Source organism: Uloborus diversus, unplaced genomic scaffold, assembly GCF_026930045.1.
Source record: "Uloborus diversus isolate 005 unplaced genomic scaffold, Udiv.v.3.1 scaffold_153, whole genome shotgun sequence".
Lineage (NCBI taxonomy): Eukaryota > Metazoa > Arthropoda > Arachnida > Araneae > Uloboridae > Uloborus > Uloborus diversus.
The window spans coordinates 24,247-147,240 of NW_026558243.1; the positions used below are offsets into that span (position 1 = coordinate 24,247).

Consider the following 122,994-nt stretch of genomic DNA (forward strand, 5'->3'; position numbering starts at 1 on the left):
ATTTTTTAAAATTAAATTGTGGGTACGATTAATATCTTTATATGAATTTCCGATCAGATGTCAGCGTTAAGAAAATATTCTTAGGCTAGAAAATTAATCAGTCTTGAAGAATAACAGAAATAATTAAAGAATGAAATTTAATTCTCGAGTTTAAAGTGAAAATAATACAAATAAATAAATAGATAAAAAGCCTTGCAAAGGTACTGATTTCATACTGTCATGTCAATGTATCCTGACATTTTCCTGTCACATCAATACGTATGCAAGATTACAAAAGTAAGGTCATCTTGCTTACAGCTTGATTTCACACTGTCATGACAACAACTTGATATTATCCTGACATATAATACGTATCCAGGATTAGCTTGATATTATGCTGCATACACCTTGTCAGTCAATATTGTGGCAGCCTGTTGACAGCAGAAATAACCTCCCTGGGAGTAACATAACAATACTGAGGCAGCATTAATGCAAGATGATTTTTCTTTTTAAGGTCAAAAACTTCCTGAGAGAGAGAGAGAGAGGAGAGAGTCCCTTGAACTTTTCGTATTTCCGGAATGCCAACAAGAACTGCCTTTTTAAAACTAAGTTGTCGAAATATTTTCATACAGTCTCCACAATCTCCAATTTCGCAACATTTTCAAGGGAAAACACATAAATACCCAACATCATCGAAAATTGCTCAAAATGACATTTTTGGAGCTTAAATTCCGAAAAATTATTGGCTTGAATATTACAAAATATGGTTTATAATCGCGTTCTTAAGACAAATTTCATAAAATACGGAGCAAAGGCCCCCGAACAGCTTGCCTCTAATGATAATAATAAAAAAAAAAACAGTTTTTTTAAACTAGACTTACAAAAAAATTAAATGGAATAGCCCTTGAATATAAAATATTGCATTAGTTTTTAGGACCAAAGTTTTGAAAATTTTTCCTTGGAAGCGCTCCGGAACCTCCTTTCCGTAAAATCTTTAAAAGTTTGCCCAAAATTCCGTTTTTTAAACTTCAATTTCGAAAATTTGGAGGAGGAGGAATTGAATTCGAACTATTCAAAAAAAAAAAAAAAAAAAAAAAGCAATCGGGGGCCGTCCCTTTGCCTAACTACCCCTCCCTCTCCTCCATTCCCTACCCGATCCAATTTTTCCCTCCCGCGCCGCTAAAATAATTTTCTCGTTGTGTCACTTGCCCTCTAACAGCGATGTCTCCATCCTCTCAAGAATGAGAGTCCCCGCAAAAACGGAGAAAAAGATCCTCTATAAAACAGTGACTCCCCACGTGGACTTAAGTTAGTCTAATAGCGTACATAAATTTCGGTACGCCCTCCCTCAAGCCCTCAAGATTTATAAGTGCGTCCCCTCCCCCTATAAAAAAATATATATTTTAAATTTTAACTTTTTTTTTTTCAGAGCGTGTGCCCGCATACCTCTTGTACGCTTACGTCACTGGGCAAGCGTTCCCCCCACCCCATTTGAGTTCTAGATCCACCACTGAATTATCGTATACCTTCTTTAGTTACTCAAATTTTCCCGCATAGATATATTTAAAGCAGTAAACATATACTCACAGGCATATCTATTCTTTTCAAGCGAAGGTATGTACGAAATGGTTTTTGGTTTTTCAAGTAACTAAAATAAAATATTCGGATGTTTAGTTCTGGGGGGGGGGGGGCAAATTAGTATATTGATTACCCTATGTGTTGAAATTTGTTTAATGTGAAATTAAAACGTAAAGACAACGCAAATTTCCTTTTACAAAAAAGGAAGTATTGTATTCGCGAAAAAATTTGTACTCAAAAATCGGCCTTAAGGGTGCTCTTCACTGAGAGTCTGAAAGCTTCGGATCCCAATGCTAACCTACGGGGAAAGTTGAATGTTATTTTACAAAATTCCTTTGAAGTTTTCGGGTCAATTTTTTTTCTGAGTATTTTTCAAGCCTATGTCTGTGTATTTTAGTTTTTACTTTTTTGATACGTCCAATCTTCGATTTTTTAAAATTCGAGAAAAAATGAATTTCTTCGAAAACGAGGTACTGTTGGACCTTTCGCTCTGTAAAAAAGCTGCAAATCGTGCTATCGAAATTCTAAGAACGCCCCAACACGCAAAATATTTCCAGCTCTCTTTTGAGACTAAGTTTGAAATGATGCGACCATTTCTAAAAAAATATCGGGGTTCCAACCATCTGAAATATTTTCGAAAAAGCTCAATTTTCTCTACTAAGCCACGCCTCTCACCGGTCCGTCCTTTCTTGAGGGGAAAAACCGGGTGAGGTGTATAAGATTTACAACCATTAGCGCAAACGACCGTTTTCCATTTACTACTCCCCTCTTTTCCGGAGGCATTTTTCAATGAAGGAATGAATGAGTGCTTTTGAAAGTGAATCCACATGCTTGGAAACATCTTCACGATTTGATTTGTGTTCAGAAAGGATATAGTTTTTAAAGAGTGCTTCTGAGATAATTCTTGTGCTAAATGACCTCCAGAATCTAAATATGACCACTTTTTTCCATTCACACGTCCCGCTTTTTTGGAAATGTTGCCCGCAATTTTTTCAGTTTTTGACAGTTTCATAGCCATTATTTTTATTTGGAGGGGAAGGGATCGATAAGATAATACTTTTCTGAGGGGCTAGAGAGGTGCTAAGTTTGTACGCAAGAACATATGGAGGAAACTGGTTAACTCATGGGGGGTATTACCACTTATTATATTTTTAAAATCATCAAAACCCATCCCTTTTTCTAGGGGTTTGTTTTACAATTTTTTCCCTTATTTTTTGGCATGAAACCAGAGTATAGGACTCACACCTATAAACCCTATATCCGAAAAAAAAAATTTTTTTCACGTTGTAAATTTAAAAAAAAAAAAGGAAGTATCGCATTTTGCGTAAAGTTGCATCACAGACCTTCAGTGAAGAACCTTTCCGTGTTACTCAAATTAATTCACGGATATAATTAAGATTAAAATGATCTTAAGTATGCTTATAATATAGCATTAATGAATATTTCTATTTCTGGGGATGCACTACCCCCATTACTTTTCACTACATCAAGAAGGCATAAACAATGGAGCTGCAGGGGTGCCCATCCCTGAAAATTTTCGAAAAATTTTCGAAATTTTAATTTTAAAACCAGTTTTACACGATCTCTGGTGATGTTAGGGGAATAAAAGGTTTGGTGGTCCCTTCCCGGTAATTTTTCGATATTGAAACTTTAAAAGTGCAACTGTAAATAGTCTACCGTTGTGTTAAGGAGGACTTTCCTTTGTTTTCAAAATTGTAGTTCTAAAACCGCAGTTTTAGACTATCTGTGGTAAGGAAAGAAGAGATCATAGGGCTCGTCCCTGGAAAATTTTCAAAATTAAAGTCTTAAAAACGCTATCTATGGTTGGGGGACAAGCAGTTTTCTGAAACTGAAGTTCTAAAGTCGCAATTGTAGCCGACCTTTGTGACGTTAAGAAAAAGAGTTTTCGGAAGCTCTCCCGGAAATTTCTCGATATTGAAGCCCTAAAAACCAAATTTAAGACGACTTTTTAATAATGTTGACGAGAGTGGGGAGGAGGGAGAGGGACGCTTCTCTTAAATTTCCGAACTGTAGCTTTAGAAACGCAGTTTTGATATATCTTGATAATGTTAGCGGAAGGTGAATTTCGGTGGCATTCCCCCGGCAATTTTTTGAAATTGATACTCCAAAAACGCAATTCTAGGCTTGTCTTTGATCGTGTTAAGGAAAGAGGGGGGAATCAGGGGTTCTCTCCTATAAAGTTTTTAAAATTGCATTACTAGAAACGCTGTCTTAGATGACTCTTGATGATAAAGAGGGTGTCATTCTGGCGTTACAGTGGGGGCGCTCTCCTGGAAGTTTTCCAAAATTGAAGTCGCATAGCGAAAAAAGATGGATCACACACACCATGACAGATATTTTTCGGAAATCCTCAAAAATGAATTCAGCTCAACTATTCTGCACACATCGAAAATCAGAACTCAAGAATTTTAGCGAATCAAATATCCTTCTATACATATCAGCTATGGGAGAAAGTAAATATGATTTACGAAAAATAATTTAAACACCTTAAAACCAACATCACTGAAAGTTTTAATAAAAATCATCTAATGATAATTTGAAACGATCAGTTTAAAAATGGTAGAGAAGATGGGAGTAAAGTGAAATGAGAAAATTCTTTATAAGCTTAAGCTAGTTAATGAAGAAAATATATAAATTGTCAATTGGAGGGATAAAAATGTGTAATTCGCAAACTTCAAAACTAGTTCTTAACGATTGAATCAATGAAAGACTAGAGCATACTGGTCAGACTTATAACAATCAATAAAACATTTTTGACCTCCCTCCCTCGCATCAATGTCACACGTATTCATCATGCAGAATAGTGCTACTTCCAGAAAATTTATCAGATACTGAAAAGAAATCAAATCGTCTGATCCAACTTTGAAACGGACACCAACTTTATGCGGTCTGTGATGCTCCTTTCATTGAAAAAGAGAAACGGTCATTAAATTTTGGAAAGAGTACCAGGGCCGTCGCTAGTTCAAAAACTCGGGGGGGGGGGGGGGGTGCGCTTTTGGCGGCCCTTTAATTTTTTCAAACTCATGTTTAAATATGCAGAGAGAGAGAAAATTTGGCTTCTCGTTTAGCAGGGATAGTCATACTACTAGACTTTAGTACTAGTAATATAAATGATCGTAAGGATAATATTCAATCAGAATCAGGGTGTCGGAGGGTTACCTTCTTGCATTATTTCGCAATTTGACGACATAAAAACGCAGTTTTAAACTATATTTTAAATTTGGGGGGGGGGGGGGAGAAGAGTTCCAGCATAGCCTCTCCCGATAATTTTTCCAAATTTAAGTTCCCAACACAATCGTACGTTATATTTAATTATGTTCAGGAAGAGGGGTCCGGGAGCTCTCCCTCGGGAATTTTCAAGACTGTTATCTGAAAAACACAGTTTTAGACGATCTATGGCGATGTTAAGGGAGGAAGAGACTCGGGGTCATCGTTCTATAATTTTTCAAAATGCAAACTGTAAGCACGCATTCCCAATTGTGAATAATGTGTGATTGTGACGAAAGGGGGGGGGGGGGGGGGGTTTGACGGGGCTCGCGACCAGAAATGTTTCGTAATTGAAGCACTAAAAGCGAGATTTAAGACATTTTTCGATGATGTTGTCGAGCACTCTCGAAAAAACTTTCGATCCGTAGAAACCGCAATTTTAGACAATTTTTGGTAATGTTAATGAGTGGAGAGATTCACAGTCCTCCCCTGGCAAATTTTCAAAATTGAAATTCAATTAAAGCTATCATAAAAGATTTATTAATACTAGACGTTATGCTAAAAGATGGGTTCTGAGAACATTTTTCCGGGATTTTTTCAAATTTTAAAAACTCATTTCTAGGCCAGCTTTGGGGACGTAAAAAGAAGGGTTAGGAGTTCCGCACTCTTCCTTTCAGTTTGGCTATGTCCTTCTTAGATTCGTTGTCAATTTTAATTATTGATAAACATATTGTGGTAATATTTTCTTCCAATTTTCCTTTGCCAAACACGATTATTTGCTTGGATTTTCCATAACAAAACTTTCAATTTCTCCCCTAATATTTTTGCTTTCTTGCAATACAAGCGTTTGCAGCCTTAAAAAAAAAAAGAACTTTTAATATTTTGAACAGATGTGGTAATTTTTTGCGATACCTTAGGTCTCTATTCCACTTTATTTTATTTTAAATATGCCACCTGCATCTCTTGATCAAGCTGTGATTTACATACGATTTTTACATTCAAAAATTAAGAACTTTTGGTGTGAGTTATTCATTTCAATACTTTGAATCTCTCTTTGCATTTAACTGTTATTATTATTATTTTTCCTCTCTATTTCAAATTTATTTCTGCAACCCATACATTTTTCTCCACTTAGCAATGATTTTCAGGACAATATTTTTCATTAAAAATAATAATAATAATAATAATTACATGTGGGGAATTTTTCTGCGAGCCCTGTTCTATGGACTGTTCCAATGAAGCTGTCCTATTTATTTATGTTTTTTTTTAAACTGAAGAACCATGAAGCATAGTTTTGTATAACCAAGGCCGCCGAGTGACAAGACGTGCATACCCATTCTGCGACCTACACTGTAAAAAAAATTCGGAAACGTTTCTGAGTATATCGTGCAGCTGCGGTTCATGAAATTTTCAAAAACGTTTCTGAGTATTTCGGAATTCTCTTTCTGTAATGTCCGGAAACGTGTCTGAGTATTTCGGAATCCTCTTTCTGTAATGTCCAGAAACGTGTCTGAGTATTTCGGAATCCTCTTTCTATAATTTCCAGAAATGTTTCTGAGTATTTTGGAATCCTCTTTCTGTAATTTTCAGAAACGTTTCTGAGTATTTCGGAATCCTCTTTCCGTAATTTCCAGAAATGTTTCTGAGTATTCTGTGCAGCTGTGGTTCATGAAAGTTTCGAAAACGTTTCCGAGTATTTCGGAATTCTCCAAACAATTTTCAAAAACGTTTCTGAGAATTTCGGAATCCTTTTTCCGTGATTTTTTCTAAAAAATAATTCTTTTTTAATAGTATTGCATGCCATATCAGTTTCAATTCTTTGATATCTAAGAGCAATGAAACAAGCAATTTTAGAATCATTCGTGGATTTTTTTTTCTGAATTTCTAATGACAAATAGCATGGTTAACAGCATAACATATGCACAGTTATAAATTTTTGAAAATTTCTGAAATAATATAGTAGTTTCATTCATAATCACAAAATCGTCGGGGGAGGGAAGGGGAGCACTTTCTCAAAAGTGGGATTGTTTGTTAAACAATATTAAACTTCAGTTTTTCTCTCAATATTTTCAAGACAAAATTATCAACATATTGTATTTTTAATGCAGAACTTAAAAACATACCTTGTATCAAACTTGATAGCTTTTATTTTCGGATAAAATTTGACAGAACTTACCTACACTTTTCGTTCCGAAATTATTTCACGTCAAGTCAATTTCTTTGACGAACAAAGTGTACCGAAAAGTACCAACAGAGAAATTGATGAATTTAAATATGACACCAAAGTCCCCCTGCTGGAACCATTCGGGTTTATTCCTCTGTTCTTGCCCTTTTCCAGTTTATCACAAATATAGATACTTAATCAAAATAGGTTACTGATTTAGAGTGTGCGCAAAATGCATTATATATTTTATTTATTAAAACATTGAACTCTATTACATGATTATTCCATTTCATATATACGAGAGCTCCCCCCCCCCACACCATAAGAGTGATGGTGCACCCATAAAATGATATAAAGCGCCCCCCACCTTAAAAAAAGCAACCCCTTGAAAATGTCAATGGCACAGTCTGCGTGGTGAACGCCCCTCGTCTTCTCACCATATGTGCATTGCATATTAATAACATAGTATTTAAAAACTGATCACTTTTAAAACGATGACATGAAATAATATTACTTTTTATTTCAGCATGTAAATGCAGCTGTTCCATTTTTGCCACTGACTCATTTCTCCTGACTGTCCTACATTAAACTAGTATATCCACGAAGGAAATGTTATTTTCGGAACTAATGTCAAGGAATTTTTTTATTGTTAACCACATTTAACAAAATGAATAAGCAGATGAATTAATTTCATAACTATGTTCTTACTAATAGATAACATGGTCATTTTCTAATGGTATAAATATTTTTAAATGAATGAATAAATTATAATAAAAAAAGATAAATTATACCGGCACATTTTTTTGTGAAGCATATTACAATACTAGAAAATATTTGCATTACCATATTTCTAATGAATTAAACAATTGATTTTTTTTTTCTTTTTGAACCAAAATGTATGTACATCCAAGTATTTCGAAATAACTTTTCTGTGATTGCTTCTCAAATATAAATCTTACTTCTTTTGCGTAATTAATCAGTTTCAGTTGGTTACAACAAATAGTACACCGCGCACATAGGTATGTAGGATAACTTTAAATTAATTCGATAAACCCAAAAACAGTTACAATTGGAGCCTCATCAAATGCAAATCAACAAAAATATAAATGTATATAACAACATGTTTTAAAATATTCATTAATACTTACAAGTGAACATGAGCGGAAGAAAATCTAAGTACCTCCATTACAACTGAATAAGTAATCCAAAGGGTTTCGTTTCATTAAGTATAAACACGGATGTTGAAACTATTCACGCTTGAACACACAATATATATCTAATTATGGTCGCATTGGAAATTGTAAAGAAGCAAATGGTTATTAACTAACTTAATAGCTGCGTACATCGTCTAAAAAATCAAGGGCAGTCCAAAATGCAAAGGCGTAAAATTAGTTTCGACACATTTTACTACTCTCTAGACATGAAATAACAAGCAATCCAATGCTCTGCAGCAACCATAGATAAGAAAAAAAGAAGTTCTCGTTATTTCCGACTCATTGGCGCCTGTGTTGGAAGGATGAAATAGGTTTCGAAGCGTTGCGTCATCACTTCCGCTTCTAGATATCTTGAAATAACAAAAAGCTTTCTGAATATTGAGGAATTCGCTATTGGATGAAGGATTCCTACTATTTCGGAAACGTTTCCGATATATCTAGAAACGTTTCCGAAATTTGTTACAGTGTAGTGAAAAGTGTATTTTACTGAATACTTTTTTTTTGCGTTAATAAAAATGTTTAAAGCGTACATTTCCGCAACTCTTAATAAAAGAAAATCGTGGATGTTCCTAAATTGTATTTTAAAATTACATTTTCTATTCAAATTTTACAGAAAAAATACTTTTTGGCACTATTATTTCAATTGTTCATTTATAATTACTATTTTAATTTTTTAAAACAGCGAAGAGTTTTCCTTTCTTTTCGTTCGTTTTCATCGCTAAAATGAAATTGGCGGCCCCACCTCTGAAAAACTGGGGGGTGTAGCACCCCCGCCCCTTTTGGCGATGGCCCTGAAGAGTATGTGAAAAAAGTATTATTAATGCATCTATTTCTTGTTGAATAAGTTTAAATATTTTTTCTTTCCAAAATTCAAAAATTTCATGTTCTAAAGAAAAAAAAAAGTTTAAAAAAAAAAAATCCCCCCCCCCCCTGTGGGCACCCCTGATGGAGCTGGTGCATCCAAAGAAAGATAAATATGTATATTAATGCTACTTTATAAGCAAATTTAAGGATGCTTTTCACTGAGAGTCTGAAAGCCTACGGATCCAATGTTAATTTGCGGGGAAAGTTGGATAAAGGTTTTACAAATTCCTTTGAAGTTTTCATGTAAATTTTTTTCCGACTATTTTTCAAGCCTCTATCTGTGTCGTGTACTTTTTGCTTTTTTGAAATATCCATTCTTTGATTGTTTAAAATTCGAGAAAAAATGAATTTCGTTGAAAAAGGTGGTAGATACTGTTTGACATTTTGCTCCATAAAAAATCTGGCAAAATATTTCCAGCACTCTTTTGAGACTTTGTTCGAAATAATGTGACCATTTCTAAAAAAAAAAAAAAAACCCCGGGGTCTAAAACCATATTCCATATACTTACTAGATATTTGGAATCTATTTTTGTCTATATTATACTATGTTACTACAAATGTAAACGCATAAAATGCTTTCCACAGCTCAACAAACATTTTTGAAAATAATTTCTCGAGCCAAACTCGTAAAAAATTCTTTACAAGGTATGTACACATTGATCATGTAATTCATAATACAGTGAAATTCAGTAACAATGAACTTCAAAATCGGAACTGAAAACTTATTTGGTTGAAACGGGTATTTTGTTATACTGATATACGTTGTAACAGGATTTTACTGAATTTTTCTTTTGAAAACTTTCTAAGTAGAAAAATGATACATATCTGCATTTCTTTAAAGCATGAATGAGTATAAAAAAATTGTTTTAAAGCAGGGGTGGGTTCCCAGGGTCGTGACCCCAAATGGGGTCGTGTAGCGTTTCTTATTCGGTCGAAACATTATTCCTACCACAGTATAGTTGGGAGTGGATCGAATCTAACATAGCAGTTTTGTAATGTAGGATCTAACGTAGCTTTCACAATGTTGCCAGGTTAGGTCCACACCTAGCGATACTTTACTGACATGTAGGCTACGGGATCACAGGTCCTTTACTTGGTCAAAAAAGGGTCGCAACGTGCAAAAGATTGGGAACCACTGGTTTAAATTTACAGATAATTAGAGAACTGATGGGGGAAGGGGGAGAACACTGACCATTTTGTTTTTAACTGGATGAATACACAATGTTCTAGGAATCTTTCGGTAGTCGTGTTACACTGAAATTTTCATAAGCTCAGACAAATAATTTGTCTGACGTCTAAAACATTTCCCTGAAACCTAAGGTTTTTCAATTTTAGCCGGTCTTTATCAATATATATTTGTGTGTATGCACTGTGCAGTCGCGCCTGTTCATAGTGAAGTCTAAGGAACCGAATAACAATTTCGTTTATAGCCTCAATTTCGCTATAAAAAGGTAAACAACAAGAAGGGAACTGAACCATAAATACAATATATACGGCTTGATTATTAGTACGAAAAACCAAATTTCTAGTTGAATTTTAATTCAAAGTGTCAAAGGTCAAAGTTTTTTAATATCCCGGATAAAAAAAACAAATACATAGCCACAAGTTTTCAATCAAGCAATGCATTTTCTACACTTATAATTTACATCTTTTACTTGTGCTTTTAAGACGTTGTTTTTGACTTTTATCTATTTCCTGCACAAAGCTCATGCTTTTTAAAGTGCATATTTTATTTACAATTTACACATTTAAAAATTGAAGATATTTTGGAACACCCGATTTAAAATGGTGTTAAAGCTTCATTGAAACATTATCATTACTTAATATTATTCATAAATGGGGGGGGGGAATTAAAAAAAAAAATACCAAACAAAAAAGAAAGAAACATTTAGCATCCAGCCCATAGCTTTCATTTGAATTTTGACGTCTTGAATTTAAATTATGTTTTTCACAATCATGAATTGTGGTAGAACCCTACTCGTTGGGTTTCTTATTTCTACAAATGGTTCCTATCCGAATTATATTTGTAAAAGTCATGATTTGAATACAAGACGTCTACATTCGAATGAATTCCAGGGGCTGGATGCTGGACGTTGTTGACTGAATGCTGTTTTTGTCTGAAAAGTATTGTGTAAAATCGAGAGGGTCGGGAATAAGTAAAGTCGATGGCGGGGGACATGAACTTCACCGCCTAGGAGGAGGGACATGCTCGCGAAGACACATGGAACAGACGAGTTTGCATTAAAAGCATAGAAAAATAAAGTCGAAAGAACATCAACTACGGACAAGTGAAAACAATAACCAACTGTGGTCGCTCAAAAAAAGAATATTGGTCTTGGTCAAGCAATAATAAGGTATTCGAGGGCGAATGATTGGTATTAGTCTCACGCAACTTTGCGCACATCTCTCAACTTTTGTTGATTTTAAATGTTAACATTTATTAACATAGAAATTACACTATTTTAATGTACAAACGTGCAAATTAAAGTACACTTGTTTCGGGGTTACTAAGAACATCTTTATCAATAGAGATAGATACATGTGTTTCTGTCTTTTACATCATTCAAAAAGTTTTTGTTGGGCCTGACAGATTTCTCTTCCACGTTCTAGCGTTATTTGAGTTACCCTAATTTTGCTAACAGTTTAAAATTTTCCCGGGAAGTCGAGAAGAGATCAAAAAAAGAAAAATTAGAGCAATAAATGTTAGTACACTCAACAATTTATAAATTCTGCTTCATGAATACTTTTATACAAAAAGAGAAAAATCAAATTGAAATATTTTTTAAATTTAAAGGATAGTATACTAATGTGTGTGATTTGCCAAATGTCGGATTATATTTTCAATTCTGATATTTTTTTCTGAATATAAATTACGCATGTAAGACATTGTTCACGTTCTTACGAGCAAACAATTGACGTAAATAGGGAATATTCCACGTAATTGTTACGATTGTTTGATTGATTGCAATAATTTGCATCAATGAAAGCTTGATTGAGTGCAGCTATCAAGTTTAGGACTTCGTTTGCACGAAGCTGTCAACATTGTGTGGTAATAAAGATGTTTCATTTAATTTCGAAATGCGAGCATGAATGAATTTTCTGAAAATTGTGATTTTAGCCGTTGCTTTTCTCACCATAGTATCCGCAGAAAGGAAAGCATTTCTGATTATTGTTATTGTTACTATTTTGAATCGCAGAAAGCAATGCATAACTAATGTAACCAAAAATTGAAAACCATTAGAAAAAAAAAAGACCTGAGAAGAAAAAAAAATCAAAAAAAGTTTTAAAAAGTTATTCTATTCCTCCTAACATTTTGCATTTGAATAAGTCGAAGTACATTGTTCCAAGTGTACTACAAGTAAACTGCAGCTTGTATTTTTAATTTAAGTACATTATTGCAAGTAATTCCCTGTTGCTCGTGTAATTCCACCCACGAAATGTATTTTCAAATGTTCTCAAACATCATATAACTGCGTGCTTCGAAAATACACTTCAATAAAAGACTTACCAACTACTTATTATTATAGCCTGTTGCACTTTTCCTCTGTTGCGTAAAATATTATTTATTATTAATATTATTTTTATTATTATTATTATTATTATTGAAAAAGAATTTCAAATTTAAGAAGTATATTAATCATTTAGTCTTGTGTATGCTGCTCTAGTCACCACGCTGATTATCTATGTTTTTGCGGGATGATTTGTTTACTGATAGTAAACAAATGCAGCCCTGCGCATGATGAATCACCGGAAAAATATAAATAAATATCTAAAACATTAATTGATTAATTAACAAAAATGTCAGTTCAGCGTTGCACATCCTCCATCGAATTGCAGAAGTATTCCTCTTTCGACCATATATACATATATATATACTTATAATAGCGGGATCCTCCCCCCCCCCCCTCTTTGAAATGTAACCATATCCTAATATGAAATTGTTTTCTGATTACGACATTTCTGCCGTCCTCCCAATAATTAAAAATAAAATCAGCATCGTTCCACCTCTTGACTGTAAATATCCGATAACCGATATGTAATCATCCCTCCTCACCCCTCACCCTTTTTTTCCGGGACTACACCACAGTTTTACACTAAGCTTATACCTCTTATGTTTTTTTTATATATATATATAATCATATCCTAACGCAAAAAATTGCATTCTTTAATTAAACTTCAGACAAGAAACGAATTAGCTTTATGAACGAAATAAAATTCGGACGTGATAATTGAAAACATCGTTTAAAAAAAAAATAAGACAATCGTTTTTCCTGTTCAATTTATGATAAATTTTCATTTCATTCATCAATTTTTCATGAATATAAAATCTGGGAACGCATATCCAAAAAAAAAAAACTTTGTTTCAAAAATTACCGCAGACCCTTTGGTACTGACTATTATTTTCTGTTCTGTTCAACCTTCGCGTCGGTACTGTTCAAGTGGGGTTTTGGCCGCCAGCTAATTTCCTTGATTGCTCTTCACGACGGGGGTCATTTAGGGGTTCCTTTCCCTCCAGAACAATGACAGCTGTGACAGGTCACGTGTTCCTGCCTTACATCGATTACCGTCCACTCCATTGGCTGTTGAAGTGTCAATCATTTGATTCAGGTTCACTCCCGTCGTTCAAGGAAGAAAATCATTTACACCCTAACTTCAATGTTTTCCCTCACTGAAGAGCAGCCTTGCTCGCCCCTGAATAAATGTTGAGTTTATTTTTCAACCCGACCACACGTGGATATATGCCTAGGAATGTACAGACACCCGAAATATCCATTTTGACGATCCCCGAGTTAATTACGAGTTTTCTCGTGACGTCTGTATGTATGTCGCATAACTCAAGAACGGAATGTCCTAGAAAGTTGAAATTTAGTACTTAGACTCCTAGCGGCGTCTAGTTGTGCACCTCCCTTTTTGGTTGCATTCGGATGCTCCAAAGGGGGTCTTTTGCCCCTTTTTCATCATTGTTAATTTCGATGTAAACTCAAGTGGTGTTATAATTTGGCAGAAACTTGGCGATATATCGCCAGTGTTTTGGTCGCCAACTTAGCGACAAATTTTGCCATTTAATTTTTTTTTAAATCTGGTTTCAATTTGGCCACTGTTGGTGATATTTAGAAAGTAAAATATTGAATCACATTAAAACTGACAATAATGAGAAAATGACATTAAATTGGAGTAAAAGGAAGTCATGTGATGTGGAAGTCATCAGCTCGTTGATTGCGAAATTTATTGTAAAACTCAAAATTTCTGAAGAACGAATGGAATAACTTTTACACTTGCCTGTACTGCTGTAAAAAAATAGCTCTTTTTTCCAACCTCTTTAAGGCCCGTTTTTCCTACCTTCATTTGCCAACTTTCAAATGTAGATGGCGCAGAATTTCACTCGGTTTAAAGGGGGGGGGATAAAGGTCCCTCTCTAAGCAGCTTCACACAGAGGGGAGTACTTAGGCGTTGATAGCTGTCACGGGAACCGAACCCCTCTCCCTTCAGGCAAATGCAAAGACGAAGACCGGTTTGCTCTCTCAACATTTCTCAGGATGTAGTTGAGGAGCAAATTGTCAAAATTTAGCTTCTGAGAGATTTTTGTGATGCAACTATGGGAATTAGTTTTTCTGAAAGATTGACAGTCAAAATTTTCTTGGCGGCAAATTTTGCTTTAACCACACATTTCTTTAAATTCTTATTTTATTCTTAAAAGTAAAATATTAGCATTTTTTCATTTTTCACAGTTACAATTTTTTCTTGTCATCTAATAATGATTACTTTCACACATCTATGAAAATCAAATGTTTTTCAATCATGGTAATTGATCAGCATAAAATAGTAAGGGAAGACGAAAAGAGGGTGTCAATTTCAGAAAGTGTCGTTGCGTTTATCCAGAAGTCGCAACAAGATTGGAGTTTGACTAAGTTTTTAGTGCTATACTTAAGTTTATTCAGGGCTGGTTTCTTGAGTGATTGACGTTTATTTTTTTTACATTATTAATATTAAAAAAAACTTTTTCTGTTAATATTAAGTCTCGGAGACAAATAAAAATGAATGACGAGCGAAAAAGGCTGATTGCTTTTAAATAAAGGAAACATGCTAAATTAAAAACCAAAGAACAAAAAAGAGTCATTAAAAATTTTTTTCAACATGATATGTTTTTTTTTTTTTTTTTTTTTTTCAAATGGGCAGTTTTCTAAAGCGGAAACTTTTGCAAAGTAATCCAGTTACAATTTACTAATGAAATATCATTGAACCATTTGAGGAGTGGTAAGACCACAAGAGAGTGAACGTAATAACAGAGTAAATTATTCAAATCGTTGATTCGTAGATGAAAAAAATAAAAATACAGTCGAGCCTCCATATATCGAACTTCCACGTATCGAAATTTTCTATATATCGAAATCCCAGCAAATTTCAATGTTCATTGCATAGAAAAATTGTTTCTATATATCGAAAAAATCTCTATATATCGAAATTTTTTTCGATACATTCGTAGATTTTTTTTTCCACTTCAGACTGTTTGTCTCATGAAAAATGAAGGTTAGGGGAGAAAATTAAGTTTACTAAAAGTTGCTAAGAAACTCATAAGAAATCTGGGTTTGAGGGGTGTGTAGACAGGTCATTGTTCCGTTCTGGAGTTCTTAAATTCCCTCAAGTTTATTTCAAATCTGAGTTGTAACCAGTAACACTGTAAAATCAGTTTCAAGTTATCCTTTTTGTCTGTTAGTTATCATTCTTGGTCTTTTTAGCTTCAGTAAAAATCATTCAAGTTAGATTGATTTTTTACTTTTCTCTCGATCACATTGTGAAAACGAAAATCCCCTCATGTTGCGAATCAAGTTGAACTGCCTAAGAATGAAGATGTATGAAGGCACAAAAATGTAATTTCTGTTAATTTTTCAGTTATTAACTTTCGTTTAGTCCGATGCTCGTATAAATTAGAAATTGGGTTTCATGCACGAAAATTAGCTTTAATTTTAATGTTTTAGGAGATTTTTAGGATAAAATAAGATCGTTTCTATATATCGAATTTTTTTCCGACATTTTGCTACTTCGATATATGGAGGTCCGACTGTAGAATAAAGATCCTGCTATAAATAAAGATAACAACTGATAAAATAGTTAACACACAAGACATTAAAGTTCAGTTATCATCAAAGATTCAGAGATATAGATATTAAATAATTAAGCTAGGTTTGATTTCAAAACAGTTTTGATCAAAAGAGCACGTATACCTAACTTTTTTCCAAAAAGTAACAAAATTCATTCGGAATGTAATCGTGTTTTTTTTTCTTTTTTTTCTTCTAAATTCAAAATGTTTTTTTTTTAGCAAACAATGAAACAACAAAGAAGTTAGTTTTTTTTCTTCTGAAAATAAAGGTGCTGTCTTATGTGAAACATATTAACATACTTAGTATTCAAGAAAAATCTCAGTTGCTCTTTATTTCCCCATTTTTTATCATTATATTTTCCCTTATAGATCTAACGACGAGAGGTCATGCCAGCCTAATCTGAAACTAGGGATCCGTCCCTTGAGGGGACACGGCTCGGAATCGGAGTAGTATAAATTTGGCCAGTTTTAGGGCTTGAGTCGGGCCCGGCGACCAAATTGGTTTGAGGCACGCCTCAGCAGGGCCGGACTGGGTGGTCAACAGGGCGTGGGAAAGCTGAGTTGAAGGGCGTCGATTTAGCCTGCATAATATCAAAGAAATTAAAATTTAGTGCAGACTTTTTAAGGGGATAAAAAAGCATTGAGAAGTAAATAAAGCCCTTTTTATTTGTTACAGAAAATGTCCAAACGAAAAGTCATTTTTTTCGTGAGTACAAAAATAGTAGGAGAGACCTTCCCCCTCCCAAGAGTGTAGGCACATCCTCTTTTCTGATTACCCCCTAGAAAGATACCTTCCATAAAAAAAAAAAAAGATATAGAGAGGAAGAGGAAAAATTTGTGTTGGCCTCGTAATTACTTTAAACGTATCTCTCGCACAGGGAAAGATAATGGGTTTTCAGTTTTTTTCTTGCATAAGAGGTCACTACTAGGTCTAACGACCAAACGGCACGACCTTTGAGGATCACGGATTTGGACAAAATTCTAGCTATAGGTCCATTCCCACAAGATATGAGCGCAAATAAAGCTGTTTGACTGCATAGGCCGTAGTTTCTCGGCAACGAGGGTCCAAAGTTGCTAGTTTGGCCCCAGAAATGCAATGGCGTTTCCATTGGAATTTCAGACTTTGACACTGTGTTCGATCTCTCAACACCTTTTTTTATCCTTTGTTAGTAAATTAAGTATAAGGGAGGGCAGTATTTATTTATAGGCATTATCTATGTTATTTGAAAAGTGGAAACGATCTTGTATTTTGGTTCTTTTGTGTGCCATGTGCAACAAATCATAGTTTTTTTTCCCTTCTCCCATTTTTTGCTTATCAGTGTGGGATATCTTTGATAGCAGACAATAAATATATAGTTAAAATAAATATTTTTATTAGCAAACGATAAATATTTGTTACTAGCAGACGATTAATATAAAACGAAAATATTTAGTTTCATTTGCAAACGATAAATATCTTGTTACTATGCTATTTTGACATTCAAGTTATTGAAATTAAAAGTAGTAGCCAATTTGAATTTGAGAATCGCTTATATTAAAAATTAGTATTCAACTTAGTTAATTCGAAGATAAGCATGCAAACGGCTCATTCTTCAGAACAATAGCAGAAAAAGTGATAAAAGTGGTAATTTTAAAGGAAATTCCGTTGCATTTCTGGGTCCAAATTATCAACTTTGGACCCCCGTTGCTGCCGAACTAAGGCCTATGCAATCAAACCGCTATACCTGGGCTCATATCTAGTTGGAATTGACCTATATCTCGAATTTTGTCCAAATCCGTGACCCTCAAGGTCGTGCCGTTTGGTAGCAAGTATTGACAATATGAACCGAATTCTGAGTATAGTAGTATGAATTAATTCCATGATGTGGGGTGGGAAATATTGGGGTCCAAGCGGTCCCACCTCTGGAAATTTTCAAATTAGAAGTCTTAAAAATGCATTTCAGTTTCATATTTTTCAAAAACTTGCAATTCCACTTTGGGTGTGACCCCTCAGACAGGTCAAACCCGGAGCGGACATCCCCCCCCTCCTTCGGCCCCCTTAGCAACGTCACTAGCGTTTTACTTATTAATGACATCGCTTTTTCAAACTCAAACTTCCTTTCGCTCGTAATGAATTGTATTGTTTCAGTGAGGAAAAATTTATTAATAATAACCTTCACAAGTCAGCAGGATAGCGAGGGGGCGGGGATTTTCGAGCTTCATCTGAAGGAAAACACATATTAAAAAACTTCCCAAAATGGTATAAAGGCAGCATAAAATGTAATAATGTAATGATTTTATGCAGAAATTCAAATATAAATATTTTTAAGATAGTATTGTAGCTTACACAAGGACGACAACTCCTCACCGCCAGGGCAATGAAGAACTCCCTCATCAAGTGCTACGCAGCTCACCCCCTCCCCCGAGAACGTGACCCCCAAGATGAGATTTAAAAAATCTCTTAAGTTACCCCCCCCCCCCCAAAAAAAAAAAAAAAAATTCAATGCCGAAGGTTATGCTATGACTCCCCTTCCTTTGTGCACACCTCTGGCTAAAAAGGAAGTGAAGGAATTAAATCCAGTTACAAAAACTGGAGTATGTTTTGAACGCAAAGCTTGCCAACGAAAGGATCTTGAACTTTTGTTACGATTTTAATTGACAAAGCTTAGTTTAAAATCGGAAAACGTTTTATCTTTAAAACTGCTCGGTATCTTTATTGTTTAGTCCAGCAATTCCTCAAATGTGTCCCGAGGAGCCCTGCAGTCCTCATAGGACTACTTCGAAAATTCACTATTTTTTCTCAACTAATTTAACTTATTATTTATGAAACTTTTTTCCATTTTTTTTTTACAGAGCCTCTGCAGTATTCAATGCAGATACACGACTAGTATTTATTTTTGACCGTTAGTTACAAGTCATACTTTTATTTTGGGGTGGGCGCCTTGCGAAAATCTTAGTTCCAAAAAGGGCGCCTCAAAGTCTAGGAATCACCGTACAGTCCTGTCCTCGTTTTTTTTTTTTTTTTTTTTTTTTTTTTGTGAAGCTACAAAAAATGCGGCATCTGACTTGACCATAGATATGTGCTGTCAATTTCACCCTCACATCCCTTTTTTATTGGGGAAGCACCATGGGTCCGCTTTTGTCCTCAGAACTAAACCTTGAAGCAAAAGATAAGCCACAAACGATGCCCTGGGAGCCGTTTACGAAACGAGAGGGGACTAATTGCCTTTATTGGGGGTAATAAAAGAACGTTTATATAAATAAGAAGAACATTGCTTTTGCATGTGAAAATATTCACATGCAAAATTACTTCTTGGTTCCACATAATTTATTTCCATATTGCTAAAACATTGTTTTAGAAAATAAGAAAACAACAGAAGGGCGCCTTTCGAGAGGGCGCACCGGGAAAAGTCCCGATCAAGTCTATGGCCAGTCCGGGCCTGCGTCTCAGCTCTCGGTGGCCCTGAGTGCAACTGCGAATCTCTTGGAAAGATTTAAATAAAAAAAAAAAATCGAGATTATCAAGGCTTTAAAAAAAATACACTAGTAAATTTCACAATTGCACATCTATACACTGTAAAAACGGTTCAGAAACGTTCTAGGAAAATAATGGGCAGCTGATGTGCCCAATTTCTGCCAATTACATATCTTGCAAATCTAGGAACTTTTATCGCTAAAATTCAGTAACTGATGATTTTATATTTACTTTATATCCGATGAACCGTTTCTAAGAGAATGCATTTCGAGTATTATTTAATTATCAATTCCAGTTGAGTGAAACATTTTCCACTTTGTATGATATGTATATATTCAGCTTGTGACCTGTGATATTGACTGCATAAACTGCAGAGTCCCTCGTGTACAATCCCTTTGAGGCACTCATCAACAAAATGTAGCCGTTTATTTCGTGTATGAATGTCTATTTATTGTCACCGCAACATTTTTCATTATCAGTAGTCATCAAATTGCAGGTAAAAAAAATTGTCAAAATTAAGTTATGTTTCTGATTTTATATTTACTTTGTATTCGATGAACCGTTTCTTTATTGAAGAGAATGAATGATTACGAGTATTATTTTTAATTTTCAATTCCAGTTGAGTGAAACATTTCCCGCTTTGTATGATATGTACAATGCAAAAAATAATTGTTGTTTTTATAGTAGTATACTGTTTTTTCTTACAGTTTAATAGTGCTCTGCTAAATAACAGAAAAAAAAACTGTAGAACTCTTAGATTGCGCGCAAAACGATGCGCAAAAGGTGTTTGTTTTCATACGAATTGCATAAACTGAAGAATTCTTCGTATACAATCCTTTTGAGGCGCTCCTCAGCAAAGTGTATCTGTATTTATTTCGTGTACGAATGTTTATCTAGGTCACCGTAATATTTTTCATTATCATTAGTCATACAATTGAATGTAAAAAAGATGTAAATATTAAGTTAATTATGTTTCTGATTTTATATTTGTTCTGATTTTATTTTATATTTCCGCTTTGTATGATATATATATATATATATATATATATATATATATTCATCTTGTGAGTTGCGATGCATATTGACTGCATTAACTGCAGAGTCCCTCGTGTACAATCCCTTTGAGGCAATCATCAACAAAATGTAGCCGTTTATTTCGTGTATGAATGTTTATTTATAGTGATCGCAACATTTTTCATTATCATTACTTAACAAATTGCATGTAAAAAATTGTCAATAATAAGTAGTTATGTTTCTGATTTTATATTTATTTTATATCCAATGAATCGTTTTTATATTGAAGTGAATGAATTTCGAGCAGCATTTAATTATCAATTCCAGTTTAGTGAAACATTTTCCGCACTTCAAATTTTATGTGAAACAATTGTCAATATTAAGTAAGTCCATTTCATAATTATGATATTTTTCTACTTACTTTGTATCTGATGAACCGTCTTTTTATTGAAGTACTAGTGGTACCCGCACGGCTTTGCCCGTAATAGAAAAATTAAAAGGTTTTTTGGTTCGCCTGTATATTTACAAATAATGTATGGTGAATTTATCGCCAATTGGCTTGTACCCATGTTACAGTTCCACGTTATGATAATTTCGTATCTCGCCAATTGGCTTGTGCCCATGTAACGGTTCCACGTTATAATAATTTCGTAATTTACTCGTCGATCTTATGACAATTTTGTTCTTAAAATTGGAATAGAAAAAGAACAAAATCGAATTTTTGAAAAATCGCTTCGAGATGCACACCCCCATGCTACAAACTAACTTCGTGCCAAATTTCATGAAAATCGCCCGAACGGTTTAGGCGCTATGCGCGTCACATACATCCTACAGACATCCAGACATCCTCCGGACAGAGAGACTTTCAGCTTTATTATTAGTAAAAAAGAAGAAAAGAAAAGAAGAAAGATAAAGAAGTAAAGAAAAGAAAGGTAATTTTCAAAACAAATTCTTTCCCATTTTATTAAATTTCTGTGAAAAATGGGCTTAAAATTGGAACAGAAAAAGAACAAAATCGAATTTTCGAAAAATCGCTTCGAGGTGAACACCCCCATGCTACATACAAACTTTGTGCCAAATTTCCTGAAAATCGGCCGAACGGTCTAGGCGCTATGCGCGTCACAGACATCCAGACATCCTCCGGACAGAGAGACTTTCAGCTTTATTATTAGTAATAATAAGTAATAAAGATGAACCGTCTTATTATTTTGTTTTATTTTCTGGTTAAATGTAACATTTTCCCCTTTGTATGATATGTATATATTTATCTTGACAGGTGTGATGCATATTTACTGCATAAACTACACATTGCATCGTGTACAATCCCTTAGAGGTCGTTCTAAACAGAACTAACTTACGTAGTGCATGGTTCGAAGGAATCCCATTTCTAGTTTGAATGTGTGAGCTTTAAGATGAAAAGTCAGCCGATAAAAGTGTAAACTCATCCTTTCTGTGTGATAGCAAATCACGACTGAATCTGTTTTAAATTTTATCAAGTTGGAGAAGGGGCTACATCCCTCTAACCCCCACCCCTCCAACATTAATATGTCGCTAAACATAGCATATATATTTATATATTTCTCTCCGAGTACCGACTTAAATTCGAAAAGTATTGCAGTAATTAAAATCTCCGGAATTTCGGTCTAATCTTTTGTAAGTTAAACGGCGGCTGACCTCTTAAATGGCGGCGGGAGGGGCGTGGCGGGTACAACCACCTCATCCTGGGAACAAAGTAATCAATATTTGATTGATTTAATTTGAAGGTAATAACTTCAGATAAAAATACCTCGATCGCAGAAATAAATTACTTCCTCCAAGCCTTTCCGTACCATTGCAGATGACTGTTTACTGTTTTGTAAGTTTTGACTACATAGGAGAACCCCCCCCCCCCCCATCCTACCATATTTATAAACTATTATACATTACCTGGTGTATGTTCAGATCTGGTGTATGTGTGAGGAGATAGAAGGTTTTAGCCCTTTGCCCCACCCCTGAATCCCGTGTAGCAGGGGCGCTGACTTGCAAAAATTATTGGGAGGGGGGCTGTGCCAGTCATCACCGGGGGTTTAGGGGGTATGTAATCCCACGGAGGTGCCCCCCCCCCAAATAAAGGTCGATTTTTGTGCCTTGAAAATGCCAATTTACATATTTTCTGATGTGTATAATTTAAAAAAACAAACAGTATGTGACATGGCATTTTCAAAGTAAAACAATCCAAAAGTTGGTATACAAATTTTTCTGGTTCAACTAGATCATGTCACTTGTCTTCGTAAGAGACATTTTTTTGTTCTATTTTATGGGGAGTCATGCAGTGCCGTAGCTGGACATGGAAAAGGTAGGGCGCTTGACTTGCATTGAAGGGCACTCCCAGAGACGCCGACTTAAAAAATATCGGGGGGGGGGGGGGGGGACATGCCGCAGGAAATTTTCTAAATTTGAGATGAAAAATAGTGAGTTTTAAAGTTTTTTTAAAGCATTTTAAAGTCATATAATCAACATTAGAACCACGAAAACTCAACAAGCCCGACACATATTTTTTGGCTTTGAAAAAAGGAAAAAATAAACACAAATACACACAGTATTTTTGCAAAAAGATAATTTAATTTACGCATGCTTTTTAAGGCCAGTTGTTTTTTCATTAATGATATCGGCTAACATATTTAAAAGTAAACGCAGTCAATCAATGTCTAGATCATTTTTGAAAAACTTAGTTGATTTTTCAAAATGTTCTCCTCTCTTTCACCTCTGTTTAATAAAAGCAAGCACTCTTGTTCAACTGCAATGACCTGTGTGCGTCCAGTTGATGTAAATCGCCCAATAATGCAAAATTGCACCATTTTACAAACCTCAATATATATTGCCTTGTAGTACAGTCGAGTTCCGACTTACGCGAGGGATGCATTCCAAGACCCCTCGTAAGTCGCGTAAGTCGAAATTTCGCGTTGTGGAAAAGGGTATGAGTAAATTTTTTTATAAACGTACCTAATTATTTTAGACACTTGTAAACACCCCCTCAAACTGTTAAAAACCATTTCTTAACTAACTGTACATTACTGTTTCTTACATAAAGAACTGAATGTTTACTTGTATTTAAAACAAAAAAAAAATTGTTTTATTCAACATAAAATACTGCTACGATGTATAAAATCAATGATCAATGGGAAAGAAAGAAAAAATAAACCGGTATACGGTAGGCACAGTATATAGTAAGAAAAGCAAATGCATCTTGAGTTGTACTATACAGTCGATCCATTATTGACATTTGTACACAATACACGAGCAGTTTCCATTTTCTTATTTTTTTTCATTTTACTAAGACACTACTCGGTGAATTTTTACGGATTTCCTTTTCTTAACTTGTAATTGTATGTATGGAAGATTCACTCATACCTAATTCTCGTGCTACCTTCAACGCATTTTTTAGTTGAGCTTCAGCTTTTCAAGAAGCTCTAACTTTTCTTTAATTGTCAGAAACTTTCTCTTTTTATTTTCATAAACTTTAGATGAAACAGCGTTCTTAGGTGTCATTATATTTCATTAACTCTCGCATTTAAAATGAAAAGAAAAATTCCACTCTCAGCGATGCTGAATGGATGAAGATCCATTCATGGAAAAAACATTTTTTTAGTAACCAATAATAAAGCCGATACGAACACACCACGATTCCCTTCCCAGAATTTTCGTGTTGCGGGTGAGGAATTCGCGTTAGGTCTGAATACAGGAGAAAAAATCACGTTATAGCCATATCGCGTAAGTAGCGGGAGTCACTGTATTCCTTTGGGATTTTCAAAGTGTGCGGTGAGCTGCCTTCGTTGTTTTCATGTTTCTTTGGTATACGTCGATTCCGAGGAAGGGAAGGATCATCATTTTGTGAAGGTTTTCTTTTAAACACAATTCCCAAAAGTGTTCAAAACTATCACGCCTCCCATATAATATATCAAACTCTCAATTTTTTCCCAGATCAGCAACACTTAGGTGAGTGTGCCGCAGCGCTGCCCACCGGCAACAGACTTGACCCGTAAGTTCGCGCACTGGGACAAATGTTTACAGTGCTCGCAGAACTGTAACACTATCATTATTCACACCATTCGTTTTCAGCTAACCTGCTTACACAACCGTAATAATTATTTGTTTTAACTCATTACTGAATATATTTTACAAGGTAGACTATCTTCAAACAAGAAAAATAAAAGATAAATTTATGAGTTTTGAAAACATAATGTAACTAATAATTTTCTTGATTTATTGGGGGGGGGGGGGGGGCTCGGGCCCCCTCAGGTTCCAGGGAGTAGGCGCCACTGTCATGTAGATATAGTAAATGAATAAGAATACCATCCACGAAAATCTGCACTGGATTTGAAATGTAAGAACTAAAATTTACAGTTATGTGCTGAGTAGGTATTTATTACGGAAATACTGAACAAATGGGAGTCATAAATGTTAAATATTTAGAAGAAATTAAGTTAGTGATCAATTTGCATGAGGAAAAATCAAAAAGAAAAAGAAAAGGGGGACAAGATTAAATTTAACAGTATCAAATCCTTTTCCAAACCATTATTGAAAGGAGATTACTCATTTTCTTGAAAAATAGTCACAACCCAAAAACTTTCAAAACAGGAAAGCTTCTTCGATTTGGTCTGCACATTTTTTCACCTTTCGTTTTTCTCTTTTATGGCCCATATACGATGTTTGTGTTTGTGTAAATTATATACTATTTCTTATTGAGATATTAAGTCAAGAATGTTTAGGAAAACTATGATGAAAAGTTGAAATTTCAGAAATTATTCTGAGTGTCGATCGAACAACAGATATTTGATGGAGCCTGCTTTTTCCAGAGAAGAAATCCTCTTTATTAAGTGACTAAACCGAATCAGTCGTTAATAAACCGGTAACTTCAAACCAAACTATACAATTACAGCAAACGTGACAGATTTAGGTAAATTAAAAATTTTTGCTCACACATAGTCGAATACACTATGATTTTTCATTTATCTCATAAATAAAAATAAAAAGACATATATAAATGTTTTTCGTTTCAAAATAGCCAAAAAATCGCTTTTATTATTATTATTTTTTTTTTCATTTTATTAGAGAATGGCATTCACAACAACAAAATACAGACCGACAAAATCGAAAATTGCGAAATGCCTCAGTGAAAAGCTGAAATTAGCAAAAGGAACGCATTCAAACCCTTCTCGATGGGGATAGTCGATTCATTGGGCCCTCGGGAAACATCGTTATCAGACTTTGAAGAAAGGAGGAACTCGCAAGTGGCTCGCGTTGGGAAAAAGGGGAGAAAGCTAAAGTGATTTATGGTAGAGTTAGGAAAAGTGCCAGACACTGGTATTTTTCAGATTTCTTACTTCAGCGACATCTGCATGAGGAAGTTGGAACTAAATGTCCGTAGATTGAACAAGTTTTTAAAACATCCACACTTTAAAATATAAAAATTGATTAAAATGAACTTTAAAAATTATCATTAAGACCCTCAAAGTCTTATGAATCATCGATGACTGTTTTTTTTCCCAATAGTATTACAGGATTTGTAGTAGGAAGCTAAGTTGCTCAGTTTTTAGTGCGTGTATGGTTGCTATTCTGAAACCGTCGCCAAGCGAGATTTTCATTTAAAATTAATTTAAATTATAAAAACGCAAAATTTTTCTACAATATTATCTCAATCCATTCTAGACTGAAAATCACGTCGTATGCAACAAAGATCGGGAGGCTATTTGCTGTTGATTTTGATTACGGGAGTAGATTGATTTTCCCTTGGCGCCAATCTCTTGGGACAACAGCCTTAACAACGAACTCTTCTTCCTCCCCTGCAGAAAAAAGGGCTTCAGGCTTAATTACTAACTTTCAGCATTTTAACAGCGAGGGGAGAGGACTGAGGAGACAACAATTTGCACCATAAATGCAGTGCCATACGCATTGGTGATTTACTGCCTTTGCAGTTACTCAAGCATGTTTTTCGCCAATATTGCCTCGCCAAACTATACCTAAAAGTTGGCTTTTTTACCAAGAAGAAATTCCGAACAAGCATATGAAGCGTTTAACATAGTGTTAAAGGTTCCGGTGCGACTTCAACTTTCTTGAAATCAAGACACAGTTCTTGAGAACACACAGGAGATTTATTTACACTATGTACAGGAAAGATCATTAACAACTGCTAAATTAATCATCAGCAATTAAGCAAATATCAATCAACACCGTAAACTCAATGGTTACACACGTATTTACATCGAAATACGAAAAACAGCACAGTGAAATGCCTCGCAATAAACAGAGCTACTACACTCTCAGTACAAATTCTCAATCGAAACTGACTCGTTATCATGCGTAACGGCTTTTTATAACATCAAAAAGTTTCCCCAGTTTCCAAATGCTTCTAGTATCTTCTTTTCATTCACAAACCTTATCAATTAAAAATAGGGGACCGTATACTTCAGCCGAATGTATAGGGGCTGTATATTCATTACAGGAAACTATTTACAGGTTACGTTACTACAATAATTTTAGATGAAAGATAATTTAGTAAATGCCTAATTTAGCTAGATTACGACAAGTTAATCACAAAAATAATTACTATTTGCAGAATTTGTAACACTGCCCCCTTCCTAAGGACTGCACGTCCCGGGCAGTACAATCCCAAGAAATGGTGTCAAACTTCTATCACAAGTTTACAAATATACAGATTAATTAATAACTAACAGATACAGAAAACACAATAATAACAAGAAATATTGCTAAACATTAAAAGCAAAAATTATCTACAACTTTTATGTTATCAACCATGGTTGTTTACGTAATACTCATGAACTATGGCCATAGTATGGGGCTAACCAATCATAATGTACAACCCTGGGTTTTGCATTAGGTGATTTTTGGATCCTCACTACTACGTCATTCAGTCGGTTAAGGACTTTGTCGGATGGGATTCCATAACCAAACCTTGTTGCCTTCGTTGAATTCATGTCCAGTAGACCTTTTGTCGTATCGGGTCTTCATCTTCTTCGCCGCGATATTGATTCACTCTCGTGCGAAGTTATGAACGTCTTCCAACTGGGCCTGGAGATCCTGGATGTACTCCTCAGGCGATGCAGGCGCATCCGGAGGACGACCGAAGGCGAGATCACAAGGTAGCCGTAGCTCTTGTCCGAAGAGCATCTGAGATGGGGCATATCCGGTAGTCTCGTGGACAGCACTGCGGTAGGCCAGCAGGAACAAAGGTAGCTTCTTGTCCCAATCCTGTTCATTTCTGGATACCATAAGCAAGAGATTATTCAGGATTGTGCGGTTAAATCTCTCCACCATGCCGTCCGATTGTGGGTGTAGTGGTGTTGTCCTAGTTTTCTCAATTCCCGAAAATTTGACATAGGCCCTTAAACACAGCAGAGATGAAATTCCTCCCTTGATCGGAATGAATCTGCAAAGGTGTTCCATATCTCGAGATCCAATGTTGGACTAGAGTCTCTGCTACGGTGGTAGCTTCTTGATCTGGAATGGGATACGCTTCAGGCCATTTGGTGAAATAGTCGATGGAAACAAGAATGTATTTGTTCCCATCGGCAGTTCTTGGTGGTGGACCCAGGATGTCGATCCCGATTCGTTCAAAAGAAGCTCCAACTTTGTACATATGTAGCTTCCCTCTGCTTCTTTTCTTCGGTCCTTTACAGGCAGCAGAGGCATCACAAGGATGGCACCACTTCTCCACGTCATCCTTTGCCTTGCTCCAGAAGAAGCGCTCCCAAACTTTATTGAGGGTCTTCAATACACCAAAATGTCCTTCGGTCACACTACTATGTATTTCTTTCAGAACATCTGAAACCCTTGATTGGGGAAGTAGTAACTGCCACCCAGATGTTTTGCCGTCATCAGATTCCCATTTCCTGTACATTACGCCGTTCCATAAATGGAGTGAGTTCCATAAAGCCCAGTATCTTTTTGTTGCAGGACTGAAGATGGAAACATTCTGCCACCTTTGTCGCCGACTGTCACTTTCCATGAACTCCAAAATTGGTTTTATGCCTGGGTCTTCAAGTTGATCTTTTCGAACTTGGTCATCACTCCATGGATCAGGTTCTGATGATGTTGGAGTCACTGTCACTTGATAGGCGGTAGGGCTAGTCGTTCCATACTGTTTCTCGATTCGGGAACAATAGTGACAGTTCTCAGGACAGGGTCTCCTTGATAAAGCGTCAGCATCACCGTGAGATAACCCTTTTCCGTGCTTGATCTCCATGTCATATTCCTGGAGCCGCTGTATCCACCTGGCTATCTGGCTTCTGGATTCTTGAAGTTCAAAAGCCAAGTTAACGAGACATGATCTGTGCGAAGCAGAAACTTTCGGCCGTAGATGTAATGATGGAAGTGTTCTACAGCTTTCACTATGGCCAATAACTCCTTTCTGGTGACGCAGTAATTTCGCTCTGGCTTTGATAAGCATTTGTTCCAGTAAGCGATGACATGTATGTTGCCGTCTATCTCTTGGGATAAAACAGCTCCGATGCCCTCCTGGCTCGCATCAGTGTCGAGGATGAAGGATTTTATAGGCTGAGGATATGAGAGAGTAGGCGTTGATGTTAAAGCCTCCTTCAGTCGTAGAAATGCATCTTCGCATTGTTTGGACTATACAAACTTTTGCTTGCTGTCCGTCAGCTTATGCAAAGGTCGTGCAATGTTGGAAAAACCCTTCACAAACTTCCTGTAGTACGTGCAGAGCCCCAGGAAACTTCGCAGCTGATGGATGTTTTCGGGACGACTCCAACTCTTGACCGCAGATACCTTTTCTAGATCAGTTTGTACACCCTCAGAAGAGATGATATGACCAAGGTAGTTCACTTCCCGGCGGAACAAATTACATTTGGACGGGCTTAACTTCAGATTGGCTTCCTTAAGCTTTTGCAGCACTTTCCTAAGATTAACCAGATGTTCTTCGAAGCTGCGTACCACGATGATGATATTGTCTAAATAGACCAGACAGGTTTCGTAGGAGAGTCCTCTTAACACTGTCTCTATAAGACGCTCGAACGTAGCTGGTGCATTGCAGAGGCCAAAGGGCATCACTTTAACAGGGTTCATACCCTTTAGGCAGAAAAAAATTCAAGCACTTTTCAAGTACTTTTCAAGGTAAAAAATTTTGTTTTCAAAGCAATATCATAAATTTGTACTAAAAATATTGTGTGCAGATTTCATTTACTACAAACACATAGAAATAAGGCAATAATACAAAAAAGTATACGAAAACAAAATTGCTTTTTCTACAACGAGAGACGCTTTGATGAAAGATCCACTGCGTTGAAAGTTTTTCTGAAAATGTTTGAAAAGTTTGGTCATAAAGAGAAGCAGATACCAAGAGGTTTAATTATGAGGTTTTTCAAAGGCTGCAGCAGTCAGAGGTTTGTATATTTTCTAGAATCAGCAAATTAATACTTTAAAAAAAAAACCTTTCATAAGTGCTTTTAACTTTTTATGGGAAGAAACTAAAATACAGAATTCAATGGCATTGCCAGAGAGGAGTTTTTGAAGTCACTCCCCCCCCCCCCCTTCCTGGTTTCAACATTCATTTCCAATAGTTATACAGTGGTTTATTACAATATGAGGGCGGTTAGGACAAAAACACTACCCAGAAAGTTATTTCAGTTTGCACTATTAAGTTCTAAAAATATTAGGTTTGCAAATCATTTATAAGTATGCAAATCAATTATTTGTATGTATGTATCAGTTGTTCAGCCAATAAGGCATTTCAACTGTCCTCGAATAAATTTAAAAACTAGGAAGTAAGAAAAGTTTATGAAAGTCCACAGTCCAGTCTCTACACCTCAAAATATACAAAAGCAGCTTAAGCAGTGATAAATACTCTGAATGCAAACTTGAGCATATTCAGCTTTTATTGATTAACTTGCAATAGTCAATAAATGTGCAAGTTCAGATTTATAGAGCCATATTTTGAAATTGAAAAGATTCACAAGAAGTTGACATATATTATGACAAAAATAGTTTTATTTTGAGAACAAATGGGCTATAGTTGAAATTAGAATTTAAATTTAGAAAGGCAATAAATAATATTCAGGTGTGTTTGCAATTTGTGAGTTCATAAAAAATTACCTGAAATTTTCAAAGAGCAAAATGGGGCGAGGGAGGGGGGAATAATTTTTAAAACTAAGACCCCTATTACTTGAATAGACATATGTACAACAATAACTTTTGCTATGCATACAATTCATAAAATAATTAAGTCAAAATATTCTGCATAGAAATACCATTCCAGTGCCTATTGATAACCAGCAACAGGCACTGGGCCTAGTTAGGCTGGTCCTGGTCAATTTATTAGATCCAAATGAAGATCAATGACCCTCCTTAAGCTATTCACCCCTTTGCTGATTAAAGCCTCTTTCAGTAAGCTGCTCCAAGTACCCACAACCTTAATAAAGTAGTAATTTTGAACATTTGAGGAAAAGGGGAAAATTGGAGATGTAGGGAGGTAAAAGCATAAAAACGAACACCACTGGATTTCAAGTGAATAATCATAACACAACCACCCTTGTTGTACACCTTAATTATTTTAGTAGACATAAAAAAATGATGTACTTATAAATAAAATTCAACTTAATAAAATTATATAAATCAACTTTATATTTAAAATAAACTTTAAGTTAATTTGTTAGGTGCTCAACTACTGAAATTTAAATTTTTTTCAAAAAATCTGTTATGACCAAAAATTAGGTAAAGATAATTTAAATTCAAAATCGCAAAAATAAATAAGCAAATAATTAAACAAGACCAAGATAAATTCTTTAACTCTTTAGTTATTAAAATAAAAAATAAAATAAGCGAAACTGATGTAGCAGTGTCAAAATAACTACTAATTGCCAAAAATATAAAAATATTTACAAAATGCAAAAGGATTGAAATCTCAAACAAGGGAAGCAAATTAATTTTAATGTTGTCATGTTTCCCATAAAATAAACTTATATTTTACTAAAATTAAACATAAAATATGCTAATCTAAGGTAGCAAATATGAAAATAACATCTGATTAGTGAATATATTTAAATATTTGCAAGATGCAAAAAGATTAAAATTTCAAACACGAGAAGCAATTTTTCGCGAAGTCCGAGTTCGTTCGACGAGGCATGTTTCTCATGAAATAAATTTATTTGTTTTTTATTAAAATTAAACAAAAAATATACTAATCTAAGGTAGCATATGCGAAAATAACATTTGATTAGCCAAAATATTTAAATTTTTGCAAAATGCAAAAAGATTGAAATTTCAAACACAAGAGCAATTTTCCGCGAAACCGGAGTAAGTTCAATGTTGTCATGGTTTCCAAATTAATTTCTTTGTTAATTAATGAAATTAAACAAAAAATAAACTAATCTAAGGTACCATATGTCAAAATATCTTCTGGTTGTAAAAAACATCAAAATATTTACAAGATGCAAAAGGATTGAAATCCCAAACACGGAAGCAATTTTTTGCGATGTTGCATACTGAACACGTTCAGAAAATTGCATTGGTGAAATACTTTAAAACTTTTGAGCACAATTCGCTGATTTTTGAGAGAATTTAAGCACTAAGAAACTTTTTCAAGATTTTAAAACTTTTTCAAGGTTTTCAAGCACTTGAAAATGAACTTTCTTTTTTCAAGCACTTTTCAAGGCTTTTCAAGGGCGTACGAACTCTGTTTAAACTGCCATGAGCCTTGTCCGGTTGTAAACGCTGTCTTCTCTCTGTCATCGGGTGTATCTCAACCTGCCAGTAGCCGCTCTTCAAGTCCAGGGTCGAAAACCACTTGTGTCCGGAAAGTGTGTCCAAGGTGTCGTCTATCCGTGGAAGAGGGTAACAGTCTTTCTAGGTGATTTCATTCAGCCGTCGGTCACACAAAATCTGGTGGAGCCATCTTTCTTTCGGACCAAGACGATGGGAGAGGCCTAAGGACTGGATGAGGGTTCGATTACATCATTCTCTTTCATGTCTTTCAGGAGGGTCTCAACCTCTTCCTTCTTGGCGAACGGTAGTCGTCTTGGATGCTGTTTAATAGGGGGGTGTTCTCTAGTGTAAATCCTATGCTGCGTTAAATTCGTACAACCAACATCCTCTGATGTAGATGAAGACCAGATGCTTGAAGTCGTCCACCAATTGTTCTGCTGCAGTTCTTCGATCTTTCGATAATGGCGCACTGCCAATTAACTTCGATGTCAAGGACTCAGAAGACACAGTCTCGGGGAAATTGATTCTTCTAATGATGCAGTTTACTGGAGTACAAGTTGCTAACACTTCACCTTTCCGGATATTCCTTGGCCTTTAACTCATGTTGGCGACTCTCACAGGAATTACATCCTTAGAAAGGTCCACAAGCGTAGATGCTACCAGCACTCCTTTTGGGTTATTGTTTAAGTTGGGGTATTCAATGAGTCCAAGTCGAAAACTATTTCTTTCTTCAATGGAGCCAGGTATTAATGATTCTGACCTTGAGGGAATCGATAAATCTGTTTGGGCTATTTTTTGATGAGCGGATTTTACATCATTTTCAGCGTTGAAGATGGCTATGTCTTCTCTCATCGAGTGCAGGTTATTAGTCTTGAAGTCCAGGGTGAAAGTCCAATCCAAGAATGAAGGGGTCCGTGATATCAGCGACGAATGCCGTATGATGGTAGGTGGCATTCCCAAACACTATTTCCAAGTCCACTTTACCTTCAATCTTGATTTTGTCACCTGTCACAGTCTGGAGACTTACGCGTGGCAATGTCCACAACAGTTTCAATAAAAATTCACAAGCCACATCTGTCCTAATTATTGTCACATTGGCTCCAGTGTCGACAATCAGTCTGCAGGGATTACCATTTACATGTGCGTAAATGAAAAGTCCATTACTGCCGCTACTAGAAGAGGAAATCTGGTGGTGGTGATTTCCTTCCCTCGCGTAGCTTGGCGAGCCGGACAACTCCTTCGCAGGTGCCCTTCACTACCGCATTTTCAGCACTTCTGCTCGTTTCTTTTGGGCTGTTATGCTGTTCAGATGTCTTGCCAAGTCACCGAGTTGTCTCTCAAGTTCAGCGAGGTGGGACGACCTGGAATCAGACTCATCAGCTTCCTGAGTCCGGATTAGATGGTGATCCACACGGGTTGCTTCTTGGGCGGCCTCGTATCTCATCACATATACCAAAGCGGATTTCAGGTTACATTCGCCATCTGGAGGGCCTTCTGGATTTCAGGATTTCGAACTCCATCGATGAAGTAATTCAGTGCCAGGTTGTCTCGAACATCCGCAGGACAGTCGCAAAACGCAAGATGAGAGTCTCTCCACGTCCGCCACTAGCTCTTTCAGGTTTTCCACGGTTTTCTGGAAACGGGACTTCAACAGGAGTCGGCTGAAATCTTTCTGGCACTTCTCCCCGAAGCGAAGCTCCAACGCAGATGTGAGGGCGGCGAAATCCAGGCGCTGGCTGTCCGGAAGGGTTTGAAGAATGTCCGCTGCATCACCTCTCAGGGATGCTGCAAGATGACAGGCCTTGGTAACCGAGTCCCATCCATTTGTTTCGGAAACTATCAGAAACTGGGTCTTGTACACTTGCCACGAGGATTTGCCGTCAAATGCGGCGAGCTTAATTGAAGGTCGAGTAGCCGAATACACAACGTTAGCAGCACCGCTTCCAAGCCTCACCAATTTCCTTTCCAGGTCTTTAAAGATGTCTTCTTTAAGTTGATGAAATTTTCTATCTTCTTCTTCCAATTTATTTTCTACAGCATTGCATTGGCCTTCAACGGTACTCAATTTTTCTTCGATTTTATTTTCCACTGCGATGAATCGGCCTTCAACTGCCTCAAACTTTCTAGACCAAGAGCTGACCCCCCAAAACGCGATTTATCTCTTTCATGGCTTGTGGCCGGCTAAAATAATAAAAAAATGCAATAAACTTTATCTCTAATGCCCCCCCCCCCTCCCACTAATTTTGGGTCACACGGCTGCGTGGGTGGATGAAAGGTCAAAAAAAAAAAAAAAAAAAAAAAATATTGAAGTGATGAGTTAAATGGCTAAAAATTGTATACTAACATTAAATTAATAAGAAAAAACACGTAGCGAATTTCCCCCCCAGCTATGTTGGGGCGAACGTGGTGGCCCCCAGGGGTAAAGTATCGATTATTAAACTAAAAAAAAATGATCACTTTTGTGGGGGGGAATTTTACAGGGTATTAGTTTCATTATTTTGATTGCCAAAAAATATTCTCCCCCAGTAACTATGGGTCAATTTGTCAAAAAAATTTTTTTTGTTCCTCTTTATTTGGTCCAAGTCTAGTATTATTCGAACTTACGCATGACTGTTTAAGTTGCAAACCCCCCCCCCCCCCCCCAAAGTTTGAACGTTTATTCGTTAAAAAAAACTCGTAGCAATCCCCCCTCCCACACCTATGGAGGGGGTTGCTACGCGGTGTGCAGTTTTACAACATGGTGCCCCCCCCCCCAGGGGTGAATTATCGATTGATTAAATAAAAAATGATCACTTTCGTGGAGGAAATTTTACAGAGTATACATTTAATTGTTTTAATTGCAAAACAAAATCTCCCCTCCCCAGCAATTATGAGTCTACTAGCTGCATTGCCCGGTGTTGCACGGTCTACCTCAAAAATGTACGTGTATTCAGCGTTCAAAGCATTTTATACACTTATATAAATTTTCCCGTTTTCATTACATTTCTTATTGCTGCTCCACTCCTATTAGTCAAAGCGCAATGTTATATAGCCTATAGCCTTCTCAATAAATGGACTATTCAACACAAAATGAATTTTTCAGTTCGAACCCGTCGTCCCTGTAGACCAAGAGCTGAGCCCCGAAAACACGGTTTATCTGTTTTATGGTGGGTGGCCGGTTAAAATAATAAAAAAATGTAATTAAAAATTTTGACTCTAATCACCCCCCCTCCGCTCACTATTTTTGGGTCACACGCTGCATGGGTGGATGAAAGGTCAAAATAAAAGAAAAATAGTAATATGACAAGTGAAATGGCTAAAAATTATATAATAACATTAAATTAATAAAAAACCACGTAGCAAATCCCCCCTCCAGCTATGTTGGGGCGAACGTGGGACCCCCCCCCCCAGAAATGAATATCGGTTGTTAAAATTTAAAAAAAAATGATCACTTTCGTGGGGTTGGGGATGGGGAACTTTACAGGGTATTTGTTTCATTATTCTGCTTGCCAAAAAAATCTCTCCCCCAGTAACTATGGGTCAATTTGTCAAAAAAAAATTTTTTTTGTTTCTCTTTATTTGGTCTGAGTCGAGTACTATTCGAACTTTCCCATGACCTCTTAAATTGTAAAAAAATTGCAATTATTTTTTCGGTAAAAAAAAAGAACACGTAGAAAATCCCCCCTCCTCCAGCTATGTTAGAGCGAACTTGTTGCCCCCCAGGAGTGAATTATCGATTGATTAAATTAAAAAAAAGAGATTACTTTTGTAGAGAGGGGATATTTTCTCAGAGTTTACATTTGATTTTAGCAGGAAAAAAATTCCCTCCCCCCCACAAAAAAAAATGTTTTTATTTAAATTAGAAATTTGGAAATATTTTTCAAAATGAAAGGAAGCAATTCAGTGTCCGTACATCTGCTTCTACCATTGTGTGCTCAGCATGAAAAGAAGGAAGGGGAAAGTACACGCCTGTGATGATTTCTTCTTGCTGTTTCGAGGGCAGTTTCATCAATAATCAACTGTAGCCAACACAGTGAAGTCGTTACAGCTGTTGGTTTTTCTTTTCGGAGCACGCTGTACTGAAACTGAAAACGTAAAAAAAATCCTTTTTTCAAAATTTGTTTTGATGTTTTTATATTATGAGTGTTTTAAAGGGTAATTTTAAGTGTAGCCAGCCACCAGATAAAAGATTGAATGTTTTGACAGAAACTTTATTTGAAGGAATAAAAGTTTCAAAGATTCGAAAACACTGAAAACTGAAATTCCGTGATTTAGATTTATCCGAGTTCTTAACAGAAGCAGATTTATATCATCGAGATTGCAGGAACATTTTTATCAAACTAGATAGACACTATCACAACCAATATGTTGAAGGTAAATAAATCTATATGAATTACCAAATTATTATTTTAAAAATTCATTTAACACATCGGATTAACGCATCAAAATTTACAAGTAAAAAAATCGTTATTGCAATTTTAACATAAAATCACTTTTGTTTGTGAAATAAACTCATAATTACTGGGGTAGGGGGAGATTTTTTTTTTTTTTTGCAATTAAATGTATACTCTGTAAAATTTCCTCACGACAGTTATTTGTTCTTTTATTTAATCAATCGATAGTTCACCCTGGGAGGCACCGCGCATCGCGTAGCACCCCCACCCCCCACAAATAGATGGGAGGGGAATTTGCTACGAGTTTTTTTAACGCATAAGTATTCAAACTTTGTTTTTTGCAGTTTAAGCGGTCAGGCTAAAGTTCGAATAGTACTCGACTCGGACCAAATAAAGAGGAACAAAAAAAATTTTTTTTTTGGCAAATTGATCCATAGTTACTGGAGGGGGGAAGGGGGGGAGATTATTTTTTTTTTTTTTTTTTTGCAATTAAAACAATAAAATGTATGCTTTAAAATTCCCTCCACGAAAGTTATCATTTATTTTTAATTAAATCAATCGATAATTCACGGCTTGGAGGGGCACCGCGTAGCAACCCCCTCCATAGGTGGGGGGAATTGCTACGAGTTTTTTTTTTAATGAATAAACGTTCAAACTTTGGGGTTTTTTTGCAACCTAAACAGTCATGCGTAAGTTCGAATAATACTCGCCTTGGCCCAAATAAAGAGGAACAAAAAAAAAAAATTTTTTTTGACAAATTGACCCATAGTTACTGGGGGGGGGGATTTTTTTTGGCGATCAAAATAATGAAACTAATACTCTGTAAAATTCCCCCCCACGAAAGTGATCACTTTTTTTTTTAGTTTAATAATCAATACTTTACCCCTGGGGGGCACCACGTTCGCCCCAACATAGCTGGGGGAGAAATTCGCTACGTGTTTTTTCTTATTAATTTAATGTTATTATATAATTTTTAGCCATTTAACTCATCACTTCGATATTTTTCTTTTTTTTGACCTTTCATCCACCCACGCAGCCGTGTGACCCAAAATTAGTGGCCGGGATTAGAGCCAAAGTTTTTTAATTATATTTTTTTATTATTTTAACAGGCCACCCGCCATAAAAGAGATAAATCGTGTTTTGGGGGCTCAGCTCTCGGTCTATTCCTTCAATAGCATCAACTCGATGCTCTATCTCATTAAATTTATTTTCCATCACAGTCTTTACCGAAGTAAGATCGTTTTTAATTTCCTCTTGGTTAGAAGCTAGGTCATTTTTCAGCACCGTTAAATCACTTTTCAATTGTTCTTGATTAGCCGCCAATTCATTTTTCAATTGTACTTGATTTGCAGTCAATTCATTTTTTAATTGGTCTTGATTTGCCGTAAAACTTGCAGTCACTTCATTTTTTAACTGGTCTTGATTTGATGTAAAACTTGCAGTCAAATCACTTTTTAATTGGTCTTGATTAGCCGCCGTATCATTTTTAAATTGTTCTTGATTAGCCGCCAAACTTTCAGTCAAGTCACTTTTCACAGCATTAATTGCTTCCAGAAGTTGTTTTAATTGATAATCCATTGCGCAAGTAATCACCATAAAAATAAAGTCAAAATTTTAAGTCTTGTAAAAAAATGTCCAAAGTCACACTTACTCCAAGAAAGTCCTAAAGACGCCCCACGTTGGGCGCCAAAATGTTAAAGGTTCCGGTGCGACTTCAACTTTCTTGAAATGAAGACACAGTTCTTGAGAACACACAGGAGATTTATTTACACTATGTACAGGAAAGATCGTTAACTGCTAAATTAATCATCAGCAATTAAGCAAATATCAATCAACACCGTAAACTCAATGGTTACAGATGTATTTACATCGAAATACGAAAAACAACACAGCGGAATGCCTCGCAATAAACAGAGCTACTACACTCTCTGTACAAATTCTCAATCGAAACGGACTCTATCATGAGTAACGGCTTTTTATAACATCGAAAAGTTTCCACAATTTTCCAAATGCTTCTAGTATCTTTTCATTCACAAACCTTATCAATGAAAAATAGGGGACCGTATACTTCAGCTGAATGTATAGGGGCTGTATATTCATTAGAGGAAACTATTTACAGGTTATGTTACTACAATAATTTTAGATTAAAGATAATTTAGTAAACGCATAATTTAGCTATATTACGAAAAGTTAATCACAAAAATAATTACTATTTGCAGAATTCGTAACAATAGGTTTCTATTAGAGTGAACGATCTATATGAGTTCTAATATCGCTGGTACTAGCTCTGGTAGGTGCTGCTATACAGCATGATTTAGAAAAAAAAAAAATTGAAAGCCCACTTAGGACCTTCTCTTATCTTTACACGTGTTAAACTCAAAACTTGAAAATGTCCACTTGCATCCTTTTGCTTTAAACCGCCTCATATCTACCTTTTTGTTGAAAATAATATTACCTAAGTACTTTTTAATTTCTGTGTTATCTGCTCCAGTTCAATGACTGAATAGCAGTGCTGGTATTTTTTTTCACTTCTCAAAGGAGAAAGAAAAAACATGTTTGCAGCATTAGTTTCACCAAGATGTATTTTAAAAATATATATATATTTTTAATTTCAAACGTTTAGTTTCGTATCTTTTGTTTACAATATTTGCATTTTTTATTGGTTGGTTGTTCTGCATAAAGAACCATACAAGGCTCTTTTTAAAAATAGTTGTAATTAATTAACAAATGCTATACCAAATACTTGAGAAATACAATTTAGAAATATATCACGCAATTTTCAGAATTAATGAACTCTAAAATGTTCATGGTTTAAAATAATTAACAATTAAATTCTTAATTCTAATCATAATTGCAATCCCTTATTTTTCATTCCCTTAATTATAACCGTAATCTATTACATTCTACAGTAATTGACTCCAAACCTGGTGTGGAGTTAAAAAACAGTGAAGAACTCTTACTAGATAAATATTTCCAAAAGATCTAATGACATTAATTAGCAGCTTCAAAGAGATAATGAAATTTCTATAGGTTACCAAAATCTAGAGTCATTTACTGAAAAACCTGATTTTAAGCTATTAAAAAGAAAACTTCATCATTTTTCCAAATTATCCAGCTCCCGATTACTTAAATGGATGCAAAATTTGAAAATATATTTTGAAATTGAAGATGTATGATGGAATAATACTGCAAATACCAAAGATGCCAATAACTATTAGACATGATTAAGAAAGTAAACAAATTCAATAGTAGCAGATGTGAAAACATATATATATATATATATATATATATATATATATATATATATATATATATATATATATATATATATATATATATATATATATATATATATATGCTTTGGTGAAAGCCAGAACTAATGTCTAATAGTCCTGGCTTTTAAAGTGTGAAATGAGTTTTGGAAAAAATTGCCCTTCTATAAGCATTCAAAAAACATTGTTGTTTGAATTCATAGGTTAGAAAAGACACCATGCATGTAAATGTAACTCAGAAAAGGAATAAACATAAGCAATGCCACATATGATTTATTTTATTATATAATTGTTTTTAGTCAGTGAGAAGATTTGCTTATGAATTCTTCTTCTCTAGGTTACATTAGCAAACAGTGCTTTCTTTTTGCCCTATACCATAAGAGTAACACCCTTTTAATGTTTGTAGAGAGACTTTTTCAAAATGTGCTAGCCCATTTATGTTTCGTGAGCAAACACAATACCTTTTTTCATCAGAATTATTTGAATTAATTTGCACTATCCCTTGTTAGACCTGTCTCCATCTTTTTCAAATCACTTTGTAGTATGGGACCCCAAACTGAACTGTACCAAATCCAACTGTATTAACAATAAAATAGATATTACCAACAGATTATAATCAGAATAATGAATATTTATTAGTAAAGACTGCAACATATTTTTACAATACAAAGGAAAAACTGCAACCAGGACTTTTAACAAAGATTATAAAAACAATAAACTACAAATTACTCTCATTTTGCAAATGATTATGAAATACATTAACAATGGTTTTTTAAACTATATTTGATTTTATGCGCAATCAAATCTAATATAAAATTTACCAAGACCAACATTATCAATATTTTAAAAACACAACATACATCACAGCATTGCAATATCAAAGCTTACATCACATAAAAAATGTTTTACTTACACATTATTTAGTAACTATAAATTAATTTTAAAAAAGAAAGTAATGTTACTATAATACATTTAATAAAAAGCTTTAATTTAAACTCATTAATGCATAATATATTTCAATTTCTAAAAATGCTGAAATCAAATTTGTAACATGATTCAAATTAAATGCTAAAAGCAACACATCAAATATCACCCTGGCATTTTAAGAAAAAAACCGATTGAGTTATAGTTCATTTTACGGCAATAAATGTATTTATATATATAAAAAAAAGATGCTAAGAGCCAGTGCAAGAAGTTTTTACACGACATAATTGCTAATTTCATTATATTTGCACCTAAAAATTGCATATATGAGTAGGAACCACTTATTAATAATCAGTGGATTCTGTAATAGTGACTGTATAATATTTTCTGCCCAAAATAATGCAGGAAGAAACACAAGGCCGTTTCATTGAAAATTTAATTTGAACAAAACACTGCATTAAATACACAATGTAGAAGAAACTAATACATACAAATAAAAATGCAATAAGTTATCACTTTAAGAGGAAGAGATTTGCAAAAAAAAAAATAATAGAACTGTGCATGGTCCAAAATTATAAAAATCTGTACATAATTCACAGCTCAACCTGAGACTTCTGTTGTAAAGACATTTGCAGGACTAATATTTCAATTAAAAATAAACGTAAACCACAGCTAGAATTTTTCCTTTTTTGGGGTGTGGATTCATAAAAGTCATCATATATATATATTAGCATACAAGGATTCGCTACATGACTAAAAAAAGAGGGTTGTGTGTGTGTGGGGGGGGGGGGGGGGGGCTTAACTCCTATCCTTTCCTCTAACCCTGAGCAAGAATATTAAAATTTTGTTTAGTGATTTTTCAGTGGTTCAGAATAAGCCATCAAAACTTTAGGATGTTTACGTATAATTTTTATAATCAATACACAATAGTGCCAAAAATTATAACATTGATTAATGCAACTTAAAAAAAAAATCAAGCATTATCTATTATAACATAGGAGGTCTGAAAGGAAAAAAAATACAAGAGAAGAAACAACTGAACATAAATTTTTTGGTACTGATTTCAGAAATAATGATGAAAAATTTCCATCAGGTCATGTTTTCAGTGAAAATTCAATTTTATGAGGATTTTTATGTACATTTACCATTAAAAGAACTTTCGGTCTTGAATTTCTTCTCTTCTTGCCAATCATTCTTCTATAGTGAAACCTATAGAATACCCCTTTGTGACAGCTCTCCAACACTGTACAGTAATAAGTGGAAACTTCATCACAGAAGCAATTTTAACATTTGCTTGTCTCTGTATTTTTCAGGAAGCATGGATTTGAGTTAAAGATGTTGGAAAAATTTACAAGATTATTTTTGCAACACATGAGGTGAAACAAGTTTTTTTTAAATCACATGAAAAGCATCACAGACTACGTAAGACATAGATGTTTTGCATATTTTGACCTAAAACTTGTGACCAGGATAAATCGTGGTCTCTCAATGTCTGCGTGCAGTGTTTCAATGATCAAAGGGAAGCTCACAGGGAAGAAGACAGCTTTAATATTAAGAATTCATATGATAAGCAGGGAACCAAAAAAACACTCCAATTAATTGTTACTTTTGTTCATGCTATTTCCATGGCTAAACTGCAAAAACCAAAAAGTTTAAGGTTCTGATACCGAACATAATTTATCTCAGCCTTATTCTCAGGTTTAACCTAATGATCTTACCACCAAAAAAGTTTTGTTATTGCATCTGCATATAAAATTAATTAATAACTAAGTTTCTTGAAGCTACACCGAAAGATGGTGATCGTTTTGAATACTTGTGCAGGAAGTTTCCAGTTGTTCCCCAAGATAAGCTGAAAGAGAAAATATTTGCTGCTCAGAATTTCACAAGTCTTAAGAAGGATAAAGAATTTGAGACAAGCATGGCAACAAAGGAAAGGGGTTGCCTTCAAAGGGTCATTAGTAAAAATCTGGGTAATTTCAAGGATTCAGACTATGCAGGAATATAATGACTATGCTGTACAAATTCCAAGCGTTGGACTGCTCAATGACTATTATGAAATTATATTTTCCTTTATCTGTAAATGGAATTTTCACAAGAAAATTTAGGATCAATGATCAGTCTGTGAAGCAGTGGTTAAAAGATTTGACCAAGACATCAAAGACATGGAGTGCAAAGATGGTGCAGGAACATGCTCCTCCAACTACTGTTGTACACTGGCAAGATATAGATCTGAAACTGACCACAAAAGAAGTTTTAGTGAAAAAGGGTAGGTAAATGATAAATAGATTTTTTCTTCTGTTTTTTGCTGTTTAACCTATGTTTCAAACTATCATGCAGACTATTTTCTCCTCTTGCTCAATCGTCCGTTTTATGCATGTTACACTGTAATAAAAACGGATTAAAGTAGTATGTTGGTAATTTCCTTCTAAGAATTGCACCATAATTCAATATAAAAAGTTTCATCTCAAGGGAACTTTGTGTTCGTCTCTGGACCAGAGGCGGGTCGTGGTAGTGATCCATTTGAAACAATAAAAAATAATCAGCTGCTTAAGAATCAATGTGCATCACCAAGAATAGGATATTTTCAATATACTTAAATGAAAAAGCTCAGTGTTCGGATTATACATGCAAAATTGTTTGAGGCAATTCTTTTTGAAGCATGAATTTAGATAAAAATGGAAATCTATTTTACAAAAAATCCTGACTTGATGGCGAAAAATGGATGACTTTTTTGAAATCTGCACACCAAAAACTATAAAGATCAGTTGAAACCTCTTTTGTATCTTTCAAAAACTTTACTTTTGCAGACCTGCGTAATAAACAATTTAAGAAATATTTTGAGGAGAACTAGTGCACTTAAGTGAAACAACCTTTACATGTATATTAAAATAAATAAATTCAAGAAAAAAAAATGGCTTGCTTAAAATAAAATAGGGTTGATCACAGTTATTTTGCTTTTGAAAGATTGTAGCTTAAAAAGCATTTTGATATGTTTGCACTGGAATTCAAAATGTATTTAAAAAAAAAGTCACTTATTGCAAAATTATGATCTTAAAGAAAACATAATAGGCACAAATTCTTAAAGATTGGAAAAAAAAAAAAAGCAAGCACTTATTACTTTTTGATCATTTATATAGGTTAGTAAATTTTTGGTTTATAAGATTTCATAAAATGACAAAAAGTATATGCTCTAAAAAAATCAATTTGCTAACAAAAGCATAAAAATTATTGGATGAATAGAAATTCCAAATTTTTATGTCCACTATTTACAATGCAAGTGCAGAATCACAAGTTGCATGGGATGTTATGTTAGCAGATATTCGTTTAACCTTATGTTAATCGATCGCACCTGACAGGCGCATCCCTACAGTACTTCCTCCTCCTCTGGCGTCAATTGATGCTTCCGGTAGCAGAGCTTCATGTTATCTTCCAAAACCTCCAATCATTCTGAGTTCATTGCACTGCTGAGCTTCGATCGAACATGTCCATGTCAGTTGCAGCAGTTCCATTTACCTCTCAAGTGTTGCAACGAGCTGGCGTTAATTATTATGGATATAATATTTTTATGAATTATATAGTTTCCTTTTTTAATCTCATTTTCTGCAATTACTAGGATGCTTTTGGAAAGTCCCAACTCAATAGTAAATGCAAGAAATTTTATAAACACCTGGCAGGGAACAGCAGTATGAGGAAATTCTCCTCAGTACTTTGCCTTCAAATGGCAGAAATCTCGAAATCTTTCTGAGACACAGGAAATGCATATAAAGTAACACCCGAGCTGAGAAAAGAAAATAGAGCAAGCAATGCAAAACAAAAATAATTGAAAAAATACCAAGTATAATTGAACTACTTTTTAAAAAGTTAAAACTGAGTCATGTTAATACATTTTGTAAAGAATGTTCTGCTTTTAAAAAATTGTAGTTCAGAAAGTGTTGAATCCACACACACATGCAACCTCTTAAATATTACTGTTCTTTTACCCATATAAAATTAGCATAAAACATTCCTGTACAATGCTCTCAAAGTTCTAAAAATTTATCGTCATTTGGGAAGCCTTATTTTTAACATAAGATTAGTTGTAACACAATCTTAAAATAAATTTCACCAGCTACAAATCAGTGAATACTTGATATCTCCTAAGAACTATAAATAAATAACAAAATTAAATATTTAAGCTAGAAAAAATTTAGCTCAGTTTTCAAAAAGCCGGAAACACCTCACAAGTGCAATGTGAGCAACAGTCTCAAAAAGTGCGTAACCTAACAGAAGGTTAAGTATGACATACTTTACGTTCCCGCCATACTATTAAAAGGGGCATTCTTTGTACCATAAAAAATGTTATTACTACTCAAGTGTCATTTCTTTATCGCAATGAAATTTTATTAAAGTTATGAGCTGTCACAATTGCACAATGAATACCACAATTTTTTTTCAACAAGTACTTCATCAAAAAATGGAAAGCATCATTAAAGCTCAATGATATCAAAAAAAAAAAAAAGTGCTGCAAATGTTTTTCAAAATAAGTTCTCGAATTCTTTCTACAAAGTAACCTATTTTATAAAAATATATAATTCATTTATCAATGAATGATTAATGCACAAAAAGATAAAAGTACTTAAAATGTTTGAAACAGATGAAGGACTGTTTGGCAACTGGAAACTCATAATGGCATAGCAGGGAAAAGATGATACAAGCACATACTATTTATCTATGATTTTTTTCAGAGTTCAAAGGCACATTTTAGTAATCAAATGAGATGTACTTGCATTTTTCATGCTTGACATACTTGCATAGAGATTGAGTAATATGTGAACACATATTTCATGTTTATAATGCAAGGCATAACTAAGAAAAAATAATTTTGATGTAGCTGTAAAGCAATCAAAGCACACACTCCTTTGGAAGCAATAATATTAGCAATAAAAAAAGTCAAGTAAAAAAACAATCATATCCTAATTTTTTTTCACCTCTTTAATCTGGGACAATGGAGAATTAATATTGCAAATCAAACAATTAGTTAGATTTTAATTTTTGATAATATTTCAGCAGACCAATTATGCTGCAGACAGTAATATAAAATTAATAGCATCAGTGTAAATTACACAATAGAAATCAAGCGTACAAGGGTGATTGTGCTTAAGTTTAAGAAACAAGTGGAAAGTTGCCACAGTAAAATCTTAACATTGTTACACTGTAACTGATTTTCTTTCCATTTCCTAGAACTTAAAAAAAAAAAAAAATGTCCTAATACCACTATCTAATTACCTAATCTACATTTCTACAAAGAAATATAGATAAAACCATGTATATTTTCTTGAAGAAAAATGAAAATTCTAAAAATTCCAGTGTCCCCTGAAGCACAACCACCCCAATTCTTATGCTTAAAACTACCATTTTCACAGCTTACAGCAAAATATAGCATAAAATAACGGCATCTACTTACAAGTTTGTAGCTTAGTGAAATCTACAAGAAACCATTAGAAACAAAGTAATTTCACAAGAAAACATAACAGTGGCCATAAACTATTTTGTTTAGTAGTGGATTAGGAATTGATTCACCAAGAAGCTTGTACAAAAAATGATGTGAATCACTAGAGGATTTTTTTTTTTTTTTTTTTGGCAAAAGTTCTTTCTTTGCGATAGCACAAGTCTTGTTTAAGCACATCATAAGCCATTTTATCAAAATCCCTAAACAGTTTTAAAAATTTGAGTGCTGGGGAAATAACATTGCATATAAAATCATCACAGACTAACAGAATGATAAGCTGCATTTTTCCATCATTCATTCATAAGTACACATAACCTTAATGCACATTCACAATTATATGAATTCATTTTTACAGCACCATCAATTAAAACTATTGAAACATTTTAATGTAACACCTATAATTTCAAAACTATACAGAATATAAAAATAGTTACATTAAAAATCTTAGGCAAATATCTAAAAATATTACACTGAAATCTAAGAGCAGATATAAAGTAGTTGAGTATAACAGAAAAAGAGAACAGGAAAGGAAAAAACCTCATTTAACAATAAGGCAACTAATATTTTACAATTTCTTTCACTACTCATTATGAAATGTATTGTCCTTTCAACATATGGCCACTGGAATTATATTTCTGAAAAATTGATGGTTAAAAGACAAAAAGAACAGTTACACTAATATCATATTGTTACTTTTTCAGCATTAGAAACTGAAATAATAAAAAAAAAAAATCATTAAAAGCATTAGCATGAAGCACACTTCAAATATGAAAGAAAAAGCCAAAGTAACAAGGCTTTCGGTGAGACCACATTAATTTGTACTTTGACAATTGTAGACAATAAATACTAGATTTTATGTGCAATATGAAAAGCTTAAAATATGTGAATGTGCATTAAGTTAAAACTATCATTATGATATTTACAATAAAAAACACACAAAGATTAACATCTTTTTACCAAGTAAGTAACAGTATAAATCTATCAACCTACAACACACCCAATTTTGCAGTCAACTGCATATTTTTGATTACATCCAAGTACTTATTCACAAATGAGGTAATTAAAGTGCAACCTCATTAGGGTTGAGTACATTAGTATTGAGTGTGTTGACAGAATATGATGGTATTAAATGCTGCTTATCATGAATTTGGAGACATATAATTTTTGGATGGCGATCATGCTCTTCCAAAGACACAGTAAATTTCGATAATCCTGCATTTGGGCTGATGCGAAGAGCTTGCTTTTTACCACCAGGCACTGAACACTCCAAATCTTCAACAAAATGGCGAAACAATTCACGAAGCCAACCACCATGACTCACTACAAGAATATTGGCCACAAGGGTAGGACCACTATCTACATCATCACATGAACTACAGACAGATAATCGCCGTTCATGTTGAACATCGCCATCTTGCGAAGAATTAGAAAAGGCAGAAGAAACAATGAAATTCTGATCAACTAAAGGGGACAAAGACACATTAGGGCATTCAATATTAGGCAAGTCACTTGTGCTTGAAATTATTTGTGAACGAATGGTATCATCACTAAACATGATTGAAAATTGTCTATCATCATGATCATATTTTCTACGACAGCAGTAATTGCTTTGGGCCAAATTTTCTTCTTTCTTGACTTTTAGCATAACCTCCTTTTGCTGAGAAATATCGCTTCCATTTTCAATGAAGATATTTTCACTCTTATCAGAACTTTCATGCTCAGGATTTGTACTAAAACTTAAATCTTCCTTTTTTTGTGATTCTGTCACATAAATTTTGCTATTAATTTTGGTTTGGCACTCTACATTTTGAACCATTTCTACTTCACTGCCTTCCCATTTTCTTTTCTGACCCATTGATTTTCCATTTTCTACTGCCCCTTTCATATTAACTCCATTAACAGCAGATTCTTTTACTGCTTCATATTTACTTTTCTCTTTAACCATTTCACATAAATCATGGAAAAAAGAAACTGCTCTTTCATAAACCTAAAATATAAGAACATAAATAAAATAAAAAACATAATGAAGGCATATGCAGTGCTTCAATGACCTCAGTTTGCAGAAGATTTTGGAGCACATAAAATATTATTTTGTAATAGTCTTGGATTAGAAGACATTCACTTTATTTAGGTGTAATTCTATGCAATAATGAACCAATTGGCTGTGGCAATTGAGTCACAGATTTTAATGAAAAGTATTATTAAAGTAAATCATGGACGGCTCAGGTAAAGTATAAAATTAAAAAAAAAAAATGTTGCTCAGTTAATTTAAATAATATATATATATATATATATATATATATATATATATATATATATACACACACACACAACACACACACAGTAAGTGCAGCTTAATGTAATCACTTTGAGACAAATACAAAAATGATAACAGCAACCCAAAAGAATCCACAAGATAAAATGACGATTTTTTTTTTCAATTGAGAAACATTTATTTTACCACTGCAAAATAGAATTATAATGAGTCAACTAAACACAAATGTAAACTATAAATTACTAAATTAGCAGAATGGAAATATCAGAATAACTCCTGATGAAAAAAAAGGAAAAAAAATATTTTTTTTTCAATATTGTTTGAAATGTTTTTGTCCCAGCAAATTGTTTATCAAACCTTCATACTAGTGTTGTTTAAAAAAATCATCAGTAGTGCCTGTATTGCACCAAAAAAAAAGAAAAGAAAAATTAATTTGAATTTTGACATCTTGAATTCAAATTATGTTTTTCGCAATCACGAGTGTGTGTATGTAGGCGTGTGTGTTTGTGTGTGGTGTGTTTGTGTGTAGGGGGTAAGTGTATGTGTGTGTAAGCATGTGTGTGTCTGTGTGCTGGCATAAGTGTGTGGGTAGTTGTGTGTATGAATGTGTGTGTGGGGGGGGAGGTTGTGTATGTGTAGGTGTCTGTATGTATATGAGTGTGTATGTGTTTGTGTATGTGTGCGTATAGGTGTATGGTGTATGTGTGTGTATGCGCGTGTGTGTAGGACATGGATGCAACCTGGGGACGGCTTTCGCTATAGGAGCAGCATCGTGAGGACCCGGTCGATGGTGATGGTGTGGAGGGTGGCGGTGGGAAAATAAAATGATAGCACGCCAAAAACAGTCAAATAAAAGCAATAAGCAATCGTGATTGCTCAAAAAAAATTCTTAGACACGTAGCACACCTCTCATTTCTGTTACAGTTGGAGGATTTTTTATGTAATCAGCATCACTTTCATCTTCATCTTATGCAGCTTCATTGTTTTCTTTTACAATAGAATAAGATGCAACTTAGCATACTTCATCATCACATATAGTTGTAGCCACTTTGATGTTTTCATCTCTGGATATCCATTCAGCCAAGTTATGAGTGATGTATTGCCTGATTCTGGCTGTGCTGCTTCGTCAAATGAGCTAGTTGCACCTTTTTAAGTTTTTGGTTCCATATTATAGAGCAGAAAAAAACATGAAAAACCATAAATATTTTTCAATTATACAAGCTCTGTGAGAAAAGTTATTTATGTTTAAATTTGACTCAAAAAATTGAGCAAGAAAACATGAGGAATTAATATGGCCGCTGCTGTGATGACACTATGCAATATGGCAAGTTTGCTTATAGTAGAAGACCAATGCAGTTTGCATTTTATCTTTGTGGTTTTACTTCTCTCTATTGATCAAACTTTATTACATTTAAATTATCATAGCAGGGACTAAAAATAGTAGTTATAAATATCTACTTGTCACTTCTTGCAAAAATAATGCCCCTGGAAAGATTTATTTTAGTGTTCCAAAGCATACTACCAGGGGTTGGAGTGGTGATCTCAAAATTATCAGGACATAATTGATAAAATTTTAGGACATTTTTAGGACAACAAATACAGCACAACCTCGATATCTTGGGATGAGGGGGGGGGAGAGTTGAGATATCGCACTTTCGAGTTAGCAAGGTTAAAAAAAAATTACACTAGTAACTCTCACAATTACACACATGTACGCTATATGCATTTATATATGCACTATGGGACCACTTTGATTTACGATCAATAAAGTAGTCTTCAATATTTTACTAGATTTGAAATTTTATACATTGTCGAAAGTGCACAGGATGAGATTTTGAAATGAACAATAATTTCAACTTGGTTTTTTCACCTAAAAATTTAAAAATTCTAGTTTTATCTTCAACCAGTAGCTCTTAACATTCAAAACGTTTTCAGCAGCCCTTTTTGTAGGAGTTAAAAAAGCAGAATAATGAAAATGAGGAAAACATTTTCCATTTTCGCTTGAAAACCGACAGACGAAAAATCGAACCCCTTTCCTCAAAGTAGACAACATGTTTGACAAAAATGCATTAAGATTCTAAACTCTGGGGAAAACACAGCACCCCCCTCATACCAACACTCCCCTATTATCTTGCTCCAATCCCCTATTCACAAAATTTTGAAGAAAAGGGAAGAAAAACGTCAAGCAATTGTCCCTGCAACTGGTTTTACTAGAAAAATTGCCAAAGAAAAACAACAATTGAAACTTGCTTCTGTGCAAAATTTTTGAAATATCAAGGGTTTCGAAAAATAAATTTCGAGAAAACTATGGAAAACACACAGGGGTTTTTTTATAGAAAATGCAGGGGAAATTTCTTTTTCGAGACATCAAGGGTTTCGAGATAAGGAGGTTTGAGATATCAAGGTTTGACTGTATCAAATTTTTTTAAAACTTAAATGCAATTTATAAGCTTGATTTTCATAGCGGAAGATAAAACGTTTCAAATTCAATCTTGAAAAGAGCAATAGAATGCATTCAATCTTTTATTCTTTAGGACAGTGACCAGTATGAAGTAAAAATATACATTACATACCAGTAGGATAAATGTATGTCCAACTGCTTCTTTACTTGCCTTGTTGTTGTTGAAAAAATATGCTTAATAAGGAGGGAGTAAAAGTAGGGAACAAGTCCAAAATTTATTACGTACTTTACTTTCATCAGATAATTTGATACATTTTGATCAAATATGCCTGTAAATTACAGATAAATCATTTAAAGATGCAAATGAATAATTGTTTTATACCACAACTAAAGCTAAGAAAACCTCCGCTTACGAAATTTTATCTTGGAGTGAATTTGGAACAAAAGCTTTGAATTGCTTCATCATATCCAATTTGTTTTCAGTAGAAGACAAAGATCATGGAATTTAAAATATAGCTTGATTTTTCAAGCTACTTGTTAATGTCTTATGTCTATCGGATTCAGCATGAGACAATACCAGTGAAAATCCTTGATTATCAGTATTGGAAAGATAATGTACAAACAGAACAAAATGCTTTAAATTCATCCTTTTCTGCACAGCATCATGTGCTGATTTCGCATCTATTTCTGTCTGCTTTTTCCAACCACAAGGAAGAGAATTTTGTATTCTGTGGCATTTTAATAAAATAAATTACCAGTTACATTTTTAAAGCAAAAAGCTAGTGACTTAATTTAAAAATTATAAGTGTAAGAAATAATCTAACTTCACTGAACAGAAACACAAAGCAAACTGACTCTTCGTACTGGAAGAACAAACTAATGCTCAGACTACAACACAAGCACTATAGAAATAAATATTACTTCCCACCTGGAGACAACCCATTTAAATTTTGCTCTAAATACATTTTTTGAACCAAGTGTTTATGTTTGGGTTCTTATTTTGTATCTTTTTTGCAGAGGAGAACTTTGTAACTCTTGAAGCAAGAGTTACAAAGTATAGATAAAAGTTTTATATTGAGCATATGTTTTGGTTAACTGCATCCCTCCCCATCTCAAAAAAAGAAAGAAAAAAGCAGCAGCAGCATAGGTTTTTCTTTCTTTTTTAGAAAAAAATTCTCAGGATCTACGAAGTTTATTTTGTCCTAAAATACAGGCATTTTCATCATGAAAAGTTTCAATTTTAGGTTGAATTTCATTTTGCTACGCAAATAGGGAATAAAATATGAAAATTTTAGGATTTCTAGGACAACTCCTACCCTTGATACTACAAAACACAAAGCATTGATGAATGCAATAAGAAGGGATGAGAAAAAGAACAATAAACTATCAAACAAAGCTCTCATTGGTGTTGTGAGGATCACTTTTCAGCAAGTATACATGTTCATCCTGATTTTCATGTTAAATATGAAGAAATAGTTCTTGTTTTTGTTTTCTTTTGTGGTGTGAAAATAAGAGGAAAAATTTTTAGCAGTAAAAATATCAAATTTGGACTAATTTTTTATGTTATTTAATAGGACAGTTATTAATTTCTAGATTTATAGCAAAGGTAAAGCAATGGTGAATGCACTTAAACATTTAATTGACTTTTATCACTCAATTTAGCAAATTATACAGTTCACTTTTAAAAACCATAGACGTCAATTCATCTGTTTTTATACCTTGTACACTGGCAGCCAAAATTATAAGGATAAAAGAAAACTCATCAAATCTTGGCAGCATTTGGTCAAAGTTATACAAATTTAACAAATGGAAATTAATGGTAAAAGGAACGTTTTTTATTACTTCTATTGGAAATATATAAGAATTTTGTGTTCATAGAATAAAATTATAATTTAGACACCCCTGTTATATGGACAAAATTATAAGAACTATTACATTAATTTGTGTGTTCTATAAAGCAAAATTTGGCTTGTTTTTTGTACTGCACACACACTATATAACAATATTAATGTTTAGTAAGCAATTGGGGACATCACATTCTATTTTTTCAGTCATGTCGCTAGCTACTAAACTTAACGTTAAGTAGCAACAAATAGAGTTTTCTCAAAACTACCGGCAAATAAGAACCACAAAGACAAACAGGTAGGAAACCTGCTGTTTCTGTATGTGTGAAACACATAATAAGACCAGCTTCCTAAAAAAATTAAACATCAAAAGATATTAGAAGGGAATTCAAGTTACAATGCCTTTCTCGAACTTTCACCATGTTTTACAAAAAGAGAAAAAGTTTCATATGAAACTAATGTCATGACCTAATCTTTAAAAAGGTCAGAACAGACTAAGGGTTGAGTGTGCTAAAAATACATTGTTATAGGTAAAATGTGGGATAATGTGATCTTTTCTGATGAGAAAAGTTATTAGAATGGACTCGACTGTTTTTGCTACTTTTGGTATGATCTCTATAAAGGGAAAAAAAATTATCATAGCGTACATTTGGATGCAGCTCAGTAATGGTTTAAGGAACATTCACAAGTGGTATTTGACATGATAGACCAGGATCCCTCGCCCTTTTTCATTACTCATTACTAACAAGCTAATTTTCCGTTAGTAGCTTCTTTTTGTCGAGACGCCCAACATTAGCCAGTATAAAAATTTTGTAAGCGGTAGCTAACGGGGTAATAAGGACATAGTTATAAATATTCAATAACAGCCAAATCAACAAACTGTTTTTTTTAAATATAATTCTCATAATAATTATCTAAATTAGCCGGGGGAAAAATTGTCCAACAAAACGCACGATTTAATCAAAGATGTCCCACTTTTGCAACATGTACTATTTACGAAGTCATGAAATATAATTATTAACCAGCTGAATTTTTTTTTTGGTCAGTTAATATTTATACAATTTAAGACACACATTGTCCTACAAATTATGTGGTATGCTTTTCTGGTCCGACACTCCAAAGTTGTAGTACAAATCCCAAATATAAAAATAATTACTATCAAGTTGAATTTTTGTGAGTAGTTTCATTTCAATGAAATGCCCAACAGTTTCCTTTGCAAAAATGCTCAATTGTGGTAACTAAGAGGAGCAGGTAAATAATATGTTGATTTGATGATAATAAAAAATGTATTAGTAACTGGGGTTTTTTTTTTTTAATTCTCAAAATAATTATTGATATTAGCCGAAAAAATATTTGTCCTACAAAATTCAAGATTTTATCTACGAGGTCCCCCGTTTCTAACATGTATCAATAATGAGGTCATGAAATATAATTACTAACCAGCTGAATTTTATTTGATCAGTTTAATATTTATACGATTTAACACCCACATTGTCCTACAAATTGTGTGGTATGTTTTGCCGATCCTCCAATGTAATTTGAAATTCATACAACTGAAAATAGATTCATTCACTACATTTTACAATCAAAGTTCAGGTATATTGGTACACATGCGCACATAATTGTTAACTGTGTATCAGGTATTTTACGCTGGAGCCGACCATAACCGTGCTAAGTTATTTTATGTTGACCACGTGTTTATCGCGCTGAAATAATTTCAATTACTTTGTGAATTGCTACAAAATAATGGAGTGTTTTTTATGCAATATATTGTGCGACAACCCTTGCTTTCGAGAGAAATGCGAAAAAAATAAAGACATTTTCGCAAGATATTTTTGCTTTCTTGTCGAAATTTTCTATCAGCTCGAAAGAATCAATCACAAATATTGTAATGTTGTACTACCAGAAAATTGGAATGACGACACAATCGGGTATCATTCCTTTTGCTATAAAGAATTTAGAGTGAAATCAAAATATTTATATTATGAAAGGTAACTCGATTGACTATTTTTTAATTTTATTTTTAAAATATATGAAAAATAATTTATTAAGTAGAAATTTTCACACAATTATGTAAAAAAAAATGGAGTATTTCCATGATAAAATTATTGTTTTTTTTTTTAAACAATCACTTTAGTAAGTACATTATACTTTACATATTTTTCTAAAAAAATGGAGCATAATGCATATAGTACAGTAAAATTAGGCCAAAAAGAAAGGCCAAACCCAAATATCCAAAGAAAAATGTTGAAACCTGTTGCAAATTACTTCTTACCCTTCCCAGCAAAAAGGGGTAAAAAATCCCATCACTTTGCTTGTCGGGTTTTGGGGGAAAGGGGGGGGGGCGAAATAATCTTTTTCTTTTAAAATAAAAATAATTTCTATTACTTATAAAGTTGATTTATTTCAATAAATATATTTTCACTTTACGTTCTGTTTCACATAGGAAAACGAAAATAACAATTATTGTAGGACTAGTGATATATACCTGTTTTCTTGTAGGACATTGTTTTATTTGGGTACAAAACACACTAATTTATCACTTGATATTAGTGTCCTACGGTTACTAAAAAAAAAGGGTCCTGTGGTATTGACAACTTTGGAATGTGGGACCAGAAAAGCATACCACGCAATTTGTAGGACAATGTGTGTTAAATTATATAAATATTAACTGACCAAAAAAAATTCAGCTGTTAGTAATAATATTTCATGTCTTCGTAAATAGTACATATTGCAAAAATAGGACATCTTTGATCAAATCGTGCATTTGGACAATTTTTTTTTTCTGCTAATTTAGATAGTTATTATGAGAAACAATCAGTTAGTTATAAATATTTGATAACCGCCAAATCAACAAACTATGTCCTTATTACCCCTGTTAGCTACCACTTACAAAATTTTTGTACTGGCTAACATAGGGAGTCTCAACAAAATGAAGCTACTAACGGAAAATTAGCTTGTTAGTAATGAATAACGAAAAAGGGCAAGGGATCCCGGTCTATGAGTAATCACTTGAAAACGCTTGGCTGGAATTGTGGAGCTGCTGAATTTCGCAATTTTGTGGAGCAACTCCACAAAATGCGGAGTAGTTGGCAACCCTGGAACATTGATGAGAAATAGATTTTTTTAAAGTTAAAATTTAATGTCATACGGGCAAACCAAAATTTTGACCCTAAGACAGACAATTTTTCGTATCAGTTTCATAATAACAAAGTAAAAAATATGATATTAACTCTAAAACCCTTTTAGAGTTAATATCATATGTTTTTTAACAGTGTATGGAAAAAAATTAAATTCAATACTTTAAAGTTTGTTTTACATCAAAACAGAGTAGCATTCAGTTCAAGTTTAGTACCATGTAATATGGAATTCGTGTTATAACAGTCCAAATATTCGGTTTGTCTGCCGAATATGCAGCATATCGAATACTAATCGAATATTTGGTGCATCTCTATGCAGAACACTTCCTGTTGTTTCATTCCTACAAAAAGAGTGCATCGCTATTGCAAACCATAAAATGATACACAGAAAGTTAGTCTTGTCTTGGTTTGCCCTCGTATTTCTGTAGATTGAGGAACAAAAAAGGAGGAAAAATTGAAAGTTTATAAAAAAGCGATAACAATAAATGAAGGCTGATTACAATATCAGACTTTTTTAAACAAGTAGTAATATACAACTGTGTCAGACTTTGTGATTCTGATAGAATCATAACATTAACCATAATCACACTAAGCAGCGCCTACTGCATATATAAGTTAAAAAATAGATCACATTATATTCTCTAGAAAAATCTTGATAAGAATAGTTCAAAGAAAAATTTGATTGGAGCTTTTAATAATTTGAGGCATCGACAAATATCGAAAACTTGCCAATACACTTCAGATTTCAAATTATGTAACTTACTATAGATTATCCCAAAGTTCTAAAATCTTTGTATAATATGAAGTCAAAAAACAAAGCTGATTTTGAATTAACAAACAATTTTAGCTACTTAATTAAAAACACAAAGAATTTTAATGCTATAATTAATCTAAAAAATAAAGATTTCTTTGTGAAATGTGATTACAATAGGCAAATTAATTTAGGACAAAGAGTACAGACAAATGTACTAATCCTATCACTACAAACAATTTGTGCAAATAGAGACTGCTCCTTCTTTACCTGTAGGGTTGTTTATCTTACGTAGCCTAAATTGCCTATAAGAAAAATTCAAGCAATGTCAAATAAATAACCCAAGAGGCAGCAAAGCAATCTCTATTAGTGAATCATACTGCAAATTGAGGTACAATACTTTTGCATAGAGAAAAAAAAGCACAGATAATCCACAACAGCATATAATCTGCACAGCATTAATTTTACATTTCTAATGGATAACCTATAAATAATGTGCAAGAACTTATGGTAATTTCATTAGCTCTTTAATCTTGTCAAAGACGATGCCACATTCCCGGGTTCTATCTCTGGGAAAGCGATAGATGTAAGTTTTAAAAGAATCTAGTAGGAAAGTCATATCTAAGCTAGACTCCTACTGTGTACGTTTATAAACTTTGCTGATCAACTTTTAACTTTCAACTAGGCATCTATGTTAAAATTGTTACATTACTAATAATTTATGAATATAAAATAAAACAGGAATATTATGTTATTTACATTACATAAACGATATATTATTATGCTACATAAATATAGTATATTACTTTTGACTGTTTTCAATAATAAATGAGTAATATTAATATGATTAATACATATAATTTTTATATTACAAATCTTATACTTCAAAAAACAAATATCAAAGTATCATGATATTTTCAAAATAAAAATCGATATTTATTTTGATTTCAAAATATGTATCAAAATAAATATATAGTGACATATGTTGGCAAACCCTGATGCAAGTGCTATTGATCTTAAAGCTATTGCATACAGTAGTATTGTTTTTTACCTATTTTGAGGATTATCCGCAAATTCGCTTGGTTACCGTACCACCCCATTCTGTGGATAAATTTGGAGTTAACTGCAGGAGGATGTAACAAAAAAAAAAAAGTTTTGCTGCAGTTCGGTGCAGCCATAGAAGCATTGCATGAGACAAAAACCAAGTACATTAATATTTTAAGAAGTATATGAAATAAACCTGTTGTATAGTTTCTCCACCAGGAGGAGTATAGTGACCAGTGTTCAGCTTTGATTTTTCTGCAGCATCTTTCAAGTACTTAAAGCTTTTGCCTTCAACAATTCCAAATTTCTAAAATATAAAAAAGAAAAATAAATACATAAATAACACTAACAATAAGTAGCATGATAATGAGTAAGACCTGGTTATCAAAAATTTTATTGTATACTAGATTATTTGAAGCTAGTTTGAAACAAAAAACAGCACATAGAAAATAAATTCAGCTAAGATAACAAAGTACTGAAAATGAGAACTACCACAAATCTCACTACAGACTCTTAAAAAACTATTACATACATCACTCCCAAAATGCTCAACAATGAAGATCAACATTGTGACTTGACCTGGAACAAAATTCTTGGATACATTTACTGGGATCAAAGTGAATGTTCCTTAATTAGATCTGGCCTTTTTACAAAGGTGTCTTTAAAGGAGATACTATTTGTTTTAAAACAAATAATTGGGTGTAAAATCAGGGTTCATACTCTATTTGGATAAAAAAATTCCATGACTTTTCCAAGACTTTTTCATGACTTCATAAAAATTTTCATGACCTTATCACACGAAGAGAATAGTACCATTTAATGTCAACCTTGCCCATTTTCGGAAATGGGCTTTAGAATAACTTTTACGTGAATACCACTACCTCATTGGAGCACTTACTTGTGAATGAAAAAAATGAATGAATTCTTTGTTTAATTTTACGCATTGTCTCACTTGCTTAAGTATTATCGTAAGGTTTTGGAAACCATACAATTAATTCAGTAGGCATGCCATCAAATACCATATCATTTTAAGTGAAGGATCCGAGTTATCCCACTTCCACCTATCACAGAAATTGTGGTAGTCTCCCACCATCGGAATTGAAAATTGTCGTTGTCCAATCGAATTCTTCGAATTAGCCATCATACACCGATGGAAACAAAGTTCTCTGATTATTTTTCAATCATCTACAATACTGTGGTTTTGCACACTGGTTGCTTTGAGAATCTAAAAAATATAATACTGGAGGTTGCAGAAGATCGAAACATCATCAGAGAACTTGGTTTACGCCGGAGTAAGGCGACAAATTTGAAGAATTCTACTGGACAACAAAAGTATACAATTCCAGATTTAAATTTCCAAGCTGAGCGATTACCATGAACTCATCGATTAGCAGAAGTGGGAAAACTCGGCTCCACCTTTTGAAAAGGAAATTTCAGAAAAAACTTTGAAGGAAACGGTGCTTGATGGTGTACCTACAGAATTGTATGGTTTTCAAAACCTCACGTCATACTAAAGCAGTGAGACAATGGGTAAAACTAGACAAGAGAAGAGTCAGATACAGTTTATTGTGTAACCAAGAGGGATGAATTTATTTGAGCCAGATTAGAATCCAGAAATCTTACGCCACATGACTAAGGTCGAACATTGTCAAAAGTCAAGACAATAGTTCAACTTGCCTGTCAACCTCCTTATTGTAGTCAATGTAATTACAGTTTGAGGGCTCAAAAACCATTCAAATTTATTTAGCAACTTCTTTTGTTTGGCGATGTGCTTTACATGGGCTGTTGCAAGATACATTTATATTTTCAAATTTTTATATTTGAAAATAGTGGCAAACCAACTTTTTTGTACTAGATAAGAAATGCTTTTAATATTTATTCTTTAGGTATCTATGTGAGGATTATTGAAAATTAAAACAAATTTTTACAAATAATAACTTGTAACACTTTTCCTCAAAGTATGGCAACATCACGATGCGATTCAATTTTGGAGCTATATTGGTCAAATTCAAAGCAAGTATGGAACTTCAAACTATAGTTTACAATGAAAACTATCTTATGCGGTTCGTAATCTACACAAAAAACTTACTCTCAAGTGATATTACATCAAATTTTAATACTCTATGAAATTATCATTTTTTCCAGTTTTTATTCAATAATAGTCAACCTCAAGGAGCGTGCGGAATCTCAAGATATTTTTTGCTATCAAAATCCTTTTGCATGACCAAATATCTCTACAAAAGGCAACTATTACTTAGCATTTATCAGATTTTGATTTTTTTCTCTCCATCTTATTATACATGCACTAATGTATTGGGAATGGTGCTAACTGTTGACTTCGTTGACAATTTCCCTCATTTGCATATTGTTGCCTCAGAGCAATACTAAGACATCTAATCCTAGGAATAACTATAAGATATCTTACTGTTGCTCTGAGGTGACGATATGCTTCTGTTATGGTATATGGCGTTATTCTTGAAAATAACTCAGTTTTCTGCACAGCAACATTTCTCATGATGAAAACATCCAACCATTAATGCTTCCCTGCAAAAATGAGCGTGAACCACCAAACAGAGTTTACATTTTTGATTTAGCATACATGCATTGCTTTAAACTTATATTATTGGGAGATTTTTAAATTCTTTTTGTGCCACCTCAACATGTGGAGTTTTTTCATGCATAAAAACAGGTAAGTACAATCAGTGTTCACACTGAACTATCCGTAGCTAGGTATTCCATTAATGGAAAAATTAAAGAAGAAAAAGAAAAGGACAAAAGGTCAAAATGCTTACTTTTTACATGTAATAAGTTAAGAAGGGCGAAAAAAACAGCATTTATTACTGTATAGCACATTTTTCTTCTTACTCATATCTGTTTAATGTTTGATTTTTAAAGCTAAAACTGAAAGGAAAACTTTGTCTTTAAACCCTAGAGTGAAAATATGAAAAACCTAGAATACTCTTGAGTACAACCACCCTTTACTTCTATCAAGGAAGCCTTTTTTTCTGTAACCCCAACTTGAATGCAAGCTAGATTAATGCATATTAGAAATGTACAGTAATTTGAATATTTAAACATTAATGTTTAAGCATGCATTGGATACAAGCCTTTTTACCTTAATTTTAACCCATTAAAATCATTTTAAGATCCGTTAATTACTCATGCTGGTCATTCTTCAAAAAGTGTAAATTTTCTGTCACATGCCTTTTAGTGTAAAAACTTTAAGGAACAATTCATTTAACATTGCTTTTTAATTTCATCAAAAATATGTCGATTTAAACCTGCCAACAATTTAACAATTTTTTTTATTTTAAAACATGTGAATTTTCACTTCTCTGGCATGTAACACACCTGGTGTGACTGTTTATGTTACTTAATGTAACTTGTTTTATTCCTTTCACAAGTGTCTCAAATACTACTAATTGTTTAAGATTATACATATTGTGTTTTAGTTCGTTTTAGTAGGACAAGTAATCATGTCACACAATAAATTCTCACCTCAGTTAACTCAACAAAAAACGCCATTTCTCATTAACACGTGACAGTAATGACAACACATTTTATTTTCCATGATACAAGGGAGCCCCCTTATTTTTTTCAGTCATAAAGAAGTTGTGATGTTTCTATCGAAAAACAAGAAGATAGATTTTGTTTGAAAAACTAAGAGTGGATATTGCGATATCTCACTTCCGTGAATTTGAATTTCAGAGATGTAAATTAATGTAAAAAAAAGTGAACATGTTTTAAATATGTTTAACATGTGCAGATTGTAGCAACAAAGAAAAAAATATTTCCCTGAAAAATGTATCCATTAGGCCTATATTATTGGAAAGTTCCTCACCTCTGTGACAGACCTTATCAATGTCATTATATATGAGGTGAAAATAAATGATGCAGGGAAAATACATCAACATTAGGCATTTTTATCAAAATTATAAATTGCCAGTATATTCTCAAATTTACTAAATACTATTTTTAACACACATTTGAATTAAAGAATAACTAAAAAATAAGTCATACTTTAATTAAGAGAGCTTAATATTAGATTCCCACTAATCATTTAAATAGCTCATTGTTTGCACAATTAACAAAATTACTACTTTGATAGTAAATTAGCCTTTATTTTTAAACATTAAGAGTTTTTTCTTTTTTTTATTTCAGTAAACAAAGCATTTTTCTTTTCTTTTAAATTTATGAGTAAAATGATTGGAACTTAACTGGGCCATTGTTTATGTTTACTTCTAGTAGGTAACACTTTCATGTAAGAATGAAAAAAAAAAAAAAAACGTTTTGAAATATTTACGTTCAAAAGTTAATTTTCTAGAGAATGACCCATATCATATTTAAAATCTGAGAGTAAAAGTTAGACAACTGTAGTTATTTCAGGGTTTATACTAATTTTTAAAAGTGAAATTTAAGGACTTTCTAAGGACTCTTAAAAAAATTTTAAAGACGCATCAAAAATAGATAACTTTAGGTACACCACTTCAAAGTTTTCCAGTGGGCAAATCGCTTTATACATATTATATATACACATGCACAAATGCATAACATGTAGATTCCAAAGTGCAGGGAGAGGTGCAATTGACTGTGATGATCCATTATGAGTGAATTATATTTTAAAATGAGAGAAAAAAAAAACTGAAAATCATGCAGAAAATGGATGATATCAAAACAGTCCCTAGAGTCCATGACATTCCAAAATTCAACAAAAAATGGTTAATTTACCAGTTTCAAATACGATATTTTTACCCTATTAATTATGTTTGAAATAATTGGACATCAATACATTGCACATATTGTTCTAAAAGCATAGTTTTTTTTCTCAAATTTCAGTTTCAAAAAAGTTCAAAAAAATGGGGATAGCTGTAGAAAATTAGTAGTATATTAAAGCATTACTTTTTAGTTTTTTTTTAGCAAACATTATTGGAGCGAGGCAAATTGAAGGAAAAGAACTAAAATCTCTTTTTAAGATAAAACTATTAAATAACTTAAACTACGGTTTTGTTATAGCTTTTCGTTTGTTACTAACATACCATTTTGTACAAATTTGCTGTATTGCACCATTTTATGCCAGTTTCATTACTTCTATACAAATGTGATTTTAAAGAGAGGCAGCCATTTCTAACCCCTATAGAAATCATGAAATTCTAAAACATTTTACAGGCTGTAAAGCTTAAAACCTTTAGAGATTCATCATCAGAGACCATGCCAAGTTTCAATACAATCCAAGATTAGGAGTTGGATCATTTTTTAAATTTACTTTTCATTTTTTCTAAAATAAATTTAAGAAATAAAAATATTATTGAAATAATGAATAAAATAAGCAGATATAAAGTAACATAAGGTGAAAAAACCTTCCAACAACAAAAATGATTGAAATATTTTCAGATTGCCTAAAGATTGAAATCTTAAACAAGGCAGGAAATTTTTTGGCCAAACACATGTTTGACGTCTTTCACATGTTTACCAAGCATACCATTTTGATAGATATCACGGAGGATGAAGATTTTAGGGGGAAAAGAGAAAAATAAGAAAACTAGTTAATCACGTTAAAAACAACTTTTTGACATTAAAAACCAAACCCTGGCTGTGAGCAACTATTACCCTTATAGCACCATGACCAAAATAAGACGCTTTTGTGACCCTCGTGTGCGTCACAAGTGAAGTTGTCGACAGGTGGCTGCAACTTGGGAATATCAGTTTGTGGCGAACATACACAGTGTGACGACACTTGACAACAAAATTGCAACCCGGGTCACCCAACGCCCGTTCCGTGACCATGCACAGTAGTCACAGCAACTGTTGCGACCCGTCTGTGACCTACGTGTGAAGTTGCAGCAATGTTGTGACGCTTTTGTAACCCTCACATGCGTCACAAGCGATTTCGCAAACAGGTAACCTCAACTTGCGAATGTCAGTTTGCGGTGATGTACACAGTGTGACGTTGCAGTGACGACAATACTGCAACCCATGTAACTGAGTGCCGGTTTCCCGACTCACATTGAAGTCACAGCGACCGTTGCGACTCTGCTATGACCTTCATGTGAAGTTGCAGCAACATTTATTCATTTAATTTAAAAAAAAATTAAATTAAAAAGAGGGCTTTACATGCATTTGAAATCACTGATAGTTGAGCTTAACAGATTAAGTCCACACTTTAAACCATTACACTAGGGAACCCATCTTCCCACACCGGGGATCGAACCGTGCCGCCCGAGTATAAGCCAAGAATCCTAACCACTAGACCAGCTGGGAGTTGTAGGAAACAGAGGAACAAGATATGAGGTGCTGACTTTCACGAGGCAGTTACATTAATTAGTCGCATCTACGTCACGGTAACCACCCTTGTAAGTCACAATACAGCTTTACCGCGATGTCATAGAAAGGTCACAAGAAAATTGACCTTCCTGGCACAGAAGTCACGCAAGTTAGTCGCATCCACAATGATGTGGCTACTCCTGTACACAATACCTCAACGTCATTGAAAGGTTGCATGAAACTCACTGTGACTGCGTTTAAAGTCGTAAATCCATCACCATGCAAGTGACTGCACAACTGTTGGATTTTAAAGCTACCACAACAATTAGTGGTAATGAAATAGTCGTAGGTGAAAAAATATGAATTGTTTTAAATTGTTTTGCTGGAAGAAAAAGAAAATAATTTAAAAATAGATGTAAATAAATTCTTAAAAATTCTGTTGGGAAGAGAAACTATTTTAATAATTGTTGTGATAACAAAAAAAAAAAAAATAATAAGAGCCGTTTCTATGAGCAGATGTCCCTTATAACAGTAAGGGGACCACAGGTCAAAAACCTTGACTAGGCAAATCAAACCGTACAGAATAACAATGAAGAATGTTTTTCAGTGAATGGAAAAGTTTGCGATGCTTGACAAAAATAAATTTCAGAAAGTAATATAGGGGTGAAACGCGTTACCAATAAATGTGATACCAAAAAAAAGAAGAGAAAAGAAAAAGGTCCAGAGTGGGATTCGATTGTACTATCTCTGGAGCACAAGATCGCGCCTTAACTAACTAGGCTAGCGGCGGCTGGTCAAGAGACTGACATTTTAAACTCATAGGGCGCCTAGGAGACTCCATGGCAACTTTAAATCAATTTTTCTCATAATTTTCTGAGTATTGAGTCTTATTACTTTAACTAACGTAAGGTACTAGCGGTCCTCTTTTGTTGGCCTAGAGCCATTAATTTTTTTTGTTCTTGGAGAAATTCCTAAAGTTTTAGAAGGTTTATAAAAATTTCCAAAACTTACTTCCTTCTTTTTTCGAACTTAGAATGTCATCCCGTTATTTTACCGGCGCACAAATTGTTCCCCAGAGTCAATATTCCCTGCATGCGTTTGTTGACCCACCACGATGATGTGACGTCATTGTAAAGATGTTGAGTAGATTTTTGCTGTTTGCATATGGGAAACAATTTACTGGAACTTTAATGATACTATTTTAAGAAATGTTTCCTACTGATATTTTTGGGGGGATTTTTTTATTCAGTTGTTGGGGAATGTGAATTTTTATTTACACTTGTTAATATTTTAATGTTTTGACATATTTATTGTTCAATAAAATGTTTATTTAATTGTTAAATATGTGTCTGTATGTCCTTTCTTCCCGAGCAGATCATTCCACAAATTTTCAGTTGGGTTTTGCTTGCTTAAAACCTGCTTTTATTTCTTTGAACTTCGGGTTTTGATTGAGTTATCAGATTGAATTCCCAACATCTTTCACCACAAGAAAAATTGACGCAAATCTCCGACCCCACGGTCATGCCGTCTCCTTGTCAGCCGTGACATGTTGCACTATTAGGGTACTTACACTAGTGCTATTCCGTTAGTCTCTTGCCTCATGGCTGCCCGATGTCCGAGTTCAAAGGAATATATGCTCGTTTCGTCACCCCAGAGGCGGAAATGCAGCAGGTTTATCAGTTGCACTTTGTTGATGGGTTAAATTATGCAATATTAGGTTATTTGTTTGCTCGTGAGTTGCTTTCTAGTGAAAATCTAACAAATTTTGGCTATTGCTAAATACCCTACATTCCATATGAGAAGTAATTTATCAAAAGGGAACAAATCCACTGTTAAAAAAATTCATTTTATGACATTTTCTAAATCTTTCAAATGACCTTCATCAAATCACCTACTCTCAAAAAGTCCAAACGTGGAAAATCCTATGTTGTTTAAGGGTAAAGTGCAACTTTTTGATCAAAAGGTAACAAATCCATCCCCTGCATGTTTTATTTTGAACAAAGGAGGACGTATCTTGAAAGAATCTGTAGTACGGAGACTTTTAGATCCAAAGGAACACTTGTCAAAAATCCTAAAATTTTAATCCACTACTTTTAGGTGCATGTACTTCAATAAGAGAATATGAGAAGGTGAAATATTCGAGTTTTGGTGAAATTGGAATTTTCAACATTCATGTTTTGGTTCAAAATGCATATATCTAAAATTAAAATGGCGATATCTCCTTGTTTTTTTTACTCAAACATTTCTTACTCTGGGCCATGAGTAGTTGTGCTTTTGTGCTCAATTCTGTACCCAGAAAAGCTGATAAAACTATTTTGCGCTTACTCCACAATTCATTTTTCTCACATCCTGAACATTTTCGGAAAATGGATATGTTCCCTTTTGATAAATTAGTCCTCATACATTAGCAATTGCATATTAGGGTATTTAGTACATCTTAAGCTTTTCATATTTAAAAAGTATCACTTTAATACTAGAATTACAACGATCTTTGTATACCTAGAATTACGGCCGGGGTCATTTTGACCCTTTGAAAAGAAATCTGCTTAGTTACCTACATAATGTTATATATTTGCAAAAAAATTAGTTTAAAATAAACATATTTATACAGTGGAAAACTTTTAACACGAAGCTTAAGGAAGCAAAATATTTCATGCTAAAAGATTTGTATTAAATTGCACAGTATACTGTCCATGTATTTTTTTTTTCTTTTTCGTCAAAGTGGTCAGAACGACACCTGCCAAAACTTCTAGGTTTAGGTTCCTTTAGTAAAGGTTTTAAAACAAATACCATTTTCTTGAATACTTTATATTATTACACAGCACAATGATTTAGGAAAAGCCATGGAAGGATTACGCTACTAATAAAAATACGGAGGAATAGTTAGCAAAAAAAGTTTGCTTCGACCCCACCCATAATTCTAGTGTTAAAGTAATATTTTCTCTGACAAATTAATATCAGAGAAAAATGTATCGTTACGGGTATAGTTTACATGCTCTTTTGATAGCAGGGCAGTTCCATGTCAGATCAATCACCTTCTTGACCTCACCATTTCTGATTTCAATGATATTTGATGTGAGTGACATGCATGACAAGATAAGTAATCCTGCGAATTTTTAGAATTCTACTTTAAAATTTTATGAAATACAGGGCTGTTAAAAAACTGAAAAAGAGCGAAAAAGAAACGAAAAGTTGTGACATTCAAATGACTGCAACTTCTCTCCTTAGTAGAATAAAAATTAAAAAACCATTATAAAGCTAAAGAATAGAGCTTTCTATTGATATAAAACATGACTTGCTTGTGACAAATTTAAGCTTCAAGGTCATTCACCGTGACTCTTGACCTTGAATATCTCAAAACATGCCTCTTAAATTTCTTCATAAAAAAAAATTATAGCTGTAGCATTATTCTTTTGCCACACCAAAATTTAGACTGGGATCGCAATCGCAACATACTGAAAAAAAAAAAAATCAGGAATGTTAGTATGTTTTGCATTGTGCAATTCCAGATGTCAGGTCAGTCACCTTCTTGACCTTCTCATCCTTTTCGATTTTCATGAAATTTCGTGTTCAAGGACACATGACAAAATAAGTAATTCTGCCAATTTTCAGAATTCTACTTCAAAACTTTTACGAAATACAGGGCTGTTAAAAACGTTAAAAGCGCGAAATAAACGGAAAGTTGTGACATACAAATGACTAACATCTATCGAAATTTGTCGAATAAAAATTGAAAAATCACTGTAAAGTTAAAGAATAGAGCTTTCTATTGGTATAAAACGTGGCTTTCTCATGACAGGTTTAAGTTTCAAGTTCATTCACCATGACTTTTGACCTTGAATATCTCAAAACAAAAACCCTTAGAATTTCTCCAAAAAAAAATATAATATAGCTCAAAAACATTTCTTCTACTACACCAAAACTTAGGCTGGGATCGCAATGGCAAGGTACTGCAAAAAAATCCTAATTTACATATTTTTGTTACATGTTTTACATTAATTCTGTTCTAACAGTTTTATTTTTTTGGGTGCATTCTTCAAAAGTATGCATATTTTGACAAATCAACAGGTTTCTTCACTAAGATCTAGAATATGACAGAACTTTTATTTGATAACCATAATTTTTATCTGTAATTAGCAACAAATCTTGGAAATAAAAAACAGCAACTTTTAGCCTATGACAAAGCTTACCGTATAATGGCAGAGTTTTGTTCAACAACCAATGTTTGAAATTCTATCCCAAAATTAATAAAAATATTTGTTAAAGTACCAAGGGACCGGCTAAGAGCTTCAAGTCATCAACAGTTCGAGTTACAGGAAGATGTATGTAAATATTCCCGAGTTTTTTTTGCAGTGCGTTGACATTGAAATCCCAGCCTAATTTTTAGAAGACAAGTGTTAGAGCTATAATATGTATATTTTTAACACTAGAAAGACGGAGGGGCCTGTGTGGCCCCTCGAGTAGTTTGTTGTTTAATAACTCGGATAATATCTAACGGAACTTAATGGAATTTTCTGACTTTTCGTTATATGACACTATTTGAATGCTTGTTTAATCATTTAATCATTCGCCTCATAGTACTGTTAATATTGATCCTTATACCTAGAAATACGGGAGGGGCCACAGTGGTCCCTAAGCATTTTGACAATTAAAAAATTTATTTTTTTCCTTTCTCCTAATTGTTGTAGCATAAAAAAATGCCATTCACTCTAGTTTAACCTGTAACTTCCTCTTTATGCAGCCGATTGGATATCCAAATGCTATAAACAGTACCGACTGCTTACCATCCTAACGGTGGCCATTGCTCTTAGAAAGGAAAACTAATTCAACCTTTTGCCCAGTATAGAGAGAAAAACTAAAAATAATTAAATACTAAGTTTTTATTTAGTCATGAAAGAAGGTGTATCAGGCATGTGGACTCCCTCAGGAAGAATTTTTAAAAGAATTCACTCCAAAAATGGGTAGGGGCCACACTGGCCCCTTCAGTCTTTCTAGGTATACAGAAAATGTCAGTCGTTCTAGTGTTAAAGAAATACTAAGGTGGCGTGTTTTGAGACATTTAAGGCAGAAATTCACGGTGACCCTTGAAACATAAATCTGTCATGAGAAAGCCATGTTTTATACCAACAGAAAGCTCTATTTTTTAACTTTACAGTGGTTTTAAATTTTTATTCTACTGTAATTAGGATAGAAGTTACAGTCATTTGCATGTCACAACTTTCCGTTTATTTCACAATTTTAACGTTTTTAACAACTCTGTATTTCGTAAAATTTTTGAAGTAGAATTCTGAAAATTGACAGGATTACTTTTTTTTCATATATGTAATTTACGCGAAATTTCATTAAATTGAAAAGGATGAGGAGGTCAAGAAGGTGACGGACCTGACATATGGAATTGCCAAATGCGAAACATGTGAACATTCTTGATTTTTTTTCAGAACCGTGCCATTGCGATCCCAGTCTAAGTTTTGGTGTGGGGGAAGAATAGTGTTAGAGCTATAAAATATATTTTTTTGAAAAAATTCCAAGGAGGCATGTTTTGAGACATTCAAGGTCAAAAGTCACGGTGAATGACCTTGAAACTTAAACTTGTCATAAGAAAGTCATGTTTTATATCAATAGAAAGCTCTATTCTTTAGCTTTATAATGGTTTTTTAATTTTTATTCTACTATAATTAGGAGAGAAGTTACAGTCAATTGAATGTCAAAACTTCTCATTTTTTTTCGCACTTTCACTTTTTTAACAGCCCTGTATTTCGTAAAATTTTTTAAGTAGAATTTTAAAAATTGGCAGGATTACTTATCTCGTCATATGTGTCCTTTACACCAATTGTCATTAAAATCAGAGATGGTGAGGTCAAAAAATTATTTTTTTTTTGATTGGTTTGACATAGAATTACGCAGCATCATATGATATGCATTAGATATTACTTACCCTTTCTCTTAGTCTTCTATCATGCAACAGTGCTGCTTTGAATGATTTGTTCTGTCGTATGATACTTTCTGCAGTCTACAAAGCAAACAATGTTTTTAGGAAAATAAAACTGCTTTCAGTACATAGCAATGATACTATATATATGTAGATATATATTTAAATGCTCATTTTTCTGTTAAAAATAGGTATCAATTATAATAAAAATTTGCTTGACTATCTGGAACAGTGAATATAAGATGTCTAGAAATACAAATAAATTAATACAAAAGTGATCACCAGTGACAGGCTCTATGTTTGGCTGGGAAGGTTATCAACACTTTATCAAACCCCAAACAAAATCCAGAACCTTTTTAACCACCTCACGGCAAGTACGTATTTTTTTTTAAAAATGAAGGGGTCATTAAAAAGCAAATATATGTAGAAATTTGAATGAAATTTTTCATGAAGACAATACTTAATCTTTGCAGAACAAAATAAAAGATGCATGTCTTAATTGTTCTAAAAGTGTAAAATTACAAACAGAGAAGAAATTTTGCAGATAATCCAAGGTGGTGTGAACCCCAATTACTTAAAATTCTATTCTAATACTCCACTACATACTCGCAACTTTTTCTCTTCAGAGTGAATGCTAGAAATTGGTTGAAGATAGGAACTTTTCTGCATAGAAATAATAATATTCCTTCAAATGATTCAGTATCTCTGTTTTGGTTTATCACAGATTTTAACAGAAGGACTTTCAGTTTAGTAATGACCTTTGCTTACAGACTGCTTCAGTACACCTTTTTGTACCTTGTGCCGGCTCAAGATACATCACAGTATTTCGAAACAAAATGAGGTTTCATACCTAACGTAATCAAAATATTTAACTTTGAACTTAACAATACTTTGGTAAAGCAGCAGTTACAAAGTTAATATTGCAATAAATTTCAAATTCACTTTTGAAACTTTTTCAGAAGATTAGAAGTAATATGGAAAAAACAGAGTCTATATATTTTGAAGTTGAAGACTTAAGTGCTGTTCTGGTAAGTTGCATCTGACATTGACAATTTTTCGGGTAATAGGTAAGAGTAATTGGCGCTGAACTGAGTTGAGTTACTTTCTTAGTCATTTTGCAAAAGTATTCCAACTCGAATCTTGGGCAATTACCTTTTCCTATTACCTGAAAAAGAGATAAATACAGTCAATATTAGAAGTCCAAGAAGACAAGAAGTTACCAAAGAAGCACTATAAGTTCAATGTAGACTTTGTTGTCATGCAAAACAAATGTACTTTTACCTAACGACCCAAAAGCAAAAACAAACAAATCTTATCTCATTTTCACTATAGAATAAGACATTCCAAAATTTAGAATTTGAAATTTATTTACATTTTATCTTTCTTTGGTTCCAATGCATCAGATAGATTTGACAACTTTCTAACAATATTAAGAGGTAGGGGAGAGCGCCTTGGGACACAGTTAATTTTAAAGGATCTATTTTTAGTAGCCATGTTTTTTGTAATCTCTAAGAGTAACCTTCACCACTAAATGGTGCCATAGTAACAATCAGCATCAAAAGAGTTAAATTGATGATTTTGTGAGAGAAAGAAAATTTGATGACTCCAAAGTAAATATTTTCTTAGTTTTAATTTCATTTTCGGTCTCTGTATTTGTAAGTGTGTCAACTGAATTTTATTTTGTTGTTCAAGAGAAGTACTTTAAATATTTTGGTTATATAATGATTGTGCACTTAGATTGACCACCATTTTGGTTTTTCTTAAACCACCCTATGATTGTACCTCTGGACAGCCAAACCTATTTTACCATAGGATACGTCCCAAGGTACATCATATGCATGGTTCTTAATAATTAAGCTGGGAAACATGGGGAAAATGTTCTAATATGATGCAGTTTTTTTAACAAATTTAGTGTTAGATAATAATTCATTATTTATGATTCGTTATTCATAATTTAATCCATTACCATGAAAAAAATTTTTTTTTTGTTTTTTGGTGCAAAATTGGTTTAAGTATATGGTTGTTTCCTGAATCATGAAAAGTGTTCCATAGTACAACAGGGTGTGTTCTAAGGTACAATAGGATGTTGTACCTTAGGACAATTTAGAACTCTTACTTGAAATGGCTGGCAAATATTTTATCTTTAAACTGTCTAAATTTAAAAAAAATATATTGTAGAGACATGTTTGGATATTTTAATGTGACTTTTAGATTTTAAATTTAATTCAAATAATTGGTGTTAAACATTAAAATATGAAAAGCTTTCCAAGGTACAACACTCTCCTTTAGCTTAGAGCAGATAATGTTTGCATCACAGCACAACAGAATGGATTGGCAAAGAACCCAACTAATCAAAAATAGGATAGCTACCAAAAGTAATTATGTCAATTAAAAAGAGAGTGTACAAAATCTTTGTAAATGTGTCTATTTACGTCACTCTAACTTCTCCAAATGCCAGAGAATTGACGATTAAACAAGGGAACGATAGATTTGTAACTTTTCAGACATCATGTTTAGAAGTGTTTTGTTTCCCTATGACTTAAATGAGCGGAGATATTCATTGAAACTTCAATTCTCAGCAACATTTCATGAGCTTTAAAAGTATGACCGTCTGCTGTTGGAATTGTGCCAAAGTTGGTAGAAAACGAAGCTGCAGAATACTTGACCTTGGTGGAATAGCTTCTGGTTCAAATGGTAATTTTTATTAATGCACTGCTGATTCAGGGATGCCAAAGTCATGGCAGAGACTGCACCATTGAAACTTTTAGTTTTGTAAGTATTTCTTTTGCTTTTTTTTACGGGGGGGGGGGGGGGCTTTGTGATATTTGAGAGGGATGCAGCATTGTTCTTGAGAGCAATAGGCATTCCTGCGCTGATGTATTAATGTTTTGCAGCATCACGCAGCAAAGCCTCCCCCCCCCTCCCCAAGTACACCTCAGAAGTACTTTGGTTCTTCCGGAGAACAGAGATGCAGTCTGCGGCAGGCAGGTTGCACAAGCAGCTGCAGGCAGTGAGATTAAGGCAGACACCGAACTAGTCGCCCTAGAGGCTGGTTATTATGGAAAATTAGTAGTTGCCACTCACCGTGGTAAACTAACTTGCAAAAGTGGCAATTAAAAAATATGTCATTGATTACCACTTCTGCCTAAGGTCACTTTCAACTAACTAGCACATTCCAATGTTATCATATTTGCACCCCCCCCTCCCTGTTCTGAGTTTATCTAATGTATTTCTTTTCCCCACCACTAGGAGAGGAGGGAGAAATTCAGATGCAAGATTAGGAATTCAGTTTTTTTCACTTTGAACCCTGCCACCTGCCTTCCAAAGAGAGCCATTCGCCAATCTGTATCTTCCTGACCCAACACAGGCGTGCATTTTTATGTTGATTGAAAAAATACCTGCTCAGTGATCAGGCAGTGGAAAACACAATATAGAAGAGGATAAATTCACTTGTAAAAATATTTTTTCATTTACTTACTTTGAATAATTTTTTTTATATAGAGCTGATTGTAATAATCACATTATAACTTCATCATTGAATCCATAGCTATAATTCAAATTCAATTATTTTGGGAAAAAAAAAAAAACCCTCTAGTAAACATTGCATTTTCTCCTTTCAAGTTTTTTTGAAAGCATTTGCTTAATAATTGATTATTATTTGAAACACACTAATAAATTAGCAAATGGGTGAGAAAAAAAACCAAGTGGATGAGAAAGTGGTTCTGCAGATGAAAATGTTCAATAATTAATCCTATTCAACAAATGCCAGTTAATGATACTTTAGTGCTATAATAATGAATAATTTAATTTTTTATATCCTTGTTTAATTTTATTCAAGTTTATGAAATGTGCATGCTTTACATAAATTCATTTTTCATAAAATTTTGAATAAATAGAAATATGTCATGCAAGATTTGTTACCCATCAATTATAAACTAAAAGTATTTTACATGTACCTTCTAGGATATGCTCATGAATAGCTGAAAGGTTACAATTTTATAGAAAACAATGCTTAACAGAGCACGCCATGGCAAGGAAAGTGACAACTCAAAATTTGGAAAAACACGTACTAGCTATGGATTTTGAAGTTCAATTTTGATGCTCTTTCCTTCCACAAAACTCCCAAAGCTCGTTTACCTTGCACACAATGAGCTTGCGTAACTGGTGCACAGTGGCATAAAAATGATATAATCAATTAATAGAGACACATCATTAAAAGTTCATAGTTTAGAAGTAAAATTTTCAAACTTTAAGTGTGCATTATTAATCAAGGGAACAAAAGCTAACCCGTAAACATCACACTATCAATTGTTTGTGCATATTCTAACACTTGAGACTAAATTGCTTAAAGCTACTATTGCACAAAACCTTGATTTTCTCCATTGCTGCATTTTTGGGATGTGTCACTTTCCTTGCCGGGATGCAATGCTATGAGTCTCTTTCACAATATGGAAGAAATTTGAAACAGCAGCAAATTTAAAAAATGACTGCCAATAAAATTGAGTATACTGGGCGCTGGCTACTAACTAAAGTTCCCAGTTTTCACCTATACAGCTAGTTATGTTACAAAATTACTGTTCAATATAGTCCTTAAGAGTATTCATAAAATACACACAAATAAAAAAGTTTTTATAAAATATTGCAGATTTGTAAGACTGGAAATTAGTTGACAAAGTGTCGACTATGTGCTCTGACACAACAAGCATCAGCACTGTTAAAAGCAGCAGCTTCTGTGATTTACTAGAACAAACATTAAAGAAGCAGCCTTTTTCGTGTGTCAACACCATAGAGCAGAAATACTAAAAGAGGGAGCGATTACAACGTCTCAGTGAGAAAAGCTTGAGGCAAACCTGTGCCGAAGTCACATGACTAGTTTGGGAGGGTAGTTGTGTTCTGGCATGCAGTCGCTCTGTTGGTGTTAAATATTTATTAGACGACGACGCTAGTAGGAGCTACAAACTCAATCTATATCAATTGCACTACAAATTAGCACTGAAAATCTTTTTTTTTTTTGCAATTTGGAAAACAATAGTATTTTTAAATTTAAATACTTCAAAGAGCTAAAGAAAAAAATATTTTCTTCTTGTTACCTTGGATCTTTGCCTGTCCCGCTATTAGAAGTCAGTAATATTTATGAAAAAACCTGAGCAAAATTTTTTCAGAAAAGGCCAGTTTTTTTAAACTCCAATTAATTTTCATTGTGATGTGTAATATTAAAATATGTATTTTATTATAATATGTAAGTTTCATTCCAAGCATTTTTATAAATTGAAAATATATTTGCACAATGCAAAGGCTGCCACAAACGTATGTATTTTATGTACAAATATTATTCATTCAAGTAGTTCTAGTGGTTCCAATACTGGTAATTGGAGCTATTTTGTAATACCAGTATTTGCTGGGGTAGAATACCGGTATTTTCGATATTAGCAATACATAATAGTTTTTAATTAAATAGTTTTTAACTTAACTAATTATGGATATCTACTGGGATTTTCAAGATAAATTTCTTTTTCGATGAGACAGTTCCAAAATCAATCTATTGAAGTAAAAACTTGGCTTCAAAAGCAAATTTATAGACTACCAGTGAATAAAAGTAGCAAAAAGATTACAAAATGATATTTTCATCACCATATGGTGTGATGAATCGCACTTTCGCGAGTTTGTAACTCATTTTTATTTTCTCCATTTAATAGCCTTGGCCTCTAGTAAAAACTAATTTTAAGTGTAATTACAAATGTATTTGTGCTATGAAAAAATTCTAAAAATCAATTGCAGCAATTCATTATGATTTTGTTTTTAACATTTGTCTCAACTATACTGAGTCTTGAGAAATATTTTTGTTAGTATAACAAACAATTATTTGTGGTCACTGATATTAGCGTGCTGTTCGGTTTCACTATTCAGCTATATACCAAGCGAGATTATTATGATATCTTGAACATTTGCAGTGAGGTAAAGCATAATCAGTTGAAATATATTTTCAGCAACTTACATAATTATAAAGAATTTAAATAAGAAAAGGAAATAAAAAGGAGCTAACAAGTTCAAATTCATCGTAAATATTCAAACAAAAGGGTTGATAAAAAGCAAACACAAACCTATTCTGACAAAGAGGAAATCGTTGAAAACGATAATAATACTGAAAAAGAAGTGTCACTCGAAGAACAGTTACTATATATATTAGTAACTGCTTAGCTAAAAAAACTACCACAGTACAAAAGAAATACCCACACCCATAAAAATGATTTTTACAAAACCAACAAGTTAAAGACCGAATTATTTGAAGATGAAGGACTTCCAAGCAATTACAGGAGGTGTATCATGTATTATTAACAGTACCATTGGCCTGCGTAAATTCAGAAAGAATATTTTCAACTGCAGTAAATTTTTTCAATTAAATGAGTTCCAGGCTTAGTGACAATAAAATAGATGCATTATATTTCTTGCTATTATTGACTTTTCATTAGTCAAACCTCGTTAACACGAACTCGCTTGACACGAATTTTCGCTTAGCGCGAAATAAATGCCATTCCCTGTCAGATAAAGTTACAAATTAGTGTTAGATCAATCACTTAACACCAAGAGATTTAGACGAAATCTTACATAAGACAAAGAAAATTTTAAGGTCTTGAAGAAAAAAGTGAAAAGAAAAAAGAAAATTACCATGCTTTTATATGAAATAACTTTCGAAAGTCGAAAGATCTGCACTTGAACGCAAGTGACATGGATGGCAGCGAGAAAATTTCTCTCCTTATGTAGGAAAATCGGGAAAAACCACGTCGTTCAAGAAAGTACGAACTTTAGCTGTAGACTATGTTTACAGTAAAAAAATGGGATGGACAGTGAAATCTTCAACAAGTGGCTGACAAACCTAGCTGTAAAATTTCATCATGAAAAAGAAAGTCTAATTCTGGACACCTGTTCTGCCTGTTGGCATAATTAAAGTTAAGTTTAAAATCCAAAGGTTAAGATATTTAAACTAAGCCAACATTAACTGGCCGTGTAATGTCAAGTTGGAGACAAGCAAAAAACATGTTTCAGAAAAATACATTTATAAAATATGACTAGAATTTTTATAACATCCCCATAAAATACACCCCCAAAATATCATAACAAAAGTGGTTCCAGTAAATAAAAGAAAAATGTCACCAATATGTCGATGTAGTCGCTGGCTGTTCCGAAGGATCTACTCGAAGACACACAAAAGGTCCGCCGGATCACACTTCAGGAATGTCCGTAATGGAAAGGCAACATTAGACAATTCGTAGATCGGTAAACATCTCAGGTAGACACATAGGAACTCACTTCCCCGGCAATATTACAGGGGTCTGTCCAGGATTTTTCACAGGGTCCGTATTTTGTGAAAAATCAAATAATTTTGTGAAAAATGAATAAATTTTGTGAAAAACCAAAAAATTTTGTGAAAAACCAAAAAATTTCGCGAAAAACCAAAAAATTTCGCAAAAAAAAAAATTTTTTTTTTTTTTGTTAAAACGAAATTTTAGAATTTAGAGATGGCACAAACTGCATCAATTAAACTTAAAGTTGAGAATTTTTCCTCTTCTACGTTGAGAAAATCGTTCTGGATTTTTTTTCTGATATTTGACGGGCGGGGGGGGGGGGGGGGGGGGGCATCGCTCTTTCAAGTACCAATATTTATCTACCATTCTACATTATGTTAAATTATACTAGATATATTTCTGTACAGTACTTAAAATAATTGTAACAAAAATATAAATAAATAAAATAAAATTCAAAATAGGGTTCAGCATTCAACTTTTTGACCCAAGACACTCTTAAAAAGCACAGAATTTGGTTTAAAACTTCTAAATTCCGTGATTTTAACAAAAATAAAAAAATATTTCAATCGTTTACCTCTTAACAAAGCGTAATAATCATTAAAAATTCGAAAAATCGGATTCCCATAGCGGATGCAAAGAGATCGCAATTCTCAAAGTGAAGGCATCAAAAGTATAAAAACAGCTTGTAAAAGAAATATTTTTGATAAAATTATTTTTAAATTGCATTTTAGAGTCCTATAATAAACATATCATTAATATCTGTGGACACAGTTGACCCAAAAAATAAAATAAAATAAACCATCTATTTAGCATTTTAAGTTTTGACTCATAACAGAAAATGGAATTTTGCTTTAAAAACTTGAAATGAGAGTTCTAACAGAAATAAAGAGACTTTTCATTTATTTGAATCCTAATAAAGCAAAGTTAGCTTGAAAAAAGAACAAAATGTGATTCTCATATCGGATGTTAAAAGATTGCATTTTTCAAAATGTAGACATCTAAAGAAAAAAAACGGTAATTAAAAGAGTTTATTTAAAGTTAATCATCCTTGTTAGCATCGAAAAATCAAAACCCATATAAATTTCTCCCAAAAAAACAATTAAACATCGCACCGCACCGTAAAAACGCAAATATTGACAAGCTGGCAAAATGATGAGAATATTTTCTAATCAAGTCATTATAAAGGTTCAACGCCAGACGCTAAGTTGTGATAATTTTGAAGTTGGTAACACTATCTGAAGCGATCATATTTTTTCCTCACCCTTACTATCCCTTTGCAGTTCTAAGTTCATTTCGCAGATATATATTATTATTGTTTATTAAATCATAAGCGGAGAAAAGTGCTTACCAATGCTTTTTCAGAAAAGTTTACAAAAACACCACTGCTAATTAGCTGTGATAAAACAAACAACCATTATATTTATTTGGCAGTAGCCATTTTTTATCGCTTGCAGCATTCCAAGAGTGCCGATATTTTTTTTTTTTTTTTCAAAATTAGCCGATTTTGTGTAAGCTGATCCCTCTACTTTGACTTAAAAAAAGGTTCCAAAAATTATCGGTTTATACACAGAAATATGCGTTATTTTGCTTTCAGATTTGCTCTTTCAATAAACAATTTGACAGATCCGATCTTGTTTATCAGAATTTTGTGAAGGGTCCGTTTTGTTTGATCGGAATTTTGTGAAAGGTCCGTTTTGTTTGATCAGATTTTTGTGAAGGGTCCGTTAACGGACCCAAATATCCTCTGGCCAGACCCCTGTATTAATTAGCCGGACACAACACAAATGTTTCTTCACCTGGACTCATACTAATTCCAGGACTTGGAAGATTTAATTTCACATACCACAAAAACCCCCGCAAGCATCGCGGGGAAAACCCCCCCCACACGTGAGCCGGACTAGGCTTCACGATCAAAACAACAACTGGGGATCGTTGAGAGAAGAGAAGAGAGAGTGATCGCTGCTCCTGCTCCGAGTGCTGCCACTCGCCACATTATATATGTTTCATCAACCAATGAGATTCCACGCCTCGATGACGTCACCACACTAACTTCTACTTCGACCATCACTCATTTGTTTATTCCACTGCCGCGAATATTCGTACTCCTCTCCATAGCACGTGCGGTCAACAAGTGGAATTAATTCGAATCAATCAGGTGACAACTCAACTCTTTCTGAATCGACACATCGGGACATGCAATCTTCGATGGTTTCAGTAAACAATCGCCATTAATTATGGCGTGGGGGAATCGTCGATTGAAGTGTTAGCACCAACTAGTTGACAAGTTCTACTTTTACCAGACTGGGCTTAAAGTAGGTACACTTAACTTAAAATTATTTTCTTTAAATTATCGGCTGTGGACCGAGAATAAAAATAAAATAATATTTATGCCAACACTGCCCATGTATTGGTTTAAAGGCTAAAAGCAATAAAGTGTTTTTTACCCGTCAACACTGCAGCGAAAATCCAGTCTTGAGATCAAGGAAAAATCAGATGTTTGAAAATGCATGGTGATAGAGAAATGGTCCAAATAGCCATTGCCTCTGTTCCGAATTACTTGTGTTTCTTACTTAAATATAAATGCTTGGGTATACATTTTTGTACAAAGGTACTTCGGTTAATATATTTTCTGAGATACAAAAACAAAAAAAATTGTCTGCTTAGACAAAAACCAGTAAACATGGAAACCCGTCAATGCGAAATTCGGTTAACATGAAATATTTTGGCGTCCCCTTCAAGTTCGTGTTAACAAGGTTTGACCGTATGACATTTGTTCTTCATTTTATGTTTCTTCTCAATAAGTAAATAATGCACCTTTTGCACAAAATAATTAAATACGGCAAGAAAATATTATATTTTTGAATGTTTTTAAGGAAATTCTAATACCTGTACCAATACCAGTATTGCAAGCCCTAGTTACTACCCATGAAATATAAGCAATTGAAAGAATAGTCAGAAAACTTTGTGACTGGCAGGGTGAAATTACTACACTTGATCTTCATGTTGTCATGTTTGTTTGATTTGCTATTTAAGCTGTCTGCTGTTCACTCCCCTTGATTTTACCGAATATCTTTACATCCAAAAGCTCACTATTTCGCATTGAAAAAAGGACTCCTTGAAAACACACCTCTGAAACACATGTACGCATTTATCTGCAACTTTGTGCGATAAAACATTGTTTTTATCTTCTTTTATTGTTTTAACTAGTTTACGTAACGCGCAAACTTCTCTGAGTCTCAGATAGTAAATCCTGGCAATATTTTTCTGTAAACCCCCCTTCAAGAATCAGATTTCTTCTACCCCAAGATATGCACCATGCTCAATTCAGGTCACAAACACATTGCACTGTTTTATAAAATATGGAGGTTTAATTGCCAATTCACCATTACTTCAGCAGAAGAAAAAGGGATTAAAAGATATGTATATTTACTGCTTGTGTGTATTTAAAAGCTTGAGTGACAGCCTCTATAACTCAAAATGCACCATATGAATTCTATATTTCAGAAAGTACAAAAAAATTGACAATGATGTCGGCAAAATGGCATAAGATAAATCAGCCGTTTGGTATTTATCAACGAAATTGTGACCTCAGCTCTTTTTGACAATCAAGTGCCACACTGTATTAAAAACATTTTAACACAATTATATGCAGTCATTGCTGTAGTTACAAATATGTGCATTCCCCTAAACCCCAAGGTGACTTCCCCAAACATTTCTTTTCATCTACCAGCACTAAATAACCCTAATCACATGAAGCTTTTCTACCCCAGAAAAAACCTGCTTTAAACCACATTGCAGTTATTTTCCAGGTAAAGGTAGATCTTTCTTCATCCTGCTTTACCCAGAATGTACTGCGCGGAACGAGTGCTAGGTATTACCGACGAGTAATACCTAGCACTCGTAGATAGGTATGAGAGCACTTGCTAGGTATAGCCGCTAAGAATGCTGGACAAAACCGTTTTCTCGGGTGCTATGTCCTACACATGTGAAGGGTGAATTTTCCAACTGATTTTTCTGGAGATGGAGCAAGGATATGGGAGATAAAGCTTGATCGCAGAGAGATGACAGGTGACCTTGCAACGGAAACACCGTTTATATCATTTGCAGAGGCAGCAATTGGGACTGAAAAGTGTGTGTGTAGGAAGGGGGGGGGGGGGGGCAAAAGAAAAAACGACAACTAAAAGCCGAATTTTGGCGGCAGCAAAAAAAAATTAAAGAAAAAAAAAGAAAAAATACAAAATTTTGCTAAGGATGGTTTTTAGAGCATATGAGTGGTAATTGATGCAAACTTTACAGTTTTACTCACATATTAAGATTTTGATGAATTATGTACACAATAACTTTCCATAAAGAAACACTTAGACATGAATTGAATTGGTCATTTTAAAAAGGGGTCAACTCATTTTTTTAAACTCACTTTATGGCGATTTCCCACCCCATTAACTTCAACACATTAGTTTCATGTGAAAACGACTCAAATCTATTTTTCCGAGGTAGTTTGGTGTAAGACTCCCCACCAGTGTACATTTTGAAAAAGAGTCATCTTTAGGAGATGACCCCTTTTCATAATGAGCTCCTCCATGTTTTCGCACACCTCAACAACGTGAAGATTTTATCGTATCCTCCTCAAATTCTAAAAAGTTCAATGTAAAGTATGTGACACATCAGGATGTAGCAGATTTTAAAAATTGGTGGCCAGATTTTAAAAAGAAAGATCAGTGAAGTAGAAGTTACTGAAAAGGGGTTTCCAAGGAGCAAAAGTTTTTTTTTTTTTTTTTGCTGTAAACCACTTTTACGAGTTTGTGTTTACAAATCTTGAACCTGGTGTTGCAAGGGCAACACCATTCATTGATTTCTTAGTAGAAGAAATGTTTTGCCTTTTAAAAAATACAGAAATGCCAAAGCTTTTTATCTTAGACCCAGCAAACAATCCCGCTCATCAGGAGAAAATTCTAATAAATGAAAAAAAAAGGATTTAAAAAAATTATATCAAAATATATCAGATGCTCATAAAAATATCTAGCAGAAAAAGTACGATTGGCCCGCTACATCAATCGAAGAAGCAGCTGAAGAATTTTGGTTAGATTTTTTTTTGTCATTTAAATTCCTCTTTTCATTTTTCACTTTAAAATTCAATATTTTGTAAGAATAAACAATGATTAACAATTTCCAGGCTCATTTGTTTTGAAAAACCTAAGTTCATTTTGAAAACGGGTCATCTCCCGTTAAAAAATGTTTTTACACAATTATTAAAGGAAAATTTCGGGATCGTGTCAATTTCAAATAAGTTTCATCACATCTTAAAAGAAAAATTAAATGAAATTTAAAAAATAGGGTGAATATACGTTTTTTCTTTCCCTTGAAAATTTTGAAAAAATGGAGTTGACCTCTTTTCAAAATGACCAATTCAATCAGACTTTCATTATTTACACCAAAGTATTTTGAGAAGTCACAAAAATTTGGTAATAATTTCATTAAGCAAGTATGGCTTGTTTTAGGTAAACTGATTTACTAATATCTAAACCACCAATATATAAACTATAAGTTACTGCTCGTGCTACATAATATTTCTTAAACAGATATACAAAGTAAAACAAATAATTATGATCTGAAACTTTTGCTTTTTTAAAAATCTCTAGTTTTTTTTCTCCTAAGTTGGAAAATAAAATAAATAATTGAACCATAGAAAGTGCCTGCCCACCCCCCCCTAATCAATGCCACCAATCATTTGTAATTGGTAAAATCAGCAAGAAAGCGCCAAGTAGTGAGAGGCGCACTCTCGCTAATCCTATCTATTACAAAATAACAACCTATTACAAATGATAGAAATTAAGTTTTTGCTTCAAGGCCATCTGCCATCTCTTTATGGTCAAGCTGTAAAAGTCTCACGTTAAAGCAGCTAATATAACACAGTTAAGGAAGTAAAAGCATGTAGAGATACCTGCATGGCTCTTGCAAGATCACTAGCATACACATGACTGTACTGCTGGTACTGTAAATGTACACCCAAAAGTTCAGCCTGTTTGAGTCCTGCTTGGGATAATGGAACATCTAATTGACCTGAAAACCAGTTTGAAGAAATCATTTTTGATTCTAAGTAAGAAAATTGTACTACAGTCAAACCCCTCTATAGCGAACCCGGGATATAGCGATCTCCCGGTTGTAGCGAACCTTTTAATTGGTCCGAACTGAAGCCCTATGTCATTAATACAATTCCATATGCTTATAACGATCCAGAAACACGAAAAAATCGGATATAACGATCCTAAAATGTCTGATTTTTCAAGTTCTTCTTTGCACATGCCCCAATGAAATTCATTAGCGATTGTTCTCTCAGCAAACTCCATCTTCTACAATTCTCAACCCTTTTTCTAGGAAATCTCTAGTCCAAACCACATTCCTCATTTATTGTTCCTTGCAAGAGAAGCTGCTTCTTCAGGGGGGGGGGGGGGCGAGCCGGTTTTCAAGCTCCCTCAATTTTCTCAACTGGTTTTAGTCAGAGGACGAGATTATTGGTCACTCGTGCGTTTGCTCTGATTTTTAGTTTAATTTCCACTGCGGATAATCGTGTGAACTAGGTAGAAATCATCATGGCCAGGCGAAATAAAGGCAAAGCATTTTCTGTTGAAGAAAATGTGCAATTAATTCGCAAATTAGAAAGTGGCGAAACCTAATCCTCACTTTGCAAAAAATTTTCGCTCTCAAAATCTACTGTAGCCACTATTTGGCAGAACCGTGATGCAATTGTTTCTGCCTATGAAACAAACATAAACGGCTGTAAAAAAAATGCGAAAAGCAGTAAGGGAAAATGTAGACGAAGCGTTATTTAAGTGGTTCACTCTGCAGAGGAACGGAAATGTACCGATAACGGGAGCCATTCTGCAGGCAAAGGCAAATGAATTTGCCGAACATTTTAATGAAAAAGGGTTTGTCTGTTCTAACGGGTGGTTGGATAGAATCAAGAAACGGCACAACATAACGAGTGGAAAATTTGTGGGTGAAGTTGCAAGTGTGTGCTCTTCTGATGTGAAGGATTGGATGCAAAATGTGTGGCCGGACATCATTCGAGATTACGACGAAGAGGATATTTTTAACGCTGACGAAGCGGGCTTATTTTATAAGCTGACTCCAAATCAAACATTGAAGTTAAAAGGTGAAAAATGTGTCGGCGGAAAACACTCCAACACACGGATAACCACTTATTTGTGCTAACATGACTGGCTCTGAAAAACGAAAGTTGATGGTTATTGGAAAATCGAATAAACCCAGGTGCTTTAAGAATGTGAAGAAACTCTCTCTAGTTTATAAATCAAACAAAAAATCTTGGGTCCATTTCTGCTGCAAAAGCAGCTGTAAATATTTTGAACAATTTTTTTGCGACTGAAAACATTGACAAACATATTGTGGATTCTTTTGCAGTAGTTGAGAAAAAAATTGATATGTATATAAAATTCAAAAGTTTTCAACCGAAAATAACGTCTTTCTTCCATGCTACTGATAAATAAAAAAAAAGTAAAATTTTAATTTGCTTATTATTGAATAAAATATAGTTACTAGTTATTTCTAAAACTTAATTTTATTACCCTAACTACTAATTAAGTCATTGTGCAATTATGATGATTATTATTGTAAAATATTACTGAATTTTGACTATTTTTTGGAATATCGGATGTAGCGAACCCCCGGTTATAGCGATCTCTCAAGTCGGTCCGTTGAGGGGTTCATTATAGCGGGGTTTGACTGTAATACCATGCTGAACTAATACATTCTTGAAACATTTAATTTTATAATTGGTTTGGGCATTATAAGAAACATGTTTAGCACATTATTTGTTACTAGCTTATAATCATTTCATTAAAATATAAATTTATTGTAGAGCACTTCAAAATTTTATTTCTCAAAGATAACACTTCCAAGGTATTTGCTACATCTTTTCATTTTGTACAGCAATATCTACCATGTGTATTAAAAATAAATAACTTCCATGTTTGAGGTTTAAGATTTAAATTCATATAGCCTTAAGTCTTTTTTCTTTTAAATGAGCCTTGAAGTTCACAAAATTCCATGTCAATTCATCCAGGGGTGGACACCCGAGGTTCTCAGATCTTGAAACTTCGTGAGGCTGTTCTATACATGGATATAAGAATAACAAAATTTTTATCTTAAGATGGCTATTACTTTTTGAATGGCAGCACTTTAAAATTTTCCCAAAAACTTGTCCCGTTTTGCAAAAATCGCAAAATCCAGCAACTGTACATACAGTTTTCACTATAAAAGATTTATTTTTCGAGATAGAGAGTAATTTTTTTTTTTTTTTTTGTATTTTGATTGGTATTGTACTGTGAAGTCATATATAATTAGATTTAATGTTTAAATCAGTTTAAATAACTAAAAAAATCTTTAAACAGCAAAATTTAGTTTCATTTCGGACATTGACTTGTGCTCAGAAAGTGCTAAATAGCATTTTTAGCCCTCCAAAACTTCCAAAATCCAATATATTCTCGGAAACTAGATTAAAAGTGGTACAAACTTATGCAATAAAATTGGTTCGGTTTGGAGTTTTATTCAAGTTAGTGATGATCAAAATATACTTTTGAAACGCACAAAAACCTACCAAAGGATTTTCTACTCTCTACTAGATTAAAAATAAAATAAATAAAATCAGGCACTCAGCACCATCAATGCATGTTAATTAGATAAATCACAATGAAAAAAAAAATTAATATATCAGCTTTTCTTTATACTTATTTAGAACGAATGCTGAAGTTGGAGAACTCTCAACTTTTGAGGTTGGGTTCTTCTATCACTCATCAGATAAACAGAGAAATATCGGTTTTTAAGGGGGAAGTGGATGCATTTATTAGCTCTTAGAGCAGTCAGCTTCATCTTCACAAGTTTTAATCATGTTATAAATTAAATTCTTACAATTTTTTCACAACGGTTTTTGTTAGTCCCAACTACTTTGTTTTTTTTCTAAGAAATTTATTGTCATAAAACCAACTTACAAGTTTCAGAACCATACTTTATCTTATAGATTAAGAACATTTTCTCCCTCTACTGTACTCAGTCACTTGGTTTTGTCTTCACTGGTTGCTTGACAATTGTCCACGTGAAGGTTGGGTAGACTAAAGCTGAATCTTGATTACTGTCTGCTTGTGTGACCATTGTTTTCTTCTATTATCTTTTTTTTTTTTTTGAACAAAAGTTTTCTGTAGTTACAACACAAAATGTGACTGGGTGTCAAATTCATGTATTTGTTTTTTTAATACACTTGAACCTCCAATGGGAAATTTATTTCATCTATGATGGTTTACCAAAACTTTATTTTTTTCTGCCAAGCAGAAAATGTTACTTTTAAAGTTAACATCATCAGTAAGAAGTCTAATTTTTAAATTGCTAATAAATTAGAAAGTGATTAAAGGTGAAAATAAAATTATTTTAATAAGTGATTATTTTGTATTCTATGCATTAATGTTTAAAGTTGAAAAACAAAATATGCTGTCGATTGTATTGTTAATAAAACTATAAAGGTTAAAGTTTACAAAATTTCGCCTTTTTTATTTGTCTTTGCATTTTCTGACTTGTATGACATTTATTGAATATTTTTTATTGTTACTATGGAGGAGAGGAGATTTGTAACATTTAAAGGGGTATGCCATCAACCTGGTGGGGGAGGGGGTATCAAGCAATTCTTTGGGAAGCAATGTTTGATTTTGACATGCTTTTAAATAAGGTTTTTACTCATACATGATAGAACTAGAGGAAATTCAAAAAACAAAGGATCTTTTAGAAAAATCTTTAAAATTATTTTAATCTTCAAAGTAGATCAAAATTTCGTACACCGAAAAAAAATTGGTAATACAAGAAAATTCTAGGAAAAAAAACATGTTTAATTCATTCAAAATTGCTTCACAAAGCAAAAGTAGTTCATTTTTACATTTATTCTATAATTGGAGGATATAAAAAGAAATTGGGAATCAAAAGCTAAGAAATGCGTTTTTTTAAAAATAATTGACATTTTTTTCAATTTACCGAGCTTAAATGATATAAGAATTGTGATTAATACAGTAATCAATTCCTGGGTACGAATACTCAAACACCATTTACTCGTATAGTAAAATACCAAAGATGATTACTGTAAAGTGGATGAGGTTAGCCTCCCAATTTTCTTAAAAATACATAAAACAGTTTGCTGAATTATTACGAATCAAGAAATGTATTATGAGCAAAATTTAAGGCTTTTATGATTGGAAAGAGGCAGACAGGCCCGCTCACATGGACTAAGTGGCATTAAAATCCTGATGGTGAAAAAGGGATAAGCTGTTCGAATAAGAAAGTCGGTTTTTCTGCCTAAATACTCTCAAACTAGGTAGATTCATTTGTTCCACTGTCCTTGGGATTAGCCAAACTTTAAGTAAAGATAATTTTAAGGTAGGAGAAAAAATTTAATGCTATTTATAGACAGAAAAGTAGTTTGTAATTAGATACAGTCAAACCCCGCTATAACGAACCCACAGTAGACTGGCTTAGGATATCGCTATAATCGAGGATTCGCTACATCCGATTTTTCGAAAGTAAGACCACACTTGCTAAGAAACTTCTGTAATGAATAACTTGATCACACATTTCTTTTTGTGAAAAGGATAACAAATAAATTTTTAATGTTAACTATGGTAGTCAGTAATTAAACTACTGAAATGTATCTTTCTTTTATTGATAATATGAGAAGGAAAATGTTATTTTTGGTTGCAAGCTTTCATATGCTTTCGTCAGTTTTAATGGCAACTTTTGTAAACAAATCTACAACTTGTATATCTAATTTCTGTAGTCAAGTTTTCTCAAAACACTGAGAGCTGCCTTAGAATTACAATTCTGCCAGATTGTGACTCACTACAGTAAATTTAGAAAAGAAAAATTTGAAAATAGACTTTTGCAGCTTTCCCATTTTTAGATGAAATTTAACTTAATCCAATAGATTTTTTTAAAAAAATTTCTTTATTTAACTATGATCAGTGTGAAGTTCACAATACAACAGAGTTCGTACTCAGTTTCAGAAATAAAATGAAGGAGTTTTGAAGGAGTAAAATGAGATTTTGAAGGAGTACTAATGGAGAGTCATTAAATGATGTCACACTTTTTTTTCAATATATTTGACCATCAGCACCCTTTATCACAAAGTGTCACACTTCACCCCAAACTTCTCCTCTTGTCACGTTATATTTTTTACAAACATATTGGTACACTAACTGTGTGATGTCACTTTTATCACCCTCTCTCTTCCCCTTGTCACAATTTCATGAGCCTGTCTCCTCCTCAAAGCATGACATCACTTGTGGATGACCCTTTCTACAATATCATAACTGCAATTAACTAAACAATTGTTTTTTTTTAACACAATCACTTAATGTAGTACATTTACTTATGTAGTTTTAAATATTTAAATAATAATTAGACAACTTGACTTTTGCTGCTGAGAGTGTGGTGGAGAAAAAACAATAATCATAAAACTTGAAAAAATAGCCAAGCACCATTTAAGCATGTTTTACTTCACTTATGAAATGTCTTAGTCTTCTAATAAAAATTTCACCTTCAACTTTTATGAATTAAGTATGATCAATATGTAAATCGAAAAAAAAAAATGCACAAAATTACTACATTAAAATCGCCTTAGTGACGAAGTTAGTTGTCAATCGAAGTATTTTAACTTTTTGTTATACAGGAAGATTATGTAGTTTTGAAATAAAAAAGAAGGAGTTTTGAGGGAGTTAAAACCGAAATGAAGAAGTCTGAAGAGCCCTTCAAAAATTTTTTATAAATGAAGGAGTATTGGAGGAGTTTTGAAAGAGCGTACGAACCCTGTACAATATTATCAGAGGAACAATAGGCGAGAAGTGTGGTTTGAACCGGAGTATTCTGGTGAAAAGGGGGAATGAAGATGGTCTATTGCAGAAGATGGTGTTTGCCTATGGGAAATTTGGTAAGGAACATAACTGGGACAAATGCAATGAAAAACTGAAAATTTCAGAAATTTTTGGATCGTTATAGCGTCTACAGTATCTAAGGTTCATTACAAGCATTTCAAAATACATTTAAAACATAGATCTGCAGTTGGGACTAATTAAAAGGTTCAATACACTCGTGGGATAGTTATATCGCAGGTTCGCTATAGCGAGGTTCGACTGTAGTAGTAAAATTCAGGAGTTTAAGAGTCCTTGTTTTCTTTTCTTAAAATTGGAGTTTGTAAAGAGCAGACAAACCCTAGTGTGATCAAACACTGAGGAAACTGAGTTAAACAAGATGTTACTAACCATTTATATATTCCTAGAATTCCTTTTGTCAGCAAGTGAGATTTTAATAAAATATCGAATGTCAAGCTGTAACAAAGAGGGTGTTACAGCTTTGTTCCTTCTGTTACACATGACCTCTCTGTTACGGCTATATTTCTTCTAATTAGTAGAAATTTTTCAAAACTAATACAAAATAAGATAACACTATTAAATTTTACTTGTGCATCTTTTATTTTGAAACTCTTTAATATTTGCATACAGTAAATTTATTTAAAAAAATTTAACAGAAGGGAGAAATTAATTTCTGGAAAGCTTTTTAATTTAAAAAAATAAAATTATTCGTTGGATAAAGAAAATCACTGCACACATATACTCAGAAAGAATGAATCTTCATGCATAAAACTATATGAAAAATCACTAAAGTTTTAAGTTATTGCTGTTTTAAAAAGCAACAGGGTGGCGACAGGAACTGTGAAAAAAAGTTCCCTGCCTTTCCCTGATTTCCCAGATTAAGTTCATCGAATTTCCCTGATTTACGTTACCAATGATAATGGTTTTCTTTCTTTGCTCTACTTGAAATCCATTGTATGTTTGTATAAAATGCAGTATTTTAAAGGTTTTAAGTTGTGTAAAGTTGTTGAACTAAAGATATATTTAAAAAATGTGCTACTTTTTTAATAAAATGGTTAAAAAACATATCAAGTCTATTTTTTTTGGGGGGGGGGGGAAACCTACAAAACAGTATATTAAATTTTTCTACATGGAAAGATTATAGAAAATTATTTAAAAAAAACTTTACTTCCAGAAACCACTCAGCATAAGAATTTTAAGAAACTATTAAAATTACTCTTAAAAACATGTGTATTTATGATAGAAGTAAAGAGTAATTGAAATTATTTTGAACTAAGTTTTCAAACAGTATAATAATTGTTGCAAGAATAACAAGTAATAGTGAAAGAATAGAAGTAATGTAGTTATTCTTATATAACTAATTGAAATATTTATGCAAAACAGATGAAACCATTTGACATCCATTCATAGGGAGTTTTTCTCTAATCAAGAACATAGGTTTTAATGAATGAATACACAGCATTTTAACGATAAAAAAATAAAGATACTTAAGTAAGTTAACTATTTTAAATGATTTCAGTATGTAACGAAAAAAATCTTAGATTGCTTTTGTAACAAATAATTTTGAAATGCAAGGAAAAAAAAAAAAGAAAAGAATAAAAAAGGAATTAGTTAATTTCAAAATATATAAAAGAATACAACTCGGTTATAAAATTAAAGAATCACTTAAGTCTGAAGAAAAGAAAACATTTATAATCTGCGGTGACAACAAATAGTATAACGGCAAAGAGCAAAGTTTTTTTATTGAAAGTTCAATTTTAGCAATTAAATTAAAAATGCGAAGTAATAACATTTAAGCTTTTATAGTATTAATTCAAAAACCAAAGATTTCTTCTTGAAATTGTGATTACAGTATGCTAATTACTTCGAGAAAATGAAATAAAGGCAAAGGAGCTAAGACATTAATGAAGGCTTCCTCTTTGCCTGTATGGTTGTTTATTTTACGTAGCATTGAAAGCGTAAAAGGAAATTTCAAGCTAGGTAAAATAAACAACCTAACAGACACAGAAGCAATTTTTGGAAGTTCATCCTGTGGTTAATAAGTAAGATTCAATATTTTGACGTTGAGGAAAAAAGATGCACAAATATGCGGCAGTGTATAATTGCACCTCATTAATTTTCCTTTTTATTTTTGAACAGATAATTGGCGAAAAATGCGTAAGGAATTAGAGTACTTAATTTTGTAAAGCAAACAATTTTTTTCCTTCATAAAATATAAAAAAAAACCCTGATTTTTTGTTATTTTTTCAAAATTCCCTGATTAATAAAGTTCCCTGACTTTTCTCTCATCTCCCTGATCTGTCGCCACCCTGCAAAATTTTTAAAGAGAAAAATCAGAAATGTCTCTTATTCACCTCAAATTTTAAACATATGCATGTCTGTCAAAAACAGTCATTCAATCTGGAAAATTCAATAAATTTCCTTCAAAATAATATCAAACACAATGACATTGTTTTAAGCTCAAGAAACCATGTTGTGGTTTCATTTGGCGTAAAATGACAAATTACTTGCAAAACATAGGCTAAAAATCTTAAGAATGAAATGGAAAACTGAGGCACAGACTACCTGTGCCTTAATTTTCAGTGCTAGAGCAATTGTGTTAGACCTCTCAGCCGCTTGGGATCCTAATATGGATTTAGGTGCTTTTTTAAACTTTTGTTTTTCTGTTTCACTTTGGGTTGCATTTATCAACTTTAAATTTGACCGATTCATGCGGAAAGAGGGTAGAAAAAAAACTCTCCGATTCAGAAAGTCTGCAGACTTGCTCAAAAATTTGGGATGGGCGTCGCAGTGTTATGTGACTAACCGACCCCTTATTTCTTAAACACTAATAAGTCCTCTTTCTTTCGTTTAACTGTTTTGAGATTTGGCAAGTTATATTCAGACGTTATAACATATTAACTGGTTTATTCCTCAGCAAAAGAAGCCAGTTTATGTAATGGTGTGATATTGATTGAAACTTCTGTTTGTGGGTTGTGGTGTCTAACAGGAAAAGTGTCCAGATTGTTAACCATGGAAATTTTCACTGATTTCTGGAAAACAAAATTAACACAGTTTTTAAACAGGTTAACAAATGTAGGGGGGGGGGGGGTAAAGGTGAAGACTTACCTCTTTTGAAGTTAAGAAATGGGAAATTTATTTTGAAAATTTAAGATTTTGAAAATTTTAAGTACACAAAAATAGCACAATGTATTGAATAATAAATCTTTTACTGAAACATTATTTTATTTTTTGCAGCAAATTTGTACCTTTTGAAAAAGTGGAAATTTCACTTTTTTTTCCTGCAGCAAAGTGAAATATATAAAATTTTAATAATGAAATATTATTTTCTGCTCTATTATTAAAAATATATTTGCAAACTTGCCAACCTTCGAAGAAGAAAAAACAGGAGATTCCACTAGAAGTATATAGGTGATTCACCAGCGACATATCTTCACAACAGAACTATTAAATTATGCTTTTAAATAACATGAATACTAAATTTAAAGTGAAATGGGGATTTTTTGCTGATAAACTAATTGGTAGCAGATAGAAAAACATACTGCAAATGAAAAAATAAATAGTAAGGAGTGAATTTGCTTTAAGTTTTGTATATTCCTCAGTCTCAACCAAAAAAGTAGCTACAAAAATTTAATTACAAAAATCCGAAAAAAAAATCAATATATAATGAAAATAAAATATAAAATGAGTGGGTAAAGGGCAGCACATGTTAAAATAACTTCAAACCTTCAAAATAATTGAAGTATTTTCAAGATGCGAAAGGATTGAAATCTGCTGCAATTTTCGGCAAAGCACGCGCTTCGTTGAACACGCAATGTAAGACGCAATGTAGCTTCCAAAAAATTGTTTACTAAATGAGATATTAATTGGAAAAATTCTTATTCCCTGACATTGATCGACTAGAAAAGGGCGCCATCTATTGAGAAGAAAGTGAAACTTTTTGATAATTGACTGAAAAAACTGCAAAAACGGGAGAAAATAGTAAAAAACGGGAGATGGAAGCAAAAAACGGGAGTCTCCCATTAAAAACAGTAGCGTTGGCAAGTATGTATTTGACCAAATGAATGAGTAAAGCCGCGACTCCACATCACCGGAAAGTCGTCGGAAACGGACAACGGAAACAGAAAAACCTTCCCACTTCCGGTTGTTTCCTTTTCCGAGCGGCAGAAACAAGACGGAATCGAGAGTTGAAACATTTTTAACTTTTTCTGTTTCTGGCAACGGAATCCGCTTCGCAACAGCCTATAGGAACTCTTCACATTGTCAACAACGTTTTTCTTCAGAAATATCGACGGCTAGTGGATCCATGAAGATATATTTAGAAGTATTTTTAGAAGAGGTCAGGAAATATCCTTGCCTCTTCGATAAAAAAAAAAAAAAAGGAAAGATTATAAAGATGTCCAAATGAAGAAGAGTTTGTGGCCTGTCATCGGCTCCAAATTCAATTTGAGTGGTAAGTTTATTCGCTTTATTTGAATGGTATGAACTATGCATTTGCAATCAACAATCAACTGCAACAAATTAAATTTTTGCAGGTCCTGTAGCAGAAACAAAATGGACAGTTCAAAGGGACCGGTTTACTAAAGAAAAAAGAAAAGTCAGGGACAAGTTTGGGTACAGGAAAGGGAACCTTGAAGTCTATGTTCCCAAATGGTTCCTGTACCAACAAATGGAATCTATTCTGAATGTGTGTTCATCAGAAAATACAAGAATAGTTATTTTATGCAGGATTTGGAAATATATCTTTCATTCCTTTATTTAGCCTAATAAATACATTGATAGCTTTTTTTTTTCTGCATATAAAATTAAATTTTGTTTCACTTATCTAAATTTTTAATCAACTTTGATCTCTAATTTTCGAATTTAACGATTTAAAAATTGAAAGTTACTATTACAGGGTGCTGGATCTAGGGGAGAGCAAGCGATGCAGCAAACGCACCCTATTTTTTGTGTTGGAGGTTTTTATTCTCGTTAAAATTTGATACTAAATCCTGTTGGGAAATGTGTAAGTGCAGTGGTTTCAATGTTTTGGCCCACCTTGTAAAAATTATGTATTCAGTACTTCCACTCCGTTTGATTATCTCTACCTAAAATGTTGCTAATTTCGAAAGGTTAATTTGTATAACGCAGGCCAATCATTTAAGGGCACTTGAGAAGATAATTGTCCCTAAATGACGGGCTTTGTAAAGTCAATGCATCTATATGAGTGGATATGGTTTTTGTTTATCCAAGAGCAGAGCTGTTACATTAAGAAAATGTAAACTCATCATTGCAAAATCTTTTTTCTTTCTTCGATCCATCTTTCCCACTAAATACACAAAATTAAAGTGAATGTCTGGAATCCTTCACCAGATGGCGCTCCAAGATTCCGCGTAAGAATTTCCGGCCAGTTGAACGGAAATACAACGGAACGGAAAATCGTACGTTTTCCGTTTCAGTTTCCGTTTTCGTTTTTCCGGTGATGTGGAGTCGCGGCTTAAGTAAAAGAATAAATGAGTAGATAATAAAACAATTTAATAAATAAATTAATGAATTATTATATGGGACAAAAATGAGTGAATGAATAAGAAAATAAGGCTCTGATGCTGTGAACATGAAACCTGTAACATCTATTAGATCAAAAACATTTGGGGTCATTCCATGTCAAATCAACCAAAAAAAAAAAAAATATTTTCAAATTTACCATCTCAGATTTTCATGAAAATTTCAGGGATTATACTGTTTGACATTCTAAATTCAGATCTACTTTTTAAAAAAATTAATCTCTTTTGGTTATTGAGTTATTAATCTTTTAAATCTGTAAAAAAACACGTTTTTTTACTCATCTGTTGCGCTTAAAAATGCTACAATTTTAGTTGTATGGGGTCAATACAGTTGGTTAATAGCTCATTTTAAAAAGAATTGCATGAGCTTTAATTTGACATGCAACTTGCATTTTTAAATTTTTAAACTTTAAATTTTTTTAAGTAAGTGTCCTTTAAAAATTTTGAAAAAAAAATACACGTTTTTTAATAAGTTTTACTTGATTTATCCTAAAAATTTCAGAGTGGGGACATGATGGGATCAGCAGTTATAGCAAACAATGCAATGGTGCTACTTAGCATTTTTGTTTAAAAATTAAAAAAACAATAAATAAATAAAAAATACTTTTTTAAATGCACAAAACTATTTTCAACAATTTAAATTTATTTCAAAATTTACATGTTTTAGTGTTTTTTAATAATATTATAAACATTTTGTAGTAAAACTATGAATAGTTCAATTAATTAAAAAACCTTTACATTTCAAAAAAATCTTAAATTTTGGTTATCTTTTATTCCTTTGAAGTTCAGTAAACAGAACTAGCACAGAAACTTCGAGGATGTAATTTTGAAATGTATAAACACAAAGTAGAATTCGATACATAAAAATACCTTGTGGCAGATAAGTCTCATCTCCTCAGTTTGGAAAGTAGCTTTTTACTCGCCTTTGAACTTTCAGATTCTGAGAGATTGTAAACCCTTCCAGTTTGTGTTGCAGGGTCAACTTAGGTTAGTATTTCTGTTTTATTTACAACCAATACATCAGGAATATGAGGGTACTTAAAGGATGGAGAAGGTCCATGAGGCTGTAAAAAACTTACTTTAACCTCCTCATTTTCAATTCCTAAAACACAACCTAGCCACTATTCATTATTATATACACATGTTACAAAACCAACTATATCATTCAAGTCCAAATCATCAGCATCATCATGTTTGCTTACTATCTCTTCTTTTGTGTGGTGTGAAAAGGAATAATATTTAACAAAAACTGCTTTTGTTTTTTCGTCTGTAATTGTGGAACTGTTGAGTTCTTTTCACTGTTATGGCTTCTTCAAACCTTGTTTTCAGAAATGCTAATTCTTTTTCGTAATCTTTTTCTGTTAAATATATGAAATTGATATTTTTAATATTGTCTTTAGACCATTCATATAATTGACGGGGGGGGGGGGGGGGGGCATAATCTGTTCATTATAGACCATACGAAGACTTGCTTGTGTAGCTAATCGCTTAACTGAGCCGCCTATATCATCACAAGCATTTTCCCCAAGGTATGATGCAAAAAAATTCCATTCTGCTTCAATAGAAAAATCTGCAGTATGGTGACAGAGGTTTACGAAATTCTATTTATTTTTGTACTGGGATGTAGCTCCATCTGAGAAATAATGAATTTTGTCTACTCTTTGCAGCAATTTTTGCTTTAAGTATGCTATCATAAGCCTCCGGAACAAATGCACAGCAACTGTATCATGGCACATGCAATCAGAGATAATAACTAAATTCAGGTGCTGTATTATGGCATTTTCCATGTAGTATACAACAAAAGGATGTATCGTTGATTGTGGATTGTTCCAGTGGAATCCTTGTGCAGCATCTTGTAGAATGAAAGAGTAGTTCTCAGCAAAATCACATAATACAATACATTGATTTTCAACCAGATTTTTTTCATATATCTAATTGCAGATTGTTTGCTAGCAATAAAAGAATGTTTCAGCAGTTTGGGTAAGCTATCAAACAAACAATTTAAGAAATCATCAGTTTGTTTTGTTATTGCTTCAAGGTGCAGTCCTATTATTTGCATCCACTGCTTGTATGTTACAGTATCAATGCTGTTTTACTCAAACAAATCTTCAAAAAGATATTTCAAATTATTAGTATCTGGACAGTTGTTACATTGACGGAAAGAACACTTGTCTGTAGGAATTTCGCAAATCATTAAACTAAGTAAGTCTTTATAAGTTTTGATTGGTTTGTCTCTGTTAATCAATTCTGGTAACTTACACTGAGCCATCATCAATTTTGCATTCTGGTGAATAGCGCATACACAAACTGAATGTGTTCCAGCTGATCCAGCAAAAACACAATTTTTCAGACGAAGTTCACATAATTTGGAGAAGCCTATTTTTTTTATCAGGATAATGTTCTTTGAATAGAACATAAGATTCTCTTAAGGTATTTAAAATTAAAAACTTTTGGAGATGAATTGCTCTTCCATCCACTTTAATAGAAACAAAGTCTTTCTTACCAAGCATCTGACGACCGATTCATCACATTCATAAAATTGTTTCACTAAATTCGCTGTCTCTGGGCTTAATGCCTTTCCGGGTTTTAGATCAGGTGCAGACATTATTCCTTTGTCTTTCATGAGTTTTTTTTAGCTTTTCCAGCAATGAAATTTGTCACTTTAAATTCGCTTTCTATTTGCTTTAAGGTCCAACTTTCTGGAAGTGTTAAAATTTGCAGTTTTAAGCTTTTGTCAGTTGTACTGGAGAATTTCTCTTTAAGTCGGCTATTTATTTCACTATCATAATCAAACTTTATGAGATCATCTGATTTTTTTAAGCTTAAACCAAATAGTTGAGTTCCTAAAACTTCAGTGATCTTAGTTAATTTTGTCTGGGGGTACTTTTCACTGAGACGAATTTTTTTTTTTTTTTTTTTTTTTTATGGGAGTTTCATCAATTACTCCAAGACTTATTTAAAATTTCAATAGCTTTAGACTATTGAAATTTTAATTTCTTTTTCTGGAGTTGAAATTTCAGTCTCATGATCTGTTTCACTCAGAGCTTCATCTGAACTTTCTTTATAATCTGAGGTAACTAAAGGTAATTTTTGTACAGTTTTGCGGCAAGTATCACATATTTTATAGCCTTCAATTACTTCCTTATGATGCTTTGATACATTTTTACTCACAGTTCTTAAATTTTTCTTGTAATAGTCATGTCCAGGCTTCTTAAATCTATTGCAGCAGTACAAAGAAATAATTTTTGAAATCCCTGCTTCAGTCATGTTTTTTTTTTCTTTAAAGCTTGGTTAAAAAGTCATTATTAGATTCCAATAATCACTCTTGAAAATTTGCACAAAAATATTTTAAAGTAATCAACTTTTATAACTATTAAAATATGAGAACATCTATTGAAAAACAAACAATTAAGCAAAATTTAAAAAAGCACAATTATCAATACATCAAACACAACCTACTTTACTATTTGAAAGCCAGAATAAGAATGAACAGCTTTCTTCACCTATTGGACTTAATGCATCACACACCTGTTTGAACATGTCAGGGAATGTTTCAACACGTGTGTAAACAAGCTGCTGCATGATCTGCCTGTTCTTTAAATGGTTTTAATGCATTTCATTTTTAATTTTTAATTATATTTTAATTTATATCATAATTTTGAAATAAAATGTTGCCAAATTAGAAATTGCTTAATTAAAAAAAATATTATTTTAGAAAAGTAAAAGAAAATAATCTAAAAAAATGTCTAATAAAAAAACATATATTTACAAAAAAAATGTCATTGCATTATTTGCTATAACTGCTGATCCCATCATGTCCCCACTCTGAAATTTTTAGGATGTATTTATTAAAACATATTAAAAAACATATTTTTTTCAAAATTTTTAAAGGACACTAAGTTTAAAAAATTTAAATTCTAAATTTTAAAATTAAAAAAAATTAAAAACTTAAGAGAAATATGCAAGTTGCATGTCAAATTAAAGCTCATGCAATTCTCTTTAAAATGAGCAGTTAACCAACTGCATTGACCCCATAGTACTAAAATTGTAGCATTTTTAAGCACAACAGATGAGTAAAAAAACATGAGTTTTTACACATTTAAAAAAATAATAACTCATTAACCAAAAAAGATAGGTTTTTTTTAAAAGTAGATCTCAATTTAGAATGTCAAACAGTATAATCCCTAAAAGTTTCATGAAAATCTGAGATGGTCATTTTGAGTGATTGGTTGATTTGACATGGAATGACCCTTTGAAGTCCTGTATAAGTTCAAGAATACAGCCGTCCTAAAATGTGGATAAATGTTCTCCTTGACCTAATCCCTAATTTTTAAAAAAATCTGTCACTGGAGTTAATTAAAAAATATTAATTTTGTTTTTCAGAAATTCGAAAATTTCCACGGTTAACACTTTGGTCACTTTTCCTGATGTGCACCCCAATGCACAAACAGAAGTTTCAATCAATATCAAGCCATTACATAAACTGGCTTCTTTTGCAGAGGAATAAACCAGTTAATATGTTATAATATCTAAATATAACTTGCCAAATCTCTTAGCAATTAAACAAAAGAAAAAATAAGTTAAAGAAAATTTACTACAATTCAATGCAAATACAAGTTCAACTGAATGCCCAATCCAAAGTTGCGGGTGTGACATTTACACTAACTAAATTTGTCACCAGCAAAAATATTTTAGGGTATAGGTTTCAATTTCTGTATTTCTCAATAAAGACCACTTGCAGGTACATTGATGCCAATTTGCAAGTTGATTGATATTTTATTTATTTTTCAAAAAATTAATTTCTACCCGTTGCGGGTGTGATATAAAAAGGACATGCATTTTCACGTTGCGATCAAGACATTCAAAACTCTGAGTTATATCGACCCATGGAACTGTTTTTTTTTAATGTTAGACAGCAATACTTAAGTAATTATTCTATAAAAAAATTTAAATACTCTCAATTATTTTCACTGTAAAAAATATTCAAAGTTGCCCTTGCGGGTGTGACTTGTGTGGCCAATAAAATAACAACATACACAAATAGTTATCAAACATTTTATGATTAACACAGTAATAAATAAAAGAAATTGCAAATAACTAAGGAACACTTTTTTACATAAATCTCATTTCGAAATCTAGAATTGATGATTTCAGGGGTGTTAGTTATTCTTATTACAACGTTCTGTTTCTCCCATGATATGTCTGGCTGATTGGGCCAAATGTATACATGTTGTTTTTTTTTTCCAAGTATTCTACTTCTTGTATGTCTTCTCCATCGATTTGCTTGATTTGACCAACAAAATTTTCTTAGTTTTTTTTTTTTTTTTGGGTGGTATTAAAACTAATTCTACAAAATCTCCAATGACATTTATATTACCACGGGAGATCCTTCCGATTAAGGCAGTAATGAAACTATCTTCAGTGCACTTTCTGCAGTTAGTGCCACTTGAATTGTACCTATATCGATCGGTACAACATGGTGTACCGATTGTAAGTTTGGTACAGCTTGTACATGGCCGCAGAGTGCATCAAGCATTTTTACAACATCTTCTGTGATGTCGCTCTCCGCAGAATAAAGTAATCTGATTTTTTTAAGAGCCTTTTCTGCTCAAATGGCAAAATCCGATGCAGAATTGACTGTTGCTCTACGCTGTAGAACAACAAGTGACACCATTTTTTTTGTTACCGCTCCAACACCATCCACGGCTACTTTTCCCATGAGACCTAGCAAAGTATGACCAAGCAATTTTAATGTTGTAGTCTTTATGGCCGTATGACATTAATGGAAGATTGTATCTGTCTATGAATTGCATTACCAAAGGTTTGAGCTCTTCGAAAACTTCCCATCGACTCTGCTTCTACAGCTGGAGATGGTGTGGCAACTTTTGTCGAAGACTTCTTTCTCTCTCTACAATTCCTCTGCCTCTCTTTCTGTTTTTGCCTCTGCGATTTCTCTTCTTTCTTGGCCACAGATGTACTTTTTTAAGTTTTTTCTTAATTTCTCTTCTTGCTTTGTTTCTTTCCCTTTTTTTTTGAAAATATTCCGAATATTTAGCCGAGTTTTCTTTCATCTTTTTACGATGATTTCGGAATCTTTCAGTGCTGTTCATTCTTCTGCAAAAAAAAAAAATGTTTAAAGTGAATAAATATAGCACTACAAGTCCAAAAATATAATGTTGAACATGTTAATTTTTTTTTTTTGAAATTCTTTGAATTTTTTAACCTCAAATGAAATTAAGAACGTTAAGCTTTAATTCATTTGAAACTTTAAATGACAACATTTTATACAAAGTTAATAAATATTTTAATAACAGTTTCATTACTATTCTTATTATTTCATATTTATTTTGAATTTGAAGTAAAAAATAATCTGTCCCTAATATTACATTATTTGTTTTAAAAAGTAAAGGGGAAAAAAAGCCAAATGCTGAAAGCAAAATTATACATTTTTATCCATATTAAAAAAGATAAAATATTGTTTGGTTTTTTAAAGTTTTATTTAAAAAAAATTCTTACTTTATTGAATAGTTGTCTTCATTTTAAATCAAGAAATATAAAAATGTTTCTTAGGAGAACCAATAATATAGAACACCAAACTGAATAAATTCAACTGCACATGCTCTAAAGATACTAATTTTGAATTTACTGGGGTCTAGACAAATAAGTCAAAGGTCAAAGTTTAGGTCAAAGGTAAAACATTGATGCTGTCATCTACATGCTTTCCAGGATTACATTTGTGTTTACTTTAAAAAGATGTTGCGGGTGTGACTAACTAAATGTCATACCCGTAACAGGAACCTGTCACACCCGCAACACTTAATAACTCCTATTAAAACATTAATTTTTTTTCTGTTCGTTATTCAAAGTACTTTAGTAAACTATTTTTGAATACAAAGTTTCAAAACTTTCAGGCAAATGAATTTTTCTTTGGAAATATAAATGTATCTTTTTGTTGCTGGTGTGACACAATAATTAAGAATTATTAAATATGCTTACCTTTTGTAGTGAAGATTTGTAGACATTTCTCTTCAGGAAAAAACTGTTGCTAATGAATGTCAGATTATGTGTGAAACTTTATAGATTTGTAGAATTATTTGTTCAGCTGTATTAGACCATGCAACATAAGAAGTTTTGGTGCAGTCTAGTTCGCACTAATATAGTTCCACTTAAGTAATTAAAATAAGTATGTTAATGGCATAAATGAATTTTTTTTTCAATAAAATATGAAATAGTATAATTTTAACAGTGTGTATGCAAAATTTCAACCATATTGAATGAAATTTGAATTTTCATTCTCATGTCCACGTTTTTTTGGATTGGGCGTGAATGTATTTTAAAATTTTTTGAATGCATTATAAAAATTGCTTACCTTGTATGACATTATCTTTATTGTGAGCAGTTTCACCACTGTAAATATAAAACTTTAGTTAATAAAATATACTTCTAAAATATCTAAACAAATTAGACTAACAGGATTGCCACAGAAGTTCAAGAATGAAATTCCCTGACATTTCCAGGTTTTCCACTCGATTTTAGAAAAAATTCCAGGATAATGAATGTCAACTTATGTATTTTAATATCGATACAATATAATTTTCACTGTAAATAAACCTATTTTATTAACCAAACAATGCTTTAAAACATTACCAATAATTGTTATCAAAATTTGGGTTAAGTTAAGACAAACTTAACATTTAATTACAAATGCTTTGAAAGACCAGATATTTCCAATTAAAACTTTTATTTTTAAATCTCTGCAATTGTGTTATGAAAAAGTTTGTTTCCTTCTCAATGCAAACATTTTATTTTGCTTAAAACTTCGTTAGCACTTTTTTTTTTACGCTTTTCCTTACTTGGCAACTTTTCCTATTGCAAGATATGTGCTAGGGACCATGCTAGCATAACCATGCTAGCATAACATCCGAGCATATTGTAAGAAATCTCGTTTGATTACAATAAATAATGTAATGAGTCCATCGCTCATAAGTGTTACTGTCTACATTATATTTTACTTCTCAGAATGACAAATAATTTTATTTAGACTACAAAAATAGGAAGTTATGTGCACCCTCACCACTTAAGACATGCTAAAAATGAATTGAAAGATTTTTCAAATTTGCTTAAATGTTCTGTAACAAAAAAAAAAAAAAAAAAAACCGTACAAAAACCGATTATCATTTTGTGCTATGTTTGCAGCATCTTCAGTCTAAAATACTTATCGAAATTAGTATCTATCCCATTATTATTGTACCTACATTCAAGCTAAGTCTGAAATCATTGAGTAACGATTGTTATTAAAACCATGCTTTGCTCTCTAATCATTACTATGACCCCTCCCTTCTATAGGGTAATTTGGGCTTAGTAGATTTATGTTTGCCATTTATATGCAAATGAATCCATTAACATTAAATTTGTAGAAAACTACTCCGGAAAATCCCAATGCTAAGCTGAAGTAAGGCAAAAGAAAACTTTTTATAGGACTAGAAAGTTTTAAGTAGGTCATTTTCAGGGGCGGATACTAAAATTTCTTTGGAGATGGCACTCTCCCCCCCCCCCCCCACACCCCACATTCCAATGTTTCATAGTGCTTTTCTTGGCACATCCTCACACATTTCTTTTTAAATGTCAATTACTGGTTCTATCAAAGAAGAATTAATAGACGAATGGCAGTATTACGTTCCTTTGAGTTCCAAACTAGTAATTTAAACTGCTGCTCTGGATTCTCCAGTATTACTTCTTTAGCAAACAAAAATGCTTTTATTCAAATAAGATTTGTGCCTTTTGTCTTCTTTTTTAAAAAACTAAAACCTTTCTTCATGTTATATAGAGAAGTGAATGAAAAAAAAAGAAATATAGTTATATTAATTTTTCCTTTGGGGAAGAGGGGGTGGGCAGGCTCCTTGTGCCTCCCCTCCCTAAAATCCACTACTGGTCATTTTTAAACCCAAATTACCCAACCCCCCTACTCAAGCATTCATTATTTTTTAATTTATTTATACACCACTAGTCCTAACATATGCTTTTAAATTAATAACATTTTTATCACTTGCTGGGTTGTTGTCTACTGTAAGATAAAATCAAACATTTTGATTTTGAAGAAGTGTACCTTAGGATAGAACTTAATTTGTATGACAGCTAAAGCTCAAAACTCGCGGTCGCCAGTCGCCAAATGCGACCAATTTTCAAATTTTGGCGACCATTATTTTCACTTCAGTCGCCAATGTGGCTACCATTCGCCAATGCAACCTTCCCTGACCTATAGTCTTGACATATGACCTTTCCCCAAATTCTTTTCGGCTATCGGATCGCCGGGGGTGAAGGAGGGAAGGGGGGGGGAGTATTGTCCAATTGTGGCTAATTGTGCTATGTGTTCATATTCTGAATAGAAAACAAAAATCGCAATCACGACGGCAAATTTTGATTGCTATTGAACATGCTATTTTGAAAACTCGGCTTTCTTTACACGCGATCGTAAATATACACAAATTTTATACACCAATTTAGTAAATTATGCTTTTTTGATCTTAAATTCATTTTTCAACTTTATTTCTCCTTAACAAATGGCTATTTCTTCGTTTTGCGGTATTTTTAAACTACGCGTTTTCAAAATGGCGTCGCTTTGTCATTGTTCATTTTTACCAGTTAAGACGAAAATGTCCTTTCCAAAATAAAAAGAATTTTAATCTTGTACATTTGATTTACATATGAATAAACAAAAATGGCGCCTTTGAGTCAAAATGCACCGAGACAAGGTAAAAACGATATCGCTAAAAAAAAATTTTTTTTGCAAGATTTTTGATTTTTTGTTTTAATCTTATTGTTTGTTTTTCCTTTTTTTTCCTTTTTAAAATATACAACCTCCTGGAGGAGAGGACATATCCGTTTATTTACTTTATTTCTCCTTAAAAAAGTTATTTTTAAGTTTCGCGGTAAATTTTCAAAATGGCGTCCTGCATTTTCAAAATGGCGCCGCGAGAAGTACAATCGTATTTATAAAACACATAAATAATATTAACAAAAATGGCACCCTTGCGTCTAGAGAAGGTGGAAAGAATACGGCTGAAACCCTTTTTTTCTTCTGCTGGATCTTTTATTTCATTTTTTGTTTTTTTTCGTTTTGCTTTATATTGTTTACTTTTCTTTTATTTATTCATTTTTTGACACTCAGGCTTCGATTTTTATAAAATTCTGCATGCATTTGTAAAAACAAAAAAATATTTTGTAGAATCGCAAATGGTTTAGGTTTTACATTCTGTTCAAGTTTTTGGTATTTTGTTGTTTTCTTTATCAAGGAACTAACTCGTGTTTTGGTTGAAAGTTGTGATGTTTCTAGAAGTTTTGAAAGCTGAAAAAAATTAATAATAATAATATTTTTATTTATTTATTTTTTTATCGTGATGTGTTTTGCTTAAAGATGAATTAATACAGATTATAGTTTGCAAAAGATGTGTTAAATAATATCTGGGCAGGGGTGCCCGTTCCCCCCCAAGTTCGATCCCCCCCCCTCCAAAATTTTTCCTCAACCCTCTTTTCCTTTTTTATTTTTAGCTCGCTTTTTATTTTATTTATTCTTTTATTATTTTTAATTTACTTATTTATTTTTAATTATTATTTTATAAGAAACGTTCTTTGCTACGCCAATGACATATACACACATACTAAATAAATAAACGTAATAAAATAAATTAAATAATTTAAACTAAAATAAAGTTTGGCTATCATTTTTTGAGATTTGGCTACCATTTTGTGAACATCTGGTAGCCATTGGCTACCAATTTAAAATTTGAGTATTGAGGTATAATGACAGCTCACGGATTTGACTCCTGTAAAAATTCAGAACAATGAATGTGTCCTGAAGAACATAGGGAAACATTTTTTTTCATTAGAAATGAAGCTCTGTATACAGGTACTTGAGAACATGCTTTGTCCAAAACTTTAAAAGTAACTCCTTCTTTAACTACAACTGGGAGGGAGGAAGGGCCTCCACCAAGAGGAGGGAGGGGGAATTTCTGAAATGGGGGTGCACAGGGCCTGATTACCACACAGGCTAACTTGGCCTAGGCCTGGAGTTCCATGTCCCTAACGTGCACCACATTTTTGCATAGCATTGCAACGATATGAAAAATACATGTATTTTTTTAAAAATAAAAAAATATGACATTAATTGGAAAAAAACTTCTTTGAAGGGGAATTTTTAATCATTCTGCCAGTAACGAATTTACTTGGTCATGATTATGAGGGGGCCCAAAGAGGATTCATAAATGCACATAAGTGATTTATACATAGTTGTGTGATTAGACAAAGAGGTCTCCAAAAGTGCATTCATGCTTTAAAAATGTAAATCAAACACTGCATAGTCTTCAGAGGGCCTCCAAATTAATGTGGGCCTAGGGCCTCACTTTTAGTTAGTCTGGCCTTGGGGTTGCCAATATATTTTTAGTGGTATAATAAAAAATAAATGAATAAATTTAAAAAAAAAAGAAAAAAAAAACAGGAAAACCTTAGCGGTAGTAATAAGTTAAATACGTTTGGTCTCTTTGATACTTTTATCTATAAATGACAATTCACAATCGCTATAAAATGCAACTTACAACAAGGGTCGACGTCAGGTCATGTCAGCTTAGTTGGAGAATAGGGGTCCGGCTCGAAATTGAACTCGCGCAAGAGAGTAAAATATCCTAATGGTGAAAGGTATAGAAGGGGGCCTGTGAAAAAATTGGCCTATGTCATTTTTTCCTGGATCCGCTTTTGCTCTTGGCGACCCTTTTTATAACAATTGGAATAAAAGTGACAAAATATTTTTCCCGTAAAATTATTTTAAAAAATGGAATCTTAAAATACCTTGAGGAGCATGAAAGACTCTACATTATTAAGATTATCAAATCAAAGGTCTAAGACAGCCGAAATGCGAGTTTCAAACATTTTTTGACGAAACATAAAGTATTCTGTACGCTGTACAAACTCACGCTTTCGGTCCCCTCAGTTTGAAAAGAAAATAAGTTGATAAACACCAATGTCGAAAGAATTCCGGTGGTCGCCAGAACCTCCCCCCACTCCTCCTAATATCATCGAAGATAGTGTAAATTTTAAATTTTTGGGCTTCAATTTTGAATAACTTCATAAGAGACCAGCCGAATCCACTCCCGCCATAACATGGAATTCCAGTTTCGAAAATTCGCTGGAGGAAAGTATTCGAACCTCTCCCAATTTTTTTTTTTTTTTTTAACATTCCCAAAGATGGTCTTTTCTGGGAAAGTGCCCCGCCCCCTCCTCTCTTTCGGCATCATCAATGAAGAATGTTTTAAATGTCGTTTTTAGTGCCTAAATTTCGAAAATTTTCTGGGTGAGCCGCCTGAAAACTCTTTTTCCTAACATCACTGAAGGTCAGCAAAAATTTCGTTTTCGGAACATAACTTTCGAGAAACTGCCGGTGCCTTCCTCTTTACCAAAAAAGGCTTTTAAGACTTCAATTTGAAAATTTTCTGGTGAATGGAATCTATCTCGACTTAAAATCACCAAAGATCTTCTTAAACGGCGTTTTCAGAGCTAATATATTTTTTAAATTTTCAGAGAAGAGCCCCCGGAACCGCTCTTCATACCATATACTCGAAAATAATTTAAAATTCTGTTTTTGGATTTCCACTTCCGAAGAATTGCAGCAGGAGAAATCCTGAACCTACCCCCCCCCCTAACATCACCAAATATTGTCTAAAATTGAGTTTTTAAGACTGCAATATAAAATTTTCCCTGGGAGAAGCCCCCCGGACCCCCCTATTTCAGACTCAATTTTAATCTTTCCATTAAGTTTATATTGCTAATACTTTAATGACTCCCAGAAGCCATAAAGCTAAGTCCTCTCTCTCTCTCTTTGTATTGATACATGCGTTTGAAAAAAAATTAGGGGCTGCCAAGTTCGTACTCGACCCCTCCCACCAGGTTTTGGCCCTCGCATCGAGTCTGGGGGTCGTCAGGGTATGGCAGTATAAAAAAGGGAATGTTTCTGACAGGGTCCAGTAATGTATGTTTGTGTCGAAGAACCCATCACGTTCTAAGACGGCCTAGTCTTTCACCCATGAACATCGCTAGATAAGTTTCATATAACAGGGCAATTTAGTTATACTTGTTATGACTGCAGAAAATGACATACTAGCCAAGCAGTGTTATCATTATGAAAGTATTCAATCAAGTTCCGGACATTATAAAAATACTTAAATGGACAATTACAATCACAATTTTCCCCCAAAATAAGGTTTAGCTAATAATGTATCAATTTGTTCACCATTAAAGCGCAGAAGTGCTCCTACCTGTTAAATTTTGTTTAAATAAAACACATTTAGTTGTTAAGCATAATTTCCTCATATTTAAGTGATATCCCCAATTGTTAGGTAAAATTCAATATCTATAAGAGCTATGGGGCCGCTTCATCTCCTAATGCCAGGGCCGATTTTTTCAACCACTCCGCCACTGATTACCAACCTTGCATGGTGATGTTACGATGCATCACAATGTACTTTTTTTAAAGAGCTTTACACATAACTGCTTGCTTAAATTTTACAAAATATATTCAAGATGAAAAAGTATAAATACTATGAACAGATTCTAGCACTAGCAAGAAATTCTGAAAAGAAAAATAAAAACCTTGCGTTTAAAGTGAAAAATAGCAATAAATATTACAGGCATGTGTTTTGAGATTAAAATGAAATTATTTTTTCAATGCAAAATGATGCGAGCCTAAGGAAGCAATCTCATCTTCTTGCATTTAAAAAGGGGTATAGCCCAGTCAATAAAGGTTTCGTGTCGCAACTAATTTAGGGAAAGCTGAATTTTTGCAGGATGTTAGCACACCAAGTATACACTAAAAGAAAACACAAAGTCCCGACCCGCACCCCTCTTGTTTTTCTCTCCCCCCCCCCCGAAACATTGTAAGAGCAGTACTATGATTATTCGTTTTTTGTGTCGCAACTAATTTAGGGAAAGCTGAATTTTTGCAGGATGTTAGCACCTAAAGTAGACACTAAAAGAACACAAAGAACCGACCCTTCTTGTTTTTCTCCCTACCCCCTACGAAACATTGCAAGCGCAGTACTATGATTATTCGCTTTTCGTGCAGCAACTAATTAACAGAAAGCTGAACCTTTGCAGGATGTTAGTACTTAAATTACACACTAAGAAATACAAAGTCCCGATCCCTCTAACTCCTCCCCTCCCCAACCCTTCCGAAACATTGCAAGAGCAGTACTATGATTATACGCTTACAGCTCAAAAATTAATCATGTTACTGAGGAGTTTCTTTTTTCATTTCACTCCTAACAATATAAGAAACCAGTGGTGCCCAACCTATGGTCCGTGAGCCACATTTGGCTCGCAAAGCTGATCCACGTGGCCCGCTGTTTTGTGAAATGTTACAACTCGAAGAGTACTATTAATGACAATGTTCCAAATTTGGAGCCAAATATTTCGAAATTGGTTTATGAAAAACAGGTTGCATTTAACAAAAGAAGCATCAAGTTATGATAAGAAAAATTTGTTTGCAATTTTCCTTCCTTTTTGGTATTTTTCCACATCATTTAGAAAAGAGTAAAACATTTTGAAATTTTATATGTGCTCTAGCCCGCGAGAACGATTTTAGTATGATCTGTGGCCCTTATGGGAAGAAAAAGATTGGGGACCATTGTTATAAACAAATTATGTTACATTCACTTTTTATGTAGATAACTAAGTTTCACTGTTTTACTAACTTAACCACATACAGAAAACTCACTACAAAAATAAATTCAACAAACAACAGCTTTTTATAATTACGTCTTGGAAAGAAATGTTTGAACAAAACTTATTAAAACTTATTAAAACTTATAATACAATGATGATCCGCAATAGTCATTTAGTTGAAATGGAGCATCGATGTAATTATGTTCACTTTAAGGATTTACAACGGAAATGCAATATTTTATTACAAAAGTTTATAATTTGTTTCTGTCGCTGATAGTCTACAGAATAATGTTTGGTCCAAAAATATTGTTACAATGCATTCCACTACAGTGTCCACAAATAGACGTGCAATCAAACCCAGCTTTATGACTACAGTTTGTAACACACAATGTTTTTCAATTGCAAGATTATTAGCAGGAGAAGTTCATTTGGAGCAAGGGTAATTGTTATGGGCTTAGGTCAGTTTAGTCAGTTGCTTGAAGTATATTGCCAACCCCATTCTTCTGCTGGAAGTTTAAAACTTAACCAAGTATGAATAAAAGTTTGTGTATAAGCAAGTAATAGCAAAAATATCCCTAAAGACAAATTTTGATTTACCACAACTTTCTCCAACTTCAGATGCTGCTTATCAACATCTTTTTAGGGTTTACCACCAGATTCAAACTTAGTTAGGATTTAAACTTCCCCCAGAAGAGTCGGGTTGTCAATATACTTCAAGTAACAGACTGCTTCCTAAGCTCATGGCGATTACCTCTGCTTTAAGTCAATTTCTCCAACTAATATATCTTGCAATTGTAAAACATTATGAGTTACAAACTGTATCTGTCGTAAAGCTTGATTCGATTGCACGTCAGTGTGTGGACACTGTAGTGGAATGCACTGTAACAATATCTTTGGACCAAACCAACGAAATATTATAAGATGACCCATTATAAAAAACTAAAAAATAATAACCAAAAGTAATATTAAAAATTGATAATATCTGCTGCGAGGAAATAATCAGTTGAAATATACTACAGTGAAACCTGTGAAAGTTGACCACTTGCGGTGCACTATTTTAGTGGTCAACTTAAACAGGTGGTCAACTTATAGTGGTTAATTCATATGATATAGGACTAATTCTGTACCTGAAAAAAGCAGTCAACTTAGACGGGTGGTTATTTTACAAGGGTGGTCAACTTGTGTGTGTGTGTGACAGGTTTTACAGTATTCCTGATTTATTTAATGCAAGACTTAAGTAGTTAGCCAAACATTGACATTATTATGCAGACTACTATCAGTGACACAAACGAACTATAAACTTTGGTGACAAAAAATTGTACAATGGTAGTAAAACAAAGTGAACGTCATTATATTGTTACTCCATTTCAACTAAATGACTGACATTACATTATTACCTATAAATGTTGTCCAAACATTTCTTTCCAAGACGTATATAGATAAAAAGATATAATTTGTGAAAGTTACTTTTTATAGTGAATTTTCTGTATATGATTAAGTTATTAAAATGGTGAAACTGAGCTATCTACATAAAAAGTATATGTAATATAATTTGTTTATAAGAGTGGTCCCCAACATTTTCTTCCCGAGAGCAGGAGTAAACAATCGCATACAAGTAAAATCGTTTTCGTGGGCTAGAACACATATAAAATTTCAAAATATTTTACTCTTTTTTTAAATAAAATGAGAAAATACGGAAAAGGAAACTTGCAAATCAATAATTGTTGTCATCATTACTTGATGTATATTTTGTTAAATACAACCTGTTTTTCAGGAACCTATTTCTAAATATTTGGCTCCTAATTTGTAACATTGTCATTAATCGCCTTTTAGAGTTGTAATCTTTTAAAACAACGGGCCACATGGATCAGCTTTGCAGACCGGATGTGTCCCGCGTGCCATAGTTTTGGCTCCACTGGTTTATAGTATTGTTAGGAATGAAATAAAAAAAGGAACTTCCCGGTAACATCATTAATTTTTGAGTTGTAAGCGTATATTCATAGTACTGCTCTTGCAATGTTTTGGAAGGGTTGGGGGAGGAAGCAAGAGGGGGGTCGGGACTTTGATTTCTTAGTGTAGTATTCACTCTAGGAAAAAAAAGGGCAAGGTGCTGGCCTTTGAAAGGGGCACTTTTTTTAAAAAGGGCACTATTTCAACGCGGTGTCCCCCCCCCCCCCACCCAAGACCAATGATGCACCACTCAAAAAGTACTGAGCGCTCCCCCCCCCCCAAAAAAAAATTAAGAGGAGAAATAACACTTAAAACACCTTGCAAAAATTCAAACAGTCTAGTCTGCACCATAATCACCCCCCCCCCCCTCGATCGCCGTCACCACTGACTTTAGTATTAAATATGATTTCATCCCGAAAACGCACTTGTCTGCAGAATAGGGTTAGCTCACCCCCCCCCCCCATACAAATGCCAACTAAGCTAAGCACATTTTCCAGACGCCATAGGAACATTTGGCAAAAACTGAAACTTGGCTTTGGGTGTTTTTCAACACTTTTCAGGCCATAATTTTAACTACCTATAAGAGTAAAAAAAATTCTAGGCATTTCAAAACCCTTTGAATTTCAATTTAAGAAGAACAGTGTTTAATTACTGATCTCCCCTTTCTACCAAAGAAACTGCCTAGTAATGTGCATTGTGCCATTGAGTATTTTAGTAGACATCAAAATCGTGATGAGTGTAAATTTTCCTTTTTTAAATATACTACACTTCAAATAGAATAATTAACTTAAAATACTATGTGCAGTGCTTCAAAATGCAGTGGTAGCAAGTTGCAAAACTAAAAAGACTTTATTTGAGCTCTATTTCCTAGTCTTGGAGTTGTTCAAATTCATAACACAAATGTGTTGGCAGATGTATGCGCTCCTAAATGCAATACATAAGCAGCTTGGACCAAGCTAAGATTTTTATCTCAGACAATTTTTGTGAAAATTTAATACATCGGCATTTTAATTTTGTGATTTTTTTAAAAATCGATTGTATAATATTTATAGAGGAAAAAGAAACAGTGCAAGATCATTTTAGTTAGAAAAAAGCACAAGTATGTCAAAAGTATGGTTTTTATTGTGTCAATAAGTATTTTAAATAATCTGTTATATGAATCACACACACACACACACACACAACACATATAAAAAGATAATAAAAATTCTTAGCAAAAAGGAAAGAATTGAATGAACGCCCAGTCAATGCGATATTTTTCCATTTCAAACGGTTTTTAGGGCGGGGGCTGGGGATGGGGGTTAAAAATCTAAGATATTAAAAAAATACCCTTGCATTTTAGCCCAGTAAGCTTTGGACTATGTTCTTCTTAGGAAACAATCAGAAAGTTAACTTTCCAGAAACAGATGTGAAAAGATTGCTACACAATCACTAGCAATGTGCTAAAATTAGCTAGGCCTAATTTCCACGTGCAAACGAAAAACGGACACAAAGGGCTGAAATGTTAGGAAACTGTCCTATTCCCTTTCTCATTGTTGATTCTCAGAAGATCAAGGATGGGAAGGAATGAAACAAAGATCACTCCCTTTCCAGAGGACCCTACTCCTTCCCACAACCTTTCAAATACCCACCCTCAGTAGAAGGAAGAACATGCCTTTGTTTCCTACTGATAAGCCTGTTTGAATTCTGAGAATCTCATCCCCTCTTTGCCTAGGTATTTGCTTCCCTTTTTTTTTATGGGGCCGTTTTCAAGGTGAAATTCTGGGAACAAGGATAAGACATGAGCGTTTTTGCAGACGATTGCTGGACAAATAAAGTTGCCCCGATATCGCGGCAGGTCAAAACGATGGTTGAGGCATCTTTTTAAAAACACAGGGTGCAATTTCTTATTTTTGAAAAGGGCGGGGCGCATTTCGCGACCTAAAAGAAGGGCAGGGCGCATTCTGCTGATATGGAAAAGGGCAGGGCGCTGCGCCCTTCAAAAACGGCCTAGCGGGAACACTATTTTAGTGTATAGTTTAAGTATTAACATCCTGCAAAAAAAAAAAAAAAAAACCTTATTTTTTGCGACTCGAAAATCGTATAATCTTAGTACTACTCTTGCAATGTTTCGGAAGGGGTGGGGGATTAAGCAAGAGGGGTGGGGGTCGGACTTTGTGGTTTTTAGTGTATACTTTAAGCACTAACATCCTGCAAAAAAACAACTTTCCCCATATTTTTTGCGACACGAAAAGCGTATAATCATAGTACTGCTATTGCAATGTTTCGGAGGGGGTGGGGAGGAAAGTAAGAGGGGTGGGGGTCGGGACTTTGTGTTTTTTTAGTGTATACTTGGTGTACTAACATCCTGCAAAAATTCAGCTTTCCCTAAATTAGTTGCGACAAAGTCTATTTTTTTACCTTCATTGACTGGGCAAGTAATTCGAAGTATCAAAACTCGTGTATGCAATCTTTATATTGCTGTTTTAGGATTTACGCTTTTTTTTGGTTCGTCAATTTATTTTCCCCTTAAGAGCTTTAAAAAAATTGCATTTCCTCCAAGTTTTGGGGAAAGTGAAGTTCTTTGTTTGTTTATGATCCTTCTACACAGACTCTCCTCGAACTTAGTTTGGGAGGGGGCATTTTTTTAATTTGCCGAATTACTTTGAACTTTACCGAATTATAAAATACAAGCATGAACACAAACATTGTATCCAATGAGAAAAATCATTAAACTTCATTACTCAAAAAAAGAAGAAAAAAAAAATTCAGTGGTCACCAGACTTAGATAAAATGAAAAGCTTTCTGCGAACACAAATCCTAACTGGAAAATTTTCTGCAAATAATTATTTTGCCTCACTCACCCTTGAATAAAAAATTAAATTTATATTCAAATATGAAAGAGACAAAAAAAAAGTGCTTTAAATCATTACATCATTTAATTTTTTTTTACAATAACATATAGTTTGCTTATTTTTCACCAACTGAAAAACTGCCAAAACCATTATTTTTTTTTTACACATGTGATTTAAAATGCTTTTGGAGAAAGGCTTTAACAGAAATAAATTCTGGGATTTTCTTAAAAATTCCCTTTAAAAAAATAAAATATATATATATTTTTTTTTTAAATCAACGGTAGCAGTTTGAAAAAAAATTTCTGCAGAGCCAAAAATTTTCTGCGAACGCAGTTCGTGCGTTCGTCTATAGTATGTAAGACTGGTGGTCACCAAATTTATCGAATCGTCAGAAAAAAATTGTCGACTAAGAACATTTTTAGTAGGTTGCAGGGACGTCCCACCATTGCACCCCCTTTTTCACCAGCGTTTTGAAACAATTAAGAGATTAAAACGGCAACAATCATAGGCCGGTGTCTATACATCGGTGTTTGGATTAGCAGTTGGTCCGGTATCGATGCATCGGTTTATAGAAAATTTTTAAAATGATTTAATGATGTAGTATGTAACCGGTTTTTTGCTATGCATAGCCTAGCCCTATACTTGATGTCCTCTTAAAATAAATTTGAAAGAGAAAAAATTTGAGATGAGAAATTTAGTGATCCATTTAAGGTATGTTCACCAATGAGGAACAGTGGCAACAGCATGCAAAAGAGCTTTAATTGAGTGGGATTTTAGCAAAAGTCGCAGGTGTAGCGCTATCTCAAGCTCTAATACGAACTTCGGTTATAACTATAATGATGCACTAATTAATTTATCAATTAGTGCCAGAACTATAATTAGCCAAGTGACGGCTTATAATGGAAAAAAATTTAAACAATCCCTATTTTTCAATTTTACTTTGCAGAAAAACCTCAAACATTCAATAATTTTTGGGAGAAAACAAAACCAATTGAATTGCTTTTTAGATATCATGCAACAAACTATGTTAAGAACTCCTGCAAATCTCAAGTGCATAAGAAGTCTTCAGTTTATTTTTTACCATACTCAATAACATTTTTATACACAAATACATACACAGTTTTATCTCAAATTGGTTGAAAGTTGTAGCTTTATAAAAATATTTGCTAATGACCTTACAGTGTCAAAAATCAATAGCAACAAGCATTTAGTACATATGTGATGGAGCAAAACAAAGACACAATAAAACCTAAGGAGAAAATTCTAACAGCATATGATTCATTCTAAAAATCAAAAATACAATATAATTGGAAAATAAATAAAATGAAAAAATATTTGAATAACTGCCAGATTAAATAAAGCAAAATAAATATTCAGCACATCAAAACTCAAGAAAGTTAATTCAAGTTGAACTTAAGCAAACGAATTGACCATCCTCTAGCGTGCTCGATTGTAAACTCAACTTTTATGTGAGTAGTACTCAAGTTGTCAAAAATACAACTAAATGAATAAAATCAAGAACACAAGCAGAAATCAAAACTCTTTAAGTATGGAGCCATATGAAAGAAATACTTACTGTCTAATCAAAGTTAATGCAAATACTACCATGTTTTCTTATTCTTAAACAAAAATTCCAAATCATTAGCACTGAAACACTAGATTTTAGAAGCCCGTGTGCTTAAGAAAGGGACATTCTACAGCGCATGTGCAGAAAACGTAGCGGGAAAGATTTTTTTTTAATTGGCAATGGTATATATATAGGCATCCGTATATTGTACGGACAATTCCGTAATGCATACGGATCATGAGTATTACTTAAATGAATAATTCGTTCGTTGCTTATTATAACCCTTCTGAGAGCAAAATATTTTTAAAAGATGTGTTTCGTTAATTAAAGAAGAATTTTTGAGAAACACCAGTGTTTCAATTCACACGGTTAAACTCCATCTGCTAGAACTAACAGCCGGCGAAGTTTCGTCCGGGCGGAAAGCGAAAGCTGGTTGAATTGTTGACGTCACTCAAGCAATTCCGACTGTTTGCGAGTTTCATCTCTCTGTTTCGACCCAAAAAGCAATCCGCCCGAAAAATAGACATGGGAACCGGTTCGCTAGCGCTCACTTAACTAGAGAGATCATAGGGACTCTAGATCCGAAAAGGGAAGATTGGGCGCCGAGCATTTTGGGCGCCGGGACTTTGGGCGCCGCTAACTTTGGGCGCCGAGCATATTGTGCCCAATATTGCCGGGGCCCAAAATCCGGTTATTTTTCGATATCGTAGATATTTCGATTCGATTCAGAGTCACAACTTACTTCAACTGCATTTATGTCGAGGTCTGCATACTGAGTGCCTTACCTCCATTATTTTATATACCGATAGATGGCAGCACCATCACCGGATCGAGCAGTTAATGAGAATTTAAAACTAGTCCAAGAGCTAATAGCTACCTGGTACTAGCACCCCCAGAGGTATCATTTCACTTGGAGGACATTGAGACCACGAGCATATTTAACGTCTCCCAGTCCCCTTTAATGACGACGGTGGGTCTTCGACCAACAAGGATCGAACCCGAGGCCCTCCGGCCCCGAGTCCAATGCCTTACCGATCAGGCTACCACGGCCCTCGTAGATATTTAAACCGTCGCCAAATTTTTGGCGATAAACCGCTAATTATTTTGAAGGGGTGGGGAGCAATTTCAACTCTGCTTAGGAGCCGCGTAGAGCAAAATTCGGTTCTGCTCATATCTTCTATAGTTGGGGCAAAGCTAACTTGGCTGTAGTGTGAAGGAAACGATCAGAGGCTGACTGGGTCCCCCAAGAGGGCGCCAACCTTGACTCCTAAAGGGCGCACGCACATCGGGAGGCCCGGATCGACGGAGAAAAGAAAAGGGGGGAGGGTACACGAAGACGCACAGGTTCGAGAACGTACTAGTCCGCCCCTGGTTACAATTGCTGCCAAGTTGAGATTTACTTTATGTGAAAGTTTTAAATTAATGGAAGGAAAGCAACAGATGTTCTTATACAAATACACCGAGCCCGCGCTGGGCCACTAGTCAGTTTGGTCGTCGACTTCCCTTCCCCCCATCCCGCATAAAACTTTTAACTCTCCAGGGGCGTAAATAGCGCCCCCGCACATGGGCGCCCACATAGGGTGCAAGCGGGGGCTCGAGCCCTCCCTTAGAAATTAGAACTTTCTTGCTTTTAGTACTTTTTTCTTTGCATAAATGTAAAAACAATTCTTCTCTAGTCGTTAATGAATAAACAATTAAAAATGTCAAATTTTAATGATTCTAATCTGTCCTGGAGTCGGTTTCCATGGGGAAAATATCTTGCTAAACCATGGGAAAATATCTGAGCCCCCCCCCCTCCTTACAATTTTGCATACGGGCGCCCTTGCCCCCGCAACACCCGAGATGTGGGAGGGCGCACGAGGTTTGAGGGCTCACGCCCCAGAAAAAATAAGTTTTCATAATTATTTATTCATTTTTTATGAATATTTATTTTTGCCTGATTCATTGTCATAACGTTGTCCTGGGCTTTCTAAATAAAATCTCTAAAAAATTTGATACATGCTTTCATTTCACGCTTTTTTTATTTCAAGATTCTATTTTACTTATTTGTTATTATTTATTTATTCATTTTTTTTTTCAAATTTTATTTTAAATTTAATTGCAATGTGAAAGATTTAATTTTGTTTCAAAAAATCTATATCAAAAATTTAACACAGAGGCGTATTCTTAATTTCGAAAAATTGTATTTCATTATCGATGTGATTTACATCACTAACTATATTTGAGCAAAATTAACTTTATGACTTTTATACCTTCCAAAAAACTGTAAAACTTTTAATGTTGGGCCAGAGATGAAATGAATTGACGATGATGTTACGCATTTTGAGATCCCACTCGGCTATAAAGGCAAAACCAAATTTATGAAACAGAGTTGGCAGAGCTGCCAAGAGCAGCAAAGATTTATAGGGGAGAAAAATTTACCCTTCATATAATTTTCAAGATCCATTACAACAAAACATTACAACTCGCAACTGTTTTGAAAAATTAGGAATTGCTTATTATCCTCACTTGACCAAAGTTGATGTTGCTCTGATTTTTCAGATTACCTTGAAACCGGTTGTTTTTAATATTTATTTAAGAAGCTCAATTTTCGTTGTTAAAGATTCAAATTACCTGCGGTTTGATTTTATTCCTATTTTTGGGCGGCTTAGCTCAAGCAGACTTTGCATTAAAAAAAGGGTTCTTTTGGTAAAATTACGTTATGGGGAAAAAGCATCTAGATGAACTTTAAACAGCTAAATTTTATCTAAATACAAAATTTCCAAATGACTTATTCCCATCATTTATGATTGATAAGAAATAAAAGTACACAACGTTATACCCTGTAAATAATCTTTGTCATAAGTGTACTCTTAGATATCGGCCATAAAATCTCTATCTTTTTTCCCGCCGTCCAGGCACTATTTCTTTTTTTTTTTTTTTTTATGGATATGCCTCGTATGCCCTATTCTAGAAAATCACCAATCGTAACAAGAAGGATGCAAATCTTTTGTCCATTTCCATTTCATTCTATTTGTGGAAAAAAGAAACCCAACGAGCAGGGTGCTGTTGCAATTCGTGATTGCGAAAAACATAATTTGAATTCAAGGTGTTAAATTCAAACAAATGCTGGATGCCTAGGCGGCCACTTCAACGCAATTAATGACTCTAAATGATCTCTCAAAAATCGGGACAGTTAGTCGCAGTAGACTTCCTCCCCCCAATTCAAAGTTCCATTGGACCAAGTTGGCAATTTTTAGGAAAATAATAAAGTGAGAAAAATATAAAACGCACACCACTAGCGCAGATAGAATTTCTTTCTGTTTTTTTTTTTTTTTTTTGATCAAAACTCAAAACAATGCATGCGTGTAAAACAAAAAAATTAGAATTGGTAATAATGTCAAAATAAGGACCCTGGTGGGTGTCCCCCCCCCCTTCCTCTCTGCGCCACTTAACAACCATACTTATAAGGCAATTCTTTATTTCAACACGTGAATTCCCCAATAGCATTAATTGATCGATCAATAATTTTTAACTTAAAAAGTGGAGGGGCAAGAGCACTTTGCTGTTGAAAGTAACGGTGCAGTCGCCCCTTTCTCCCCCGTATGAGTCGCGTATATTGTTTAGAAATATTTTGTTTGAAAAATATATTTTGATATTTTTCTATTATTCTTGTTTGAAAATATTCTTGTTTGAATTTATTGATGGGTATAAAGCTCTATAAATAAAAATTCTTATATAAGGGAAAACAAGTGAAAATGTGGGATAATTGAATGAGTTCAGCTCTTTCTGAAAAAAGAGATGTGGTGAGAATTTTATTAGTTCATATTTCCTTAAAATTTCATTTTTTAAAAATAAAAATTAGGTGATCGATTTTTACCTTATAAATGTTTATGATCAGGAAAGGGTCCCTTCTACTAAAATGAAAGATATATAGGAGAGAATAAAAATTTACATTAGAGTTAGGAATAAAATTATAGCTGGACTTTATTTATTTATTATTATTATTATTATTGCATTTATTTATTTATTGTTATTATTATTGGTTACTGCAAACTCTTTTAAAATGCGGTACCTATAATGGAAATTTAAACTGCACTCTGTGCTTAGCTTTAAAGAAGTTTTGCTAATTAGACATTTCTTATCTTAAGAAAATGTATCTCTGATTAATTTCTTAAAGTTCGTTGATGAAATCAATTTGAAACAGTTTTTGAAATAAACGGTAGTTAATCTCATTTAAGACCAAAAATTTTGATTTGATGCCTAGATTTCGAATTCTAGGTGCCAGGTCTAAGCGTTTTGGATTACGTTGAACCTTTCATTTCCTGTCTTATTGTGATTAAGATTAATAAGACCCGTGATTGACTCAATTGATGAATTTGTAAAAGTTATTTTCAAATGCAAATCAACTTTGTTTTTGAAAATCTACGAATATCCTATCGGCAGCGTGTTTAATAACAAGTTTTATGTTTGGATGTGACATGTAATTGACTTATTGAAAATAGCGTCCACTTAGGCATCCATCATGACGCCTAAATTTAAGTACTCATTTCTAACACTAATTTGAAGGATATTTTATCTAATGACTTGTGGATAAGTTAAAAAATTTTTTTTTCCTATTTCAGTATCTGTTACAAGCGGCATTGCCCCTTTACTTTTGAAAGTCTGCGTCTGCCCCCTCCTTTTTACGACTACGAGCCGCCCGTGGATGTGCTCTTAATTTTTAAGAAGATTTAGGTAATGCAATCAAAAGTCGTGGAGTCACATTCATTTTAGGGTAAAGAAGGGGTTAAGATAGGATGTTGCAGACATATTCTCAAATCTCAATCCTAGTACTTTGTGTAAAGACTTGATATGACATCCCCCGAAAGAAAATTCTGGCTGCGCTAATGTACTACCGTAAATACTTTTTACTGCATTTTTAAAGTTATATGTGTTGAGTGTTTTAAAGAAAACCTTGTTTTCATAATTTCCCCCTTTCATTATACAACATTTTTTGGTTGAAGGGCTTCACCAAAAAACCAAACACGAACAACCCCTTCAACCAAAAAATGTTGTATAAACTACTTTAATTTCACCAAATTACATTTTAGTTCGTCTTGAAACCACTGAAACACGACTCCATGTGAAAAACTATCTTTTGTTTTAAAATAAAACCACTTTCTTTCCTTTTTTGGAAAAAAAAAGAAAAAAATCGAATCCTTGATTTGAATTTTGTTTTACATTTTCACTAAAAATTAAAATTTCTACAGCATCTTGTTGCTTATCAATTCATATATTAAAAAGCAGAAAAAAAGGACCAAAATTGGAAGAAAAAAAAAATCACAAAAATTATTCTAATTTAGCCATTACCCCCCCCCCCCCCCCCGGCATGGAAGTCATCTGTCTCTCTTCAACTTCTAAGACTAGACAGTGACCTTGAGTGACCCCGTGATAACAACTCTTTTATTCCTTTTATACCACAAACCCAAAGAATGCAGGGGGTAGGAGGGAAGTCATCCACAGGTGTGGAGCGGAGCGCGTTTCAAAAGAAAGCTTTTGTCTTCCTTGCTGCCGATACCCCGTCTTTTAGCAGACACGTGGGAACGTTCTCAAGAGACAAGAAATGAAATAGGTGTAATTTTAAAAAAGAGAAAAGCTTAAGAGAGACTTTTTTGCAAGCTAAACACATACTTCATACTTCCAAATGTTATTATCTTGTATTGTCAACTAAAAATTTAAAGATTTGAACAGAAGCTGTATTTTATGTATATGACATTGAAAGTTAAATGGACTTTCCTATTCAGTTTTGTATCGCCGTTTCGGTTCCTCGAAATGTGCTTCATTATTGTAAAAATAATGCAAATTCATCGTAAATTTATGAAAACTCACCTCTTTCAAAATAAACAAACTAGTTTTGACAAAATAAAGGCATACAGTCAATTGCCCATACTTGGGAGTTTTGAATTTTTACCTTTTGTAACACATACACATTAATCATATGTTTTCCATTTCCATTTGAACGAAGTATTCTTTTTTAGGATGGGCGTCAGTACTTCCCCGAAGGACAAGATCTTGATTTGTTAATATGTCCATTCCTAATATGGGACACTTAACATTTTGATCTTTAATATGTATGCAGCAAAAGATAATCGTTTGGGACACCAGCTATCATTTTTATGAAATTAATTTTACAACTCAATAAAGCAAAAAATATCACTAGATAGAAATAATAAAATCTTTTGTGTTGTCGCTCAAAGATTTCAGAATGTATACTTGCCCCTGAAATTATTGCATGTCTCCCTAGTAATATTAATTCTTTTGAATTAACGTTTTCCTCTATATCTGGAAGCATAAAAGCAATTGGGAACCCAAACACTGAATGCGGCTAATTTTTAGCTCTTCGTGTTCCTCATTTCACATCTTTTCATATTCATTTTCATTACTTCATAACACGTAAAATTCACAACAAATAAATTAGTCTAATCAATAAATACTTTGGGACTCCTTTTCATTAGTAGAACTAACATATGTAATATTTTTAGAAAACGTCTTTTGCTTATCAATTAATTCCATTTTTTTTTTAACAATGACAACTTTTCTGTCCTGCTAATGTATGACACAATTATTGTCATCAGAATAATATTCATTTTTAAAAATTTTGTATCTATGCTTTTTTCTTATAATGCAATTATGTATACTTTATTTCCACAATATTTCTTATAGACACTTTTTATGCCTTAGTACCTTGGAACAGTGTCCCAAGTTTGGAGTGTATTTGCAATTTCTGAAATTTATGACTAAATTAGTTAAACCGAATTAGTTAAGTGGAAATGAATTTACCCAAATAAGGCACAGGTACATTAGCCGAGATGAAATGTGAAACAAATTAAAAATAATGCTGCTCAGTTAGCGTAGGTAACCATAAAACAATTTTGAGAAAAAAAATAGAACCGACTTCAAAATTGCTCTAAAAAGTGAAAAATAATTTTATTCTTTAAACACCATCGATAATGCTTTTAAACATAATTTTTGAAGTTGGCGCAAAAACGATAGATAAAATCATTCACAGCCATAATTCAAATACAACTATAAATTTAACCAGCACCAGTTTCTTCACTATCACATACATTATGCATTGATGACAGCATATTTGAATAACGTGATAAATGTTTCGTTCGTAACTTTGGATGCTTTTCT

The 122,994-nt window shown here is 33.4% G+C and overlaps 1 protein-coding gene across 1 annotated transcript; it reads right to left on the reverse strand.

Moving 5' to 3' along the window:
- Positions 1-47,245: 47,245 nt before the first annotated feature.
- Positions 47,246-115,940, reverse strand: LOC129233058 (fructose-2,6-bisphosphatase TIGAR-like). The gene is made up of 6 exons (XM_054867139.1): positions 115,846-115,940; positions 102,146-102,183; positions 83,257-83,375; positions 70,018-70,092; positions 58,018-58,128; positions 47,246-48,353 (listed from the first exon to the last, which is right to left on the reverse strand). The coding sequence occupies exons 1-6, from the start codon at positions 115,875-115,877 to the stop codon at positions 47,427-47,429; spliced, it is 1,302 nt and encodes a 433-aa protein (XP_054723114.1). The 5' UTR covers positions 115,878-115,940; the 3' UTR covers positions 47,246-47,426.
- Positions 115,941-122,994: the final 7,054 nt, after the last annotated feature.

Coding starts and splice junctions, on each gene's coding strand:
- LOC129233058 (XM_054867139.1), bottom strand. CDS start 115,877: ATGGTAGTATTTGCATTAACTTTGATTAGACA. Junction 58,129..70,017: donor ATAGAAGACTAAGAGAAAGG/GTAAGTAATATC, acceptor TTTATATTTTAG/AAATTTGGAATTGTTGAAGG. Junction 48,354..58,017: donor GTGGAGAAACTATACAACAG/GTTTATTTCATA, acceptor CTTATATTTTAG/GTTTATGAAAGAGCAGTTTC.